The sequence below is a fragment of the Netta rufina genome (assembly GCF_964035555.1).
Source record: "Netta rufina genome assembly, chromosome: 7".
NCBI lineage: Eukaryota > Metazoa > Chordata > Aves > Anseriformes > Anatidae > Netta > Netta rufina.
Genome location: NC_140130.1, coordinates 5,490,024 through 5,611,919, shown reverse-complemented (window position 1 = coordinate 5,611,919; position 121,896 = coordinate 5,490,024). Strand labels below are relative to the sequence as shown.

Below are 121,896 nucleotides of genomic sequence, written 5' to 3'. Positions count from 1 at the left end.
CAAAATTCCCCCAGGAAGAGAGCCCCGGGGAATCACCCCTTGCTCCCCATCGCCAAGCGCTTTTAGGGTCGATTTCAGGGCTTTTTGGGGTCAAGCTGCTTGCTCCCAGCTCCAGGGGCAAGCGTGGTGTGGGGTGTTATTTCTCACCTTTCCTTTTTAGCTTTCTTTTCACTCAAATTTAGCAGCTTCCTTCCAGCACAGTGAGAGAAGCCCTGTTCCCACCGGCCCCGTCCTGCACCCCAATGGCACGGGCTGGGTTTAGGGGAAAAACTCCAGGATGATTTGGGTGCCTCCGCCTGCACCCAGGTGGGGAGGATTATTTCCCCAGCTTGTTTTCTCCGGGCTAAAAGCTGAGTTTGCAAGCAGAAAGGGGGGCAGGCCTCGCTTCCTTCCCTTTTCCACCTTTAAAATAAATTTTCTTTAACACTTTATCTATTTTTTAAGCCACGCAGTGTGCCCCAGCACGCCGCCAGCGTGCCCTTCTCCCCGCTGCCCGAAAACAAGAAGCGCGAGCTCAGCACCGGGGCTCCCTCCCCGCCGCAAAGAGGATGTGCCGTCTGTTTGTTTGCCTTTTTTTCTTTCTTTTTTTTTTTTTTTTTTTCATTGAATATTTTTTTCTTTTTGGGAAAAGAGGGTGAGAGAGCACGGGCAGTGCCGGGCTCCATCACTTCCTCCCTGCCGGCTCGGCGGTGCCGCGTGCTCCCCGCTCCATCCGGCGGCCGCGGCGCTTCCTGCCGGCGCAGCAGCGGGGAGCACCACAAACTGCCCCTTTTTGGCCCAAATCCCCATCTTTTGGGGACCGTCGGGGCTGCGTCCCCCCTCTGCACAAAGCCAGGGCGGCGCTGCCTGCTGTGTTCTGCCCCCAGAGCCAGCCCCGTGCGGTGCCCTCAGCGAAGGGCATCGCCTGTCCTAATTTAGGAAGCTGCTAATCACCGGCTAGCATGGACAGGGTGTAATTTGGGGCTTTCTCCCAGGGAGAGGCCGCGTCGCGTTGGCAGGGCACGAGGGCGGAGAGGGCGGATGAGGAAAAGCAACGGTGGCACCGTCGCCCCTATAACCAGGGCAAAAAAATCCCAAATCCTCGCCTAGCCGCACAGCGCGGAATAAACCCAAATGCCCCAACCAGGGGGGGATGCGGGCGGTGATTTATTTGTCCCCGCTCGTCCCGCTGACAATGAGGTGGCCGGGCAAGTGCACGCTTCCTCCCGGCCGCGGCAGATGCATCCTGCAGCTGGGGCCCCCCCGCTATATTTAGGCTATTGTGAGCGCCGCCTTTGGGCCCCCGCCAGCTCCCCGCGGGGGGACCGACCCGGCCTCGCGGTCTGCCCGCGGATAATTCGGGGGCCGACGAGGCTGTGGAGGGCTTTCGGGGCCGGGACGGGGTGGGAAATGCCCGCCGGTGAGTGGAAACACAGCTCTTTTCCCACCACCAGTTTGCCATGTGGCTTGCAAACGGGATTTTTTTATTGATTGTTTGTTGTTTAGGGGACGTAGGGTGGCTTTCCGCAGGGTGGCTAAAATCCAGCCGCCTGCAGAGCCTGCTGGACACGTTGCGAAGCATCTGCGGGCCGGGGTGCTGGCTGTGTGCGCGCCTTCCAGCACATGCTGTGCCCATCCAGCCCTCTGCAAGCCCGAGTGTTTGCTCTAAAAGCAAGAAAAGCTCCTTTTTTTCCCCCCCGCTCTTCCCAGCAGGGACAGTCGGCGCTTTGTCCCGGGGCGGCCGAGCGTGGCGGGATGCTCCTCGCTGTCCTCTGTCTTTGGGGACGAGCGGGCTCCACGCTCCCGATCCACTCCCTCCTCCGCGAGCACACGCGTGTGCGTGCATGAAGCACGCGTGTGCAAGCGTGCAGGCAGCTACACGCCCGCCCTTGTGCACGCACACGCCCCCTGTGAGCACACACACGTGCAGGGGGGAGCCTGGGAGGAAATTCGGGCCACACGAAACACACAGCAAGATTTCCTGGCTTCCCGAGCCTTTTCCACGTTGCTGGCGGGGCTCATGGCTGTCCTGCAGGGACGGGAAGCTGCCGGGTCACTCTGCAGTGCCATCTGCTGACTCATCAGATTTTGGGGACCGGATCCCGGCTCTCTCCTTCCCCCTCCGCTCCCGCAAACCGAGCCCCGATGGCGGAGGGGCCGCGGCGCCGGGAGCTGGGCTGCACCGGGGCCGGACCCTGCCCGGCGGAGGACGAGGGGGGAGAAAGCCCGTAAGGAGCGCGGGAAGGAAACCGGAGAGCACGGGAAGGGCTGGGTTCGTGTTTCTTCGGAAATGGGCCTCTCCTCGCCGCGCCGGGCGGCCGAAAAAATCCCTCTCACCTCCCCCCTGCTTGTTTTCCCCTGCAGCCGCCTGCGGATGATGGGTACGACCGCCAGCGCGGCGCAGCAGAGCGGCCCGGCCTCCGCCTTCGAGAGCGTGCACGGCATCGGGACCATGGAGGACCAGCGCTCGCTCAGCATCCACTCCTTCCAGACCCTCGGGCTGCACAACAGCAAGGCCAAGTCCATCATCACCAACAAAGTGGCGCCCGTGGTCATCACGTGAGTCGGGGCGGCCGCGCGCAAGACCTTCGGGCATCGCCCTCCGTCTGTTTGGTTTGGTGTCCCTGTTGTGTTGGTGGCCCTATTGCACGCTCCCGTCCCACTCCAGCAAAAAAAAATCGCCTTTTTTTTTAATAATTTTTATTTTTTTTTGTGACTATACCATATATTTTCCCCAGGTATAACTGCCGGGAGGAGTTCCAGATCCACGACGAGCTGCTGAAGGCCAACTACACGGTGGGGCGCATCTCCGAGGCCGCGCCGGAGCACTACCTGGTGCAGGTGGGCATCGCCGCGCCTGGCCCCCGCCCGCCGCCCGCGCTCGGAGCCGGCTCCATCTCTTTCTTACCCCGCAGGGGAAATATTTCATGGTCAGGGACGTGCACGGCAAGCTGGACGTCCTGAACACCACCGGCAGCTGCGGCGCCCCGAATTTTCGGCAAGCCAAGGGCGGCTACGCGGTGTTCGGCATGGGGCAGCCCAGCCTCAACGGCTTCAGGCTGCTTCTGCAGAAGCTGCAGAGGGAGGGCCACAAGGTTGGTGTGGCTCAAAATCGGGGAGTTTCTGCTTTTATGTGTGGGACAGGAGCAATGGGGTCATGGAGGAGCAATGGGAGATCTTTGGGGAGAGCGGCCTACGTGCTCCAGAGCTGCTGGCCGTGGAGGAGGGAAGGTTTTTGGGAAGCCTTGTCCTAATACGAGCAGTGCCATCCCCGACACGCCTCATCCGTGGCTGTCTTTCCAGGAGTGCGTCTTCTTCTGCGTCCGCGAGGAGCCCGTGCTCTTCCTGCGGGTGGAGGGCGACTTCGTGGCCTACACGCCGCGGGGCAAGGACAGCCTCCATGAGAACCTCCATGGCCTGCACCGGGGGCCGCGCGTGGAGGACCTGGAGCTCACCATCCGCAAAGAGGTGATGGCAATGGGGCCGTGGCAAGGGCCACCACGCTCTGATGCTCATCTCCACCTAGTTTGGTGCCCAACAGAGCAAAGACTTGAGGAACCGAGATGGAGATGACCCCTTTTGGGCGTCCCACAGTGGGGTTGGAGGTGGTCGGCCACCCGTGGGTGCTGACGGCGATCCCCGTCTCCTCCAGATCCACGACTTCGCGCAGCTGAGCGAGGGGGTCTACTACGTCTACGACGACATCGAGCGGCTGCGGGACGAGCCGCGGGCCGTGCGGGTGCAGGGCGAGGAGGACGTGCAGGTGACGGAGGAGGTGTACCGCCGGCCCGTCTTCCTCCTGCCCACCTACCGCTACCACCGCCTGCCCCTGCCCGCCGACGGCGCCCCGCTGGAGGAGCACTTCGATGCCTTCATCCGCTTCCTCAGGGTGAGGCGGGGGAAAGCGCCGGCTCCGCGGGGGTTTGGGGCGCTGGGGTTTGCTTTCTGCAGCTCTTTGGGGATGGGGGGAAAGGAGCCGCCCCCCGGCACAGGCTGGGTGCTGGGGGTGCTCTTGGTAGCTCCGTGCTCGTTGTGCTGGTCGTTACACCACCGCTGTGGTCCCCGTGGGCCCGCACCATCCCTCTCCACCTCCTTTCCTCCTAGGAGAGCCCCGGCCTCCTGCTGCGGGACCCCAGCAGACCCCCCCCGGCGCTGCTCTTCAGCTGCCAGACCGGCGTGGGCAGGACCAACCTGGCCATGGCCATGGCCACCCTCGTCCTCCTCCACCACCGCGGAGCCACGCAGAAGCCCGAGTAAGCAGGGACTGTCCCTGGGGCCATGGGGGACCCCGGTGGGCATGGGTTTGATGCCCCCTTTCTTTAATTTTCCCTCCCGTCCCTGTGGGCAGCCCGCAGCCACCGGCTAAAACGTCGCCGAGGGCCAGGTTTCGGGTGATCCAGAGCTTCATCGAGGTGGTTCCCAAAGGGCAGCAGATGGTGGAGGAGGTAAGAGGGGAGCTGCACGGCCCCCGGAGAGCTCGGGGTGGGCAAGGAGGGCTCCGTTGACCGACTCTCCCCATGCAAGGTGGACAGCGCGATCGCCTCCTGCTCGGAGATGCACGACATGAAGGAAGCCGTCCACGAGGCCAAGAAGAAGCTGGAAGGGATTGGGGAAGACCGCCAGACCCAGGTACCACCGCCCGCACGGCTTTGGGGGGGCGAGGAGCAACATCTCCCCGCTCAGCACTGCGCCACGCTGAGCCCCGGGGTGTCAGCTGGGGGCCCTCGTTAGCGAGCCGTTAATTAGAGGATGGCTCGGCCTCTTGGCAGCAGTAATTTACAGAAATGTTTCTGTGAGTGGACGGGAAGAATGTAAATTGTGGAAATCTGAGACTTCCTGCGCCCTGGAAGCGTCCCAGGGACATGTGAACCTGGAAGGTTGGGGCGCGGTGCGTTTGGGGTTTTTTGTTTTTGGTTGAGGGCTGTGAAATTGGGGAAATCTGCTCTTCCTGGGCATTGCCACTGCCTCTGGTAGACGCCCGTGGGTCAAAAAATTTTATAAAATATTATTTTATCATCTCCGAAACTGCGGAACCGGCAGCTTGAGGTCCAGCAATTCTCCTGCCTCTCCCAGCCAGCTCTCGGCCGGCAGAGGCAGCGCAGACCCCAGGTGCACCCGGCTCATCCTTTAACTTCCCTTCCAGCCTTTTTGGAGGCGAATTTTTCCATCTGAGTGATGAATGAGCTGTTAGAGCCGGAAGCCCCAAATTTCCCCCTCTTGGTTCCTTTTTTTAGGGTGGATTTGGGTCCGTTTGGTGCCGCTCCAGGCGATGGCACAAGGCTGTGTTCACTCGGCCACGGGGCCAGGTGTAGGTGCAGCCATGGAGGCACCCATGGGTGCCCAGGCTGGGTGCCTTAGGGGTGAAAGGTGCCCCGGGTGACCCTCTCCTCACACCGGGGAGGGCTGCTCCTCGTCTTCCTCGATGGCAGAAAACAAATGGCCGGGGATTGCCGTAAATTAGCCGAGAGGAGTGTTTATTTGAAGTCTGCACATAGTGAGAGCACGTTTAAACAATGGCCAGGGGCCAGGAAAATGTGCCGGGGGGGACACGGGTGGGGGGAGAGGCAGAGAGGAAAGGCACGGAGGATTTATCCCACGAAGAACTGCCCCGAACTGGGTGGAAAAAGCGGAGATTTAGGTCCTGGCGCGATGCAGGGGCTGGGGTGGGATGCTCGGCCGCATCCTGGTGGTACCCTGCCCTCCCTGGTCCCACCCTGGCACAGCTTCATCCTCACGGGCTTTGTGTTGAGTTTCCAGAGCAGACGTGCTGCTCTGCCTCCTGATAGATGGCAGCAGGACGGCTTCATCTCGCAGATATCGAGTCAATAAATACTCATGAATCTATGCCACTGCCTCGGCGACGCAACCGGGTCCACCCGTGCTGCTGGGGAGGATCTCGAGCAGTGCACCTCCTGAATTTCTGGGTTCCCATCGTGTCTAGGATGGAGTTTTGCTTGCAGGGAAGGAGGACTGGGTGTACGTGGCCCCTGAAGTCGAGGTCGGGTGGTTTCTGAATTGCAGAAAGTCCCCAGGTTCCCAGCTTGCATCCCCAGCAGGACACCCAGCAGCCCCTGGGGAAACCCAGCAGCCAGAGCACCTCAGCCGTAGAGGTGCCTGGGGTGGTGTGAGCACCTTGCATGGATCAACCCCGCTCCGTTTGGGTTTTGGTCTCTGTCAGCATCTGGACATTGTCTCTCCGGGACAGGCAGGCAGCTCGTGTCCTGTTGGACCCGCTCCCGGCGCGTCCCTGGGTGAAGAGGAAGGCTTTGTTTGATCCGAAAGGCGAATTTATGGCTCTGAGCATCACTCGGTGTGGAAAAACTTGAAATGTTTCATTTTAAAACTAAACAAAACAAAAAAAAAATAAAGCAGCGAAAATGATTCCAGATAGGGTTCTGGAGGGTTTTCACCCCTCTCCTCGTTTGGAAGCAGTTTCTTTCCAAGCAAACAACTCGGTGAAGTTAGTGTAAATATGCAAAAAGACACATAACAAATGAAACCTTCTGAGGGATTTCAGGGGGATTTCGATCTCCTTTTCCCCCAAAGTGACTGTTTTCAAATGCCTTGGGCCAGCTTGCGTGCTGCTCTTCTGTGCCAGCTCATGGGGCTCTCCTGCCCCGCGTGGGGCGCTCCAGGAGAAGGGGCTCCGGCTCCGTGCTGGCCATGACACCACTCGCGCTTACTTCCAGGGGGGCAGCACCAAAGAACACTGCCTCCAGAGGGTCCAGCAGAGCCTCGAGCGCTACTTCTACCTGGTTGCCTTCAACTACTACCTTCACGAGCAGGTAAGGGTGGCGGGGCCACCTCCGAGCTGCCGCGGCCGGGAGCGCTGGGGGGTTTTGGAAGCGCGCGGAGGCGGAGAGGTGCCGGGCAGGGGGAGCGAGCCCAGGCTGACGGCGCGCCCCCCCGGCCCCCCGCCGGCAGTACCCCCTGGGCTTTGCCCTCAGCTTCAGCAGGTGGATGTGCCGGCACCCCGAGCTGTACCGGCTGCAGGCGGACATCGGCTCCCCCGAGCTCGCCGTCCCCGGGGACCTCCTGGCCAAGGGGGCGCGGGTGCTGGTGAGTACCCATCCCGGTGCCCGACCCCAGATTGGTTTGGCGGGGTGGGAGGAGCGGGGTCGCTCCGTGGCAGGGCAGGAGGGGAGTTTTTGGGGGTCCCTGGGTCCAGGTGCTCGGCGAGGATGGGGCGCCCAGCCCTGTTTGTCCCGCTGCAGGTGGCGGACGAGCGCTTCTGCCCGGACGTGCTGAGCACCGTCAAGGAGATGAGCATTGCCAACTTCCGACGGGTGCCCAAGATGCCCGTCTACGGGACGGCGCAGCCCAGCTCCAAGGTGAGGAGCACGCACCCCGCACAGGGCAGGGCCACCCCTCCTGGTGCCGTCCCCTCACCACGGCCACCCTTTCCCCTAGACCCTCGGGAGCGTCCTGCGGTACCTGACGGACGCGAAGAGGAAGCACTCGCGCATCCTGTGGGTCAACCTGCGGGAGGAGGTGGTGCTGGAGGGGAACGAGCAGGTCTACACGCTCAGGGAGCCGGGGAGCCTTGACAAGCTCGTCCCCATGCCCGCCTCCACGCCCGAGCAGCTGGAGGTGAGCCTGGGGTTTTGGGGTGCCTCATCCTGCCTCGGGGCAGGAGGGACGAGGGGAGGGTGGACAAAGGTTGCACCAGGACGCTGGAGGATGCTCCCCAGCGCTGCTTCTGGCTGTGCTGCTGATCTCCTCCTGGCCTCTGTCGTGCCCTTCCTCTTCTTTGTGCTTCAAAACGTTACCCTCTGGCCCATTTGAGCTAAATTTGACCTCGTTTTCCATTCTTGCGAGGTTTTTGCAGATAAACAGCTGGATGTGGGACAGAGGCGTAGGTCGCGTTCCCGCTGAGGGAAAGGCATCTCCCCCTCTGCGGAGCCCTCATGAGAGATGTGCACAGGGAAACTGGGCTCTGTTAGTCCCTCAGCCCTCACTGCTCCTTTTTGGGGGCTTTTTTGGGGGCAGGGAGCGGGGTTCAGCTGCCAGCAGCACCGTGGCGGCATGGAGGAGCTCTGTGGGGTTTGGGAGGACTGGGGTGCCCACAGTCCCTGGGCAGAAGTGGTGGGCATGGTACATGGGTCTGTGTTGGCTGCAGGGTGGTTGAGAGGGGATTAAAAAAATAAAAATAAGAGGAAGAGGTGGACGAGGAGCAGGTCTGGTGAAGGCGAGGGCTCCTCCATCCTCTGCAGAAGCTCGAGGCCGCGCTGAAGGGCGACCTGCTGAAGTCGCAGCAGTGGCTGGAGGTCTACCTGGAGGCGGAGAAGCAGATGAAGATGTTCAAGAGCTGCCTGACCACCCAGGAGATCTTCAACCAGCACAAGAGCACCTGCCCGGGCCTGACCTACCGGCGCATCCCCATCCCCGACTTCTGTGCCCCCAAGGAGCAGGTACCGCCCGTGTCCCCTTGTCCCCTCGCCTGGGCGGGGGGCAGCACCCTCCCTAAATCCCGGCTTTGCCCTCGGCAGGACTTTGACCGGTTGCTGGAGGCGATGAAGACCACCCTGGCCGAGGACTCGCGGGCAGCCTTCGTCTTCAACTGCGCCAGTGGCCGGGGCCGGACCACCACGGCCATGGTCATTGCTGTGCTGGCGCTCTGGCACTGCGCTGTGGGTACCGGTGCCCATGGCTGGTGGGGAGCTCAGGGGGTTGTTCCTACGTGCACCTAACTCCCCGACCCTCCCTGCCCCTCCACAGGGTGTCCCCGAGGCGAGCGAGGACGAGATCGTGAGCGTGCCCGACGCCAAGTACACCAAGGGGGAGTTTGAGGTGAGTCCTGCAGTTGCTGTAGGGTCTTCTGGGCCCTGCAAGGTGCGCCAGCCCGCCTCGCCTGGAGGGAATAGGGCCTCCCCTGGGGCAGGAGGTGAGCACAGGTATGGGGAGGTTGGGTTGGGGGCTGCAGGTGGAGGCCCTTTTGCTTTGTCCCCGCTGCAGGTGGTGATGAAGGTGGTCCAGCTCCTGCCCGACGGCCACCGGATGAAGAAGGAGGTGGACATGGCCCTGGACACGGTCAGCGAGACCATGACGCCCATGCACTACCACCTCCGAGAAATCATCATCTGCACCTACCGGCAGGTGAGCAGCACCTCCGGGCCCCTTTCCATTTTCGGGACCCCTCACCCAAGGTGCTGGGGTCGTGGTGGTCCAGCACCCCGCGCACCCCTCTCCGAGCCGCGTCCCGGCGCTGCAGCCGGCAGAGGGCAGGGCCGCTCCGTCCCCTTCTCCTCCCATCCCCGCTGGCTCCTCCGGCTCTGGCGGGGAGCTGCTCCCATTAATTAGCAGCATTATTTCTCGGAAGACGCCCGCCCGTTCCCGCGACCTCCCTGCCCCTCTCGCCGGTGCTTGGCAGCGAGGAGCAGCGCAGGGGTGTTCCTGGGCCGCATCCTGTTTCCCGGCCAGCTGCCTCCAGCCCGGCCTGATGGGGAAGGGAGATAAGCAGGGAGCCATCCGCTGCCCGGCTCCCCTGCCATAGGAAGAGCCTTTTATTGCCACTTTGGAGAGAACATGTGCAAATGCTTGCTTTTTTTTGCCTTTTTTTCCCCCAAAAAGTGAGCCCAGGATGGGCAAGGCTCCGTGGGGACATCTCTGCTCTGGCTGGCAGATGCAAGCTGGAAGAAACGGGCGTGCTTCCAGGCACCCCAAACCCCCTTCTGGGCTTTGCAAAATGGGTTTGGGTTGCATCCTGCTCTTTGTTCGCTCTCGGGTGGGTGGGAGCAGCTTTCGGAGCCTTGCAGGGGATGCTCCGCAGGATTAGGACGATCGGGAAGGACAATGTGTGGTGCTCGGCTCGGATTTCTCCCCAGCCCTTCCCATCCCAACCCAGGAGGAAAAAATAGGTTGATGCATTCCTTCCGCTGCCGGAAGATGTGTTGTTTGGAGAGGTTTCCTCGGCAGGAGCCGGCAGCAGAGAGCCGCCTGCTTCCTCCCAGCCTGGCTGCTGCAGAGCTGTCCTGGGTTTGCTGCAGTGTTTTTTGGGATAAATGTTCTGAGGATAGCAATCTGCGTTAGGTTCCTTGGTTTATTGGTCATTTCTGCGGGGCCACGTTGCTCTGATGCCGGTCGTGGTCTTTAACCCAGTTGTGTCCTCTCCATCTGCCACTTCTGGGCTTCGAGCAGGGTTAGAAACACTCACAGAAGCCACATCAGGATCCACTCTACCCAAATCTTGGCATGTACAAGTAGAGGAGATGTCTTTACCCAGGGCAGACGTGATCTCACAGTCCTGCCACGAACAGAGCTGTAAAGGTGGGGAAAAAATACAAATAAATGAAAGCTGGAGCAGTTTGCCCTGCTCCCACCTGGCGAGGGGCAGGATGCTGGGCACAGGCATAGCAACACCGCCTCCGTTTTGGAGGGCTGTGGGATAAAAGGGGAAGCTTTTTATGTTGCTGGAAGCCACAACCTGATGAGGGTTTAGGCTGCTGAGCTTCTTTTTGTCCCTGCGCTTCCAGGGGCGGTCGGGCAAGGACGAGCAGGAGCGGCGGCTGCTGCGGCTGAGGAGCTTGCAGTACCTGGAGCGCTACATCTACCTGATCCTCTTCAACGCCTACCTGCACCTGGAGAAGAAGGACTCCTGGCAGCGGCCCTTCAGCCTCTGGATGCGCGAGGTAGGGCTTTTATTTGGACCAGAGTTTGGTGTGATAGGAAGGTGCCCCCGTTCTTGGCCATTATTCGGCACGTGCCATCATCATGCATGTGGAACGGGTGCTGGACCCAGCCCACTGTCACCTCTCATCGCAGCCCGAAACACCAGCTCTGAGCACTCCCAGGGCTGGGAAGGCTGTGGTTGCAACACAGCATCCTAAATAAGCTGTTTATTAACCCACCTGAATTTCCTAAAACCCTATTTGGGTTTTAGGAAAACGCTGCACCTTGGCAAGCTGGGAGAGCCTCGTCCCTTGCCCCATGCCACTAATTCGTGCTGGGAAATATTCCTGGTGCCAGGTCCTCCTCCTAGCGCAGGTCCAGGAGGTTGTATCCTGTATGCTTGCATAGGGATGATCTTAATAAGCACCCCATATTTAATTTTTTATCGCGTTTTGATGTGCAAAACACACGGTGATGCTCCTTGTCCCTCCTCATGCTCCAGCTCCTTGACCCCAGCCTCGCTCCTCAAGGCACAGCTCGGGGGAGGAGGGAGAAGACCTCATATCCAAGAAATCCCCACCAGCCGCATTGTTCTGGAAGAATTTTTGCTCTTTTCCTCATCCTGGGCTTAAACCTGCCTCCTGTGCCCCTGTTTTCAGGGAGGAGGTGCGCCCCACCGCGCATCAAAGGAGCCTTTGGCTCCACGCGGTGCTCCAGCACAAGCTTTGCATTTTCAGTTCTTTCTCAAAAAAAAAAAAAAAAAAAAAACATCAACAAGGCGACATTGTAACTTCTTTTCCGGAAGGGTGCCAAAGCTAACAAACCATAAAGCTGCTTATAAAACCATTCAGCAGCTGGAGGGAAGCTCGGGGAGGGGTCGGTGCCACGCAGGCGGTGGTCCATGCCTCTCCCCGGCTTGGGGTCGCGCACGGGGGCGCCGCGGCCGCTGCTCCCCGTCCTCTTTATGGTGTTGGAGGACGGGTGGAGGGGGCAAAACCGCCTCAACCTCTCTGCTCTGCTTCCAGGTGGCGGCCGTGGCCGGTGTCTACGAGGTGCTGGACCGGCTGGGCTTCCCCGAGCTGGAGGGGCCGGAGGACGAGGAGCCGCTGCGGAGGCTGCGCGGGCGCTGGCGGGCGCAGAGCGGCGGGGACGTGGTGTAGGGGGACGGAGAGGGATGCTGCCTTCAGGAAAATAGACTGTTTTCCCCCGAAAAAAAAATAATAAAAAAATAAAAAAAAAATTAAAAAAAAAAAGATGGGGAGAGGGAGGGAGGGGATAGCCCCGAAGCTACTACCTTCAGGAGAAGAATTGAGGGGGTTCTTCACGATGCAATAAAAGTGTTGTAAATTAAACAAAAAGGTGTCAGACAGGTGCTTAATGCTGAGCATGCTGTGGGTGTGTATGGTTATACAGATACACTAATACATTTTTATATACACACACATAAGTATGGGTTTGTGTACCTCCAGACCCAAGCCCTTGTACCCTGGTATATATGGCTATGCATACATACAGACCCAAACCTTTGTAGCCTGGGTTGGGGCTCACGGAGGCCATGGTCCTTGCACATCCAGGGATTTTTAGTCTTGGGGTGTATTTGCTTGTTCTTCCTGATTTTCAGCTGTGGATGGGGCTGGGGTTCAGCGGTGAGAAGGCAGGGGGTGAGTGGGAGCCTTGCCTCTGAGCATTAGGACAGGGGAAAATACATCTGGAATATGCTTACCGGCATAATCAATGCTGCAAGATTTGTTTTTAATTACATGATTGGGTGCAAAATGGAGTTAATGAAGAAAGGGTGCTCAGTCGGGCACCCTGTCCCTGCAGGCTGGGCTCTGGGGAGGGCAGGAGCGGGACAGGACGGGGCGATAGGGCCGGATGCGGGGTAGCAGAGCAGCAGCACACGCTCCGTCTGCCCCAGCAGCCACTTTCATCCACTGCCAGCGGCAGGAGGTGCAGACAGCAGAAATTAAAAAGCAGAGGGTGGAAAAAAAAATAATTTAAAAATAGCAAGAGTTTTTTTTTTTTTTTTTTTTTTTTTTTTTTAAAGCGTTGGCATGGCTCCTGCTGCAGTTTGAGAGCCCCACTTCCCCGAAGGTTCCCTCGACAGTGTTTTATTTCTGACTTAACCGGGTGTTTTGGTTTTCCTTTTTCTTTTTAAATGCAAAAATATTTTGTCCCAGCTGTGTGTTTTCTGTTCATTTTTTTAGCGATGGGAATGGGCTCACGGGGAATAATGGGACGTGCTGGGCGGCTGCACCTTCTCCTGCCCCTTTGCCCCCCACAAAACCCTGCCTAATAACCAGCGGAGAGGCTGAGCAGGGGCTTAATTAGGCAGGTTTTTAATTGCTTCGGACCCCCAGCCCTTTAATCTGGGTAATGAAGGCTGGAGATTTGCATCACCTGCACTGGGGGGCTCAAAGGCTTCTTTCTGCTTTCCCACCTTCGTAACAAGTGATTTCAAGCAGAAACGATTGACTGGAAGGAAAAGGCCGAGGAGGGTATGAATGAGTGTGGATGTGAAAAACTGAGCATTCCCTATTTATTTGGGGGTGGGAACATGGCTGGTGAAATAAAGCCCTAAAGATGTTGGGCAGCCGGGAAGGTGAGCTGACCCAGGGCGCCGGCGAGGAGCGCGGAAAAATGGGAAGGAAATTGTGCTGCAAGGTGTGCCCCCACGGGATGCACGCGTGGGCCGGGGTGGGGCATGGAAACTTGGAGGAAAACGCCCCAATTCCACCCCTGGAAAAAAAAAAATGCAATTTGTGTCGCTGAACGTGGCCTTTGTGGCAGCGGGGCTAGGGGAGCCTGCCTGTAATGAGTTATGATGAATTGGCGGGGCTACGTGGTCCTTCCTGGCCACGGGAGGTAAAGGTGTGTTTATTATTTTCCCCATTTTCTTTATTTTGGTCTCTTTTCTCCTTTTGCTTCTCCGGTGAAGGAAAGTTGCTTTCATCAGGCTCCGCTTGCGCCGTCTTCATCCATTCATACCCAGCTCTGCCTCCGCAAAAAGAAAAGATCTGTCAGAAAACAGCTAAATTGATAAATTCTCTGCTTAATTGGGGGGGAAAGGGAGCAAGGACCCTTTCCTTCACCCCTCGTGAACCTCCCCTTAAATAAAGCAGCCTGGGGAAAGGGGCTTTGACCTGCAAAGCTGCATCGTCCATGGGCTGGAGCTCTCACTTGGTCCTTCAACACACATCGATGGGGGCAGCGGGCCGCCCTCTATTTTATCAAATAGATTTTTATTTTAATTTTTATTTACCTATTTAGCTGTTGGAGAAGCAGCCCTGACCCAGCAGCTCCCTTGGAGGTTCCCGTGTTTTCCTTTCCGCGCCGCACAGGGAGGCTGTTGGACCTCAGCGCGGCGAGCGCATCTGTGTTTCATTTTCCAGCGAAAGAATAGCAATTAAGATGCTTCTGCAGAGCCAAGGGCTTGGGAAACTAAAAATAAATGCCATGCACGAGCAGCCCCAGACTGCATCCATTAAAAGGAGCGACTGCAACAATCAGAAGTTGGGGGCATCGTGCAGACCGTGGGCTTGAAAAGGCTTTTCCTCGCTGTTTCCTTGCGTATTGGGGGCAGAAAAGCTGTTTTCTGGCCCCTGTGCGAATGAAAAATTGATTTTTCCCAGGTTGAGGTGGAAGATTGGAAGCCGTGCGGCGGCTCTGGGGGGCTCGCTGGCGAGCTGGCAGCGGCCGTGCCAGAACGCTAAGTGGCTGTGAGGATGAGCGAGGCCCCGGGGGGACGGGAAGTGCTCAGCGGCTGGCCTGAAGGCGAGAAAAAAAAGCCACAGGTTTGGGTTTTACACACCAGTAAGTTTCACTTTAGCGAGAGGATGATTAAAAATGAATAATGCGGTCGGTGCGCATAAAGGAGAAGGCGTATCCTCAGGGAGGCTGTGCGAAGCTAGCCTGGCTCATCGCATCGATTTATTGGGTTCTTTTGTATTTCTTTAGGAAATTAGCCTGTTATCCTGTTTGTGGACAAATACCTCCCTGTGCAGCTTGGTGCGGAGCCCATCACCCTGCTGTCAGGTCTGGGATCGGTGCTGTATCTCCCACACCTCCTCCCCATCCCCGCCGCCCCGCGTTTCCATCGGGGTCGCAGCCTTTGGGCATGCCCCTAAAATATTTCGGGTGCAGGCGCTGGCCGCAGGGGTCTCTCTCCAAACCGTGCTTTCTCAGCCGGAGCGGCGGTTCCTAGAAGGAGAGCAACTTTTTCCCTTCTCCTTTTCCACCAGGGTCTGGAAGCCACCCAGGGCTGTTGGTATAAATCTCCCTGACCTTGTTTCCCATCTCCAGGCTCGCTGCTCGGCTCCCCTGGCACTGGAAGGGTTGGTGGTTGGGTTGGACAACCACATCTCGTGGAAGACGTCCGTGCCTATAAACCGGATGGGTTTGAAGGGCCCCTTCCAGCCTCGACCGTCCCACGGAGCCCGTGTGAATGACTAGCAGGGCACAATGAAACAGGAAACCTATCCCGGGGTCTCGAGGAGGCTGCCTCCAGCTTCGGAGGTCTTTAAGCAGGGATTAGAGAGGGATCCGGCAGGAATGGTCCCGCCTGGGGGCAGCCAGCCTCTGGCCCATGTGCCTGCCTCTACAAGCAGGGCTGGAGCAGGGACGGACCCGTCTTTCCCAGGGGCTTGCAGATTTCTTCCCGCCTCACATCGTGCTGCGGCGGGATGGCGGCGATTTAGGAAAAGCTGACTTCGCAGCCCCCCCGGGAAGGCTTTTTCTGCACCATCGGTGGGACAAAAGCAGAGCACGGCGCCCAAAGCCCTTGGGGGTCCCCTCAGGCCTGCCCCGAGTGGCTCTGCTCGCTGGCCCCACGCTGCTGGGCCTGCCCGTGGAGGCCGGAGGCCGGGGCCGCGCTCCCCCCCCGCGCGCGCCTTCTGCCACCGATGCTGCAGCAGTAAATATTTTGTTTTAATCTAATCGCGGCCCGGCATGTCTGAGGGATGAGGTCATGCTCGCTCACCGAGCCTGCTGGCAGCGGCCCTTTATTTTGGGGAGCTGGGGGGGTGGGAACCCGAGGCTCTCCGGGGGGGGAGGAAGCCCCTCCATCCCCAGCCCTGCCCGCCCGCCAGCACTGTTCATTTATTAGTGACAATCAGAGGCCGCCAATCTCAATTCCCACCAAAAGGTACCGCAGGAATTCGGGAAGAGAGATGCCCTCACGGGTCTTGCTCTCACTGAGCTATGGGACCGGGACCCTAAATCCTTTCTTGGAGGGGTTGCACCTGGCCTTTGGGTGAACTCTTTGTGTTTCGGGATCTCGGGCACCCTCTGTCCTCGCCCAGAGGCACCCCAAAACCCAAGTGGCCACCGCAGCACCTCCTGTGGCACATCTGTTGGCCAAGGCAGAGGGACAGGGACAAGAAGGACCCAGCGGGACGCTCACCTGCACCCTCAGGGCATGGCCCCAGCTCGGGGGGCTTGGGGCAGGGATGGGGGCTCCAGGCACCCCCTGGTGCCACGGCCTTTGTGGGGGCTGGTGTGGGGCTGGGAGGTCAGACCAGGGCAGTTTCTCCCCCAAAACACACCCCAGATATTTTTATGACATTTTTTTTGGCATTTTCATCTCTCTCTTAATTTTTTATTGCTACTTTTTTACTTTATTTTTTTTTTTTGCTTTGCTTTCCTGATCTATTTCTTGCTTTATTTGCCTTTTTTTTTTTTTGATCTTTATATTTGTTTCTGCTTTTTAAAAATATTTTTTGTGCTATTTTCTACTTTTTTTTTTCTTAAGTTGTGCTCTTTCTGTCTTTTTTTTTGCTATTTTTTATTTTGCTGATTGTTTCCTCCTTTTTTCCTTTTTTTTTTTTTGCTCTTTATTTTGCTTTGTTTATTTTCTTTCCTTTTTGCCTTTTTTTTTGCTCTCTCTCTTTTTTTTTTTTTTGCTTATTTGCTTTTTTCATTTTTTTTTTCTTTTTGGTTTCCTTTTTTATTTTTGCCCCTCCTTTTCTTCTTTTTGCTTCACTTTTTTTTTTTTTCTTATTTTTTTTTCTCTCCACCTTTTCATTCTTTTTTTTTTTAAACTTTTGCTTCGCTTTCTTTTCGCTCCACTTTGTCACGCTTCGCTTTTCTTCCGCGTCACCTCACTTTTATTTTTTTGGCCTCACTTTTTTTTTTTTTCTTGCTTTTTTTTTCTTCCTTTTTTTTCCCTATTTTTTTTTTCTTTTCCCTCTCCCCCTTCCCCTCCCTCCTTTCCTCCCCTCCTCTCCCCCCCCTTTACCTCGCCCCTCTGCCCACCCCTTCCCCAGGCCCCACCCCCGCCCCTCCCCGCTGCGCGCACGGCCGCGGGCGCGCAGCGCGGCGCCGCCCGTCCCCATTCCCGTCCCCGTTCCCGTCCCCGTTCCCCTTCCCGTTCCCATTCCCGTTCCCCGGAGGCTCCGGGCGGCCCCGGGCGGCGGCGGCGGCGGCGGGGGCGGCGCGGGGGGAGGCGGGCACCGTTCCCCGCCCGCCCCGCATCCCGCCCGCCCCGCAGCCGCCGGCCCCCGATGGATTATCTGCGGCTGGTGCTCTCCTGCCTCGTCCCCCTGCACGGCTGCTTGGCCGCCGCCGGTGCCCCAGGTAGAGCCGGGAGTGGGGCTGGGGAGGGGGTTTCGGAGGCGGGGGGCGACCACCGGGTCCTGCCCGGCCGGGGAAGGGGCGAGGAGGTGGGTAGGGGGCGGCTGGGTTGGCAGCGGAGAGGATGGGAGCGGAGGGACGCGGTGGGGTTTGCGCTTGGGTTCTCCCCAAGAGCCCTCTCCATCCATCCATCCATCCAACCATCCATCCATCCATCTGTCTGTCCATCCATCCGTCCATCTGTCTGTCCCCGCAGAGCTCCTGCTGTCCGGCAAGCTGAGCGAGTATGGCGTGATCGTGCCCTTCAGCGCCGATTGCCGGGGCCGCTTCCTCTCGCACGTGGTGTCCGGCGGCGCGGCGGCGGCGAGGGCGGCCGAAGCCACCTGCCCCCCGTCCCCAGCCCCGTCCCGCCGCCGCATCCCCCGCGACGCCCTGCATGGGTCCCCGCGGCGCGGCGGGGCCGCCGGCCGCTCGCTCTACTTCAACGTCACTGTCTTCGGCAAGGAGCTGCACCTCCGCCTGCGGCCCAACCTGCGCCTCGTGCCGCCGGGCGCCGTGGCCGAGTGGCAGGAGGACTTCGGGGTGCTCTTCCGAGAGCCCCTCCGGCACCGCTGCCTCTTCACCGGGGACGTCACCGGCATGCCCGGCGCCGCCGTGGCCATCAGCAACTGCGACGGGCTGGTAAGCTCAAGGCCGGAGGGTCGGGTCGCTCGAGGCGAGGATCTCAAGGTGTGGGGTTTGGAGATGCTGCGCCGAAATGTTGGGTACCACCGCGGGGAGCTGGGTGATGCTGCCTCCTCCCCGCTTGCCCCTTGCTGGCTTTGGGGGCTCTTATCCACGCGTCACGCTTCTTAACCAAAGTGGGGTGAGCTCCTGCTTCCTCCGAGCATCTTTTTGGGGAGCACTGTGGTGTTTATGGCAATAGCTCATGTGTTCAGAGCCTTCAGGGCAGGCTGCATTCCCTCTTCATCCCCAGCCTCTGACCTGCCCGTGGGGCTCCTATTTTTGATGCACTTTAAAAACTTGTCCTTATTTTTTTATATCTCGAATCACTGCTCTTCAAACTTCCTTTGAGCCAATTTAGCCCAATTCAGTCCTCATTTTCCATGACAGTGCTTGCTATTTTCTCCCGGTATTGCTTCCCAGGTTACTATTTGGTTGCACTAAACTTATTTCACTCCCCCCCCCTTTCTTTTTTTATTGTTTTATTCTGGCAGTTCCTCAGCTGTTTTTGGCTGCTAGCACAAACAATTTGGCATTCCTTTCTTTTTATACAGCGCGTGGTGTTACTATACAAGCAGAAATGATAGAGCAGCAGGGCTAGAAATAAATATTTCGCATACATCCAGCAGCTTATTTTTTGCCAGCAATTTTAGCTCATCATCCACAATTTTGGAAGCCTCTCCTCTGAGTCTGACGAGGCTGGGAAATTGCAGAAAATTCTCCGTGACCCAGATCTTGCTGGGGCTGGTGAATTTGGACACACTTGAAAGCTTTGGAGATATTTCCTATGACTCCGGCAAGCAACCAGTAGCGCTGCCTCTGCATTGGGAATTGGGTTCGTAATGCAGGTTGCATGCAAAAGCAATTCCCGGTGGCATGGTGAGCAAGGAGATGGTGGGATTTTTGGGATGTGTCCACCTCGAGCATCTTTTGCTTTTCCAGTCTTGGGATGGCGCGCGTGGGAGGCGCGGGACCGCTCTGTTCTGGTTGGGCAGAGTGCTCTGGGACACTGCAAATGTGTACGCAGAGAGATTATGTTGTGTATAAACAGGCACTGAGATTATAAATAACGAGGAAAAAAAAAAAAAACATTTATTGAAAAAGACAGTGCAAATTAAGCATTTCCTAAATCCACATTTAGCCATGTAATGACATGATTTTTATTTTTTTTTTTGTAATTTTTTTTTGGAGATGCCAAGCCCATGGCACCTTTCCTGCCTGCTGTTTGCCGCAGGCACCCACGCGTGCAAATCTGCCTTTTTTTTTTCTGCGAGCAGGGTGGGAAGATGCTGTCCTCCAAAACACGGTTTCAGAGCTGGTCCAAGCCACCGAATTCCTAAACGCTAAAGCAGCGCTCGGCAGAAAGTCTCCCCCAGCAGATGCATCTCGCTGCAGGCAACCCGGCTTTCCTCTAGCAGCGTGTGGCCGGACTCGAGCTGGGGCTGCCGTGACTTTCAGGGGGAGAAGAATTCGGAGCAATCGGGGTTGCGCTGTCGGCAGCGGGGCGCCTGCCAGCTTTGTGTTTCCTCTGCCCTTCGTTGCACATCTCGCATCCTTTGCTGGGGAGGAAGGGCAAAGAATTATTCTGGTCATTTTCTACAGCCACTGTGCTTGTGTTTTGCTCCCTGCAGTCATTCATCCTGAACCGAAGCTACAAGCCCTACAAATAATGTTTACTGACCCCATTTCCCTGGGATAGGGTGGCAGCAGAAGCCTTGGGGAGCAGCAGTTAATGAAGAAAGACTCCGTGCCCCTGCCCAAAGCCCCTCTCCTCGTGTGACCCCTGGATGCAAAGGGTGTGGAGCATGGTGTGCGTTCATGCAGTGCCGCTTTCTGGGACTTTTTGTCCAAATTAAGTGTGAAGCGCATAGGAAAAATCCATATGCACGTCTCTGCTCCCCCCTTCTCCACGCTGTTTGCTTCTCTGGCTGAGCGTAGCGGGGTTTATTAATTTTTCCACGGTTTGGCTGCAGGGAGGCGTCAGAATTTCCTGAGGTCCCGGGGGACCTTTTACCCCTTGGGGTCAGGGAGGAGCTGCTGGGGGCATCCCCATGGCTCGTGGGGTGCTCGTGGGTCCCGGTGGCACGAGGCCAGCTCCTTTCTGCCATCGCTGGAAAAAAGCCTTCACCCTCCGTGTGCTGGCAGAGGCGCCGTTGCTGGCTTTTCTTCCAGCAAAACGAACGTTTTCCCTTTTCCCTGGTAGAAGGTGGGAAGCAGGGGGAGCGCCGGGGTGACAGCGGGGAAGCTGGCGCCCGTCGGTGGGAAATGCACGGCGCGTTGAGGCGTGCGCAATCCCAGCGTGTTTGCAATGCCTGGGGCGGCTGCCCGGGGCTCTGCCCTCCGAGCCGCCGGGTTTTCTGTCAAGGAGAGGGTGCCTGGCTTACCTCCCTGTGTGGGGTAACCCCGGCAGCTCCTGTTGGTGGAGGGGAGGGTCTGAAATTGGGTGGCAAAACGCCTTTTTTTGCTGTTGGCAGCCTCGGTGGGGCAGGTGTATGCCTGAAAAAGAAATCAGGTTGTCCGCAGTCAGAGCTTCCCCTTTTACATCTGTGGGGAACGGGTGCTGTAAAACCCCATGCCCAAAACCTCAGGGGCTGCAGGCAGCAAGGAGAAGTGTGATAATAGCTGAGATGCTGCATTTCGTTGAAAGGTGATGTGTAAATTTGGATTTTTTGGGGGGTAAAACTGCATTTTTTTAGAGCCTCTGCCCAACTGTTGCTGGACCTGGCCTGCGGGCTGGCTCCCCTCGGGTCCATCTTGGTTTGTCTGGTGCTCCTGGTTGAGCCCGAGATGCTCGTCTCAGGGTAGTGGGGAGGGCTCTGGTCACATCCTGCCCTGGTGGCCTTGGGGTCCCCCCCGTGTCCCCTGGGGCAGCCGGCCTGGACGTGTGGCAGGCAGGGCCTGAGGTGCACGTGTCAGGCACATTGGGCCCAGCACGGCCGAGCGTGGCGAAATTCCTCCTGAAGGAGGAAAAAAATACCCAAACCTGCTTTCCAGAGGAGTTCAGCAGCTAATAAAACTGAAGTGGAGCAGGAAATTTGACGAAGCGTGCCGGAGCCAGGTTGGCTGATGCCACGGCGAGCGTGGGGATGCAAGGGGGACCGGGTGGCCCAGGGGGAGCCTGCTGTTGGCAGAGCCCAGCCCCATGCAGCACGTCTCCGAATCGTTATTTGATGAAAAGAGCTGTGCCAACAACCCTGATGAGTACTCCAGTAGGTACGTACGGCGGGAGGCTTTGCTCTAGGAACACATCCATACGTCCTGCTGCGCTTTCCAGGCAGGGATTCAACAGCAGGCAGCCCTGGAGGAGCAACCAGGCGCCTGTGCGATGGGTGCCAGCAAATTCAGCGCCGATGGCCCCGTCCCACCTTGTCCTCAGATCTCCGAAAACCATCGGGCTGGAGGTGCTGCCTGCGCCACGGAGCGCTCGGGCCGACGGCCAGGCAGGTTTTGTGGGAGCTTGGCGTTAATTAGGAGCACTTGGTAGCCAGGACAATGTTTCCAATGGCGTTTGCCATCTCATTCATCTTCCCCTGGTCTGGGAGGTAGTCGGACTCGTAACGCTTTCCAGCTTCTGGGCTGAAGGGATTCCCCTGCGTTCATTTCCAAACGCTTCACGGGCAAAGATGAGTATTTATTTTCATTCCTCCCTGCTGCGATCGCCGTCAGTAGCACCAGTGAGACGGCCATGTTCCTTCCTGGTGGCATCTGGATGTGGCTTGGGGACAGGGACGTGTGTGGGGAGAGCTGGGAGATCCTGTGACCGCCGGCAGGGAGAAGGAGGCAGAGGAACCTCTGGCTGATGGGAAGGGAAGGAGCTTCAGAGCCATAGAAAGGAGATAACTCAAAGTGTGGTCAGTTTTTTTTGGTTGGTTTTCCCCTCTTCTTTTTTTTTTTTTTCCCCCATTTATGGAAGAAATTGAGGTTCATCATGTGTGAATCTTGTAATGGATTCTGTCCAGTGCATGCGGTGACTTTTGGCTGGCACCTAAAGCCGGTTTGGGCAAGGTGGAGGCATTGGGCATCTTTGTAGGATGGCTCTCCCGAATGGTGCAGTGGTCAAACAAACCCGTTTAGCCCCGAAACAGCAAGCTCACCCTGTGAATCACAGAATTAACATGATGTAACGTCCAAAATTACTGCTTGTGGTGTCCAACCGTGTGGTGAGACAGCTCCGCAGCCAGGAGGAGACGTGGGGTAGCGATGGTTTCTCGTGGACCTTAAACCAGCACGGTGGGGCAGCAGCAGGACATTCTGTTTATTCAGGATGTCTTTTCCCCTTCCTTGCCCTGCACCAGTCTTTTATGAGTACAGCTGGTACGCGTGTGTACCCACACATACAAAAAAAAAAAAACAACCCCTTTTTCCCCTTTTTTCCTCTGTTTCGTCATGCAGGCCGGGCTGATTCGGACGGACAGCACCGAGTTCTTCATCGAGCCGCTGGAGCGGGGGCAGCAGGAGACGGAGGCGCGCGGGAGGGCCCACGTGGTGTACCGCCGCTCGGCCATCCGGCAGCGCCTCCGCGCCGAAGGTAGGGCCTGCAGCCCGTCTCCTCCAATTAACCTGGCAATTAGCAAGCCTTCCCTGAGCAGAGCTGTGGTTTTGACTTTTCCCAAATGGGCTTGTTGCTTTGGAAGCATCGCGGCTGGAATTGCAGTGCTGTTTTCTGCGATTTGCAAAGTCCTTGGCCGTGCCAGGATGGGGGGTGCTCCAGGAAGGTGCCCCCCAACCACCTTGTCTCTATACTGCGAGGGCTTGCCTGTCCCCCAGCATCACGAGCTTCTTTTTGGCTTTGCAACACTTCCACAACTCATTCTGGGGGAAATTTGGGGCTTTCCAGGCCAGCTGAGTCTCCTTAAACGGAGTGAACCACTGGCAGCATGTGTTCCCCACGTCCTCTCCACCACCTCCTCTGGGGCCAGCAAGTCACTTCGTGCCCCGTTCATCCCCAAAATCACTGCAGGGTCCGTGTCGGGTCTCCCCAACTCTTCTTTTTCTCCTTCTGCCCCCTTTTTAGTGCCCGGGCTGCGGGTGGGCGAGCTCCCCAACTCCCTGGAGCTGCTGGAGGAGCGGCTGGGCGAGGCGGAGCGCAAGAGGCGTCACGCCAGGAAGGACGACTACAACATCGAGGTCCTGCTGGCGGTGGACGACTCGGTGGTGCGCTTCCACGGGAAGGAGCACGTCCAGAACTACGTCCTCACCCTCATGAACATAGTAAGGCTTTCCTCGGGGGGGATCGGCGAGGGTTTGGGGGTTAACTGACCTCCAGGGCACCTCCTCTTTCTGCTGGCTGTTGCCATCTCTCACGTTGTGCCAGGGGAGGCTTGGAGTGGGAGTCGGGAAGAATTTCTTTGTGGAGAGGGTGGGTAGGCATTGGGATGGCTTGTGGTGGGCCCCTTGTCCCCATGGGTGTCCCAGAGATGCGTGGACGTGGCTCTAAGGGGTGTGTGTTAGTGGTGGGACTCATTGGGTTGGGCTGGTGTTGGACTTGGTGGCCCTGAAGGTCTCCTCCAACTTATATCACCCTGTGAGCGTGTGCCTGAGATCTCAGCGAGTTCTGGGAAGGAGGTTGGTGCCTTCCACTCCTCTGTTTTGAAAGGTCCCCATCTGTTGAGGAGGATTGTTCAGATTTGCAGGAGAAATCTGCCCGCCAGATGGGACCCAGCGAGAAATTCCTCCAAAGCCAAGCCCCGTCCTCTCCCAGCTGCTGTCCCCGCGAGGCAGAGGTGCACGAGCGTGGCTGCTCTCCAGGGTTACCTCGAGTGGCTTCCTTGGGGAATGCTGCGCAATAGCAAACGGGGTACTCAGAAACTGGGAAGGGAGAGAAAAAAAAAATACTTTTTTTTTGGTGCTTTGGACCTTTTTTTGAGGTTTAGTTCTCTATGCTCTGTCCTCTGCTCTATTTTTATTTTTAGTACTCTTTCGCATGGCCATGGGAAGTGTTAGAAAGGTGCAGCCAGCTCTGAAATAACTGAGTTAGGAGGATGCTTTTGCCTTTTTTTTTTTTTTGTGTGTTTTGTTTTGCTTTTTTTTTGCTCTCCTGCTTGTTTTGGCAGCGTTTCTGCCCTGGCAGGCAGGCCTCGAGCCGCAGTGCCAGTGGCGGAGGGTAAATTATCCACGCAAGGGGTGAGGATTGGCTGCTTTGCCACCTTGTAGAAGAGGTATGAGCCCGTCTGCCCCGCTGCTAGGGCAACCCCAAGTGTTTTCTTTTTCACGTGGCCAGCCCCAAACACACAGAAGGAACCGGAGCAGTCGCTGCTTTTAAAAAGCCGATGCCTTGGCTGCAGCTTTTTAATCTCCAGCGCTTTCCTGCTGCTGGTGCGAGGTCCTGCAGGTGGGCAGGGCAGTGGGAAAGCCGCTCTCTCCCAGGGCTTCTGAAATTCCGGCACTGTATTCACAAATCCACTTTTGGAACATTTTTTTTTTGTTTCCCCTGTTTTTTCATTAACTCATCCTGCAAGCGGGAGGTGCCCCGGGGTCCCCGGCCTGACCCGGGGCCCTTCCCGCGTTTCGGGTGCCGGAGATGAGCTCATTGCCCTTTCCCACCGGGGGCCGGGCGGAGCGCCTGGGGGCTGCCAGCTCGCATCAAAAGGCCATTTTTCAGCCGCATTTCATGCTTTAGAGGCAGCGCTTTTCAGGGAGGGAATGCGCGGGGTGCTGGCTGCTCAGATAAAGGCAGCGCCGGGGATTTTAGTGAATTAAATAACGAGGGGGGGGGAAGCAATGTCAAGAAAGAGAGGGGGAAAAAAAACAACAGGATAATGCAGAGAAATGCCTCCCCGAAGTCGGGTTGGGTGGGAGCTGGAGTTGCCCCATTAAACCAGGGTGATTAAAAGCCCAGCCATGGGAAATGTGATTTTGGGGAGCAGAATGTGTCAGCTCCCTTTCTTGCTGGGGTTCCTACTGCTCGTCCCGATGCTCTCGAGGCTTGGGGTGGCCCCGTGGAGGGGGGGAAGGCTGAGCTGTGGGCTTGGAGGAGCTTGTACCAAGTGGTGGTGAAGCTGGGAGGTCCTGGGTGGGCTGGGGCTGGTGTGGAGGCTGGAGGTGCCCAACAAAGCACATTTCATTCCAAAACCACAGCCTCGCTCCAAAGCCACCAGCCTGGCTGGGCAAAATGGGGTCAGACAGCGTGGTTTGGGGCAAACGTTGGGAACCCGCAGTCCTTGTAGGGTTTTGTCGTCTTCGTGTCCACATGGCGCACACAAGTTCCTCTCCCCTGCGGTCTCCGTGGGACCTCTTTGCACCCAGTGGGGTTTCTCCCACCAGCACAGCCGGGTGCCGGGGCCATCCCCGGAATTTGGGTAACAGCACGGAGGTGTTTTCCCATTGTTTCGGGTTACTAAGGAAACCCCATGAGTCAGATCCAGGCTGCGACTTGTGTGCTCCCTCCGGCGCGTCGGGAGGTTCATTGTTTGCAAGTGAAAAAAAGTGTTACCAAGACCCCACGTACGATAGTTTTGGGGGAAAAAGCGAGCCTCCAGCTTTATTTTTAACCTGGGGTTACCTAACTCTGGGGCTAAATCGGCAGAGATTTTCTTTCCTCCCCGTGGAGCTTGCAAAATAAAATAAAAGTCTGCTCCACGAGCCGCCTCCTTGCTAGCAATGTAATAACAACAAAAAATACCTCTGGTGTTGTTCTTACACATGCATGCACTTTCGCCCCCCCTACTCCCTGCCCCGAATGTAGGCTGGTGTGGTTGCTGCTCTGGTTTTGGGACAGCACAGCCTGTCGCGTAGGGGCACGCAGAGGGAAGGAGGGGGATAAGGGAAAGCCGAAGATGACTTGGCTGCGCTGCCCGCGAGATCTGGGATTTTGAAATGTCAGCTATTCTGCTCGTCTGGCAAATTCTTCTCGTGCTCTCGTTTTGTTTGCCTTCCCTCAAGAGCGGGGAAGTCTAGACGGCCGCGGTGCGCTTCGCCGCGGGGAGCGGGTGTCTGCCGTGGGCTCGGGACACAGCGGGGTCTCCGCTCTCCTCTCCCTTGGCATTGCCCCCTGGGGTCCCATGGGCCGGCTTCGGTGCCCCGACATGCAGCTAGGCTGGGCTTTTACAACATTTTCTGCGCTGTTTCTCTGTTCAGTGAAATTGGAGAGCATTCTTTGGCAGCGGACGGCGATGCAGGGGCCGGGCATCTGACGGCGTTAGATAAGGAGCTCTGTGCACCATCTGTCCCTCCAGCGGCGATCTGCTGAGCGGGGGCTTGCTGCAGGGATTTTCTTCGAAGGCATTGACTTGCTAATGGCATCCGCAGAGGGCAGGGGGACTCGTGCCAATCCCTTCTTCCTCCCTGCTCCGAAATGCTCTCTTGCGGGTGGGGTTGCAGGAACAAGCCCCGGCCGCCTCCGTCGGTGGTTAAGCAAACAGAAAGCCTTGGGCAGTCTGCTTCCACGTCTGCTTGCTGAATTATCTGCAAAGGTCACTGCAGAGCTGGCATCTGGGGGGCACAGAGCCCTCGGTGCCCCGCCGAGGGGCTGAAAACACCTGGGTAGATCCCTTGCCTTCAGACAGCGGGCACCCTGTTCAGCTGCTGCCAGCGCGTGGTGTCGTGCTGATTTTAAAGCCCTAGGGGATTGGCATCCTGCAATAATACAGCTGCTCGTGTCCTGGTCCCTCTGTGAGCAGTTTATGAGCTGCTGGTGGTCCTGCTGCTGTTGCCTGCAGTCACTTCTCCATCAAGACTGAAAAGGAGAAGGATGGAAGAGGAAAGATTCACAGTGCTGTGTGGGTGTTGATGAGTTTCACTGTCCACGGCGCCCGAGTGCAGGAATTTTTCCGCACCACGTCCCAGAGAAGAGCTTCAGAAAGGATCCTTCCCATCCTCTTTATTCTTCCCAAATGCATTAAAGCACGGCGCTGAGAAGCATCTCGACTGCAGTGAGCGAAGGGAACACGGTGCAGCGGTGCCTCTCCACGCTGGGCAAAAGGCTTTTTCCTTGCAGGTTTTGCAGCCCGTGCACCTGCAGCAACACAGTAGCTTTATCTATTTATTATCTATTTATCTGCTAGGGCTTTACCTATTCATTTTTTCTCAGCTGTTTTGCCGCGTTCAAGATGGGGCAGGATCAGGGCTGGTGGTACCTCTCTGCACAGCCCAGAGCGGCTGTCACGCGGCGGCGTTAATGCTGGCTCTCCATGGGTTTAGGAATGGACTGACTCGGGCTTTCAGACAGAAGCCCGGCCTGTCAATCGTGGGTCTCATAAAGCTCTCAGGTCGCCTGGAAAATCGCAGCCTCGGGTCCGCGCCACATCTGCGTCAGTTGTCACAGGCAGGGCCCTCCGTTTCAAGTGTAAGCTTAAATAAAAAAAAATAGAAAAGGGGAGAGAAAAAAAAACACACTGTAAATCTGGCTTATAAACATCATGTTCTAGTCTGGAAAGCTGTGGCAGAGCCAAGGGAAATCATTTTCCCCACATCGCTTTTGGGGTGATGGGGCAGGACGCTGTTGGGTCCTCCTTTGGGAACAAGGGGAGGTGAGCTCCGAATTTTGAGTTTAAAAAATGAATGAAAAAATCCTTTTTGTGGCGCTTACAGAGCGGGTGGGGGAAAAGCCACCCTTTCAGGCTTTGTTCTTGCTGAAGTACAGAAAAAGAAGGCTGTAACTCATGATTTCCTTTGCAGAGCAGCAGATGCTGGTGTACATGGCACTGACTCACAAGCCCTCCCTGCTCTTCTGCTTGTGCTGTCTTCTCCTGTGGATTTCTCCTGGGGGCTTTTGAGGTGCTAGGTCAAACTTGACTCACTGCTGCAACTGAGTAATGTCCTTGCTTTGATAAGATCTCTCGCCTCTCCCTGAAAAGCCTTTTTTTTTTCCCCTTCCCACCAACTTCAAGGACATTAAAAGCCCAAGGGTTTCCTTTTATTGATGAGTTTGTGCTCTCAAGGGGGCAAAGGCTCGCTGTGAGATGCTCTTGGTGGAGGAGGTCCACAGGGGAAAGGCTCTTGACAGGACCAGGGATGTCCCTGGCCATCTGAGCCACCGAGTGCTGGGAAATTTCACTTATTCAGACTTGGCTGGTTTGCTTTGTGGTTTTTCAAGAGCAACAAGAAGCAAAGCAGCTGGGCTGGGAGGAGGGAGACGACGCGCTCTCTGCACCTGGTCTTGGGAGGTCTTGGGAAGTGGGAGAGGAATGAGAGAGCGGGCCCGGGCCTCGCTGGGGAGCGGTGTTCCCTGCCAGGAGGCAATGATTTTTGGGGTGTGTGTGTTTATCTGCGCATTTATGTGTTCAGCTGGTGGCCAAACATCTCCCTGTGGCTGGGAAGGTGGATGGTAGCTTGGTGCTACAGGAACGGAAGGCACCTTCCTTGGGGGGAGTGGGACAGGATCCCTGGAAAGGGAGGACGTTGGACCCCCGTCAGCTCTGCCTCCCAATGTTTTGCTTTAAAAACCCCAAAAGGTGATTATTTTAACCCATTCTTCTTCCAGCAGAGCGCAGGAGTGGGGAGCTGGTGGGAGGATGCTGAGCGCAGAGGACAGGAGGGAGAAGCAGCTGCAGGCACCGGCTTGCTTCAGGGCTGTGAAGGCCTTGAGCTGCCCTCTGCTTTGCTTTTTTTCCCCCCTCAGGTGGATGAAATTTATCACGATGAGTCCCTGGGCGTTCACATCAACATCGTGCTGGTCAGGATGATCATGGTGGGATACCGCCAGGTAAGGACAGTGCCTGTGCTGACATCCGTGCAGAGCAGGGACGAACGTGAACCCTTCTCCGGGTGGTTTCTGGAGCCTGAGGCCCTGGAGAGCCACCTCTGCTAAGCTTGTGGTGTGGCCAACCTGTCCTCGGAGCTGGGACAGGAGAAGTGGGGGGACCCCAAATATCCTGAGCATCACGGGTGGCCGTGGGGCTTTCTGTGCAGCCGTGTGTCACCTGCTGAGACAGCTGGAAGGGTCCCAGTGGTGTTTGTGGGACCCTTGGGATCCCATAAACCATGGGATGAAGGTGGCTTCCCAAATTGGCAAGAGGTGGAGGTCAGCGAGGAGGAGCTGAAGCCACCATCTCATGTCCCAGCAGCCCTGCCCGGCTGTCGTGCAGCCCTGGGGCATCACTGTAGGATTTAGCAGTTGTAATGGCCTGGGCAGAGTGAGCACGGGGACGTTTCTCCTGGTTTCTCAGGTTGCTTTTTGTTTTTAAGGCTCTTTTGAGTGCGGCAGCCAAAAGATTTTCTGTGAAGCAGCGCAGTTTGCTATAGGTTTTGTGGCAAGCTCCTGCACCACGTGAATTGCTCTAGCAAGAATATTAATGAGTCCAATGCGGTCATATCTGTGTGTGGTCCACAAAGCAGCCCCAATAGGTCTTGGAGGAAAAGCCCTGCTTGTTTCTGCTTGGCCAGGAAAAAAACAAGCGCATCCTAGAGACACAGCGATGGTTCTCAGGAGCAGGGGGATAAGAACAGAGGCAGGCTCATTTGGGGAGATTCCTGGCAGACCGGGAATGTCATCTCCATGCACAAAAGCCAGCAGCGTGTCTGGCTTCCTCCCAGCCCTGTCCATGCTCAGGGCCGGGGGATGATGTGTGGAGGGGAAGGGATTCGGAGCGGTGGGGTTGCAGCCAGCAACCGGAGGGATGAGGACTCAAAGGTTCTGTTCAGGATGATTTAATCCTCCCGAAACCCTGTGCTGGAGGCAGCTGGTGTGTCCAGCTCTGTCGTTGTTTAGGTTTGGGGGGTGACGTGGGAGCGATGTGCAGATGTTTGGATCCAGGCAGGATCCCAGCTTACCGCCGGTTGTCTCTGATGCTTCCTGAGCGCGTCCTGGAAAATGACACGGTGCAGACAGCGCAGCCCGCTCTGCTTTAGCGCTTATTTCTGGTCACTGCCGAGCTTTCCACCTGTCTCAGAAAGCCCTCTGGTTGGGCATTTTGTCTCCTATCCCCATGGAAAAATCCCTGTGGCTTCCATTTACTGGCCATGGGAAGGGCAGAGTCCTTCCTGCCTGCCAGCAGAGCTCCAGCTGGGGCGATGAGGTGCAGCTCAGCCCTTGGGAGGCTGTCGTCAGCACCTCTGCAAAATGCCCATCTTGAAGAAAAATAGATGAAAATCAGGGTGTCTGCTCTAAAACAGCCCTGGAGCACCTCCACCTGCTGGGTCAAGCTCTATCGCAGTCGGGATGCTCTCTGCTTTCCAGCGCATCCAGGCGGTGGATTTAAAAAAATACAACAATAATTTTATTTATTTGTTTATTTATTTTGTTCCTGCACACAGTCAGTCAGCCTGATAGAGCGAGGGAACCCATCCCGCAGCTTGGAGCAGGTCTGCCGCTGGGCTCACTCGCAGCAGCGCTCCGACCCGGAGCACGCCGAGTACCACGACCATGCCGTGTTCCTCACCAGGCAAGATTTTGGTCCCGCAGGTATGCAAGGTACTGTATTTATCTCCATCAGGTACGTGCAGTTTGCTGGGGGAAAGCCAGCAAGGGGAGAGGATTTCTTGCAAGCACAGGCTGCTGATTGGCCAGCAGGGTCTAGGAAAAAGTGATAAAAATCGGTGTTTTTTGTGTGAAGCAGAAGAAATGCAGAATTAATCCAGGACATCCACCTCAATGGATAAAATAGCATCTTTATTCCTCGTGCACCAGTCCTCCCCTTGTCCCAAAGTGCCCTAAACAGTTTAAAAACAGAGTAAAAAAAAAAGATGGAATACCAAGGGGAGCTTCTCAGGGACCTTTAAAACCTGGCTTTGCATGGGTCAGTTTCTTGACCCTCCTATAACTGGACACGGGAGCATTGCTAAGCCCAGGAGCAGGTCTTATTTGCTGGTGGCAAGGTCTCATGTCTCCATCAGGAGGTTCCCTCTGAGGCCACGAGCGTGCCGGTAGCTCTACGCACACTGATGTGTAGCGTGAGTCCTTCTGAAGGGTTGGGAGACGGAGGAGGTGGATGGATGGAGAGATGGAGGAGTCCTCCCCTCCCCATAACCCTCAGCAGGAATTAACCACGGGGGACATCCAGCAGAAGCCCACTGGAAGGTGGTGTTGGCCATCCAAAAGCAGAGGAGCCTCCTGATCTGGCTGCAGTGGCTCCAGCAACCACCCTGCCAGCTGCCCATGTTGGGTGGTTCCTGCTTTGGGAGCTTCGTCTTGGTGCCATGAGGCACCCTGGCTGAAAGACCAGTTTTTATTCTATTTTTCTAGAACCTTTCTGGCCAGGTGACTGTGCCTGAAAGCACTGGCAAGAGGAGCTTTTCTGGCACGTTGGCAGGAGGAAGGGAGCCAAAATGTCCATCCCTGGGGGCTCACGGACACAGCTCGTGCCTCCCTCCCTGTGCCGGTGACAGCGTCAGGTGAAGCTGGGCGCACGGCCATGCGGAGCGCCGCGGTTTGCAGCCTCCCTCTTCTCTGTTGCCGAGCCAAGCCGAGCCCCGGGGAGCTTATAAAAACCTCCCGGTGTTGGCAGCAGCTCTCGGCATGGATGGGAGCAGCGGTGGCCAGCACTGAGTAATCTTGGAAAGCTGATGCAATCCTCGCTTTTGGAGCGGAGAGGAGCCGGAGGGCGCGAAGCGGAGGCTGAGCTGCGCCGCCCTCGCACGTGGGCTCTGCTTTTCCAAGATAAATGCTGCTGGGTGGCGGGCAGGTGGTGGTAAATGCCGAATTCCTGGTGGCAAAGCCCTGGCTGAGCGAGGGGAGCGCCGTGTCCCTCTGTAGAAGGCATGTCTGGAGATCTTTCTGGCCTCCTTTGACGGATAATTTTGCAAGGTGTAATTTGTTGCACCACTGTCATGCGTGGTTGGCCCCTGAGCATGCCCAGGTGGGAGAAATGGTCAGAGGGGCTGAAAGCAGGTGGAAAATATCCGTGCAGAAGAAGGAAATGCGTGTGGAGGAAGCGGGAGACTGGTTTGTGTCTTGTTGATAAAGCGAGGACATCAGCATGTCCTCACTTCTGCGTCTGATACGTGTTTGCAGGCGGGCCTGGTCTGTGTCAATTAAGTATTTTTCAGGTAGTTCTCATCATTGTTCTCCCTGTTACCTCTTCCAGTTCTCACCACGTCTTAATTATGAGAGGCAGTGCCTGCCCTCTGGAGCCACCAACCTCTCTGTATTCCCCTGCCCCGTTTCACTGCCAGACACCGACAGCCTCCTTGGTTGGGAATTTATCCCGTTCTCACTCCAGACAAAATACACTTGCTCTCATACAGAAAACTTTCCACATTGCTGCTCTTTCTTGTGGAAAGTTTAATGGAAAAAAAAAAATCCTTTAAAACGATTTACCCAGGATTTGACTCATTACTGTGTGGTTAAACCCAATTACCTGAGTCTTGCTCTCAAGCTCCTACTTTGACTTTTGCTCTCCTTTTGACTGTGGTGTCCATGGAGCACACAATTTGGGCGAGCAATCGCTGTCTGAGAGCTGGTTTGTGTTGAGTATGTCTCTTTTATCCACTTGAATGTGGGAAAGAGGAAAAACAACCACTTTCTAGGAAAATTACGAGTACCTTTAGTGAAGCGGGCTGCTTCGGAAAGCCCCTTGGTCCTCATCGTCAGTGCCTGCCTCGCAGGAGGCTTCCTGCAGCCACGTGGGGCACCACCAGCCAGGTGATGGTCCTGTTCGAGGGTGACCAGCTCTGTGTGCACCCCTGGCTGGGTTATGGGCACCAGCCTGACTCTCCGGGGCCACCGAGTGCCGAGGTATGTGCTGGAGGTGCAGCTCTGTGCCTGAGCTCCTGCTGCAAGCTTTTTCTGGCATGGTTGTGTTCCTTTGGCTTGTGTTCCCAGGGACCTGCCCATGGATTACCACTGGCTCAGCTCTTGCTTATCACTGCATTTATTGATTTTTTGCCTCTCTCAAAAGCTTTATCTCTCCTCTCCTCCTCTCTCCTTCCTTCTCTCTCTCTCCAGGCTACGCGCCGGTGACGGGGATGTGCCACCCGCTCCGCAGCTGCACCCTCAACCACGAGGACGGCTTCTCCTCAGCCTTCGTGGTTGCCCACGAGACTGGCCATGTGTAGGTGACAGGGACAGAGCTATTGCCATGCAAATGCTTGACCCAAGGAGCTTTCTGCACCCCTTTCTGCCCAAAAGGCTCGCTGCAAAGCCACGGCCCGTGGGAAACCTGGCTCGCTGGCTTTTTCCAACAGGTTGGGCATGGAGCACGATGGCCAAGGCAACCGGTGTGCCGACGAGACCAGCATGGGCAGCATCATGGCACCGCTGGTCCAGGCCGCCTTCCACCGCTACCACTGGTCCCGCTGCAGCAAGCAGGAGCTCAACCGCTACATCCAGTAGGTCGACTTGAACTCCTCCTCCTCTCCCGTGGCGTGACTGTGCCAGGCCCTTAGGCTACCCATTATTTTTTTGTGCTGCGTAAAGGCCGTAGAAACACACAGAGCGGTTTTGTGTGTCGGGGCCGTGCAGAGTAGCAGGAAACCCTGAAGGCAGAGCAGGTCGTAGGGTTGCTCTTGGCTGCTGATGGAGCTCAGAGAATTGGGATTTTGTAATATCCGGGTTTGGAGAGAGGGCTGGGGGTGAGGGAAGGAGCGAAGCCCCCCAGATCTCTGCCCCCCATCCAACAGTTCCTACGACTGCCTTCTGGACGACCCCTTTGAGCACCAGTGGCCCGTGCTCCCCGAGCTGCCGGGCATCAACTACTCCATGGACGAGCAGTGCCGTTTCGATTTCGGTGTGGGCTACAAAACCTGCACAGCAGTGAGTACAGCCCCTGCCCTGCTGGTATCACCCCAGCCTGCACCCACCAGGAGCTTTGGGCCTTCTCCTGCCCTGGGAGAAGGCTTTCCATGGGGTAGGACGGGTGCTGGGAGCCCCACCACCCCCCATGTTGCGTTGGCTTTGCAGTTCCGCACCTTTGACCCCTGCAAGCAGCTGTGGTGCAGCCACCCGGACAACCCCTACTTCTGCAAGACCAAGAAGGGGCCTCCCTTGGATGGCACCGAGTGTTCCTCGGGCAAGGTACTGGCCATGCCTGTGGTGTCGGGGGGTGTTTGGCTTTCCACCCCCTTGCTGTAGCTTTTTGGCATCTCTCCTGCTTGAAGAAGTAGCTTAATGCCTCATTTTCCACTCTGGTTGCCCAGCGTGGCTGTGCTCGGGTGAGGACCTTGTTCTTCTGAGCCATCTGCCCTTAATGATGACTAAATGAATACAGAAGGACTTGCAGCTTCAGAGAACGGGGAATGGGAAGCCAGGAGATGTGGAAAGCTGAATATTGGGTGCAAATGAAGTGGTCTGGGACTTGTTGCAGAAGTTTGGGTTCATCCCACCTGGCTGGGGTACCCCTGAGCCAGTAGGGAGACACCCATGGGCTGCTTCAGTCCTGGACTCAGGCCTGATTCAGTGCCTGCTGGAGGATCTGCATGGGTAACAAGAGGTCATTTACGACCAGAGAGAGAAAACTAGCCCAGGATCTCAAAAATATGGTGTTACAGAAGAAATCAAAGGTCCTGCTTGTCTCTGCTCCTCTTCTGAGACCGAGCCACCCCTCCTTCTCCTCTCTTCCAGTGGTGCTTCAAGGGTCACTGCATCTGGAAGACGTCGGAGCAGCTGTACAGCCAGGATGGTGGCTGGAGCTCCTGGTCCAAGTTCGGCTCCTGCTCCAGGACCTGTGGTGGCGGCGTGCGCTCCCGCAGCCGGAGCTGCACCGACCCGCCGTACGTTTGGCTTCCAGCATGCTGGGCAAGCTGGAGATGCACCGTGCTTGAGCAGCATCCCCACCCCAGTGCTCTCATAACACCCTTGTTTTATTTTCTAGTCCTGCTTATGGTGGGCGCCACTGCCCAGGAGCCACCTATGAGCACCAAGTGTGCAACAGCGAGGAGTGCCCGGGGCCCTACGAGGATTTCCGTGCCCAGCAGTGCTCCAAGCGCAACTCCTACTACACCCACGACAACAGCAAGCACGCGTGGCTGCCCTACGAGCATCACGACGGTGAGTGGTAGTGGCTCCTCGAGGACCTGCTCCATCCGTGGTTGGGTGCCCGGAGGTGACGGCCAGCTTGCAGGCACGTGGGGTTGATGTAGCCCTCAGTGGAAGCACCGTCTGCAGTTCTCCTCCCACGGATGGGAGCTGTAGGGTGCTGTTATACCTAGACGTGCACCTCCCTTCAACCTTCTTGGTCTTGGTGCTCTCACCCAAAAAGCCATCGGTAGCCTTGCCTGCCAGAAGAAACCGTGCTGGTGGCAAGTGCTTTGGGTTGGCGGCTATGCCACACGTGCAGAAGTTGGGTTGTAGAAACCTCCAGAGCTGGAAATAATCATCCAGTGTCAAGCAGCCAGGTCCCGGACATCTCTTGTGGAGTCTGGCTGTGCTCACAGGCACAAGCTGAGATGGGTTTCTATTTTCACCCAGCCTAATGCATCTCAGCAAACGTTTTTCAATTTTTTTTTCTCTCCCTGTGCCTTGTGTTTTGCCCCAGATGCCCAGAAGTGCGAGCTGATCTGCCAGTCCGAGGGGACAGGGGACGTGGTGTTCATGAACCAGGTTGTTCACGACGGTACCAGGTGCAGCTACCGGGACCCCTACAGCATCTGTGTCCGGGGCGAGTGCGTGGTAAGGAGCTGACCCTGCCCAGGAGAGAGGGCACACCTCATACCTTCCCTTCACCCAACACTTTTTGGGGTTGGAGACATGGATTTTAGCCCGGAGACCCAACCAATGTGCAGCCAGGCACATCGTGGTGGTGGAGATGTGGGGAGCAAGCACTGCACAGCCGTGCCGTGGGGACGTAACCCCTGTTTGCCTTCTCTCCCCTCGGGTGACAGCACGTCGGCTGCGACAAGGAGGTGGGCTCCCTGAAGCAGGAGGACAAGTGCGGGGTCTGCGGCGGGGACAACTCCCACTGCCGGACGGTGAAGGGCACCTTGGCCAAGACCCCCAAGCAGCAGGGTGAGGAGGTTGTGCTCGATCGTAGCCCAGCCTGCGAGTGGGGGCAGCGGGATGGGGACCCCCGGAGCCACCTCTGTCCCACGGCAGCATGCCAAGGAGGTGGCATCCAGGGGGACCAAACCCACCTGCCCCGCTGCTCCTTCCCTGAAAGCTTTCTCTTTCCGTCCTCCCCTCTCGCCCCTTTCAGTGGGTCTTCTGAAGATGTTTGAGATTCCTGCTGGGGCGAGGCACGTGCAGATAGAAGAGATGGAGCCGGCATCCCACAGCATCGGTGAGTCCTGCTGGGATGGCTTTCCTCAGCCTGGGCTGAGGACCAGGGCTGGTGCTGGGGAGGTGGGGAGCCACGTGGAGGTGGCATCCTGCCCTGGTCCCTGCTCAGCTCTCTTCACCTCTCCCTCCACTGACTCTCAGCCCTGTTCTGACTATTCCCACCCAGAGGCTTCTATTTAGGTCATTCAAACACTTCAAAGGTGGTGATCGGAGGAGAAGTAGTTGCAATATTGATTTTTTTTTTTTTCTCCAGCTGTTAAGAATCAAGCTACGGGTAACTTCATCCTTAACGCCAAGGGCAAAGAAGCCAAAAGCAAAGTGTTCATTGAGATGGGCTTGGAGTGGGAATATACCATTGAAGACGGCAAGGAGAGCCTGAAAACCAGCGGCCCTCTGCACGAAGCCATCAGCGTTTTGGTAAGTGGCTGACACATCCTCTGGGACCATCGGGGTGGGATGGGGGAGGTATGGGAGGATTTTGAGGAAGGGCATTTTAACCCAGGTCTCATTTATTTGGGGAGTTTGGGAGTCAGAGGGCACGCAGCTCAAGGCTGGGGTTGGGAAATTTGGGCAGCATCTTTCTTTGCAACTGGAGAGGTGAGTTCCCAAAGGGTAGGCTCTGTGTTCAGAGCCCACCTAACCGTGCTGGAGGTGGTAACGGGGTTTGTTGCGCCTTCTGTTTTCCTTCCCCTCTCCCACGGTCTCATTCCTTGCCTCTGCTTGTCCTCTGTGCCACCAGGTCGTCCCTCGGGAGGAGGAGGAGTCGAGGAGCAGCCTGATGTACAGGTACATCATCCACGAGGACCTGCTGCCGATGATCGGGAACAACAACGTGCTGCTCGAGGAGATGGACTCCTACGAGTGGGCCCTCAAGAGCTGGTCTCAGTGCTCCAAGGCGTGCGGAGGAGGTAGTTTTCCCCTGGTGGGAGGCTCCGAGGGGCACTTGGGAGGTTGTTTGGGTGTCAGGCAGTGCCTGAGCCTTTTGGGGCATCTCTGGCTTGTTCTTTGCATCTCTGTAGCAGTCACTTTTGGTTTAAGACAGCAGTGGGTTCAGTTTGGGCCAAGGAGCGGCATCTTGTGGGCGACTAAAACCTGCGTGGAAATAGGCAGACCCAGCAGGAGGTGCTGAGAAGGAGGGCGGGTGGGTTTATTTCCCCAGGGCTTTTCCTCCCTTGGCTTCTGCCACAAGGCTGGTGAAGGAGCAGAGCGAGTAAACCACGGCTCCGTGCTGAAATAAATGAGAAGGTTTAAGCAGGCTGTGCTGGCTCACGCCTTGCCACTCCTGGCATGGACGCTGGAAGATTCTGGGATGCGCAGAGATGGGAACCGAGCCCTCGCTTGCTCCGCTGACCGTGCTGCAGCGGGGCTGTCCCGCGGGGTGACAGACAGTTCACGTTTTACGCTAGCTTAGCCCTGATCTGCTCCGCTCCTGGGCAAGCGCCGTTGGGTTGGCAGAGCGCAGCAGCGCGTTGGCCGCGCTTGCCGTGCGCTGATTGTTCCTCCTGGCTGCAGAAACGCAGCTGTGCTCCTGCAGTTTCCCCCAAAACACACCCAGTTTTGGGGGAGGTCTTGAGTTTGCTTAGCCTTCACAGCCCCTCTCTGCGCGTGCACCACGGGGGGGTCCAGCACCCCTCAGAGCATCCTCGGCAAGCCCGGGTGAAGCACTGCGGTGCGCTGGGGTCCCATGGGAGCTCCGAGGACCCATCCTGACAGGGGTGCAGGAGGCCGGGGAGCCTTGTGGGACCCCTCAGTGCCCGCACCCCGCTCCCCCAGGCATCCAGTACACCAAGTACGGCTGCCGGCGGAAGAGCGACAACCGCATGGTGCACAGGAACCTGTGCGACAACGGCAAGAAGCCCAAGCCCATCCGCCGGCGGTGCAACCTGCAGGAGTGCTCCCAGCCTGCGTGAGTCCCCCCGGGTGGGTGGGTGGGTGGCTGTGTTTCTGCTCCCGTCCCACCTCACTGAGCAGTTTTTTGGCTGAACCGTGGCGAGCGGGGGCTTCTCCCGCCCCGCCACTAACGCTGCCCCCGACCCTTGCAGCTGGGTGGCCGAGGAGTGGGGCGCCTGCAGCAAGTCCTGCGGCAAGCTGGGGCTGCAGGCGCGGGCCGTGCAGTGCGTGCAGCGCCTGCGGGACGGCACCAACCGCACCCTGCACGCCAAGTACTGCAGCGGCGAGCGGCCGGAGACACGCCGGCCCTGCGGCCGCCTGCCCTGCCCGGCGCAGTGGAGGACAGGAGCCTGGTCGCAGGTGAGCTGCCTGGGGCTCTGGGGACTCTTCCCAGCCACCGGGGTGTCCCCAGAGCCGTCGCCCACACGGTTTCTCTCCCCCTGGGCAGTGCTCGGCCAGCTGCGGGGACGGCGTGCAGCAGCGGCAGGTGGTCTGCAAGGGCAGTGAGAGCGGTGGGCGCTGCCACGGGGACAAGCCGGAGGCTGTCCGGGGCTGCCACGTGTCCGTCTGTCCGGGTGAGAGCGGTGGCACCGGGGGGTATGGGGGACCTGGCCTTGTTGTGTGCCCCCAAGGCACGTGGGTTTTATTTTGGGAGGCCAACCAGGCGTTACCTGAGGGTCCTTGTTTCTTTAAAAAAAAAAAAACAAAACTCTGTAAAAAGAACAACAAAACACCCAAACCACACTTTTAATCCATTTTGAGTGCCTGCAGCGTGAGCCACGGTGTCCCCGCTGACCCAGTGCTCTCTCCGCAGGGAAGCCCTCCAGCATCACGGCCAGCGCCGACACCAGCGACCACGTCACGCCCGGAGGGCAGTGGGTGCCCCAGGAGGGGCCCAAAAACCCCGTTAGCAAGATCTCCCCCAGTAAGTGTCCGAGGGTGAGAACTGGGTGCTTGGAGGCCACGTCTGCCCTCCTGTCGCTGCCAGGTGCTCCTCTCTCTGATGGGGACGCAGCCGAACCTCTCAGCTTCCCTAGAGGAGGAGGTTGAGCATCATCCATCCCCCGTTGGAGAGCAGGAGTTTCACCCGTGTTGGTCCTCATTCACTGCCTCCTTACCAGCCCCTGTGTGACCCCAGGGCCCCCTGCAATCTCCTGTGGGGGTGGTTTGGGGGAAGGATGCGTCCCGCAGCCACCTTGGGGTGAATCTGACCCTTGGCTGCCTCATCCTGCCCGGCTCTGGTGCAGAGCCCGGCGCTCGGTTGCCACCTCGTGGAGCTGGGGATCCACCACACTTCCCTCTGCCTTTCCCTAGGCACTGGCTTTCAACTTTTTTCCACCTCTTGTGGGGTCAGGGCAAACGCCGTCCTGACCCCACATGCTCACTGATGCTCGCTCTCCGCTCTGTCCCCGTCCCTCTCCAGGGGAGCCGTGCCTCGGGGACAAGTCCATCTTCTGCCAGATGGAGGTCCTGGCCCGCTACTGCTCCATCCCCGGCTACAACAAGCTCTGCTGCGAGTCCTGCGGCAAGAAAGCCTCCGTCACCGCCTCACCTCCTGGTACCCCCCACAGCTCCCCCGCAGGAACCCCCAGCCCCACTTCCCCGCTGCCCCCTGGCTCCCCAGGGCCAGGGGCACCTGGGGTGGGTGCCACCGCCGGGACCCCAGCCCCAAGCGAGCCATCGGAGGGGACACAGGGCGAGGGCAGGGGCCATGCAGCCAGGTAACCCCTCCGGGACCCCCTGGCCACATGGAGCCTTCCTCCTCCCTCCTCCTCCCTCTCCATCTCCCCTTCTCTTTCCCCTCGCTTCCAGCAGTGGTTTTCACAGGCAGCTGGGTTTGGAGACAACCTGGCTCACCCCGAAATTCCTGGGAAAACCGCTGTTTCCCCGTGATTTTTATTCCTCCCCCCTTCCCTGCTGTGGCACTTTTTTGGCAGTGCCGCAGGGATGAAAAAAGAAAAAGGTCAAAAGGAGTAAAAAGCAGCTCGGCTGCAGGATGGGCCTCTTACCTCTGCGGGTGGCTGGGAGCCACCGGCCACTGCCTTTCAAGGTGCTAAACGGGGGGGCTTTAATGTTGCCTTTTCCTCTCCCCACAAGCAGGAGCACAAAATAGGATGGGGAGGAGGACCCTGGCTCCCCGGCCAGCCCCTGCCTCCTGCAGGACCCGCCTCGCCTTGCCGGAGCGCTTGGCACGGTGCTTGTGGTGCCCCAGCTTTGGGGTAGGAGCTGGGGTCTCCTTCAAAAACCTCTTTTCTGAGACCTCTTCTACGAGGACCAACCATAGCACGAGCAATAAGGACAAGGCCAAAGACCAGAAACAGGGTTTACACAATGCCTGTCACCTGGCGGTGACTTTTTTAGCCGATACTGCCTGTGGCCAGCGTTGTACTAACACCACCTTCCAGCGTCCCCATGACTATGACCCCAATCTCTTCTCCCTTGTGTCCAGTGTCTGTAGGGCACCAAGACGTTGTGGGGTCCCGTGGGGAAAGCTAGGAAGCCCCAGTGCCAGGAGGAACACCGCTGTGCCCGTGGCATCACGCTGGGCTCAGCTCTAAGGGGTTAGGGTTCCTCTGCGGGTGGGAGCTGCCCTCTCGCCCCCCACCTTTTGTCTTACGGTGGGAGAAGGGGGGTGAGTAATGCCATTAAAACATTGTGCCGAGTACTAAATATATGCACAGCACTTTAGGAGCACGGGGCCTCCTGCAGCTGGCAGGGGAGCTGGATCCCCAAGGGCCCTGGAGGCAGGAGGAAGGTGGGGGATGAGTGCTGGCAGGGAGGAGGCTCTGGGTGCTGAGGTGGAGACCTTCCACTGGGGGGATGCCCCAAATCCACCTCTTCCTTGCCGTGAAGGGCTGGGAGCACAGGAGGCGTTGAGCATCTTCCCTCTTGTGGCCGGAGGAGAGGTGGCAGACAGGGTTTTATTTCGGTGCTCGGGTTCCAGGAAGGAAACCCATGAATTGTGTGCTCTTCCTTTTCCCCGCTTTCCAGTTCGCTTTCCAGAACGGGCTGTAGTCCAGCAGGGTTGTGGTGCTGTGTGCGCCCACACCTGGTCTCCAGGGCTTGTTGGCGAGGTGGCCAGGGGTGCTGGCAGCCTTCAGGATGCGCGCAGGCAGGGTGCTGCGTCCACAGCAGTTACATGGTCAGGTGTTTGAGGTCAGGGCAGCTCAGAGGAACTCAAATGATCCCAAAAGGGCCAAGGAGACGTGAAGAGGCTCCTCCTGCCCCCCATCACCTCCGAGTCGAGGCTGGATGAGCATTGCTCTGAACAGCACTTGCACCGCTGCCCGTAGGCACGAATCGGGCACGGCACGGAGCCACGCGTCGAGCCAAGCACCCAGCACACCTCGCCGTGGGACGCGGACAGAGCGGGGTGCACCCCACCCTGCCCCTTTTGCAGCTCCCTCCGCCGGGAGGGGCAGCATTTATTTATTGTGCCAAAGATAACGCTTCGCTTCGGGCGCCGTCTGCGCTCCCCGGAGCATCCCCACCCCGTGCAGAGCCTGGCGGGAGGCTGCACAGACCTCGCCCACGGCTCCTGCTGCTGTCTGGGTGCCCTGAAAAAAAATAACCAGCTGCGCTCCCCTGGTCGGTGCTGTCCTGGGCATTATGGCTTTCTTGCAGTTTTTGCAGTGGTTCATTGCTGTAGGGCGGAGGGGGTCGGTGCCTTGTTTTTTTTGGGGTGCTCGGTGCCGCAGAGGGGACAAGGTTTTGGCACAGGGGTGCTGCCCCCACGCCCCTCGTACCCCACTGGCTCCTGCTCCCTCCCGTGCTGCCACCAGCGATGCGATGTGTAAAGTTTTGTACATACCAGATTCAGAGCTTTTTAACTTTTAATATTTATTAATTTCGTTGGGTTCACCTCTTTTTTTTTTTTTTTTTTGGACTCTAACATAATGTTAAAAAAAAAAAAAAGAAGAGAAAAATGCACACCACTCTCTGTTTCTGTTGATTTACTTGGGGTGTAGGTGGGGGAATAATTTATGAGCGTGTGACCTGCATGTGGTTGAAATGAGTCTCACGGGGTCAGAAACCAGCTCTTTGTTTTATTTAACTCCTATTTATCAGCCAGTTTCACCTACCTGTTTCAACAGCTTTTTTTTTCCCCAATAAATAAGACAGAAAACCAGCTGGACATATAAATTACAAGCACCCTGAAAGGGCTGCCTAACGTTTCGTGACCCCCAGCAGGGGCTGTGCAGCTTTGCTCCCCCACGCCGTGTTTTTTGCAGTGCTTTCGGTGATCCCTGCTCCGGCTGCGCGTGCTCCGGGTGGCACAGGAGGGGAAAATCCTATCCCTATGTACATATATACACACGTATAAATACAGAGCGGAGCTGTTCCAAATAAATAAAGATGGGGTGCTGGTCTGGGGGAGCCCCCAGGGTGATTTGGGGGTCCCGGAGGGCTCACGGCCGTGCGGTGGCCGAGAGGTGCTGGCGGAGGTGCCCGATGAAGTCGGCTTGGCACCGTGGCAGGACACGGTCGGTGACGGCAGAGGGGATCCAGCCCTGCGGGAAGGAAAGCACCCAAAGGGTCAGGATGGAGCCGGGGTGCCGGGCTGGGGGCGATTTTGGGTGCCACTCGCCTTGAGGTCCACGCTGAGCAGCCAGGTGACGCGGGTGCAGCCGGGGTCCCCCGCCAGCGGTTGCAGCGCGATGCAGCTCAGCCGCGTCTCAGCCCTGTGGCGGGCGAAGAAGGGGAGTTTCAGGGGGTGAGGGTCCCTCTGGGGTCACGCTGTGGGGTCTCCTTCCAGCCCCGGTGCTTTACCTGATGCAGCCCTCCTGCGCCGGCAGCCGCTCGAGGCGCGTGGCAGTGCCCACCAGGTAGACGGCCGCCTGCATCCGCCGGCGGTGCCGCACACTCACGAAGTCCCTGCGGCCCACGGGGCTGGCGCTGGTCACCTCGTGTGTCACCAGCGTGTCCTCACCCGGGCGCTGCAGCACCTGCGGGCCCGGAGAGCTCAGTCTGTGGCCGTTTCCCACCCCCATGGGATGTTGACCAAACGTGCCTGCCTACCTCCACGCGGCTCAGGGTGGGGTTCCAGCGGGGCATCTGCTCCAGCTCCTCGAAGAGCTCGCGGTGCAGCCAGCCCACCGGTGCGGCCAGGACTGCCTCCACCCGAAACACCCTGCCCAGCCCCGGCAGCACGGCGCTGGACACGGCGGCCCCGGCGTCCTGCGGAGCACAGCACCGCGTCAAACCTTCTCCCCCAAGCGCCCCCGAGCTTCTGTGGCGTGTAAAGGAGTTGGTTTCGGGGGCTTTACCAGCACAGCCTCTGCCTGCCAGCTCGGGGGGTGCTGCAGGATGCTCAGTGCTCGCTGCAGGGCTCTTTCTCCTTGGTGGATGTAGGAGAGATCTGTGCTGGAGAACCGGCGGGTGCTGATGTCTCCTCCGGGCTCTGCACACCTGGCTTTAGGAGCAAGCGTGAATGCAGAAAAATATGAAAAATTCTGCTCCCCGCCCCTCCCCAGCTTTGTTGGGGGTGCACATGTCCAGGATAGAGGGTCGGGCACAGGAGAAGTGCAAGCCCGATGAATTTGCCACGTTTCAGGACTTTAGGTAAGCAGGTGGAACTGCAGACACAAACCAAGCCCTGGCCTTTCCAAAACCTCAGCGTCTGCCCCGACTTGCCACCAGTTTTTGGCCACTGGAGACCAGTGCAGAGGTGAGAAGCCAACTAGCTCTGTCCCACCGAATAATAACGGGGCAAATCAGGGCATTTTACTGCCCATCCCGCGATGAAAGGGGGCTGGAAAACATGGTGTGCAGGTGCCTGGGCTGAGCAGGCTGCTTACCAGCGTCCTTCCCCACGAGCCTCTGGATATAAGAAGGGATTTCGGGGGGCAGGTGGTGGGAGCCTCTCAGCACCAGCCCTCTCACGTCCCTCTGTATCGCTGCCACGGCTGTTAGCTTCAGGCCTGGGGGAGAGACGCGTGCCGGTCACCACTGAGCACGTGAAAAAGAGGCAAACCATTAAAAAAAAGTGCATTTTTGGGGGGCTGTAAGGGAAAGGAGGCTCCTGGCTCTCCTGCCTCGGCCACAAACGATGGAAAGCCGCGGTGTGGTTGCTGAGCACTGCCCATGCCTCCCGAGGTCACCACTGGCTGTGCCCAGATCTGGGAGGCTGCAGGAGGATCACGCTTGTCCTGCACTGCTCCAAACTGAGCAGATTCCTTAAAATCAGGATACTTCAGTATTATTCATTAGATGTGGTCTGATAAGCCAAAAAGACCCGCGCCGTTCCCCTCCGTAACTCGTCCTGTCACTGGTGACCCCCTGAGCATCTCCTTTCGGACCTGCTGAGCATCTCCTCCCCGGTTCTCCTTCCGACCCCTCTCAGCACCTCTTTCCAGCCCCTCAGGTCTGTGTTTTCCCCGTGTGCTTACCGGGCAGCCTGCGGAGGTGGTCGTGGGCGATGCCGCAGCACAGCTTGACGGTGGCCTGCAGCATGGCTCGGGGACAGGCGCCCCGCGGCGTCCCCTCGCGCCTTTATGGGCGGCCTGGAGGGCGGCACCTGGAGATAGGAGCGCTGCCAGGGAGCAGCTGGGAAGAAGGAGTGCTCAAGGACACGGCGAGCAACAGGAGGGGCTGGAGGGAGAGGGTGTGTATCCTGCTGAGCCAGCACTCACTGCGCTTATTGCGGCTGGGACGCGGCTGAGATGCGGATTTTGTGGTCCCCAGCCCTGGCTGGTTCGCTGAGGATGGTGGCTGCACGCAGCCAGGCTGGGAACGGCAGCCAGTGGCGTATTACCCTGCGTGGTATTTGCCATGGAGGGGCTCCTCCACCCATGGTAGCCAAGGGACGGATGTTTCTGTTTCTCTCAGCATCACCATGGCTCACTTAGTTGAGCCTCCAAGGCTCAATTCCAGCCTCCGAGGCTGTGGCTGACAAAATATTTGGGCAGGGTGCCCAGGAGGGCTTTCTGGAACATCCCCGTGTTATCCAAAACCACGGAATCACAGAACAGATGAGGCTGGAAGGGACCTCTGGAGGTCGCCTGGTCCATCCCCTGCTTGTACAGGGCCACCTGGAGCTTCCCCATGGGCATAACCCCATGCCACAGCCACTGGGGCTGCACAGCTGTGCCTGTTTGCAGCCCCTCAGCTTTCTTCCTTGCTTCCTGATTGCTGCAGCGGGTATATCAGCATCCCTCACCCACCGTTGTGCCCCTCAGCTGCCCTCCTGCATATTAGCAAGGTGCTCCAGGATGGTTTCCTCCACCAGGGCATGCTCCCGGGGGCTTGTGCGCGTGTTGTGTGCTTGCAGGAGAGCCTTGCAGCTGTGCATGGGTGATGTGCATGGCCCAAAGTGCTCCTGAGCTTTGTGGTCTGAGCTTGGGATGCCCGCTGTAGCCTGATCCCAGCTGTATGGGAGACCTGGTGAGTTGCAAACTGCTTTTTCTCTGGATTTTTTCCATGGGGTTTGTGCAGTTGCTGAGGCCTAGCAGCTTGGAAATGTTTTTATTTGCTTTGCAAGGAGAGAAAGCACAGGGGATGTTAAGGGACCTGCCCCAGTGCCTTAAATGTGCACCTCACGCCTCCTGGGGAGAGCCAGGCCCTGGGGGTGCTCTGTCCTCTCACACACATCCTCCTCGCTTCTGTGCCTGCTTTTTTGGCTTAGTTTTGTCTGCAGAAAGCTGGAGTAGACAGGCAGATAGTGTTTTATCACCCCGTTTGGTGGGCGGTGTCCCCAGGGGCTGTACGCCATGTGCTGGGCATGGGCTGGCGTAGAGGGAAGGAGCAGGGTGCTGGTGCTGTGCACCCAGACCCTGTATGGCCACGGGGAGAGGTTTTTGGGGCGGACACCCCCATGGGGACCGGCTGCAGCCGCTGGAGGTCACTGCTGATCCACAGCTCCGCTTGTGAAGCTGCTAAAAGTGCTGCAGGAGGTGTCCTACAAGCTGATAGTGCCACCGGCTGCGGAACGCCCAAATCCCAACCACGAGATGGGAAATGGGAAATTATGGGCTGCTCCCTGGGGAAAGGGTGAAGACGAGGGGCAAGTGGGACTTGGAGGAAGAGGGGGCTTGCTGCTGCTGCCTTCCTCGCTCACCCACCGGCTATCAGCTAGCTGGCGAGCACAACAAGGAGATAGGGGCTGCCTCCTCCCACGGTCACCCAGATCCTCCTGTTCAGACCCGAGGGCAAGTCCCGGGGTGGTTTCTTGCTGCATCCTTGAGGTTCGCTCTGTGCGAGATCGTCCCGTAACCAGCGGAGCCTTGATGCAGGGGAGGCCCAAATTTCAAGCTGTGTCTTGGATGGCCTCCAATACCTTCCCAGGAAGGGGAAGGAGAGGGTAAGACAACCTTTCCTGCCCCATCGAATACGTCTCACAGGGCTGCTGTCACCCCTAAAGGTGCTCTGGGGGTTTTCAGGAGCAGAAGTGGCCCTCATGTCCCCATCCTGCAGCGCTGCTGGAGGCATTTGGGTACGCATCTCTAGGGTACCCTAAATATGGACCCAGACAGCAGGTCCCTGGGGAGCATGGATTTGGGGTGGCTTTGGCCATGTTCCAGCTGGGAGCATCTATGGAATCGCCTCTCTGTCCAGAAAAGTCAAGAGTCAAAAGAAAATACAAAAACCCCACTGCATTTATTTCTGCACATAACCAAAGCCCTAGTAATTAGTGCCATCTGGAAGAAGCAGACCAGTTTCCTTCCCCAAAAAGCAGGAGACTGCCACATTAACATCAGGTTCTCAATTTTAACAATCCAATTTCCCTATTATTCCCAAAAAAGCAAGTTTTCTAATACAGAAAAGGGCTAAAAATATTTCAAAGGCCCCTCCTTATCAGGAAGGAACGAAGAAGCACTGCTGCTCCTTGCAAGCTTCCCTCTTGTGCTGGAGAGGTGTTCAGCGTCCGTGCCCGATAACAATCCAGCTTGGGAGGAGAATGCAAAACAGAAGAACAATATTTACTTGAAGCTAATTGCGATTTTCATAAATTGTCACCAAAATAGCCCAAATATCAGCAGAAAAGGGAAGCTGCCATATCTCTGTTGCTGGAACGCTGCCTTCTGCGCGTGGGGCTGCAGCGATCTTATCTCCATCCCCTGCCTCGGGTAGCCGGGAAGGGGAGCTGCTGTTCGGCTGATAAGAGGGGCCAGAGGCTTCCCCATTAATATGTAAACTTTGGATCAAAAAGCAGATGAGAGGCCCTAGGCAGGAGCCACCTCTCTCTCAATAGATGGGTTTGGACTCCATGTGTGCAAGCAGAATGCCTGCCCAGTGGTGTTGGCTGGCTTCTGTAAGGAGGAGGAAGGGGATGGGGTGCAGGTGTGACCCCAGGGCTTAGCTTCACCAATTTTGGCTGAATAATGAGCACCCTGAGGGCTGATTCCCTGAAGCAGCAGTTTTGTAGTACTTGGCCAAGCTTTGTGTGACAGACCCTCAAATCCGGAAAGGACGACTTCGGTTTTGCCCTCTTGATCTCTTTTCATCTGCATTCATCCTGTGAGATGGACTGAACCAGTGAAAATTAATAAATACCCCCAGGATGGAGAATTTGCCAAACACCTCGACAGCCTGCACCCGTGGTTTGAAACCATCTGGTTCTCCTGCTGGACACTGCTGGCTGCAGATCCAGCTCTGTATTGCACCCCTGTTGGAGTAACCACTTATTTGCTTCTGGTGTCTTTGCCCCAGGCTGGGAGTCCTCGTAACCTCAAACCACCTTTCAAATTTTCTTTTCTATATTAAAATCTCATGCAAGGGTAAAAAGGTCTGTGAGGATCAGCACCACGAGGGGGATGTGCAGAGCTGTGAGGATGGTTTAATGCCTTGGCACCCCCTTGCTCCTCTCCTTTCCTGCAGCCATTCGAGGCTCCACAGTCCCCCATCTCCTCCTGACCTCCCCCAGCAGCTGGTGGCTCTCCACCACTTGTCCCACGTTTTTCATCTCCATCTTCAGTATGATTCTCCCTGATTTGAGGTGAGGGATGAGACTGCAGGGCCGTGCTTTTACAGAGGGTTTCTTGCTGTTGGGTAGACTCCCTTAACTTTACTTTGGTTTCCTTAAGGTCTGTGGGTCACGTTCCTCTGCCTTGCTCCTTTTTTTTCTTCTTGTTGCCCCAAGTAGTTATCTGACCCCAGTGAAATCCAAGCTATTCCCTGCTGGCCTCACCCTTGCTGCTTGGTGTGGTACTGGCCATACCCTGGCAACAGAGAGCAAATTCCCTGTGGGAATAACAGGATGGCACCAAGCTGGGTGCCTTCATATGCAAATAAATGCAAACACAGCTGATTACTCTGGAAAGAAGATGCAGTAAGTGGCAACAGGTTATGCAGCGTTTTGTTTTTCTGTGCTGCTTCTCCCTGAGGATTATTCTGGGGTGAATGTCTATGTGGCTGCATTAATACATGTACATATATAAAAGAAACCCCGGACCTCCTCCAGAAATTTTTTGTGTTCTTGGACTCCTCAGCATCACAAAACCGTGTGTTAATGGTGTGTGTGTGCCATTCACTCCCTCTGTGGGCAATCTGCTGCTGGCCAGCTGTAGAAGTGTTTCCTTCTGACTGCCTAATAAATGGGGTGGGGGAAACGTGGCATTTTCGGGTATCAGCTTGCAGAATGCTTTCTTAGGCTATCAGAAACTTATTTGCAGCAGAAGGCAGAGTTTTACAAGGCTTGTTATATGGACCACTCCGGTTTCAAGCAAGCCATGAAGGAGAAGAACTCAGGATAAGGAAAGTCCAGGGTGGGAGGGTCAGACCTGGCCCCAAACCAGAGATACCTCTTGATGACCTGCAGCAGTTCCTCTCGGTCTCTTCTGAAGCCCCCATTTCAGCATTTCCCAGCGTGGCTGTGGTGGAATTGGGCAGGGCACGCTGGGCTCGTGGAGAACTGGGGCACGTGGCAGGAGGGGATGCAGTAACCCAGTCCCAAAGTGCTCTGGTTCTCCTACGCCTCCTTCTCAGCCGCTAGCAGGAGGCTGCATGCCCTGGAGTTGTCCCGGTGCAAGGCCAGCTCCCGGCTGGGCACGGCGCCCTGCCTGCCCTTCCGAGCCGTGCTGCTCTGGTTCCCAGCAGATCTGGAGACTGTGAAGATCTCTCTGTTGGAACAAGGGGACAGCAGGAGGTCAGGAGGCCGTGCTGGTGGACCTCATCCTTCCAGAGCACCGTGTTCCTCTGCAGGGCTCCATGCCTCCTGATGGCACATCCACTCAATTCACCAGCATCTTGCAACATCTTTTCCCTTTCCCTGCCAGTCCTGACCCACTGTGCTCAAAAAATGTATGCCCATTAATTCCCTCTTCTCCCCAGGAAGTCCTCCTCTTTATCAAGCCTACAATGATGTTTATAAAGTAAGTGTTGCAATGCCTGGGTTCAGGGGGTTATCCTTAGCAGCAGTGGGCTATGAATTCCTGCATAAAGCAGATTTATCACCTCCTGTGCTGGGTGTTGAGGATGGGGACGGCTTGTCCTTGGTGAGGAGCTCTGCCAGTGTTGCTGCTCCGTGGAGCTTACCTGTATGGGACCTGCTCCTCTCTCAGCTGCAGGCACATGAGCACCGGGCTGCTGGAGAACCTCAGGAAGGTGTCGAAGTGGATGGAGGACTCTGCCTCCGTCTGGCTTCTCACGGTGGTTTGGAGGAAAGGGGCATCAAGTTCCGCCTGGAAATCGATGGCAAGGCTTCCCCTGCAGGAGGGGAGCAAGCAAATCTGGTCACCAAGCAAAGACCCTGGGCACTGGACAGCTCCTCAAACTCCTCCGTTGTAAGTCCAGTCATGGAATTGAAGACCCTGTGTGTCCACCACCCCTTGTCCGAGGCACGGCTGGACCCAGCAGGAGGCAGCCTGAGGTGGGGCAGCCCTTGCTTTGGGTGCTGAGCCCCCTGGGGATCCCGTATCCCCCCCAGCCAAGCAGCTCCCCACCTGCTGACCTGGTCTTGATGCTAGTCCTCAGCTCCTGCTCCCAAATGTTCACGTCTACGTTGGCCGAAATGTCGAGGCCGAGCCCGCCCAGGACTTTGACCACCACCTGGAGGCCGGACTGCAGGGGAATGACCTGGGGGAAGGAGAGGGGAGTGCTCGCTGTGCCCAGGCCCAGCTCCTGGCCCAAAGACCTGCCTCAGTGCCACCTCGGCCCTGCGTGTGTACCCGCAGTGAACGAGCATGACCTGGTGGATTTTAGGTGTGGGACTCGCACGGCGCATCATGGGCCTGTCTGGTGGCCAACGGGGACCGAGGCGGGTCACCCCCACCCAGTACCTGGTGATGGTCCATCAGCAGGAGGTTCCCTTTCACCACGCTTGTGGGCTCCCCGCTGCTCAGCAGAACCTTGGCCATTAAGTCTGCGTACCCCTGGAAGAAGACGATCGGCCGCAGCTGAACGTCGAAGAAGACGGCGGACATCCCGGCCATCAGCTCTGTCTCCTCTTCCCCTTCCAGGACGCTCTCTCCCAGCATGGACTCCATCCCTTGGGCTTCGATAGTGACCTAAAACACAGAAATGGGGATGCGTCAGCTGCATGGAGCACAGCTGGAGACTCATTTTTGGCCAACATGATGCTACATCTGTCCAACCCTTCTCCTTTGGGGTAGGCTCCCTTCTCCAGAGCAGGGCTTCCCTTTGGTGACTTTTACAGCAAGGGGGTGAATTAACAAGCTGCACACCCTCTGGGATTTCTGCTACGGGGTGCTCTGGGTGGGGAGGAGAAGCCAAACCCCACTGCTGCCCTCTCACCTGAGCCGCACGGAGCCGCCTGTCGTGGCTGAGCAGCGAGAAGTCGGAGACGCTCTTTCTCAGGAACCCGCCCTCCAAAAACAGCAGATCCAGCCCAAAAGTGGAGAGCAAGTCCTCGGTGGCTGAAAGACAGAGCTGCCCATGAACACCTGGTGAAGCTAAATTATTCAGAGGGGGAAAGTTTCTCTGTGCCTTCTCCTTCCATTCTTGAAATAGCAGGGCAGTGGTTTCCTGCAGGTGTTGGCTATTTTGCCCCCTACAAGGCTAGGCTGAGATAACTCGAGGGGGGACAGAAATGAGGGCTGAGGGGAGAAGATGTAAGCAGATATTTAGCAGGCACTGATTGCTGTAGCCTCTTTGAAGTTTGGCGATTTTTGTCTCGGTACAAGGATTCTCCTCTTTGAAGACCTTATTAAAAATACCAAAAGAACCGAGGAACGGGGCTAAGTATCTTGACTTATCAGGAAGAGCACAAACTCCCACCTACAGCCTACTCCTGGCTTTGTCTCCAGCTGAAGATCCTCTGTCAAATGAGCAGGATTTGGGAAAAATATGTGACGGGGCCCAGCCCACCTGCTGCTGTGGAAAGCAGGGTGGTCAGAGGGACCTCAAAGGAGGGCAAACCCATCTCAGGTGGTGGCAAGCAGCCAGCATCAGATGGCGCTGGGAGACGTGCTTGGAAGCCCCAGCCTGAGATTTTGGGGGCATTTCCTTAAAGCTGAGGCTTCTGCTGCAACCTGCCTTTCCTCACCAGCCCCTCCGTCCTCCTTTAGAGGGGAGCGAGGGACTGGTGTCCTCTGTGGTGTCACCTGTCAGAGGTCCCAAGAAGGAGGAGGAGACGCCAGCTTTCGAGAAGTGGTGGTAGTTGTTTATCCGGGGGTCTCCCATGATGTCCTTCATTATCTTCCTGGAAGCAAGAGGGAAACCACGTGTAAGGACCAGGAAGGAAGGAAAACGAGTGGAAATGAGGGAGGGCTGGGCAAAGAAAGGGAACTATGAACTTCAGAGCTGTTTCAGTCGCTGGTGAACGTGAGCAAAGAGGGAAATGGGCAGATTGGGGCTGCCCTGGAATTTGCCTCTCCTCTGGTTTATTAGGATAAACCATCCGAATATTTTTGTGCAGCTTCTGCTTAGCTCTGGAAACTGTTAGTTCTTGGCTTGTTCCGTGCCGATAGGGAGATTAATGCGGTTACAAACCGTGCGCTGCCCTGCGAGCCGGAGCCCTGCCCTCCAAGGACTCTGCTGCAGCCACAAGCCTGGGTCCTGTGGCTGCTTTGGGGACCCAGCTTTAAGGGATTAAAAGCTGGAGCAGTGAGGAGGAAGAAAAGCAGTGTAAATCTAGTGGGAAAAAGGCAGCTTCCTGCTCCAAACCCACCTCGTGGGGTGGTGGGGAGCACGCAGGCTGCTCTGGACCTTGCACAGCAGGAACGTCGCTGTTTCTGTTTCCATCTCCCCCGTAGCCAGCAGGATGTTGATGACATCCATGGGCAAGGGCTGGCTGTCCAGGAGGATTTCTGCAGCGGCCAGGCGGCACGTTTTCTCGTAGCTCTTCCTCTTCTCGTGGAAAATCCTCCTCATCGCCCTCTTCACCTGGGAGAGGGCAGTTTGAGAGGTTCCAAGAGTGGTGGGGACCCCCATGAGAACGAAGCACAGAGCTTTGGTGGCTTCATCTCATACCTCGCTGGAGATGTGCCGAGCAGGGAATCTCCTCAGGGCAGAGATGGCCGCGGCCGAGATGGCAGCGGGACCTTCCTCTGCGTGCTCCAGGAGGATGGGGATGGTCTCGGGCAGCGCCGCATTCCCCAGGGCCAGCAGGTGGATCACCGCCTCGGGCTCCTCCTTGGCACCCCTCAGCCCTGCGAGGATGGCTTCAACGCCACGCTCCACCTCCTGGTTGGGTTTGACAGGCGAGCAGAAGTGGAGGAGGATGAGGAGAGGGCCGGGGGGTGTTTTGGGAAGCCCAGGGTGGTTTTGGGCTCTGGGGAAGATGGGGTGTTGCAGGGACCCACCTGCAGCCCACGCAGCCGCTGCCGGCACAGCTTGCCCACCAGGGAGCCCAGGGCAATCACCCCTGTCTCCCGCACCTCGGGGGCCAGCTGCTTCCCATCCAGCTTGTCCTGGGTGTCAGGAAACAGGAGAAAAAAGGAAAAAAGAGAAAGGAGGAGTATGTTTTAGCTGTTATCTCAGAGCATTTATCTAAACAGTAAGGAGAAGCTGCCTGCTTTTGAGGAGGTGATGCGTGGTTTAGTTGGATAAAATGCTGGTTTTTCACAGTGGCTTTTAGTTCAGCTTTTGTTCTTGGTAATGCACTGATGTAAAGCTGCTTCTGCTGGATGCTTCTCCCTGAGGAACATCTACTCCTATCGCCAGTGTCCCATTAAAAGCACATTAAATAATCACACGGGTAGCAAGGTCTATTACAGACTTTTATGTCTATAGACTATATCTGTGCATCTACAGATAAATATTTTTTTGCAGTTCCCTCCTGTCTGAAAGCAGGTGAGGCCCTGCCCTGGACGTGAACCCCTCTGGAAGGAGAGGAACGTCCCCACTCACCAGCACCAAGTGGAGGAGCTCTTTTGAAGGCCGGGGGGAGAAAGCTGCTGCGTAGAGAAACGTCTCCAGCAGGGACTTGGGCTCCTTGCTGAAGTCAAGGAAATCCGAGAGAGCCGCCAAGGATGCCACCGACTGCGCGGCCACCGCTGCCTCCACGACGAAGGGGCTGGAGGGAGGGGAGGGAGGTCGTCACTGGTGGTGCTGGAGAAGACGCTCATCCCCCTCTCTGTGCTTTAGGACTCATTGGAGCTTCAGTTCTTGTGGGACAAGACCCAAAATGTTGGCTCTTGCTCTGAACTTCCCCATTTTTAGGGCTCGCACTGACCAGGATGGATGCTATGGGCACGGGTGGATGTTCTGTAAACGGAGCGTTTGTTCTGCTCCAATGCCAGCTTAATCAAAAAAAAAAAAAAAAAAAAAAAGGCCATCTAGTGGTTGTACAGTGTGGGAATTCAGGAAAACCAGAGCAATTTTGGACTTGTCAGGTCATGGTGGGAAAGCTACTGCGCCGCTGCCTGGACTGGGTGTAGTTATGGAGCAGCACAGAAGCGTCTCTGCGTGCCATGGCCCTATGTGCCATTTATCGGCACGGAAAGCCCCTTTTGGTGAGGTAGTGACCCTGAGCCTCACAGCATCTCCTCGGGAGCCCTCTTCAGGAGCTGCAGCACATCTCTCCTCTTGGCACCACGCAGCATCTGGAGGAACCTCTGGAACTGCCACGCTGCTGCCTGCGAGACGTCCCTCTTGGCTCTCTGGCCGTCAAAGGTCTTCAGGTAGGCTACCAGCTGAAAGGACATTTGGGGGAATGTCACCTCTTTCTCTCAGATCCTGAGTCAAGGGATAATATTTAAACTCAGGTAATGTTTAGGAATGGAAGTGGCCCCTTGGGATGCTGAATTTAGGCCATGCAGCCAGAGGGATGAGCAGATGACCTACTGCATGGCCCCACCTGCACTGCTGAGGGCTTGTGCCCCAAATCCTCAATTTGAGAGACTGAAGGCATCACCAGTGCCTGCCAGTCACTGTGGCTCCAGAATTACCAAGTGAAATGCCTGGGGGAATTGAAGAGGCAGAAATTTGTCCTTTCCAGCCTGACCAGTGGTGGAAGCACGTCCTGACCTCACCCCCAGGATGAATGTGCCAGTCATGCACCCTCACTGCGGTTTAACCCCAAATCCTTCCACCTCCTCCCATCCACCCCAGGCATGTGGAGATTTTTGGGGCCATGCCGTGTCACCGACTGAGGGGCAGTGGGTGCAGCTCCTCCTGAAGGGCAGGCTGGCCATGCCCAGGGGCTGGTGCTGGCCATCCGTGCCAGCCAGCGCGTCCTCCAGGTTCCTCCTGGCCTCTTCTTCTGGGGCAGGAGATGAGGACACCAGCTCGAGCTGCTGCCTGTTAGGGGAGAAGCAGCCCCTGGTGGGTGCATTGGTCCCACGCTGAGCCTCCCCATCCAGGCAGGGGGACAGGGACATTGCTCACCTTGAGCTGATTTTGATGCCGGTGGTGGACCTCAGGGCTAGAGCCACCATGTGGCTTTCCTCCGCCAGCACCGACTGGAGCACGCCATCTTTCACCACGTACTGGCTTGTGCTGGTGGGCTGCCACTGGACTCCAAAGATCTGGAAAAAAGGAAGATCCAGAAGGGCCCCATCTCTTCCCGGGGGCGGGAGAAGGCAGCCCCTGGTGAGGATCGTGGCGTGTGGAGGAGGACTGGTGACACCGTGTGGGCCTTCTCTTTTATTACAGGGTGGCGTCGCCCTGCCTTGGGATGCTCCTGCCTGGAGTGGGACACACCTGGGGATGGCGAATTGGAAGCCTACCCACTCCTGGTTTCTCCTCACAGACATCACCTCCTGCTCTGGATAAAACCCCGTTTCCTAAAAATGTGCTGGCAGAACTTATTTTTGGGGGTGAGTTTGCCATAACAGCCAGAAAGCTTGCTTGAAGTGAACACTCTGCGTTTGGCTGCCAGGTGACAAGACTCCTGCAAAGCCCATGGGGGATCTCCGTGGCCATGTTCATTTCTACATTGAATTTAATAAAATTATTTTTATATATATTGTAATTGGGGCAGAAATAACTGCATGAAGGCCCACAGAGTTTCACCTCTTCATGCCAGGGGCTGAAAGCTTGTCCCAGGCTGGCACGGAAGGCTGCCTGCTGGATTCAAAGCGCGCCTGTAGGAGGATTTGGGGGGACAGCCCTAATATGCTTGACCTAAGCTGAGCTCTACCACTGCCCCGAGAGCCATGGACTTGCCTTGTTCACAGAGGTGAATCCCAATTTTGGCTTCGTGCAGCTGAGGAGATCTTTTGTCTTTGTGATGGAGTAGTTGGACACGGTGTACGTGACCCGGCAGCTTCCAGAGGTGTCCTCCTGAAACACAGATAAACCCTGCTTGGCAGAAACCCCTGTGGACGTTTTTCCCTTCATCCAAGGAAAGAGGATAATTCTGTAAATGTGCCTGGTCCTGAAAACCAGTTGCAGATGGTTCATATTTCCCAGTTGCTGTTCACAGCCCCCTACCTCGACAGTGGTGCCAGTGTGGGGCTGCAGCTGGAGCAGACTGGCGATGCCTCGCTTCAGGTTGGAGATCAGGACGCCTTCTGCTTCATCCCCATAGAGGGCTTTGACCTGGCAGGGTAAGATGTGCTGTCAGGCTGTGGGGATGGCTCTCAGGGCCTCCAGAGAAAGGCATCTCCCCTGCAACCTAAGCAATGCCCCGAAGGTTTCACTATCACATCCCTCAGCTGGTGTTGTGGAGGTGTGCCCACACGTTTTAATCTTAAAAAAAAAAAAAAAAAAATCCTCTAAGGAGGAGAAGGTCACAAAGGAGCTCGTATTCCACCGTCAGGACCAAAACCCAGATAAAACCCTTCTGGAGGATGGGGATAAACCCAGGGTGATGCTGCACTGCAGTAGACTGTGTGCTCCTGTACGTGCCACCGCTCTCCTCCTCGTGCTCTGATGTGAAAGCAGAGCCAGGGCAGGTGCTCGTATGAGCATCGTAGCCAGGAAACCTTTGGATCCCTGCAAGAGGCTTCCAGCTGACCTTGCCACTGCTCCAGGAGATGAAAATCGGCTGCTGGAGCTCTGCCTGTGCCTCCGGGCTCAGCGTGATCTTGGCAGGGGGACCTCCAGCACCAGCCTGCCCCTTTGTCTCTTCTGGCTGCTGTCGGGCTTTCAGCTCCTGGATCTAGGAGAGCAGAGAGCAACGGTGTCTGCTGGAAAGCTGCCGTGCATCTCGTGGGGATGTTGGCAAGGGAAAGGGGTGAAGAAAAAGCAGCAGCACCCCTTGCAGGAGACATACCTGCACCCGGAGCAGCTCCTCCCCGCCGGGGTCCCTCCAGAGCCGGCGCACCCCCAGCAGCGCCTCCGCCTGCAGCCAGCTTCCCCCGGAGGACAGCACGGCCAGGGGGTCCAGCCTCATGGCCAGGGCGTAGCGGTACTGGTACTGCCTGCCACGTGGGAAGGAGAGCGCCTGCGGGTCCCCTGGGGACAGGCACAAACGTTGAGGGGTCGTGGTCATCGCTCCCTCCGCTCCCCGCGTGCCAGAGGGCCGGGGATGGTTGTGAACTGCACTGGGTGCTCTTTGAAGCCTGTGTCCCGTAGTACAAATCCCAAATTTCCTCTCTACATGGACAGCTGCTTGTGGCACACCCCGCTACACCTGCGCTCCCCCTTCCTACTTCTCCCGTTTCTATAATATTTGTGGGTTAAGGGAAATTTGGATATTCCAGGAGTATCCAAATATCCAATATGGATATATCCAATTTAGATAAATCCAATATTTGGATATTCCTGGTTGCATTTCCACTCTTGCCTTGGAAATCACAGCCAGAGCAGGGGCCCTGCTTGGGGACTTCAGCACTTTTGGAAAATCCCATGCAAACTCTTTAATCCCGAAGCAAATTTTTCTGAGTGTGCCCACGGATAGGAGAGAGATTTTGAAGGTTTTTTTTTTTTTTTTTTTTTTTTTTTTTTTTTTTTTTTCCAGCACACTGCATTAATTAATACAGAGTGCATTAACTTGGGGACAACACTGGTAACTTTTTTTTTGCTAGGAGAGCAGAGAAACTGTACTCTTCATCTCCTACATTTTCCCTTTTTCCCCTCCTGAGTAGATTAGCAGTTGTATCAAAATCTCCAACTCTTAATTTTATCACTGACCTACTGCAAGGTAAGGCAAAATGAAGCTGGCTAGGGACAGCTTTGGATCCAAACTCTGCTTTGCTTTAATCTGACTTGTTCAGAATTGCTTGGAGTTGCTTCTCTTGTTCCTCTGCACATACAATTTGGGGCAGGGGTGCCTTTGCCACGACAGACATTCAGTCTAATCTCTTTTTCTAAAGCCACTTAAATTTCTCCTGCAAATCTGATGCGCTTGCTGAGCGCCTGAAATGTTTGATGGTTTTGCAACTTTTGTTATAATGACAAACGGGATTTTAAAATCCCTCTGAAAAGTTAGCACAGCCTCAGGGGAGGGAAAAATTCCCAATTTGAGCAGGAATCGATGGAAATCCAGCTAACTTCCCAGGCCTGCCCAAAGAGTTTCTGGATTTGCGTGCTGTGCGCGGTTGGAAAAGCCCCAGCTCTCGGCTGTTCCTTGCCCCCTGGGAGGACCTCCATGGTCCCCCAAATTCCCCAAACCCCTGAGATGCTCGGTGGCAGCTGCCATGGCAGTACCTCTTCCCTCCCCATTTAGGGACTTTTGCAGGGCTCCGTGCAGAGCAGCGAGCCCCGGGATGCTTTTTGTGTGCTGGGACAAGCATCTGTCCCGCTTCCCAGGGCAGCCTCGGCCCCAAAGCCTCTTACCTTTTGCCGTGCTCAGGAAGGAGCAGCAAAGCAGGGAGATGGAGCCCCAAAATGCCTGCGGAGCCATGGTGGGCTCTGGGAGATGGGGAAGGAAGGGCTGGGAGAGGAGCCGCACGCACCACTGGCCGCGCTTTGCAGCCACCGACAACGGGACCTGACCTTCTCCCTGTCCCGGCGCTCCACTCCCGAGAAAGAGCAAATAATTAAACCTTTGCACCAACCCCCAGCAGCCACGGAGGGTTTGGAAATCAGCTGGGCTTTGCCAAAGAGTGGCGGCGGTGGGGGGAAAGCTGCAGGAAGCATTTTGGGTTGGAGAGAAGGCAGCGGCGTGGTGAATTCGCCCCGCTGCGGGAGGTGGATGCTCGCTGCCCCATCCTTAGCAAACCTTCCCTTCCCTCCTCCAGAAGTGCTGCTCTTTAAAAGAAAGACCCAGAGGTTTGGGGAGGGAAAGTAGCATTTTCCCTCTCCATTGAAGTTAGGGACTGGGCTTTGCAGGCTCAAGTTACTTAAAGGGCCAGGCTGGAGGGGCCAGGACAAAAACCAGCACGGGAAGGGGTTTGGGAAGATGCTTTGCTGGCTGTGCCCCACCAGCCGTGCATATTTTTGCATGTCTGAGCTTTTGGGTTGCACCATTTAAGTGGCTCCTAAAGCCCGTGGTTGCAAAGGGCCAAAGCTGGGTTTGTCAGGATGCAGACTGAATGGGCAGCTCGCTTCCCACCCAATTCAGAATCAGCCAACTTTTGTACAGCCCCCAAATTGCTGAATTTTTGCCCCAGACCCGTCTGGGGACATCACGCTCTTGGAAAGATGCCTTAGGAAATGTTGAAAATCTATGGACCTAAACCCAGTGCTGCTGAAACGTTGGGTGCTCCTCCAGCCCCTCATGTACCCCCCAAGAGAAACATAACCTCCTGTTTCTGTCTGGGTGCAACCTCCCAGTGCAAATCCCCTCTTAAACAGTTAAATCACTGCGCTCATGGATACCTGCCTGCTTGCCACGGCAGCTGGAGGTCAGCCTGAAACTTAGAGCTGAGAGGGCTGTGCCAAATGCGGGGCGAAAATAAGTAGGAAAACAACCAGCTCGTGAAGCACTGAGCACTTATGGTCTACTTGAAGAAAGAGGTTGCTTTACACCAGGTGAAATTCAGCACCCGAAAATATTGGCCGGCGTATTTTAAATGAAACGTTGTTTTGCTCTCACTCCGAGTTCTCTTGGAAATTATCTGCTGGCAGTGTTACGGACAGAAACAGGGCACCAAGCCCCCTGCCCTGGTCTCCAGCACTTGTGTTCCAGGTCGTCCTCACCCCACGGCCAGCCTCAGGGGGCTCACCACCGTTGAGCCCACCTGCAGGTCCCGGTGCTGCAGGTCCCGGTGCTGCAGGTCCTGGCGCAGCAGCTCCATGACCTGTTGGCAGCAGAATGGGGCACAGGTGGTCAGGACAACCGGGTCATCGTGCCCTGAGCTGCACGGGGGACAAGTGGCAGGGCAGAGGGGCACGCAGGCACCTCGTCTGCCAAGGTGTGACATCGGGGTGGACTTTGGCAAGGGTGGGCAGCGTGCCCAGAGGCAGGATGAAACCAGGTGATGGATACGGCAGCATCAAAGCCGCAAGCCTCATCCTGCCCAGGGTGCTGGCATGGCTCTGGACACACCAGGCTCTCCAGGAGCACCTTCCCATGGAAGTACAGGAGGGTGAAGGAAAAGTCCCCAGGTAGTGGCCTGCAGAGGCTTTGAATCCCATTCCGGGACACTCATCCTCTCTGCCAGGGACCAGAGGTTTGTGAGGGCAGGTCTGGCTGCAGGTCGGGGAGTGGGAGGTGGCTGTGTCAAACCAGTTCCTGGTTTGGCTCAGGTCCCTGCGTTTTCCTTGCTGGGAGGCAGAGACAGCGAGTTCGTGCAGGACGAGGGGATGTGTGGGCAGGTTTGGGGTGGGGAAGCTGGAGGCGTGGGAGCAGGATTGCTTCTGCTGCACCTTTCACCCCGAGCGAGGTGCTCTGGTAAGTTTCCCTTTTCCCCCAGGGGAGTCCCATCTGCCCCAAAGCCCAGGACTGGGAAAAAAAACCCAGAAAATGGAAAAACTAAGGATGTGTGAGGAGTTCCCAGGTAATTGGTGGCATTTACAAGTCCCCCCAAACCCCAAGCAGGGAGGTTTTTCACCACCCACCTTTGCATGCTGCCCCTTGGGAGCACACCGACCTGCAGCCAGCCAGGGGATCGCCTTGTTGGGGGGGTCCCCGATGGGTGTCCACTGTCCTGGCCCCCCCAGGATGGTGGTTAGGAGCTGGACCTCCATCCAGGAGCAGGACGAGAGAGGGCTTGGTGCTGAGCCTGCAGGGAGAGGGGAAGAGCCATCAGGGGAAGGGGTTGGCATCAATCCCGGTGCTTTCCCTTATTCCTGAAACATCTCTGCTTCTGCAGCTCCATCGAGTTTGGACAGAGTGTGGCCTGGAGGAGTTCAGCTGCCACCTCTGTATTTTTTATTTTTATTTTTAATGAGAAGAGAGATTGAGGATGGCTTTCACCAGGAGAGGCGTTCAGCTGGGAGCATCGTAACGCATCGGGTGGGATCTGGGAAGGGGGAAACAAGCAGAGGAATAGGATGGACACGCAATTATCACCCTTGATGCTCCGAGGGTTCACTGTGCCTAACCTCCCTCCAGAAAAATCAGTGCAGATGCCGTTCCCTTCCCAAATCACACCCTCACCACCCCAGCAAAGCTCCCCACTCCTCCGTCCTGCGCGCCCCTACCTTGGACGTGGATTATCCTGGTAAAGGTGGAAAGGAGAAGGAGCGATGGCTGAGCCCGCCGGGGTGACAGCTTCTCCTCCAGGGGGTCTGGTGGCCCCGTGGTGCACCACCGAGCTCGCATGGTGATGCCTGCTGCCTCCTCTTTATGGGCCGTGGCGGCGTCACTGGGAGCAAGCGGCGCCTGATGCGGGAGGGATGCCAAGAGGCAAGCAGGAGGTGCTGAGAGGCAGAAAAGGGAAATGGAAATGCAGGGGAAAACCCTAGAGAAGAAGACTCGTGCTCGCAGCTTTCTGTGCAGCTGGCCGTGGCCAAACGTGTCCCCTCGGTATCTGCTGTCACTTGAGTGGGTCTCTGGAAAACGGGGAGCCCGGTGGTTATTGCAGCAGGTCATTGCTGCCTGTAGTTCCCCCATCCCCTCCTGGACTCCTGCAGAGCAAAATAGGGATGAAAATAGGGATTGTGCTGCAGCTCCACCTGGTCAGGATGTCCTGGAGAACGGGGCCACTGCCAGCTCTCACCATGGGGCTGACAAAACCCAGAGGGTGCCACTCTTTGGTGCTCATCTTTGTGGCTTTCAAGGCTGGGGGAAACGCTTCCCAAGCACTTTTCCAGTGTTTGTAAACCCAGGCAGACTCTTGCCCTGCTAAAAGACATGATTTACCACAAAGGGGAGCCTTTGTAGTCATTCCCAGGGCCAGGTGTCCCTGAGGGCACTGCTGGGCCTTAACAGCCCCGAGCAGCCTCACCTGGGGCCTCCACCACCCCTATGGCCCCCTGGAGAATATTTAAGCCCAGTCTCCAGCTGGGCTGGGTTTCTCAGTCCATGATGTAGCTTTGTGTCCCTTTCTGCCCCGTCTCTGCTGCTCCTGGATGGGAACAGACTTGGTTTGTGGCCTTTAGGGCGAGGGGTCCCTTGAGAAGCCAAAGCATCCATCTCCTTTCCGCCGCAGGTCTCTGAGGTAGGTGGGACGTACCCCGGGGCTTTCTGGGGGAGATGGCTTTGTGCTGGGCAGCACGGGGTTTGTCCCTGCCCCTGGGCTTCTCCATACAAATATAATCAAATACAAGGAGTGAAACTCTGCAGGTGTGGTATTTCTGTGGGATGCGTGGCTTGGGAGAAGGTGCAACTCCTGCAAATGCAGCTTGTTCTGCGAACGAATCTCTGAGTGGTGCCAGTGTGGCCTGCTTAAAAAGCAAACAGTAATCAGACAGGTGAAAATGCTTGGGCAGCGACAGTAAAAGCTGGGCTCTGAGAGGTTTGGAGCTATTTTTGTACGGCTCTGGCCTTGAAGCAGCCCTTTTTGAGATGGTTCACCTAAGCTGAGCCTGATAAATGGGGCTCTCCCTTTCCAGCCTATTTTTAGGCAATTGTTTTGCAGGGAAAGCCCTGAATGAGCTATCTGGGTGAGGAAAGCAATCAGTGGCAGTGATACCTCTCCTAAGAGGCACAGAAGAGCAAGTTTCCCCTTGCTGAGAGGCTCCCCAAATCCCCAAATTTGCAAATCCATGCCTTATTGTGTTAGGGTTGCTAGGCTGCATTGCTCAGGGCAGCAGCAACGCCTGCCTCCCTCCCTTTCTTTCCCCTTGTTCCTTCACCCCCCACCCAAAAGGGGCTGGGGAATAATGCCAGGGCTCATTCTGCATTGCCCACCGCAGCTCTGTGTCAGGGGGCTCAATGGATGGGGTCGGGGGGACAGCCTGGGCACACAGAGCTGGTAGGAGCTGAGGCCCCCTGAGCCCAGGCTGTGCCTCTCTATTTTGGGTCTGATAAGCAGAAATCAAGGCTTTGCTGCCTAAAGCACAATGGTGTTTTGTGGAAAGGCAGGGAATAAGGCTGGGGTCACCCAGCTCATCTCTCCTACTTTAGCAGTGCTGCTTGGGATGAGCCACTTTGCAAAGACCCTCTGCTGGGGGGATTTCTGGTTCCTATGGTGAATTTATCCTTGTGCTTTACTGCTCTGACTGCTATAAACGCTTTCTGCATGCCTCGTCTTGCTGCAGTTTTACCTTATTACTTCTAACCCTGGCCACAGTTGATGTGGAAAGTTGTTTGTCCTTCCTTAGGAGAGGAATTTGAAGATAGCTTGGCTGCAACCCTGTTTCCTTCTCTCTCACCTTCCAGACCTTCCAGATGTTTCTTTCATTCCCCTATAAAACTTTGGGAAGCAGGTGAGCCATGGGGCCTGGTTCCCTGTTGAGGTATTTGCTCTTCCTTCACCCCCTGGGAGCTGTGGGTGAAGGTCTGGTTTGGAGGAGCCCACCCTGCTCCCTTTGCCCAAGCAAACAACCTTGTTGTTATTTTAATCCCCTTCCACTGCTCTGCTGTTGGACTTTGGCACTGCTGCGAGCTTCCCTGGGCTAGTGTGAAGCACTTGGTGAAGAGAAATATCCAGGAAACTTTTCCTTTCTTATTTTTTTTTTTAAAGATAAGATTTTCCGCAAGCCCTTGAGACGTGACCAGATTTGTTCAAAAACCATCAGTGCAAATGCCTCCCGCCACCATGCTCTGTCTTCTGTCTGCATTGTTTATTAGTTTGTAAGCTCAACAATTGCTAGGGAAACCTTTCTAATCTTGTCAATTGGCAACGCGACTGCTCTTTAATTTAGTTTGTAAGTAGTTTCTAAAGTCAGGCTATGCCTATGCTATTGATTTGGGTTTTTGATTTAGCAAGTGGCTGTTTAACAAGATCTCTGCCACGCTGCTTTAATGCCTTTCTGCGAGGGTCAAAGAATGCACCAGGATGGAAGAAGCGTAACCCAAAGCTGTTTATAAATGCTGTGTGTTAAATCAGCTTTCCTAAAGGGCCATTTGGTGTTACTTGCCTTCAGTGAAGCTGAGGTGCTTGAATTGCTTTGGAAAATGGCCTGCACTGCGGTGTGTGGGTGCAGGCTGTAGGTAGCTAACATATCCTTAGCTGACGTGTTATTCTGTTTGAGATTTTTTTTGGAAGATACAAAAAAAAAAACCCCTACATGTTTTAGATCTTTAGACCATTGTGCACCTTTCCAGCTCCCAAACCTAGAAGTTATTTCTTACCCCAGCTAATGCTGGGGGAGCAGATTGCTCTCCAGTAAGAGTTACTCCTCTATGGGTGCTTTTCTGCTGATGCTGAGAGCAATTTCACAGCCTCAGGTCCCAAGACATGATGATGAGATGCTGATGTTGGGCTTGCAGAGGTAGGAGTTGCCAGAGGACTTGAAAAGCCTCGTGTTGGTGCACATTCAAGTCCTAGCTGGCCATTAATTTTTTAGTGTGTGTGCGGTATCATCAGCAATGTCTTTGCACGCTGGGATGTAATTAGCAGATTACCCTTTGTGTTGGGTATCCACTTACTTGGCTGAGCGTCCTGATGTTGAAGTGAGATGTTTTATTTACCAGTGCAACCTGAGCCGGCTGAGCACACTCCATTAACACCAGAGAAGCCAGTGCTGGGATTGTCTTTCATATAATCCTTGAGGTTGGAAAGGACCTTCAAGAACATCAAGGCCAACAATCAACATGACTTGCCGAGTCCCATCACTGAATTACATCCCTTAGTGCCACAGGTGCTCATAATCCCTGCTGCCACCGAAAGCATCTCTGTCTGGTGTAGCACTAGATGATGATGAACAAAGTTCTGGGTCATCCCAAGGATGCTGAACAAAGCCACGTGTGACTTTGTTCCAGTTTATTTTTTGCCCCAGGGGGTCTTGCTCTTCAATTAATACCTGATCTGATGTTGCTGAGGCACAAGGAAATCACGGAGGCTTTCCTGGCACGTGCATCTTGTTCTCACCAAGCTGCCACTGTGCTCTGGGGTCAGACATGGCTCATTCATTGGAGTTGTTCTGATCCTTGAAAAGCCTCGAGTGCAGCTGGGGAACCTCCTGTTCCTCTCCCTTTGGAGGCGATGTGCGAGTCATGAGGCATTGGGCCAGCTTGTGCTGCATTTTATTTACATTTTTACAATTAAACAAGTGGTTGATAAGATTGACAAGGAAGATACAGCTTCAGAGCTTGTCAGACAAACCCCTAAACACTTTGGGTGATTTACGGAACAGGCGGATAGGAAGACTGTTCTCCAGTGCAAGATTAATAACATGCTCACTGACTCAAGTCACTTCTTAAAAGCAATTTATCATTAATTTAAATATGGGAGCTATAGTGCACGATGACTCGTCAGCCAAATGGTGGAGGGTTTTCCTCTCTGATTTCTTTTCCTGTGTTGAACTTCAGCAAGAGCAATCAATCATATCTAAGAAAGTGTTTTTTTCTTTTTTTGTTTTTTTCCTCTGTGATCACCTGTAGTTTAGGGGGAAACAGTATCCAGAGCCCTTAATTATTTAATCTAAATTGCCTTCTTCCTCCGCATGTGAGGTCTGGGTGTTGTGCTGGGGAAAGGGGCCAAAATAATTTCTGGGCTGTATGTTGGGGTTGGGAGCTGGTGTGCTGCTTTTTGGGATGGCTAATGCTGGAGAATCAGCTCCCTCTATGGTCGGAAGAGGGAGAGACACCTTCCTTCTGCAGGTCTTCCAGTCCATATCATGGAGGGGCTGTTTTTTTTTTTTGTTTTGGTCTGCTGTGTGCATATGAAGTCTTGCATCTTCCTAAAACCATGGTGTAAATCCCACTCGAGGTGATAAATCTCAAGTGCGTGAGCTGGGAACTGAATCCTAACCCTGGGCTAATACACCTCAGTGTGGGATAAGAGGTGCAAATGCATTCGCAAATGAATAAAATTGGGACTTGAATGGGAGCACTGTTCCGTGGTTTAAGGCGATAGACCTTGAAATCCTTTTATGCTGCACTGGAAGTCTGGCAAAAATGAAATGCTCGGTGTTAGGTGCTCCTGCCTGGGGGCTGCTGGGGGTAGGGGGAGGCAGAGGAACTGCTGTGCGTGGTTTTTGAGGGTGGTTTTTCAGCCAGGAGCCGGTCAGGATTTGTGCTGGTGATGGGGTTGTGGCCTATTAGGCTGTAGGAACCCCCTAAAGGGCGGCAGGTCTGGTTTATTTTTCAGATTTATTTTGCAGCCTCCAAGAAGCATCGCTTGTTAGCATCGTCTCAAAGTATTTAATTTCTAGTTTCACAATATGCAGCTTGGACAGCTGGCCGAAGCCAGGACGTGGTAATTCATGGCATTGCTCCAACCAGGGCTGGATCCTGGTGCTCAGGCTGGTGACAGTGTTTCACTTGCTCACTGTCATAGTTTCTGTGAGTGCTAACGCCTAAAGCCAGCAGAAAGCATGAGGATCTCTCCTGATGCACCTTGGCGTGTTATCTTGTGCTATGTAATTAAGATCTTTTCTGCATCACAGCCCGCGTGATGTCCCCGAGGCAGCGTGAGCCAGCTTGCCACCGGGATGCAGCGCTGCTGCTGATGGCAGAACAAAGGCGTTGGTGCTTTGTTCCCCACTGCTGCCTTAAACGGGTGACAGGAACAAGGCGGATGTGTAAGCAACCAAAAAATCCCCTGCTCTGGGTGGGGACCTGTTCAGCTTCCTGCACCCAGAGCATCCTCAGCAGAGGACAGCACGGTGGTGGCACTAGGACAAGCCTGGAGCCCTGAAGCGAGGTGTCACCTCCCGAGAGACTCTCAAACACCTCTGTGGATGTGAACGGGGGCAGGATCCTTCCATTCCAGCAGGACCACCCCCTGGAAATGGAAACCTAAGGCACTATGGCTGTAGGCAGCACCAAAAACCCCATGGGGGAGCACTGGGGTAAATACTTGGAAGGAATACCCAGGCTGGCTGGGAAATGTTGGTCGCTGCAATCTGCAACTCAGCAGCAGGAAAAAAAAAATAATCTGGGGACCTACATGTAGAGCTATAAAACTGGACAGGAAAAGGGAGAGAGAGTGTGTGTGAAACTGTCAGCTTTCTTATTTTATTTTATTTTATTTTATTTTTTTTTTCCTACAGAGCTGCTGCTCTTTGGGTGGCTTGCCATTTCCTAATCCTGAGCTGTAATCTCAAAGTGCAGTCATTTCCGAAATTTTCTAGGGGAAAAATGTTGAAAATATATCCCACTGCTTTCTTGAACTCCTGTGGAGTTTATATAAAGCCAGGGTTTTGTGTTTCTCAGTGCATACACAAAAGGCCTAATGTAAATGTTTATTTCCAAGGGCTCGCGTTTCAGCACTTTGAGTTGCTTCTGTGTCCCGAGCAACTTGGAAACAAGAAAAGAAATGCGATTCCTCTTAATTCCACCAATTTTGGGGCAATTTTCTATAAGATGAGAACCTGTGCTGCCTGCCAAATAGGAATATTTTCTGGCATTTTGAGGAACTGAGCCCATATGTGCACAATATAAAGTTGCATAAATTAAGATTACAGGAAAGGAGTTTTGCTGGTGTAGAATATAGCTCCCATTCTTGATCCATTTACTTATAAATGAAACAAATCAACTGAAAAATTCCAGGTTAAACCAGATATAATGGTTTCTATGTAAACCCTTGCTTATGCTTTCATTGCAAGGGCCCTTCCTGATGATTTCCTACCCTCTGCTTGCGCACAGCCATGCTAACAAAACTTGCCAAATGATGGCAGAAGTGAGATTTGGGCTGCATTAACGCCATGGTTGCTTTGATGGAAATGTGGGCCTTGTACAGACTAAAAGAGGGAATGCAGTTTTGCTGCTCCTACTTTCCATTTCTAAATAGTTAGGTTATTTCCTTAAAATGATCTAATTAACTATGTCACCATGTTTTTATGAGATGCCCTGCTTAGCTGATGAATTGCTCGCAGTCAGTATCTGCCCTGTGCTAGTTACTGAGGGCTCTGTGAGCGACCAGCGTGGCATTTCCTCTGTGCTGTGATGAGGCAGGGGAAGCCAGTAGGGTGGCATCCCCTCCTACTTCAGAAGCATGTTTCTGCTCAATAACCAAACAAGACAGTCCCCAGCCCTGCTGTGGAGTTGAAACCCTTGTGTGAACGTGCTGAGGACCCTTTCTGGCAGGGCTGGGTCTCCGGGCTGTGCTGGGGCTGAGGATGCGGTCGCGTGCTCGGGATTCCTGCCCTGGAGGCACAAAGGGTTTGGCCGGCGGAGGAGCCCTTGGAGGTCCAGATCTGCTGACTTGACAGCAGCTTGGTGCTGCGAGTGACTTCCTAGCATCGCATACTGCGGTCTTCAGACCATCAGCAGGGAATGCATGGGGAGGAAATGAGGCTGGGGCGAGACGCAGCGTGTATGTCGTGGTCTGTTCTAGCAAGCCAATGTGTTTCTCATTTCCATCTTCTGCAGGCCATGGCTGGCTGGAGCACAGGCTCTAATTCCTGCCTGCTGGCAAGCAGTGCTGCTTGCTAAGAGCACAGGCTTACTGTGCCTTGTGCCTGAGATCAGTGCTTGGAGCTTTGCTGATTTAGCTATTGATTTGTATTTCTTAATGCGGTGGCAATGTGCTTAGGCAGGCAGCATGAACCTGCTTGTAAATGGTGAATGTCCTGCTGGGTTGATTTGGGAAGTGTTTGCCCCCTTTTTAAATTTTCAGCCCTTTTTTTCCAAGCCAGCCTTTAAAGGAGCATGTGAGACCTCTGCTTGAGCATGGGCGATGCTGGTAGGAGTGCTGGGTGCTCCTGGGGAGGCAGCTCCCATCTCTGTGCATGGAGAACCTCCACGGAGTGAGTTTTCCAGTGTCAAGGTGAGGTCCTTAAGCTCGGACTGAGGGCTGTGAGGAAGCTGTTGTCCTTTGTAATGTGCTTTGGAGAAAGCGGCTCTGGCTTTTGAGGCTTGAGTTATCTGGCAGTGCTTGTGCTTCTGATTCCCCAAATGGCGCCCATAGGGTTTGCACTTCAGTGGCTTCTTACAGCAATAGCAAGACCTGGCACCGAGTGACCGTAATGTATAGGAGCATACATCATGTTGTCACATCAGGGACATGGAGGGGGAAACAAGCTCGTCGGCTAACTGCATCCAGGCTCCTCTCTGTGCCAGCAACTCCATCTTCTCCCTTTCATAACATCTAAAACCTCACCTACAAATCGGGCCTTTTTGTCCCTGCTTTTCTTGCAGAAAGGCCGCTGCGGAGCCTCAGCTCTCCAGCGGCAGCAAGCCCTCTCCCAGGTCTCAGCCAACCTCCGTGCATTTGTTCCCGTGCCACTGTTGTCCCCTTGCTGAAAGGGCTCTTCCCCCCCCTGCTGTCCCTTCCTGCCCACCCCTGGGTTTATGGCAAGCCATCCTATTCCTTTCTACCTGTGTTTAGCTAACCTGAACAACCCAAGCCCTCTGCTTCCTGGCATTGTGTGAAAACGTGTGAAGCTGAACAAGATTTGTGCCGATGCATCCTCCAGAGGCTTCTGAGGTTTTAAGAAACAAGTTCTCTTCCTGCACCCTAAATGCTATTCAGGCCTTTTTTAAACATTTTTTTTTTTTTTTTTCCAAATACCAACACTTTTGTGAAAGTTTGAGGGCCTCAGTGCTCTTTGATTCAGCAAGCACAGCATGTCTGGAGTTGCCTCAGACTTTCTTGCCAAGTGCACACGATGAAACCCTACTTTCTGAATCTGATAGCGGTTTAATAACAGATCTGTTTGTTCCCTCCTGCTAAAAAGAACATCTGATAGCTACAAATACTCCTTAAAAACAATCCCACGAGGGCAGTTTTCTTGAGATAAAAGTGCTGTCTGTCTGATGCGAGATGCCATCGTCTGTGAAGAGACAGCTTGGATGGCACGGTGACAGCTGATGAAATGGCTTTAGCACAGCGGAGTTAAATATTTGCACTAGCCGGGAATGCCCTGAGCGCTGTTCTCAAAACCCTGCAGAAACAAAGGCCCGGGAGGTCAAATGCCAATGTTACGAACGCCACGCAGGAACCCGCGTGAGCCGCTGGATGGGCACATTTTGCAGCGGGGCTGCGTTGTGGCGTTGACTAATGAGGTTTTAACGAGATTTTTGGAAAGCTGAGTGCTTTGAGTTAGGAAAGGTGAACGGAGAGGGCGATGTACAACGCGTGGGGGGCATCGAGGAGCTGCAGGCTCTGGCCCAGCTCTGAGGCGTGAGGGGCTGGGGCCGCTCCGCGGGGCATTACAAGGTTATAGGGCCCTTTTTCGGTGTGGCCCCGCACTTCTGGGGCTCCTCCCGGCCGCCCTACACCCGGCGCGGCCCGCAGCGGGCGCTGTGGTGCGGGAGGCCGGGGCGGAGCCGAGCGGGGCCGGGCACCGGGCCCCGGAGCGGCGGCGGCGGCCGAGGAGGAGGCGGCGGCGGCGGCGATGGTGAGAGCCGGGGGGCCGGGGCCGGGGCCGGGCGGCGCTGCCCCGGGGGCCGAGGGGAGGCCGGGGGCTCGCTGCCCTCGGAGCCTCGGCTCCCTGAGGAGAGCAGCCGGGGGTCCTCGGAGCAGGCAGGGGTTTGGGGGAGGCTGGTGCGGGGCGTGCTGGGCTCTGGGGCTCGGAGCTCGCCCTCAAACACGTTTTTTTTTTTCCCGAGGCCAGGAGCCTGCCCGTGCCGCCAGCACAAGGGGCTGCTCGGCACTGGGAACTTTGTTCTGAAAAGTGAGGGGAAATCGCGGTTTTTTTTTCCTTATTCATTGCGTGCTTCCAGCCTCCGAAGCGCAGGGTTCCCGGCCCCTTGCTGCCTGGGTATCTGCTGGCCCCGCTGGCGGAGGTGACCCCTGGCCACCCACCCTCCGGCCTGTCTCTGTGCCCCGGCGGTGTTACACCGAGCCTCGCCATCCCATGATCTACCAGCACTTTGGCTCTGGTCGCCTTAAAAACCTTGCTTTTCGGTAGGGCCAAAAATCTCTGTGGATACAGGTTTGTGACTATCGCTTGCCCCTGCTGCCAACCGCACCGTTCTGGCCATAAAAACCCCAAAAAGCGGTTCCAAAGTGCTCGCCCTCTGCAGAGCCTGCCCCGTGGTGAGGGTTGTTTCGGGAGGCCTGACCTGCTTGTGCCCCGTTTGTTGCAGCCGTGTGCTTTTGACCTGAACTGTTCTCATTCACCGCTTCCAGGAGGCTGACAAGATTCCCTTCCACCTGCGAGTCGGCCTCAGTGTCGGAAATCTCCACGTAGTGGCTAAACGGCGATGGCCTAGGTGTGATAGGGGCTTTGAGGCATGTTTTAGTGCTTTCTATAGACCATGAGATGAACCCGAGGTCCGGCTCCTCGGCGGTGTAGCAGCAGGGCTGGCTGTGATACTCGTAGTGCCGTGAACCAGGAAGGGCAGGTGAGGAGCATGGGGTTTGATCAGTGAGGATCGAGCGCCGTGGTGAAGGAAAGGACCCTCCGAGCGTGACAGCGGCGTTCAGTTTGCGCTGATAGCGGTGGTTTTGCTTGCATAACCCCGCCAGGGAGCTGTGCCAGGCTCGGTGCTGCCTTTGTTCTCCTCTGCCCGCTCCCAGAACAATTGCTGTGCCCTCGGCTGCTTTCAGACAGCCCCGCCGGGACTGTGTCTTCCAGCGCTTCGCGTACCTCTGCGTGGCACTGAGCTACTCGCCCGACGTTTCACATAAATACCCGTTTTGTTCCCCAGAAAGCAGGCAGAAGGGACTGCGTGATCAGCAGCTGAGAGGGTGCCAGGCGGAGGAATGAACAAATGTGTCCAGATGAGCCCCAGCCCAGGGAGGACCGAATCCTTCCTTCATCCTCATTGTTGTGGAGGCTGGGAGGATGCTTCCTCGCAGAAAACACACCTCCAGTGAGCCCCAGGGAGAGCTGTGATGGGTTTATATCGAGTGAACCCAGTCCCACCTGAGATCTGTGCTATCTGGGGCATGCCTCGAGACGTGCGGGCTTTGCTTTTGCACATCCATTTGTTGCAGGGAGCGGAGTGGACAAGAGGTGACATCTTGTGAGTGGTTGGGGTTAACTGCTGTTGCTCCATAGCGGAAGGCTGTTTCTCAAGCACTCTTTAGTTTCTTCTTGGCCTTGTAGGGGAGCATCTGGTAGGCTTTTCACAACAACTGCTCTTTGTGTTGTTTTTTTTTTCTTCCCTTGTTTCCCTCGCCCCCATGTGAAATCTGAATCGCACCTCATTTGGAAAGTCCCTTGAGCTCTTGTAAAACTATGCTTTTTTTTCTTTTTTTTTTTTTTTTTTTTTTTGAGCCTCGAATCAGCATTTTTCCATCTTGTGAGAGTTTTACGTTTCCCCTCTGCAGAGGAGCCGAGGGGTGCTGCCGGTCTTACTTCTGCCTTGTTTGTTTTTCTGATGAAGCTATAATTAGCCAGTCTCTAGCCACTCCCCGTGAACTCAGGGCTGGTGGGGTAGTATGTGGACATTCCTCTCCCATACACAGTGTATGGGGGGGGGAGACGACCAACTAGAGGGGGAAAAAAAGGCTTTTCAGCAGGGCAGCAGTGGAAAACGTGACCCAGGAGAAGCCGGTGGTACCAGAGAGCTGCAGTAAGATACGTGTGACCTGAATGTCTTTCTCTTTCAGAGTTCAGCCCGTGTGGCTCCAGGTTCACGGCTCTTGATTTCTGAGAGGCCCTCTCTGCTGTCCCCACGTGTCCCCACGTCCTCTGCGGGGGGCAGCACGCCGAGAAGCTCGGGCTGTGCCCAGGAGCTGGCTAGCAAACGCCGCGTGCCTGCTGCTTACGTAAAGCTGTTTGTCACCCTCGCCGGGGCTGGGGGTGGCAGGGAGGGACACAGGAGCATGGTTATTGCTCAAGCCTGAAGCAAACCGCTGCGCGTGCAGGGACTCGCAGCCTCGGACGGGGTGGCGTTGCTCAACCACCCCTTTCCTTGTCAGAAGCTGGCTGCGAGGCTGATGATGGCCATGGCCCGGCCGGTTCTGCGGTCGTGCCGGTCCGACGTGCCCTTTTGCGGCCGGGTTTGCACCAGCAGCAAGGTGCTAGCTGAGGCACAGCTAATTGAAGTCTTCCTCCTCCTTAGGTGCGTGGTAAATAAGCAAGTTGGCTGTCCTCCTGCAGCATATTTTGGGTTGGGACCTCAGCGAGCCCTCCTTGTGGCAGCAAGCCGTGTGTTCTGCCCGCGTTGCTGTGAGTGGTCTTCGTGCCTCTTAATTTACAAGGTGCTGAGGTGCACGGCACGCCGCCTCGCTCGTCACCTTCGTCCCAGCGAGGGAAGACAAATGGCAAAGCCAAATGTTAGGCTTCGGGCACAGGGAGCTGGTGGCAGCTTTCCTGGGCTGGGAACGTGGCCGGAGCATGCGGGGAGGCCGTGCTGGTCTTCCTTGGCTGCAGGAGGCACCGCTGACCTCCAGCCACCGCTCTCCTTGCTCAGCGTTTGGCAGCGAGGCCAGAAGGTGGCTGGAGGTGCCAGGCGCCTGCTCAGGTGGGTTATTTAGGCAGGGTAACAAGCTCTGTGCTGTTCATACTGTTGCTGGCTGATTTACAGCTAGCTGCGGAGGGTGCGGACTCCAAAAGCAGAGGATGTGGTTTAGTCAGAGCAGTTCCTCCTCGCGCAGTTTTCAGCCCAAGATTCATGCGATTACTTAAAATAAACCGGCCTCTGAAAGCGCCTTTCTGCTCTCTCCCACTTTAAGCACTGTCCTGGGGGAAGGAAGATGCTGCTGCTAAGACCTTTTTCCCACTCTTCCCACAGGTAAACTTCACGGTACTTCCACTTTACAGTGTCAGAAAGGGGAGGCACTTGTAACAGAAGCGTGAGGCTCTCCAGTATATTGCCTTTCTGTCTTTTTAAGGCTTATGTGAGTCCTTTAACTTTCAGCCGAGGAAATGCTGTTCTGGCAAAACTACAAAATCGGCTCGTATTAGCTCTGGCAATTTCTCCCCCTCTTTCTCTTCTATCATCTGGGACAGAAGAGCATTACTGCAGTTAATTTGTCCTCTTTTGTAGTCGTGTAAGTGCTGTATCCCTGGAACAGCTCAGCTGGCTAATGGCTTTTAGAAGTAAAGTCCTAAGGATATATTCCTAATCTGTAGAGCTAAAAATTCAACATGTAAACTGCTTGGGTTGTTGAGTGCATTAATACCAGGACAAATGAATGCTGCAAGTCCTAATGACAGCAATTAGTATTTTATCTAATACCTGGGTCTGTCTTAATGCTCTGAGAATTAGAAATAAATCCTGCAGTGGAAGTTTTTCCCCTTTATTTTTCAGTGTGCTCATAAGTAGGGCTTTTAAACTTCTAGAATAAGCCTGTCTGGTGAAGCTTTTGTGGGGGGAAGGGTCTTTTAAGGAAATAAAACCAACCCCAGGAATGGGAAGGGAAACCTTTTTTTTGTTTTGATATCTTAACGAATAAGTAGATTATTATCTTACAAGAAATCCTGCGCTGTGTATTGACTTAAAATCAGGCCAGCTCAGTGTCTGTAGCCCAGCTGGGGAGGTGGTAATGGCAGGGGCGAAGGGTTTTTCTAATCCCACAGAGCTGAAACTGCATCTCTGCTCATTGCGCGTGGCCAGCATTTCTTCTGGCTGAGCTCAGCTGGGAAATAACTGCGAAATGCCTGTGTCCTTGGGGAGTGGACGGGTGTGAGGCCGGGGAGTCATCACCATGGCAGTAAGGGAGGTGGCTGAGTGACGGGACTCAGCGTGAGGGCTGACTTGATGATTTTGGTCTTTTCCAACCCAAAAGATCCTGCGGTCAGCTGCTGTGCTGAACCTGGGCTTGCTTGGCACAGCTGCTGGCTCTCCAATCGGTGCCGTACCCCCAGCAGGTGACGGTCAGGTTGGTGTTGGAGCTGTGATGTCTCACCAGGAGTCCAGACTGCAGACTCGGTGCCAAAGCTGGCTTTTAACTCAGGTGTGAGCGGCCCTTCCAGAGTCGGAGGGGGAAGAATTAAAACAGCTGGGCTAAACGGAGGCATTTATTACCCCTGCCTCCTCCCTGGGGAATAAGGAAGCGGCGTGGAGCTGCAGCAGCGAGGCTGCCATCACACGGTGTTGGGGGTAATAAAACCAGGGCACGTTTGAGTGATAGCTTTGGAATTAAGTTAGCAATCTGGAGAAGAGAGGCCGCGTATCTCAGTGGATATGTGGGGGCAAACGAGCACTGTAAAAACGCTGAGTGCTGAGAAATCCCGTGGTATATCTAACCAGTGTCCCGTGCCACTTTGCACTGCTGTCTTAATCTCTTTTCAGTATCCTCCTGACTCGATCGATCTCGCCCTTTAAACTCTTGTAGGTATGAAATGACCGAAGGAGAAAGTGAGAGGCATAGGGAAAACTTTGCCCTCTCCAACTGTTCTTTGTGCAGGGATCCCAAGAGGGAGAAATTCTTGGGGTGAGCATTAACATCACAGATCTTCTCTTGTTTGTTCAAAAACTCGGTAGCATCACTGGGTTGCCACGTAGCAGTGCTGGTGTGCGTGCTTTTTTTTTTTTTTTTTCCTGATGGCAGTGATGAGGAAACAGGGTTGTGCAGCTGCATCCTGGAGCGTCACAGCTTTCAGGTGATCCCGAGCGAAGCCTGGGGATGTCTGCAGCGAGTTTGGAGCCGAGCCGCCTGCGTTTGTCAGCGCTGGCTGAGCACTCCTCTGCAGGGATTGCCCCCAGAAAGCCTCGCAGCCTCGCTGGAACTTGAGGAGTCCCTCTGGTGTTAGCAGAACAGGCAGACCTTCCCCTAAATGCACCCGTTAAATCAGCTCTGGTGGTGCCACAATTGGAGGGCTGGGTGTGAACCAGCCGAGGCCTAATTGCAGCGGGTTGTGTGGCTGCCTTTTTTTCAGGCAGAAGTGGCTGGTGGGTGCTTACACTGCCCTTTGCTCAGCAAATGGGTGCTAATTGGGCTTCTCCGGGCTGCTCCTCCCTGTGGCTTTGCCCTGTTCAGCCCCTCTCCTCCACCCTGTGCTGGGCTGTGGATGATGATATTCCCCTGTGACAGGCTGGCACTCTTGTTCTACAGATTTTTTGTTTTAGCCTTACATTTGGGATGCTTTAGTGTTTTTTTTTTCAGTCCTCTCACATGTATTTTACTGCTTTTCCAAAGCAGTGATTGCTCGTTAGTGCTTCTTTGTGAGGCATCCTGCCTTTTTCCTGTGGCTGTTTGGAAGCACTTGGCTTTTTTAAGCTGCTCATAGCCTCTCCCATGGTGTTGGAAGTGATGTGCCACCCCTGAGGGTGACCCAAAAAAACAAGTAAATGCTGCTTCTGGTGCTAACTTGCCCCCAGAAGAGGGATCTGTGCGGGGTGCTGAGAAGGAAGATGTGACAGCTTTTACCTTAGTGGTTTATCCATCATTGCAAGCCACTCCAAACCCATCAAGGTTATGACAGTGCAAGTATCAAGGATGTATTTCTTTTTTTGTCGTGCTGGACATTCCCCTGGACGGCCCTCCAGCAAAACTGGGGAACACTCGATTTGGGAGGAGGCTTGGGCAGAGTGCTTTGGGGGCTGAAAAAGATTCCAAAATACTTTAATCTGGTTGTAGCACCCAACGAGGTGCGGCTCCCTGGATCATTCTCATCCCTAGAACACTTTTCTACCCCAGAAAACTGTTTCGGAGACCCCCTGTTTTGGGGAAATGACCTTTCCCCCTTGTGTGCATCCTGTCGTCCCCACCCTGTTCTCCTAGGCTGGAAGGTGGCGTGCTTGGAAGCTATTGATTAGGTGCTTGGGCTCTGTCCTAGCAGTAATTGCTGGTTTAATATTGTAATTAGGGTTGCATCACAGTTTGCTGGTGTTCTTTTCTTCCAGCAGTGCTTGGCTCTGGAAGGAATGCAGTAATTAGATCTCAGCCCTGAGGAGTTGCTGAGCGCTCACAGCTTAAAAAAATCCTGCTCTAGGTACTTAAACAGCCCTGTTTGGTGGTACCTGGTGAGCAGTGGTGGTAGCTCAGTCTTCCTGTGCCACCTGAGCAGATGATTCCTTGGGAATAGGAAGATTGTGGTTAATGCAACGTGGTTTTCTTGGGCCATGGTAAGATCTGCTGGTGCGTCTTGGGACCGTGAAGCTTGAGCATCCTGCTCTTCTCTCTGAAGCCTCTCAGGATGTGTTTCTGTCAGTGGTTTTTAACTGGAAATGAGTGACAATTGTGCCCTACCTGTGCCTTTCACAGGGATTAGGGAAAGCAAGAGGGGTCTGTGTACTGAAAAACACCGTAAGAGACTCCCAGTGGCAGGGAGTTCTGTCATTCGAGCACTTTTGATGCCCTGCTTGTGTGTGTTTGAGCTTGTCTTAATGCCCGTCTCGTTTCCCTTGGTGTAGGATGCCATTTCTAGCTACAAGGAAATCCTGCAGGTGTACTGGGAGACAGCAACGGGCTTGGTGAACGCCTGCTGCGATGGACTGGAGCCCTGGCAGTTAGTTGGGCTGACGTGCTCTTCAACACTTCTAGCTGTATGGCTGCACAGCTTCCTCTTCCAGCCCGAGAGTAAGTACTTAAAACGGGTCCTGTGTTTGTGGGAAGGGAGAGGGGACAGTTGTTCTCGTGTTGTAGGGGGAAGGGGGCAGAATGAGGGCAAACTTTTGTTAAAATGCCTTCTTCTGTAAACCAGGATTGACAAAACCCTATTCCGAATTAGGGTCAGGGCCTGGGTAAGCAGTGAAACATCCCCATTCCTGCAGAGGGTGTGGCAGGCCAGCCCGGAACGTGCCTGCATCTCCCTCCCTCCTTTCCATCCGTCTCCCTTTCTGCTTCTGGCAAGGCCGTTTACTCATCACAACCCTCTCTTGCTCAAAACCTGGGGAAATCGATCATGTTTCATCCTCAGGAGGTCCAAGATAATTGTGGGCTTGTGCTGCCTTTTTTTTTTTTTTTTTTTTTTTTTGAGCCTGTTTCTGCTTTGAGTGATTTCTGATAGCAGCAGCTCTTCAGCGGGACCTCTTTTGATGAACCTGCAATATATTCTGGCTCTCCGTGGTGGTCAGGGATAACCGCCTTGCCCTTGGAGGAGAACAGAGGTGCTTTGCAGGTCCCCCAGGCCTCAGGGTTATGCTTTTTTTTCGTTAAAAACAGCAGAGTTTTTAATTAGTGCCTGTGCCTCTGCTTTTTTTTTTTGAAAGGCAAGTGTAAGTGAACAGTGGGAACTTGTGCCCAATACAGCTTCTTGGCTAATGTTTGTACTGTTGCACAGTATTTTTAAAATACTGACTAATTATGAAGTCCAATTAGGCTGTTCGGATATTTCAACAATTTATTTTTTCTCCCCCTCAATGTGGATGCTTGCAATTAAACAGTTTGCACACAGAAATGTGCAACAGGAAAGTTATTTTCAGAGTGCTAACAAATATTTGGTACAGAATGTGCCAGACTGCACTTCCTGCAGCTTTTCAAAATGTATCTGAAGTATATATAAAATGGGGGGGGGATAAAGGGCCAGGCTGATACTGTAGACAAAATTGGGAAGTCCTAAAATGGTTGATTTTGTTTTTAAAGCTTGTTTAGCCGTTTCCTGGTGAAAGTGTCTTGTGACTGGTGCTTGGCTGAAACCCCTGGAGGACTTGGTGGTTGTAAAGCAGCTGTCATGCTGCTTGCATTCCTGCCTTGAAAGTTACCCCCCAGGAGTTTTGTGGTGTTTGCCATCAGAGGGATCTATCTTGGTTTCAAGATGCAGAAAAAAATTTCAGCAAGCTCTTACCTTCTTGCTGGAGACCTTGTGTTTAGCAAGTCCAAACTCCCTCTCCTTGTAAAATTCCACGTCTGGGTGCACGTTCCCATTCAGAGAGGTGCTGGCCTTCCTTATGCCTTGTTTGGAAAGATTTTAGCCTTTTGAGTTTGTCTGACTTTATTCGGCAGCCTGAGGAACCAAGTAGGAAGATGAATCAAATCACTGATTCTGATAGATGCTGATGTGCAAAGCAGTTCCTTCAGTTCCTGCAGCCTGGCCTGTCTGCTTTCTAATACACTGCTCTGTCTCTCCACATCCCTTTTGTGACTGTTACTTTATCCTGGGTCAGAAATACCAAGCCTGTCATGGGTTGGGGTGCAAGTATTGTGCTCCGAGTCAGTTTTTAGTTTCTTGAGTCATATTAGGTTAACTTCTGGCTTTTCTCTTTCAGGCTTAACATCCCGAATTAAGAAACAGTTCTTTAAACTACTGAGAAGAATGCCGTTTGTCGGGGCTATAGTAAGTATTTGAACAGCTTTTTGTGCTATTATTCCAGGCCCTTGTTTTTGCCTGCATAGCTGTGTCTCGGAGAAACTACACTTCTTCACCTCTTCGCTGTCATGTCACTAATCATAATGATCTAAGGGCATAGATTTGGATCTGCTGCTGCCTGGTTAATGAAAGATAATTTCTATCTAGTCTTTTTTGTAATAGTTTTGCTCTCATAAAGTACACCACCTTTTATTTATACCAAGTATCAGTGAATCCAGCTGTGGAATTTTCCAGTGGTGTTTCTTCCTTGTTAGATTTCAGGAAAATAACTTGATTCGTGGAAGAAGAAGACATGGTTGAACTTGAGTTGTTCTTCTGAAACAATGTCTTGAGCAAGCGTGAGATAGCCAGGTGTCTATTGTGCAACGTGGAAGGATAATTGTTTTAATCAATGACTGGCCACGAGTAGTTCAGAGCCCCTATCTGTTAGCAGAGTTAGCATTATAGCACGGCGATATCAGAAGCTTGTGTAATCATTAAAATGAGACAGGCTTTAGTGTCTAGGAGATGTTTTTTACTTAAAAACTTGAAACTACAACTGTCAGCAAGTCTTAGCACGCTAACAACTTAATGATCGAGAAGTGCGCAGCTTGGTTTCTTTGGTACATGGTGCTATCGTACTCGATTGCCCTTTCTGCTTGATGCGTAGGCAGCTTTGCACGTTGAATTGGTGGGGTGTGGGGGGTGCTGGGTCTGTTGGAGGCAACTTTATCAGATGGAAATAGTAAAGAGGAACTTCTTCATTTTGATTTCAACATGGATACGGTTCCTTTTGACCTCAATATGGGTGCAGTTATCAAGTTTTTCTCCCCCAGTCCTCCGTAAGGGAATGGCATCTCCCCTTCAATTCCCGTGTCCCAATTTTTACCTTCTGGCTCGAGTAGCTGTTGATAAGATGAAGTAATTGCTAGCTCTCCTCTGCTTAGATTTGTTGTCTGCCCCTTAGGAGAGGACACCTCCTGGGTCCCTCTCTTTTGTCCAGGCTTACCTTCTCAGGGCTAGCACTGCAAAGCTCCTGCCGTGCCCTACCTGCGTGCTGTTCCCACTCTTTGGCAGGCTGATAACCTATCAGTTGCTTACGGGAGGCCTTGGCTTTGAGGGAATCCAATGTCCAAAAGTCTTTAAGGCTGATAACATCCCAACACCTTTGTTGTCTGGAAGAAGAATGTCTGCTTTGAAAGGTTTTCTGAGAGGGAGCCTGGGCCTCCTGCATGTGGAGTGTGAGTAGGAAGAGAGAAATCTTTTAACTGTGCCTGTAAGGGAGATTTCTTTAATGTTCCTGTTTTCTTGAGTCCCTAAACTGTGTATGTGATGGCAGACAAGACAAGGTATGAAATATAATGAATCTGAAGACTTCTATAAATTACGGACTGTGACTTAAAAAGGTTTGGTGGATAAAAATGAAATGTTTTTGCCTTAAGCTTTGCTTTTTCAGCTATTGAAGGTGCTCCAAGTTCCCGCTGCTCGTCAGTACCCATTATCAGTGCTCAAAGAGTAACCATTTCTCTTTGAACGTGGTGGTGTCTGTGCTGTTACATGAAACACAGCCGAGCAGTGGCCCGTTCTGCAGTCATCCATCCCAGTTACTTGGCTCAATTTTGGGCTGTGCCAGCTAGCACACTCCCCTAGCTGCTTCCCGGAGTGGTTTAGAGACTAGTGCATAACAGTGACTGTTCCAGGAGGCATTTTTGGAGAAGGGCAGCTTGTTTTTGGTGGGAGAAGTTGGTGAGAGGGGAGAATTCAACTGCGTGGCTGTAACTCTGCTATGCTTTTTGGTCACAGAGCTGAAGAAGTTCCTACCTGTTCTGCTCGCTGGTATGGAAGTAGCCAGCAAGTTTGATCTCACACGTGTTGAACAATTATAATCTGGCCAGCACCTTTGTTGATAGGCTTTTCCTTTCTTTTCTAGATTCAAAAGAAGATTGATGAGGCCTTGAATGATGTCACTTCCAGTTTATCCTTCCTGAAAGATGAAAAAGATTATATCAAAGCGCTGCCGGAACAAGGCATGAGCCAGCCTGAAGTACTACAGAAGATGAAAGAGTACAGCTCAAAAGGTATGGCTGAGTCTGTGCCCTAGCAAAGGTGGGTCTGTTTCAGAGACAGCATTAGACTTACTTGGTTAAATGAGATCTAATGATGCCTGCTCTCAGTTTCATCTTAAATATTGCTCTGCTGATGTTCCTCACTTGTCTGTTTTCCTTTTGGAGGTGATTAAAGTCGGTATTCACAATGTCTACTGCTGTATTTGGGTATTTACATTGAAATTCCCTTTCTGTCCCAAGAGTTTAATACTGACTGATGGGAGAGATGAGAAGAAAAATACAGAGGAAGCTTTCTGAATGCATTTCTGAGCAGTTGCCTTGATGTTCAGCTTTTACCAGAAATGTATTTTCTGCAAAGCCCCAAGGAATGCTCCTAACAAAAAGGACTTCCAAACAGTATTTTTAGGGAGTTTCCAAAACTCACTTTAATCAAAACCAGTGGTTTGCATCTTGAAAATGCCACTCAGGCAAGGCAAAGGCACGATGATGGCCTCTTGGCTTGAGTCCACGTGAGCACTGTCTGAAAGTTAATTTGAGTTGCCTCCCTGGTGTAAATATCTCCATGCTGATTCACATCCTGTTACTTCTAATGAGCAAATTTGGGTGATTTGCTGTCCAGAGAATATATGACTGACCTGTTCCTATCTCCAGTCTGATAAAAGCTTGGAATTTTCTGTTAGAACAGTGCATCTACTCCATATTCAGGAACAGTTTTGCAACAGTAATGTAGCAACTTCCTTTTTTTCTGCTTTTATGTTGTTTGTGCTGCTTTCTGTGTCTGTCTTCTGTCTGTGTTTTCCCTCATAATAATTACTCCCTTCCTTCACTGGGCTTTTACTTCCTTTTTTTTATTTTTCTGTCCTCTCCTTCCCACACTTGTGCAGTTTTCTGTGGAAGTTACTTGGAAATGAGGGTTGGATTGTGACTGTGTTTGCCTTATGTATTCTTGTGAAGCTGATGCCATCGAGGCTAACAGTTTCGAGGCAGCACATAACTACACAGGTAGAAATACTCTGGGTGTTTAGAGGCAGAAACTAACCTGGTTAAGAGGGTTGAAATGCTGTTCCACCCACCTGCTCTGGTTTGTTGATGCTTAAGTGGCATTCAGTTTTAGGTAAACTTTAACTGAAGCATCCCGTGTTGTAGATCTTAGCAATACAGCCTTGACCTTTCCATCTCAGTGGTGTGCTGGGTGCTCTTTGGATGTGACTGTCGCTTCAGTGCTGAGAGTTGGGCTGTGTAGACAGCAGTTTGGGGAGTGTGAGTGGGGATTAGGTGGGTTATATATTAATATAACTGCTTGCTGCAGCTAGCTCTTTATGTGCTGGCACTTTATGCATCATTTACTTGCAGTTTGCTAAGTTTACAGGACACAAGCTGCCAGAGGCATGGCATGGAGGTTATCTCTCTGGCACAAAAATCATTCTTGCTCCTCCTCAGTGCAGCCCAAAAGCAAAATCCTTATTTTTAGAACTACTAGGGGGGACTTCTTTGCTCTTCTGCATGCTGTCCTGGAATGGCTGTGTCTGCAACCGGTGTGCTTCTCTCTTTTCTTTCAGGAGATGTACGCTGGGAGGATGGAAAAGTCTCTGGGACCGTGTACAGTGGTGAAGAGAAACTCACCCGTCTGCTCGTGCAGGTGAAGTGCCAGCGGTCTAACTCGGCGTCTTTGCACATATTTTTAGCAACTTCAGGGTGACCAGAAACCCCTCAACAATATTCCAGCATCTTTCAAGATAAATAGGGAGGATCTGAAGCTCAGATTGCCCAACTCTGAAGACAGAGCCTAGGGTGAATGTAGGTGGAAGGGGAGTTATTAGCAAAGCACTGGAGCATTGCAAAACTGGCCAAGTGGCGGTCACTGTGAAAACACTGTAGAGATAACTAGGATCCAATCAGATAAGATGTTGTTTTGAGTGCGAAAGTAAGAAGTTGAGCACAAGTGAACTGGAGGCTGGTACTGACCTTCTAATTTGGGGAATGATAAGAGGCGTAAAATTGCCAGAGATCAGCGTCAGTAAGCCCCCTGGCAGGTGTAACTGCTCTAGGCTGGAGAGAAAGCACCCTTGGCTGCCCTGCTTTGGGGTTGCTGGAGGACTTCAGCCTTGAAACAGCTTGATTAAGCAAAACAGGATTGGTCTTGGTTTAAGCAAAAAGAAAAAAAGTAGTTTGTAAAATGTGTTTGGCATTGCTGTGCAGTCCAAATCATGCAACAATGGGGCACTGGCATGCTTCAGTGCAGTCTTTGTTAGGTCTGTTTACCTAGTCTGGAACTTCTCCCTTTGAGAATGCTGGAAAAAAAAGAAAACTAAACAGCCCAAAGGTCTGTTTTTAAGTACATCTACTTCAAGAGGTTTTTTCACTAGAAAGGGAAACCTGGCCTTGCTCCTGGGAACAGCTTTTATACCAGTGGTAATGAGCTCTGTCGGGTGGTTGCTATTGCTGTTTTCTTCTGCCCGTTGACATTTTCTTTGCCACTTCTGGGGAAGCATAAAGCTCAGAGCAGCCTTTCTAGAGGAGCCTCACCTTGGACTGAGTGTTGTGGAAACATTCCCTCTGTCCGTGCTGATTATTCGCTGCCTTATTGTGCTGTATTTCTTTCAACATCCCTGTGGCTGCTTTTTGATCGCGGCTGCAGGAGGCTGGAACTGGCCCGTTGCAGCCTTATCCTGTGAGCCTGCTGTTGCGGAACGAGCATGAAGTACTGGTTTCCACGGCCACTTTGGTTGTGGAGTGGGTGGGCAGCTGTGCTTTTCTAGCTGCTTTGGAATTACTCTTTACTCTTAAATTCAAACTAGTTCTGCAAAGCAAGTTTTTTAGGACTATATACTGGCCTGCTTTGCATAAAGCAATCGTAGGGCATATACATACCTGAACTGGGTGAACAAAAGAAGGGCAGATAATTGTGTTCTTTTTAAAATAGCTAAACCATTAGCAACATTGCTTGTTGTAAAGACAGGGTTATGTTATATAATCATTCCAGAGGCCAGAATGCTCTAGAAAAACAAATGATTTCACCCCCCCCAGCGTAGCTTCCCAGCTTGTGGTGTGTACTCACAGCGGGAGAAAGTACTGCAGATCTGCAGATAGTCTGTCTATGTACCGTGCACAGCGAGTTCCCAAACCTGGACCTCTTCGCTGATAATCCAAGGCTTCACCTGCAGGGCTAACTTTGTCTCTGTTCTCTGAAGGTGTACGAAGAGTTTGCCTGGAGTAATCCTCTCCATCCCGATATATTCCCTGGTCTGAGGAAGATGGAAGCAGAAGTAGTGAGGATTGCCTGTACCCTCTTCCACGGAGGCCCCAACTCTTGTGGTGCTGTAAGTAGCTTGTGCTCAAGTGCCCCGTGAGCATTTGGATACTTCTGACTCGAAGTGCAAATGCACCTTCTGCTCTCCATCCAGCTCTGAGCCTGAGGTCATTCTGGTGTGCAGTTCTGGCACGTGCCATGCCAGCATAGCTGGCCAGGAGCTGGTTGGTAATTGCTCTTCTCAGGGAAGCTTTATGAGAGATGATTTAACTCCAAGTAGTTCTTAAATGATGATTTCCTTCACCTCTTTTTTCACACCCTTAAATGAGACAGGCTTGCTGGCAGTAGGAAAGGAGACCCGGTGTAATGTACCATAGAAGCCTGCCTGCTTGTCAGTGGGGGATGCCAAACAGAGCAGTGTCACTTCGAGTAGCTCCCCTCAGGTTTAATCTGAGAGCCTGCCAGAATGCTGAGACTGAGGACAAGGCTGGCTGGCTGGTCACCAACAAGCAGCTTGAAGCCTTCATGATCAGGCGGGCATGGCACTTACTGTCACCTCCCCAGCTGGAAAGCTGGCTTTCCAGGCTTGCGTGGCCTACCAGGGTGGGAACCAATTTTAAAGCCTCCACAGAATTCCAAGTCAGAGTCCAAATGTGTGCCCTTACACGGACGTGTTCAAAGTTCATCAAAGAACAAAAGCTGTCAAGTTGTACAGAGAATTATTGTTGTAAAAATAAGCTTCTTGCGCTCCTTCCTCTTGGCTTGTTTTTTTGGTAGGAGCTCTGAGTTCCTCAGGCAGGCCACGTTCTCTACCTGTCTGTGGTGCCACAGGACAGTGAGGTCTTATCTCCTGGCATGGTGTTCATGCACCACTGTGACACAAAGACTGCTTTATAACTTGTACAATAATAGTTATATTTGTGGGGAGAATCCAGATGAGACTCTTCAGAGGCTGAGTGTGACATGATTGCATCTGTAAACATGTCAGGGAGGTGGAAGGCCTGCAAAGGGTTAAGATTGATATGGGAAAGCAGTGTTGACATGTGTTTATGGGGTGAACTGGCACTGAATGGGCTTATTGGGAGCTCAGTTGTGTTGAGGAGGTAGGTAGAATAGCCTTATGGCAGGGTAGTTGGGACCAACCTCCAGCTGGACTGAAGATGGAACTTGATCATGCAGTAATGTAAGGTGGGATTGCTTTCAATAGCAGGAGGTTGCACCTGGTGACCTGAGCCGTCTCCTTGGGTTCAGGGTTCCTAAACCTCTTTCTCTGCTGGGAGAGACTGTATTCCTGGTGCCACCCTTGAGCCTGGAGAAGCAGCGTGCCTCCTGGCACCTGAAAATCATCTGACCTCTTCTCCTTGCTGACTTGCAGTGCTGAGACTGTCTGTGGAGGGGGCAGGAGACTGATAAAACCTCTTTATCAATACCTGAGAAGCTGATTGATGCAAATCAGAGATCTTGTCATGTGGCTGGAGGACTTTGCTTGCAGAAGTCGGCAGTGCGAGTTCAGCTTTCGTTCTGCGGGGTGCGTGTTGTGAAAGTGTCAGCCTTGGCCCCCTGGGCGCTTCCACCGAAGCCTGGAAGTAGAATTGCGTGGGAGGAGAAATTCAGAACAGCGAAAAGAAAAAAGCCCCAAAGCGATCAGACACCGATCGCAGGCAACGCGAGACCTGCAGACTCTCTGGGGAATCCCACTTTTCCCTCTGCTGCTTCCTCTTCCCCTCCCTTCGGAGGATCGTCCTGCAGAGCCGCAGCTGGGCCGAGCAGAAGCAGTGAACGGGGAAGCGTGCGACCTGCCATGAGGTTAGCCTCTAGCTGGTTGAGCAGGCAAATTTGCAGGGTCGGAGGGAGGGCTGAAAAGTTGATTAGGTGGAAACAGAAGATTAATTGCACCCCTGCAATTATCTTGTCCAAACGAGTCTCTCCAGTGGACTTTTTACCTTCCTCCTGCGTTGCCCTTCCTGCCTGAGCCTCCAGAGGAGCTGGCAATTCCTGGAGAGGCGTGGGAAGAGATAACAGCTCATGTGCTCTGCAAGCACTTGGGCTCAAAGCCTTCTTTTATTTTCTTCCCCCCCGAAACAGAGTTAGCATTTCAGAGTGATTTCTGGAGGTTTGCACGGTAACAAAGCCATTTTAAAAAGAGCGTTTTCTCCAAACTGCAGCTATTCTTTGTCTCTGAAAGGCCTTGCTGTAATTGGTAGCTCAGGCTGCCACAGTTCTGCTTCGGTACCCAGCGAGGCTGTGAAATAGAGATGGCCAAACCGGGGCGGGTGTAGTGCTGCGAGTTACTTTTATCTCCAAATTGATCTGTTCAGCAGGTGCTGCTGGCTTTTTCTAGTGAGAAGGCTCCTGCGTCACTTAATTCAACTTTTGCAGTGCTGTAAACTAAAACAAATGCTTTTTTTCCTGAATTCTACCGCTGCTCTCTGAGCAGCAGTGGCTGCGTGTCTGTTGCCAGGTCCCTGTCTGCAGGATTTACTAACCTGATGGAAGCAGCGGGGGCCACCAGCCCAATTTTGTTGGTGCCTGCCTCCTGAAGGTAGATGGAGCTTGGTAGTGTGTCTGAAGAGCTCGCTTTGTGGGGTGGGAGGAGGAAATATTTGTGCTTCGCGGGCAAATTCACTTCCTTAGAGCTGTGATTTCCATGACAAGGAGCAGCTCAGTGCTTTTGGGGGCTGATACTCGGGTGCTCAGGCTGGGAAAAGCTGCTCAAAGTGACGTTTTTGCCCTATTCCCAGGGCTTTCAGCAGGCTGAACATCTCTGCACAGTTGTGTGGACATCTTCCCAAGCAGCGGCGTCTCTGGAGAGCAGTCTGCTCCTTCTTTGAAGGTTTTCGGTGTGTTTTGTGAATGTTAAGGTACAGGGTGTCACTTCAGATTTCTGAATGCTAAGCTAGACGAGTGGCTTGCACTATTTACAGGAGGGGCCTTTATGCGAGACGTGGGGGCTGTCAGTCTCTGCAGTTCAAACGTGGACATAAAAACACAATTCCCTCATGGTGGGGCTGCTCAGACGTACGTTTTGCCTTGTTTCACCAGGAGATGTCCCAGGGTTTTAAGCCCTGTTTAAAAAGTAATCATTTTCGGCAGCGTATGGCTGCTTCCTATTTCTCCCTAATTGCTACTTCTGTCCTTTCTTCTAATCACCTTACGCAAGAGCAGAGCGACAGGATTTGGTGACATTTTTGGCTCCCAGGAGATCCTAATCACATTCCTGCGATGACTTGGAAGGACTAATTAAGCTCAGTACGTAGGGGAGGAATGGGGGGAGTTCAGTGTCTGATGTAGGTAAGTGTTCCTGGTCACAAGGTGCTCTGCTTTGCAGTGCTGGCTCTGAGGATTTCCCCTCTAACTTGAGGGGGAAATTTAAGGTTTTTATGCAAGCCTGCATAGTTTTTAGTACTTTTTTGAACTTGAAGGGGCAGCTTGGAGTGAAGTGCAGAGGGAAGTTGCATGTGGGGTGTGTGTGTTTGATGCTGACCTCCCTGCTTTGCAGCTGAGCACAGGAGGGAGCAGCCAAAATCAGAAGATGCAAGCCTCAGCCTCACGTACAAGCCTGCTTGTCTCTTCCTCCCCAGCTCTGGGGCTTCCAGGCTTTGTCACGGAGCTGCCTGCTCCTTTGGTGTAGGAGCTTAGCAGTGAAATGTGAGCACTGCATCTTGTGTGAGGGGCTTAAACTCTGGCTTGTCCTTCTGCAGATCTATCAGGCTTTATCTGTCATAAGCAGGTCACCTTGAGAGATAACTGGGGGCTTTTACAACCAGCAGGTTTATAGGGGTTTTATGCGAGTCTGCCACTGTGTTATGGCCATACAGAGGGTTGTGGTGTCTTCTTGCCCTAATGCTGCCTTCGAAATAAATCGTAGCTCGCTTTTATTCATAGCATAGCTCAGCTCAGGGAAACTTGGTCAGTTTTGTCCCCAGGGTCTGGATGGATGTGTTTGCTAATGGGAAACTCCAGCAAAACGGAGAGACCCCAAGCTGAGCGAGGTGGCTGCTGCGTGTCTGACAGCTTGACAGCGGCTGCAGGTGGCGTGGCAGCAGAAATCCCCCAGCAAGGACGGTGCCTCTTAGTGCTGTTTGAGTGCTGAGGCTGCAGAGCGCTGGGATGTGGAGGGAGTGAGTAACAGGAGGGATATACCAAGCTCAGAGAGCAGGAGGGTTATGTGCTCGCTCCTTTTCCTTCCCGTTTGGAAAATAATAAATCAAGAACAAAAGTGTGTTTATTTGCCTCTTTCCCCACGCTTCGCCTGGCTTTAGAAGATAGCGCGGGGCTGGAAAGCTGCCTGAAACAATGCCTGTTCCCAGCCCTTTTCCCCGTGGCATCGCTTGTGCCTGTGCACTTTCGTTTAGGGGAGGGAGGAGATGATGTGAGTGCCGATGGCCAGTGCTGAATCACGGCGTGCTGGCCAGCTGCCGGCGTGCCGCGGGCGGTGGGAAGTTGTCCTGTGACCATGATTCAGGCTCTGGCTGGGGCAGGATGAGCTCACAGCGAGGCTGATGGAGCCTGTGGGTGATTTGGGCGAGGAGCAGACTCCCTCTGAGGGTGTAAGCCTCCTGGACCAAGCTGCATCCCGCTGCTCTGTCACATCTCCATGGTGCGGACTCGTCTCGGGATGATTTAGGAAGCTCGCCTGGCTGAAAGGCAGCTCTTCGAGTGGATTTTCAGCTGGAGCCGCTGGCTGAGCGAGCTTGCTGCGTGGTCACGTACGTGCCTGGGAGGAGGATCCATCCTGGAGCTGATCAGCTGGTGACAAGTGATTTTCACTTCCCCAGACCTGCACGGCTCGATGCTTGCGTGCAGGTGGTGAGCCAGGCACTGGGGGCAGGTGCCGGCTGTGTAAGGGTGAGGCAGTGGTGCTTTGGGGGAGAGACAAACATACAGAAAGCAGCCTCTGTAAAGGCCTTACGAAGAGCGGGTTAGGATCAGGTACAGGTAGGAACAAGCAACATCACAAGCAGGCTGTGATTCCGCTCCTTCTCCCACCCCGCAGCGGCGAGGGAATCCGCGTTGTGCTGGCTGTGGTTCTCCCGAGACAGCTGGCAGCCCCACAGGTCTCCTTTTATCAGAAGGGTTGAGAAGTGAATGACACAGCCCATAAGCTGCCGAAGGCGTTGTGCTGCCATCTATTTGCCTCGCAATGAGTGCAATGATTTCTTTATCCAGCGTGAGGCTCTCGTCGGGCTTTGCTGCAGCAGCTGCTGCTTTACAAAGCGGAGAGGAAAATAAATAAATAAAAAAAAAAAAAAGCAGAAAGTGCCTGTGGTGTGGCAGTCACTGCCATGCTGCCTGTGGTGGCAGCTGTTGCCAGCTTGGATCACGTTAGGGAGAGACGTGGCAGGCTGCTTTTGTGCCTGTGAACTTTGTTCCTTATCGCTGTGCTTAATGTTTAGTCACTGTCACGCTGTCAGGCGTCTTCCTTGTGTTTTGGGGTTTTGTGGCAGTGTCAGCTGAGAAAAAACAGAAGAAAACCCAGACGAAGCAGATGTCAGAAGGCATACCAATGCGGCTGCATCCTTTTTATGGTCACTTGGGGGTGGGGATCGAAAATCAGTCCTTTTGTAAGCATTGGATGGAGCTCTTGGTTCCTTTCTTCCACCTGAACCACGAGCACCTGCTGTAGGTACTGGCTGTCCCCAAGTCACGGCTCAGCCCGTGCAGCAGGAACAGATGGAAGCATTAATGCCTGCAGGCTGCTTGAAAAGCCAGCCTCGTGTTTTACGAGGTTAAAATTTTACCTTGGCTTGTGCCCTCACTTTCCTGGCCCTTGTGCACCAGGGCTCATAGAGGCTTGCTGAAGACAGGCCTCCTGCTTGAGGAATTTGTTATAATAAAGTGTTTCATTTATTTGCCAAAAGCAAATATGTGCAGTAGTGAACTCAATCAAATGGGTGGTGTGTGTGCCTTCCTCTTCTCACCCCCATGATGCAAAAACCCCTCGCTCACCTTTGGTCAGGGGGAAGGGTGCTGGGACAGCACAGATAGCGAGGGATGAGCTGGGGGGTGTAATGCCCAAATTGCTTCTTGGGTCCTGGAGGGCTTCTGTGAGCTCCAGCCTGGTACTGACCAGACCTTGCCTGGCCCCTGCAGAGAAAGGGGCACGAGGGCTGTGCACTCTGCTGTGCCCCAGGTTCTGGGAAGGTTTCTTAGCCCAGGAGCAGTGCCAAGCCTGCGCTGGCTCCGTGCCTCGACGTGGCACTGCTCCAGACCTAATAAACCCCACTGCACCTCGGTTAGCTGAAGGCAGAGTCAACGTTGTTGTTTCTCCATACGTGGCACCGTTAATCTGTAACCCAGATAAAGGGTCCCTAGGTAACCGGGGGCTAAGCAGGCACTTGGAGTCTTGTGAGGTGTGCTCACCTCCACCAGCTGGCGACTGCAGCGTTGTCCCCTCTCATCAGGCATCTGTGTGCATTTTTTTTCCCATATTTTCTCTCCTTTAAATAGCGGAGTCAACACTTAAACCTGTGCTTGCCACCTGAACGTCAGAAAGCTGCCTTCAGCTGTTCAGCGGCGTCTGCTGCCCTTGAAAACCTGAGCTGTCCTCTGCAGCATTTCTGCCCAGAGATGCTGTGGCTGCATCCCTTCTGCTGTTTTCCTCTCCTGCAACATCCACGTCAGTGCCTGTTTTTCTCTGTTTCCTTTCACGACAGATGACGTCTGGGGGGACTGAGAGCATCCTGATGGCTTGCAAGGCGTACCGGGACCTGGCTTACGAGAGAGGCATCAAACATCCAGAAATGTAAGCAACGCCTTTGGGGCTCGGCTCTTGCTTGTGTGACTGGCTGTCCCTCTGCGCTGAGGCGGCTGCTAGGCCCCTGTAATCCTTCATTTCATAGCCTGTTACCACCCCCTCCTTGTCCATCTGTGTCTGGAGGCCTTGAATGCAGGAGAAAAACCCAGGTGGAAGGAAACGGTGCAGAAGCACAGGAACTGTTCAGCAGCCTAGGATCCTAGGGGTGGTGTGGGTTGTAGAGCTGGCGTAGCTGTGCCATGCACGTGTATTTCTGCAATACCTGCATGCAGCTTCCAGACAGAGCCTGCTCATCTCTGCTTTGGGCCCCTCTTGTGCAAAGATTGCAAGGCGCTTTGATGTATTTAAGGGTTTTGATTTCGTTTGGATCAAAGAGGGTTTAGCCTGAAAACCCTGGGACTGAAGTCGGGGCTGATCGGAGCTGAAATGAGAAACTGTGCTAATCATTACGCTGCTAATAGAGGATTTGCTCCCTCTAATGTGCTGCTTTTTTCTAGACAGTGCGTCAAAAATGTTTCTGTGGTTAATTGCATAAGAGAGGAAGTCACAAAGAGAGATGAAACACTGGTGTTCATCTTCTGCTGAATTCCTGTGGCTCTTTTCTTCCCTTTCTAACATTTTTGCATGGTATTAAAGGCCTCTGAAGACACGATGCCTCCGAGAACAAGGTTAACTGAGGCAGTCTGGTCACTGCTGGTGGAGATGGGAGCCATCAGCTGTTGTGTTCATTTGGTTGAAGCTCAAGGGTGCTGCCTGGGCTGAAGTCTGCGATCTGTTGCTTTTCTAGGTTGGTCCCAGTGAGTGCTCACGCAGCATTTGACAAGGCAGCCCACTACTTTGGACTGAAGATGATTCACATCCCCTTGACCAAGGCTATGGAAGTGGACGTTCAGGTACCACTTTAGGCAGCATGGCACTCTTCCTGTGGGAAAGGAGCACTGTTAGGAAATCACAAGGCATCTTCCTACCCGGAGAGATGAACCATAAGGGAAGAACAGTGGGAATAAATGCATGTCATGGCATACAAAATTTAGTTTGAAGTAAGTGGATGGGATGTAACCCATCCCTTTGGCCTATGTCGTTAATTTAGAATGAATTATGTACATCAGAAATAGCCACAGGTTTCAGATGAGGATGAACAAACACATTTTGTAGTACTTCCAAGAAGGATGAGTTAAGTGATTCAGCTGATGTCTGCTCATGCTTTGTAGCTCATCGCTTCGCTTTCTGTAGGCTTTTGTGTGCTAGCTTTTCAGACCAGATGCTGCATGTTGTATTTTTCTTTTTTGGCAGGGTGACACTTGGTAAATGGCATGTGAGCATCTTCTCTCTTTAAATCTTCAGGCAATGAGGAGAGCTATTTCGAAGAACACAGCCATGCTGGTCTGCTCTGCTCCCCAGTTCCCGCATGGGATTATGGACCCGATTGAAGAGGTGGCAGAGGTAGGATGGCCTGGGGTGCTGTGGCAATAAAACTGGCGCATCCTTCTGCACAAAAAGTGAGCAGGAGGGTCCAGGATCTCAGCCAGTGAATTTGGTGGGAGCAGCAAACTGGTTGGGAAGGCACTACTGCCATTAAATGGGTTGTTAGCAGCAGGCTATGTAGGCCACAATTTGAGGAGGAATGTAAGACTCTCTCATTTTGCACTTACTCAGAAACTGCTGTGGGAGGGTGGGCTTTAAATGCCAGATATTACCCCTGGGCATTGTCGTGAAGCTGCTTGCGTGGGGCTGGATTGCAGACTCGAGCTGCTGCACGCAGTGTGTCATAGCAAGGCAAAGCGACAGGCCTGTAGCTCCTGCTTTGTCTCTGATCTCCCGAGTCTGTGCCATAAACTTCTGCAGCAGCTGAAGGAATGTAGTGCGTATGCGACTTCGACCTCTGCTGCACCCTCTGCGAGACAAGCCAAGAGGGCTTGTCCTTTGATATCTGAGAGGAAATAACAGCAAAGTAGGCCACCTTGTAAAAACGCTTTGATTTAGGGCCTACTGGCTGTAGCAGGCTTGGTGCAGAAGCCGGAGGAATGCAGTGTGGCGGGGGGAGGAGGAATCAAAGGGCTGGGATCTCCGTTTTCAAACACGCCTTTTGTTTTTCTTCCCATGCTCCAGTTATTTATGTTGTATGTGACCAGCAAGGGGCTCTGACCCTTCTTGTCATTTGGATCACGCCATTACACTTTGTGGATACTGCTTTCGGACCAAGTTGTCACATCTCTTTGTCAAATAGAGCAAACTACCAAAATACGACTTTTTTTTTCCTCTTGCTGGCCATCTTTATGTATGTGCAAAGTGGGAGAAGGCATCTTACAGGTAGCCAGCCCTTCCAAAAGGCTCCAGAAATGTTCAAATGTGAACTGCAGAGTATCTTTAGCGGCGGGAGGTTGGGTACCCCACCTACCTCATTTTTGTCCCTGGTTGCGTGTTACTCACCAGAGCCTCTTGTTTGCTCACAGCTGGCAGTGAAATACAAAATCCCCTTCCACGTTGATGCCTGCCTGGGTGGTTTCCTCATTGTTTTCATGGAGAAGGCCGGCTTCCCTCTAAAGCATCCCTTTGACTTCCGTGTAAAAGGCGTGACCAGCATTTCTGCTGACACCCACAAGGTAAGAGGGGGGCAGAGAGGGGTCTTCCACACTTTTATTTGAGGGGAGCAACGCCTGATGCCATCCCTGGTGCCAGGGATCTGGGTGGTCATCTACGAGAGGTGCTCCTGAGCCCCCCTGCCTCTTTGTAATGCTTTGTTACCCCTTGCAGTATGGCTACGCTCCCAAGGGTTCCTCCGTGGTGCTGTACAGCGACAAGAAGTACAGGAGCTACCAGTTCTTTGTGGCACCCGACTGGCAGGGGGGCATCTACGCCTCCCCCTCAGTGGCGGGCTCCAGGCCTGGTGGGATCATAGCTGCCTGCTGGGCAACCCTGATGCACGTGGGGGAGTCGGGCTACGTCGAGGCCACGAGGAGGATCATCAAAACAGCTCGGTTCCTTGAGTCAGAGTACGTGCGTGCCTGAGCTTCTTGCTTGTACTCTATAACCCCCTTCTGGACTCCCTCTCCCAAACTGTTTTTCTCTTGAAACCTTTTTTTTTTTTTTTTTTTTTTTTTTGTCCCTTAGAGAAGCTATTGCATGAGGGGAAGTCACTCAAGATGATGAAAGGAGGGTTATAATTTCTCTTGTTGGGATGCCTGCATCGCTGTGTGAGCTGATGGTCTCTGCTGTGCTGTCCTCCCTTGCCTCTCTCCTCACTCCTTCTCCATCCCTAAGCATGCTTTAGGGCTTAAATCACCCAAGTCCTCTGCTAAGTCCCAGTGGCCTGTGCTCATCGCATGATTTTTGGTGGGAATGTGCCCTAATCTGTTCCCCTCTCTTCCTTTGAGGCCCCAGAGAGATGGACAGAATGCCTGACCCCGTTCTGCCTTTTCATTTTAACCATCCTCAGTCACTTTTTCTTTTTAATGTTCCTTCAAGGTTGAGAAAAATTGACAGCATCTTCATTTTTGGGAAACCTGAGGTGTCAGTCCTCTCCATCGGTTCAGACACTTTCGACATTTATCGGTTATCTAATCTGTTAGCTGCCAAAGGATGGAACTTAAACGTCCTGCAGTTCCCACCAAGGTGAGTTTGTGGTCCCAGCGGGAGCCATCATTCATTGTGGAGCAGAGGAGCAACGTGCAGAGCCAGGGCATGCAAGATAGGTGTTGCTAGGCCACCTAGCTCTCTTAATTTGCTGAGCGTTGCCTGTTATCTAATAAATTGTATGTAGACTTTTCCTCTGTGGAGAGGCAATTACATTTCTAATTGCTGATATACAGCAGCAGTAGTTATTTTAATGAGCCTGGCAGAGGGCATAGCTAAGGCTCTCTTTCTGTTTAGCTCTGTTTAATACAAGCAGAAATATATAAATAGCTGGGATTTTGTCTCAGGTCAGCAAGTGAGGGTTTGTAGGTGTTTGTTTTTTTTTTTAAATATCTTCTTCCTGCCCAGTGAAGATGAAGGTAATCGAAAGAACAGTGACAGGCTGATCATTTTCAGTGATTTTTCCACCCTGATGTAAGAGGAATGCTTGTCAAAAACTTCTCTTGAGTGGGTAGAAGTTTCCTTTCCGTGGGTGAAAGGGGCAAATGTTCTAAGATAGAAATCTTCTAAGATAGCGCTGCACTGAAAACGTTTTAAACTTGCAGCTAGCTTGAAGAGGAGTCTAGAGAGCCCGAAGTAAATAGCTCAGAGGTGTGAGCAGCCCTGTTACTTCTGCTGGGTGCCAGCTTCCACGCTGGGGGTGGCTGACAGGTTACCCAGACCTTTAACGGTGTATGCTGATGTCAGGAAGGGAAGGGGGAGTTGGCATTTTGCAGCAGAAGAGCTCAGCTTCCCGCAGCTTGTTCCAGCACGTATTCTGCAGGGATTACCTTTAACTGTAAGGGAGCAGATCATCTTCTCCCTTAATCCCACTAGCACTTTATTTTAAAGAGGCAGGCACTGGCCAGGGAAGAACTAAACTGCTGTGTGTACCTGACGTGGCTAATCTCTCCCTTCTGCCCTCCTCTCTGCCTGCCAGCATTCATCTCTGCATTACGCAGCTGCACACCAAATCAGGCGTGGCTGAGCAGTTCCTGAAAGATGTCAGAGACAGCATTGAGGACATCATGAAAGACCTCAACGCCAAGACCACGGGCATGGTAAGGAGCCGGGATATAGCAGGGGTGTGTTGGCTGAGACTATTTCCTGGGTGGAATTAAGGATCCCACGTAACCACCTCTTCTTCTCCGCTTAGGGAGCCATCTACGGAATGGCCCAGTCCATCCCCGACAGGAGCCTGGTAGCGGAGATTTCTCTGGCCTACCTGGATGGCCTGTACAGCACCGAAGTTCCTGGCGGTGACAAGCACATGAACGGCTCTCCTGGCCACTACTGACTGGAGCGCAACTGTCAGTGCCTTGCCAGTTAGCACTGGGGTGGTTTTAAAGAAAGGTTTCCTAGGGAAAGAGATTGCAGTGTAAGCCTTTGTTCCTACAAGTACAGGTCTGATGGCAGCTTGATCTCAAAAACTTTATTCCCCATCTCCGTCTGCTCTGAAATGTGCATTATTTTCACACTCACCTTTTGGTTTTAGGGCTTTCCTTCCCTTCTCCCTGCCTACTCTCATCATGAATTGAGCATCATTCCATGACTCCAGACTCCTCAGGTATTCTGTATATCACTTCATTCCTTGCTGTTTCTTCTCCTCAGACGGTGCATTCAGCCGGTGTCCAGCCAAGCATTAGATTTGAGTTTCCACGTTGTGTTCCAAGGCTTCAATCTTCCCAGAAGTTGAAGGTAGAAAATAAATTGAATTTTTTTTTTTTCTTTTGAGTATTCCTCCAAGCTACTGCATTTAACAAACCATGCTGGGAGCCTTATATCTACGTAACGCAGAGCTGATAGATTGGCAAAGGAAAGATGATCATGTAACTTTTTAAACCCCCCTCTGGAGATCTCAGACTGCAATCAGTATTTATTGAGGATGTGGGGGGGAAACAGCACACAATCCTTTTCTGGAATCTCTCCGTTTGAATAACAGCAGAAATAGAAAGCAAGTGGGTGGTGTACGGAGAGGAACTGGATGGTACTGAAAATCCTAGGTACTTAGTATCTGTTTTGCTTCCCTGCCTCTTCTAGAAGACATGCATCGACCACCTAGAGTGCTGTCGCACCTTGCACAGTTCTGGAGGGATGTGCAAAACAGGGATTTCACTGTTCATAACTTGAAGGTTTTGCACTATCTCACAATGCTGTAGTCGAGTCAGTGAAGCCCTAGCGTGTATCATGGCTGGGGACTTGACGTGCAAACGTATGGCACCAAAGCTGACTTTTTTTTAAAAAAAATCATAATCCTTTAGTATAACAAGGTGACTTTTGTAATAGAAAGTAGTAATCTGTCTGCTCTTTGCACTGATTCTTTTAAGGCACATTCTCAAAAGGGCATTCACCATTGTGCCTTGATGCTTCTCTGGCTTTTTGGGGGATGCCAGGGAGGGTTTGAGGGGTCAGCTGTTGACTGGCTGCAACATTAGCTGCAGTTTCCTTACGGTACTATACTGAAAACAGAACCTCAAAGGCAGGCTGGCCTCAGGTAAACTGTGCTTGCCCATAAGGCAGAGTAGTCGTGCTATTGAGCCAAGTCCCCTCGCAGTATTTCAAAGATGCTGGCAGAGCTCTGAAAGGAAGGAGATAGGAAGCAGTAAGCTGGAGGTAGCCGAGCCCTGGGCATACAGCCTTTTTCTCTGCTGTTTTTGCTGTGAGAGTTTTACCACTGCAGCTTGGGAGGCAGTTGTTGCCCTCAGGACGAGCTGGAACCTCTTGAGTTGTTAAACAGTGGTGGAGCTGCTCCTGCAGGGCTTTCCTGTGTATTTCCTCTCGGCTTTTGGCATGCTGCTGAGAGTTTCCCAGGCAGAATTCAGCACCTGGAAGAAGACTTTGTGCCATGACTGCAGCATCTCTGCCGAAATGGGCTTGTTAGCCCCAACCTGGCCCCCACTGGCTTAACACAGCTGAAGCACACGCTTGCTCAGTAACTACATGGGCTGAGGAGGCTACAGAGCAGCTGCTGCACACCCAAATTTTGGACCTGGAGAGTGCTGGGAAGAACACTTTGCTTTTTAACAGGTTTATTAGTGCTAGGAGGCAAAGCATTTTGGCCATCTCCTGTCACGTTGAACTGGTGGCTGCAGTGCATGTCTCTGAGCCCTTTTGAAAACATCACGTTTGAATTGCCTGACAGTCTCTCGGTGTGTTAGCAGCCCTGGCAGTCAGCGTTTGTGTTGGACCTGTTTATTCTGTCAACGCCTTGCTAACGTGACCATTGCTGCATCTCTCAGTTTGCTGTACTGTGGGGAGAGCCTGAAGTGTCTGTCTACTGTGACGGTTCTCTTTGAACCAAGGTTTGGAAAACAAAAAAGGAGGCTACTCGTTTTGTTTCTGCTTTAAAAGAAAGGGGGGGGATGGATTACGGGGGGTTAAAGGAGAGGAAAAACTCCCTCCTCTGCCCTGGTGCCATCCTCCCTGAGGAAGTGGGTGGATCAGTGCTTCATTTCACATTTTTGGGTGGATTTGAAGATGTTATTTGTAACTTAATGTACTTCATTCTGGACCTCACCTACTAGTAATTTGTGGGTTTAATTGTACAATGTGTATACGTTCTGTACTGTAAATGTAATCCTGTGGTCGGGAACAGGCCACTGTAATTTACTGTTGTGTAGTTGTGTAGTCTTTATTCATCCTGGTCACCTAACATGTAATCTGCTTCTCCTGTATCATGCCAAATGGTTTTAGAGAAAAATGAGATTAACAGGCTATATAATTGTCTCTGTCTCAAAAAAAAAAAAAAAAAAAAAAAAAGACTGGATTATGATCTGGAGGGATTTTCCCAACTGTTAATCCCTGCGAGATTTCGGACTGGTTAGTTTTTCCAAGCAAGACACTACATTTGTTACTTGTACAAAGCACTCCCAAGCGAGTTGGGTGCTCCTAGGTACTAGGCTGAAGAATATCCAGATGGATGGGCCAAGAAGAGATGTCTGTCTTCATGCCACGGATTTCATCTGCACTTTTCTGGTGACTTGAGGGAACGGAAGGGTTGCATACACCACAATAATACCTTGCCCAATAAATTCATCGATTTTTTTTTAATGAACAGATGGGATGAGTTTCCTCTGATGGCAGTATTTGATATTGCTCTGGTTTGCCACTGTAAAACTGTAAGCTGAAATAGCTGATGAGATGGTGAAAACGGGCCTGGTTTGCATTAAAATGGTGCATTGAGCTACCTGGGCTCATTGAACTCTTCATTTATTCTGTTTCAATGCTCATTTGAATGGATGGGGACCTGTTGCTTCTGATCTTTGCTCTTGGGAGCAGCCTAGTCTGTGGCAGGGAGAATGGTTTATGAATTGTATTAATTCTGCCCCAGAGCTGCTCTTTTATTCCGTCAAGATGAAAGTGGTGGCTGTGACTTCCTCTTGCGAGGTTCAAGGGTGCCAAAAATTGTGTATGTGTAAGAGCTGTGGGTTTTCTCTTAATGCTTTGTGGAACTTGGAGGGTTGAAAAAAAAATCTGATCGGAGGTGGGTGATTCCAGTATTTCTCCCAGGCTGTTCTGCTGAGAACAACTGCTGTTGGTTTCACAGCAAAGCCTTCTTGAAACCAAAAAGAAAAAAGGTAGAAATTCAGGCACTGCCTGAATGCCACTGTTACTGGAGTGAAGATGTTACAGCACCAAGCCCACCTAAAACCCCTTTTGGGAGGTGTGCCCCAGCCCCTGCTGCATTTGTGCCTTTTGGTTGTGTTTTCCCCATGGTTGTGCCTCAGGTCTGATGGCTGCACTTTGGATTTTAGCACAAGCAGTTTTTATCAGATCTGCTCCGGCTTTTAAACAGTGCTCTGATAATCTCATTCTCTTTCAGACCGTGTTTGCTTTGAGGTGCAGGCCTGTGAAGGCACGTGCCTCTTCTCCATGCTGCTTCGAGAAGCTTTTCCATGGCAGGAGCACCTTGCTGAGACAGAGCAGTCAGGGCAGTACCTGGCTTGGGAAAACCTCTTGGCGTGATCCTGACAGTGAGGCCACCTCCTGAACTCAGATCAGGTTAACCAAGAGCTTTATTGTAAACACTTTCGGTTGGTTTTCTACTAAAAGCCGGTTACAGTAGGGGTGAGATGACATGCCTGCTTATAATACTGCCAGAGAGAGGTTAAATTAATAACTGTGTTGCACATCACAGTTGTTGGTGTGTGATAAACCAAAGGGTTCACGTACCGCCTTGTGAATTGTAAAGCATGTTTTGGTACAAAAGAAGCAATAACAGTGAAGCAATAACAAAAAAAGAATAACAACAAAAAAAAGAAGCAATAACAGATGAGGTCAAGCTCTGGAAGGATTTACTGCAGTAGTGTAACCTTGCTCCTGGTTAAAGGGCATGCCTACTGAAAGCTCCTGAGGCTCAGTAGTCTGAGTGGGCAGTGCACAGGTAAAGGGCTGAAACATGGAAGTGGCAAGGTCAGAGATGGATGTAAGCACAGGAGGAAAGGCTTCCTGGCTGCCTCCATCCATCTGAAATGCCAAGCTGTGCGTGGCAGGGAGCTTGGTGTGGGCTTAGGCAGTCTGGGTCGAGGCACTAGCTTGGAAGTAAGAGGGAGAAGGCTCGAGGTGCAGTCGTCCAGGCGAGGCGTGGGTTGTGGCTGCGGCAGAGCTGATATTTGGCTTCACGTGTCTCTCCCTAGTCAGGACAGGGAAGCTGCAACCTGCTCGATGAAGCTGGCCAAGTTGATGTCTCTCTCGGATAAGCCCGTGCACTCGTGGGTGCTCAAGGTGATGTGAACCTAAAGCAGACAGACAGCGACTGAGTGCTGCTGGCAGAAAGAGCAGGAACAGGTTCCCCCAGTGCTGCAGACAGCTCGCATCTGATGAGGCAGGTAGTGCTATTACTTTCTCCACTGGTTAGTAAAATTTCCTGGGGTTGGGGAGGTGTTGAGGCATTTCACATGGTTTTCTCCTTGGCCACAAGCAGTGACTGCTACCCCTGCATTGGTCGTGGCAGCCAGCTGTGCCTTTCAACTCACTATCCAGAAGCTCTTCCCCTTGCCTGCTGCTTCTGGTACTGACCTAAAAAAGCCACCAACTCTGGTGCCAGCTTACATGTGGCTACTGCTCAGCTGGGCAGAAACAAAAGGGGAAGGAAAGGGGCTGTAGGTGATGGCTGCAGGCTGTCTGTGCTATGCCAAGGGAAGAGGTCCTGCTCGTCTGCCCGGGACTCATGCTATTTCATGCCTCACAAATGGGATCTGCTCCCTGAAGAGCTCTGTTTGTCCCTGTCGTCCTTGTTCCTTACCTTATTGTAGACGTTGAACCACTCAGGGTGGTGATCCAGTTTTTCTGCCTGTAGAGCCACTCTGGTCATGAAGCCAAAGGCCTGCCCAGGGGAGTAAGAAGAAAAGTTAGCTCTGGACCATTTACCTTGTGATACGTTGTTGTTCACCCCATTGATATTAATTTTATACCCCATGTTTGTAGGAATCCAGGCAAATCCAAGACCTGGGGTGTTCTGTATCTTTGTTGGGGTTTTGTATGGGTCTTCCTCTTTTTGGGGATCTCTTCCCAGGCAAGCACTGTCTCTGGCAGAGTGGTCTTGTGTAGGTTATCTCGCTCAGCCATTGTGTTTTGGGGAAAATGGATGTGCTACTGTGGCTGAGCCCTGCAGGTGGGACACCCTGCTCTGCAAACCAGGTCTCCAGCACTGTAAAAACTCGGTCCTAGCGATGCTCGTACCCGGTTGAAGTCCTTGAAGTGGAACTCCTTGAAGATGGCATCTCTGCCTTCCACCTCGTTCCACCCCACGGCTCTCAGGTTTGGCAGCAGCTGCTCCCTCTCCTCCGCGCTCAGCCTGTGGGCTTTTCCTGCCTGGCACCGGGGAAGGGAAGAGGAGCAGGTCAGCACGGCAGAGGTAGGATGAAGCAGACACCCCCCAAAAAAACGGGCATCCCTTGGATTTTGGAGTTACAGCTCTGTGGAGGCAGCAGCAAACTGGGTGGGAGGTGTGTGTGTGTGTGTGCAGACCTGAACCCCTGAGCACAGGGGTTATCAGTGCTGCCCTCGAGCACAGCCTCCTGGGACACTCCAGCTGTGTGTACGTGTTCATTACAGCCTGAAGTACTAAGAAATGGTGGCTTTGGGTGGTTAGGCTCCAAAATGCATAATATTTTGCCCCCTGCCTCAAAAATTCTGTATCTGTAAAGACTTCTGGAACTGAGAACCGCTTGCTTTTGAGGTTTGTGAGGTACCCTCGGAAGGAGGAGGACTTTAATTGCAGGGCAGCTGTACTGGAGACCTCTTCTAGAGCAGAAAAGAAGCGGTGTGAATCACAGAGATGAGCCACAGTAAATTGGAGTTCAGCTCCTTTTCCTTCAGCCTCCCTTACGTTAGGATGGATTTTAAGAGGCTGTTTGTCTGCGAGTGACAAAGGGCAGAGGGAGGGACTGTGATTTAGCATTGTCTTCTGCTCCTGGGCAGAGCTGTTGCTTCTTAAAGGGGGGTGAGAGGGGGAAAGCTGCAGTTCATGGCTTTAGCAAGCGAGTAGGGGCAAATATGGAACTAAATCTGTGGTGGGAGCTGCCCGAGCTGGTGTGACCTTCCTGCTTGGTGGGCAGGCAGGGATGAGCGTGCAGAGGTGTTGCTTTTTGTGGAAGCTGGTGTTCTGGCAATTAAATCCTTTCCTGAGGGCGATCTGATCGCTAGCACTGGGGAGGGTTGTTGTTTCGCACTGGCACACACCAACATCTCTTTGCCATTTGCTTTCCTCTGAGCTTTAGGGCAAAGCCTGGCGAGTTAGGGGTGAGGCCCCACGACCCCAGCCCCTCTTCCTTGTGCTGCTCAGCTGCTTAAGGTGCTGTTGCCGAGCATCCGTGGCCTGCTTAATGCCAGCTGCTCCCGAGCACCAGGTTTCGAGGGCAGGTGGTGAGTAAACACAGCTCAGAGCAATAAACCCTCGGCTGTTGCCCTTCGTGCCGATGGCGCGATAAGCCGGGCGCAGGTAGCTTAGCAACTGGATAACGTGGGCACGGACGGAGGCCGTGGCGGGGGGGGGAGGACTGGTGGCAGCACCAGGTTTTGGGGCCGACAGGGGGCTGGAAGCTGCTCACACACCATTGTGGGGAGAGGGGAGGTGGTCTGAGGGCTGAGGTGGGCCGTTCCTGGGGTTTTGCACAGGCCTGGCTGGGTTCTGGCTGGCAGATGGGGCAAAAAACAGCTTGTGGCAGTCTCCCTGCACCCTCTGTGCCCTCCACCCCATCCTTCTGTCCCTTTTTCCCCCCCTTAGAGACTGCTGTTTTGGTGGGTACAGCATGTCCATGCTTTCATGTGTGCTTCTTCCTTTAAGCACACACGCTTTTCATTAGGGAAACACAATTAGTTTGTTTTCTTTTGCTGCCTTTCCACTACTGAGGCATTGGATTTTCTTATTTTTCTGCCCGCAGGACACTATTGTGCAACCGAGGCAAAGGGACCAGCATGGGAAACTGAGAGCCTGTCCCTAAGGGTTTTCTGGAGATGAAACAACCCCCCTGCCCAAATCGGCAGCTTCCCTTGTAAGCGTGGCTCCTCACCTGGGGGGGGGAAAAAGGTGAGGGGGAGAGCCCCAGCGTGAGCAGGACTGGAGTTGGCTGTGCCACGAGGCCTCCCCTCCGGTGTGAAAAACCTGCTCAGAGCCCCCACGGGCCGTGCAGCTGGAGCACGAGTGGGGCTCACACCCCAAAGGTAGGATTTGAGCAGGAGCCGCGCTCGCAGTGCTGACAAACCTTTCCCTCCCCCTGCGGAGGAGCCAGCAGGCTGTGGCTCTGCTAATTCAGAGCTGCCCGCGTTACTCATTAACCACAGCACGCAGCTCTGCTCCTTCCTCCCTCTCCTCCTGCCTCCTTAGGGCTGCAGCAGCCACCTTAAACCCTCCTTTCCCCATCCTTCCCCAGCGAAGCAACAGCCGCGTTGCCCGCCGGTGCCTTACCATCGCCTGCTGCTGTCTGTGGCCTCCGTCCCCGCTCCAGGCTGGGCGTTGCGAGCCGTGCTGGATCCCAACAGTGGGGTTGGGGCCACGGGAGGCGTGGCGAGGGGTCGGGTCCACCCAGGGCGGACCGCTGCCCGTGCCCCACGCGTTTCCCAACGCCGCCCGGCAGCGGTCGCCCGCCCGCTGGGCTCGGGGATGCTGGAACACGGGCCCCTTGTGAATCCCCGTGTAACAAGCAGTGGTCATGGGCTCTACGCATCCCTTCCCCAGCGGGATGTTTTCCTGACCTGTTGCGGGATGGAGAGGGGCAGTTACGAGCCCCCCGGGTGCTGCTGTGATGCTCTCACGTGTGCCTCCCGGCCCCGCATCGCTCCGTGCAGTGACAACCACGAGCTGAGGGCTGTGCCGCGTGGGGACAGCCTGGATCATTTCACAGCGTGGTGATGAGCCGGGGTAACGCAGGGACTGTGCGTGATACCGTGCCTCTGTGCATTTTCAAGGCGTTTCCTCCTGTTGCTGAGGGAACCGTGTCCGTACGGATGCTGTGAGCTGTTCCCCAGCCTGTTTGCTCCCCAGATTTGTGCCTGTGGCTTGTCACCTGCTAAACCCGCTCACGTGGCGGGCAATCTTCCAGAGCTGACAGTTCTCTGCCTTGCTGATGTACGTGACGCTGTGCAAGCCCAGCAGGTAGCGAGGACAGAAATGCAGCACCCCGCGATACCCCACTGCCTTTCCTTACCCTTGAGCCAGCTAATTTGGGGAACTTTTGAATACAGTGTGACACACACCCCTCGTAGATACTTATGCGTATCTTGTTTTCCACTTTTCAGAGTTCTTGAGCGCCACAGAGACTATTTGTTTCTCCAGCAGGCGTGTTAGAGGGAAGCAAATCCGTCTGCTGTGGTAATGAAAAGGAAAAATGAGAATCTTTCCTGTCCTGGGAGAGCCTCTGCCTCCGTCCGGGGAGAGGAGACTTGGAAGGCAATGCAGCACCTGGGAAGAAAATAGTCGTCTACAGATGTGAAGCTGGAGGCTTTGATATGGAAGGCAAGAGGAGTGTCGTACCGTTGTCAGCAATGAGATCAGGAGGTGGGATTGTTTGTAGGGCAGGGAAAGGCGAGCAGGATGTTCTCTTGGCGTCGGGTTGAATTGCAGGACTGGCACTCTGAGCAGCACAGCCCCGGGGAAGTGCCCCTGCAAACAGTGCTGTAAGCAGGAGGTGAATGAAGCCGTGCTGGAGCAAAGGGACAGGTGGAAATATGGATGCTGGAGGTAACAGCTCTGCCCGAGTGGTGTCAGCTGCAGCCTTCTGAAGAAAACGCAGTGGCAGTTGTGATATTGGCTTGTCGGGGCCTCAGGCACACCTTGGTTAGGTGGCAGTGCCTCTCCTGGCCTCCCTATTGATCTGGAGAGGGGGGGACGCAATCCCCCACCTCTCACCGTGCCCTGCTTCCCCTCTGTGGTTTTTGTTCCAGCCCAGCTGGGAGCTGATCCTATTTACTTTGCCAAGCGCGCTGCCAGTGCAGAGCAATTGACAGACACCTCGGCTTGTTAAAGGTGAGAATTTCTGTGGTTGGAGAACATCAGGAGAAAAACGATTAATTATACCGTGTCTGCTGATTACCCAGCTCCTTTGTGATGCCAGTTTCTCTCCTAGGTTATAAATCAGCACTTAACGACCAGCCTTCCATGTGAGATCCCTCTCTGGCAGAGGGATGTGCTTCTGCTGAAAGGTGTCAACAGGGCAGTTGTGATTTTCCTCTGTGTAGGTGTGAAATTGTGCCTGGGCGATCCTCTGGCTGTCTCTGAATCCTGCGCCCCCGAGTGCATGAAATCCTCCTCTGCTCTGCTTTAATTTTTTCCTTTTTGAGATGGGTCTCTTTCGATTTAATGATTAATTGAGCGCTGTTGGGCAAGGTGTTTGCACAGGGAAGCGTGCAGCCCTGTGCAAGGGGCGTGCCTCTCACTGGGGGAAATTTCTGCTTTTTTTTCCTCCCTTTTCCCCTAGTTGTGCTTTTTTGGGTCTAGGTCAATGGCAGTTTAACTCACATGTGCATTGCTGTAGCACACCCATGGGGGTTATCATGTATTTGGATCGAGCTCTCGCATCACTAATGTATGATTACTTCTGTCTACACCTTCTTAACAAAATCCAGCTTGCCCCAGAAGCTGCTTTGGTTGAGATTCACGTGCTGCCAACCATCTTCAGACCTGCTTTTTGAATTTCCTTGCCCAGTTTTCTCATTTCATAGACTCAAGGAGGAGGGACACCATCTTCCTTCCACGAGGGTGTCAGCTACGATGCTGGGACTGCTCGCAATCACATAGGAGCTGTGGAGAGCCTGTGCTTTTTGTTGTTGTTGGTTTTTTTTTTCATGTTTTTATTTTTATTTTTTTAATTTTCTTCTGTGGTCTGTGCTGGCTCCTCACTTAACAGTATTAAAGATCTGCTCAGTGTCATCTTCCTGCCTGGATGCTTTTCCAGGCATCCCTCGGGAGCTGCTGACCCGCGGGGTTGGTGTGAGCATTAACATGGCTCGAGAAATGATAAATTCACTCTTATTTTCCCATCCTGGGCTTTCTCGTGAGGCAAATGGGATTAACCAGCAAAGAAAGAGGTGCGTTCTGCCGTCGTCTTTGCTGTGGCTGTCAGTAAAGCTGCTGACCCAGCTCTGCGATGTTTGCTATTGAAGGGCAGGTGTCCTCCAGCGCTGCGTGAGAGAGGTTTGTCGCAGCCAGGAGGGGCCTGGTGGGGTTACCAGAAAGCAAACCAAAGGGAGATCTGGGCTGAAAATAGGCGAAGGCAGGAAAAAAGAAGCTTCGTTTGTGCTTGCCCTCTTCTCGGGGCACTCCTGGCTGCAGCTGGAGAGGGGATCCTGGGTGAGAAAAGACCCTTGGTCTGAACCAGACCATCCCTCAGGATCCTTAAAGAAGAGATTTTTTTTTTTTTTAGATATTTGCCTTTTTGGAAAGTCCTGGGGATGCTGTCAGTGTGCAGCACCTTTACCTGGTGCACTTGGCTCTGATGCCACCTCCATTTCCCTCTTCTCCCCCCATTGAGAAAGGAGAAGGGCTTGCAGTGCTTTTTCTCCCTAAATGGGGAGACCCAGTGCTAGCAACCCAGGAGATGGGGGAACTTACTTGTGTCTGGTGGGTACTGAACCATCCACGTCTTCGTGGTTTTGAGGTCACTGGTGTGATGAGACCAAAACCCGTGTGTCGTGGGTAGGGAGGGATGACTGCTGAGGCAGCAGGGAAACAAATAATCGGCTGCAGTGCCTCAGAAATTCGATGGGAATACATTTTGAGAGCTTGCACCCATGTTACCAGCTTTTGAGCAGGCAGCTTGGGGAAAGAGTCGTGGTCCCCTGGTGAACCTCAGCCCCCAGAGGGTGTTTGGGGCCGGGGTGGGCCAGCTTCTTTCATCAGCGCCTGTTCTGCTGCTCTCTGAAGTGTTGCTCCCGTGGCACAATAGATTTAATTAGAGTTTGTTTAGCATTGGAGGGGATTTATGGCAGTTGTGACAGGTTTAAGTTGACAAAAGGGCCCGATAAATAGAGACGAATTGTTAATTATCCCTGCGTGAGCCTTCCTCTTGGAGAGTCATTCCCCTCAAAGTCAGCCAGGGCTTGAAGTTTGCCTCAGCACGGTGAACAAAATCAGTTGGAGGCCGCTACAAACTTCTTCTGGGCTGGTAATGCAGTGCTTTGGGGAAAGGGCCTTGCCATCAGGCTGGGCGTAGGTACCTCTGGAGAAGGCTAGGTTGAAAAACTGGCAATAAAAGTGGTGTCATCTTCTTCGAAGGCAGCAAATGTGAACGCTCAGTGGGAGGCAGCTGGTTGCAAGAGGCTGGAAAGTCACGGCGTCTGTGTTCAGCTCCCTTCCTGACTTCTGCTCCCCACCGGCGGTCCTCTTCTGGCACGTCTGCAGGGTGAGTGATCCTGATGGATCTGGAAAGCTTTTTCCATCCGAAGGAGTGAGTTTTGCTGTGTTTCTGCAGGCAGAGCTGGGCGCTGCGTGTCGAGCAGCTGCGGTACGGCCACGTCTTGTCACTAGGGGTCAGGAAAACGCTGAGAAAAACTCTGGGGCTCGCAGAAACCCGCCTGGTCCCAAAAACCAGGAGTCAGGGCTGCTAAAGAACGGTTGTGCTCAGCCAAGCAGCTCCTGGTCCGTAGTCCTTGCCCCTGGGTGCTGCCCGAGTTGTGTGGTGGAAGTGCTGAAATGCTGCTTTCTCTCCTCACTGGCAGTGGAGCTGGCTTACGTCGAAGCTTGCTCCCACCCCGCCTCTCAGAGGCATTGCTGCCCCTCTTGGAAAGCCAGCTCTCAATCATCACAGCTTAAAACCCAGGTGGGTTTTAATCTGTGCTGAATCTCCACGGACATGTTGTCCCCTGAGAAGCACCTCCAAGTCCTTTGGTGCACCACCAAAGCATCGGTGCCGCTCCTGTGGCACTCTGTCCCCAAAATCTGTGAGCACTGAGGTCTTCGGGTACCATTCTTGCTTTCAAGCCCTCATTTTATCTCCAGCTTCCCAATCTCAGGGCTCACAGTGGCTGCCCTGAAGTTAGGAACTGGAGCCGGGCTGGATATAAAGACAAGGTCTGTCTGCCCAGGCCTTTAATTAGGCCAGCACGTAGGATTAGAAGAGGTAGATGAGCTTTTGGGCATACAAACCCTTCTTCCAACTCGAGCCAGAAACAGCAGGCTTTGCAGCTAAATTAGCTGAGAACAGTTGCTTGGAGAATAGCTAGCAAGATGCTTGCCACGTGTGCTTGCTTTGGAAGGAAAGAGTGGCTGCAGCCTACAGGGGAGGATGGCAGGTGAGTGGAAAAAAAAGATGTTAAGGCATTTATTTCCTTGGAGGAAACAGTTACCTTACAGGCTGTGGCACGTGAGGCTGCTGGAGGGGGCAGCAGCCAGCTCCAGGAGCCTCGCTGTGCACTGGAGTTGTGAGTTTTATTTCCCAGACCTGCCTCTGGGAGGCGTTTTCTAGTACGTTTTTTTCTCAGGTTGGGGCTGAGAGCAGAAAGTTTATTTTTTTGGGGTGATAAATGGCTGCTCGTTGTGCTTGTCCCTCACAGATCGCATGGGGGAGTCTGCTGGGATGCTCAGCAGGTGCTCAGCATCGTCTCCAGCCTTCCTGGGAGGGTGCTGGGTGAGCTGGGTGAGGTGTAGCACATCCCTGGGAGCACCGAGGTAACACCCAGGCCTGGAGCATGCTGTAAGAGGAGCTGCTGGAGAGAGATTGGCAAATCTTGTGCTTTTTTTTTTTGGTGCGTGCTTGCACAATCTGAATCTGATAGCAGAAACTCATGCATGAAATTCATCTCAGGTGCAGTGCTGTTTTTTTTTTTTTTTTTTTTTCTTGTTAGCATTAAACATGCTCTTTTGATGAGGTTACTCTGTTATTTATATTACCACCTCTATTCCTCCCCAGCCTAATGAGTTTGCACTGCTTCTTCCAAACTGAATTCATCTGCTTTGCTTGTTCTTGCTATTAGTGGGAACGACCACTGGACCATGCTGTCTGCACTGTTTGTTCGAAGCAGGATAAAAATTAATGGGAAAACCGTGTACACAGCAATCTTAAGAAACCCAAACGCCACTGTGCTGCACCCGTTGGGGGTAGGAAATTAAATAACATAGCAGCTCGCTTCAAAGTCTGAGGATAAAGAGTTCCTGTGGCAGGCATGGCAAGGAGGGGAGAGATGAAATAGTACAAATTGTCACTGATTCACAGCCTGGGCTGGGGAGTTTGCCACGGTAAAATGGAGCCGTGTTTAATTCCAGCCAGCTCTGCTCCCTCCTGAGGCAGCTGTGTCCGTGCAGGGGCTTCGGGCTCAAAAAGAGGGATCTGTGGCTTGTGATGGTTTGCCTGGGCTCTTGGACCTCTGCTTGCATCCCTCTGAGGTGCTGTTGGAGGTCAGATAGGATACTAAAGTGGTCTGGGAAGCTGCAGCTTGGCGTAGGGTGGATTTATGGTCTTGCAAAGGGTCATAAAGCAGGGGGTGCTTGGGAGAGCTCGGTCCTCCCCCTGGCCCCGTGCAGGAAGGTGAGGTGCAGCCGAGTGTCCTGCAGTGGGGGGTGTAATGGGGTGGGAGGGTTCCCAGCACGAGGCTGGTACTGGGGAGGCTGCCTCTGACATAGCAGGCTCCAGAGGGCACATCTACAGGCGTGTCCCCCTCCTGAGCCAGCGTGGTGGCGATGGCTGTGGACGAACAGCCTTTAAATTAGGAGCAGGAGCAGCTGCTTCGAGCAGAGCTGGGGCAGGAACAGACCCAGTGGCCAAGGGCAGAAGAGAAGGGAGAGCGAGAAGGGATTTTTTTTCTCCCCAAACTCATTTTCCTAGGTCAAACAGCTTGTGCTAGTCAAAAGGACCAACAGTTCCAGTGCAACTCAGAGATGTGCTGTCTACCATGGCAGCAAGGACTCGCATCAGCAGGATCAGAAAGCAGCCTCTGTGCCCTGGCAGAGGCATTGCTCAGCAAAGAGGATGCTCCTCGCCAGGAACCAGCTATTGATCAGCAGTTCACAATCAATGCCCAGCGTGTAAATAAAGACAGATCCTCTGGTGGAGCTGCAGAGCGGAGCCCGCGCTGGAGACCTGCATGGCCACGTGCTCAAGGATAACTCAGCCCTCTCTCCTGCTGCACGATTGAGCAGGTGAAACTGATTCACTTGAGGCTGGTGATTGCAGCTGATTTGCCTCCTTGAGCAGGTAATTAGTGATTTATATGACTGACCGGTATCTTAAAACTGCAGAGATGCTCAGTGAAGTATTTTAATGTGCCTCACTGTAATGATGCTTGGGAATCTTGCTTTTGCTACCGGATTCAGCATAAGGAGGGAAATGAGATTGATTTTTTTTTTTTTTTAAAGCACCTACATTTTTGGGTACCCTCCTGGTGCCTCTGAAGGTCTCCAGTGCACAAACTACAACTGAGTGTTGTCCTTTCTAGCAGTGGCACATAGCTTTCGTCAAATACCGTTGCAAATTCCTGCAATACAGGCTCTGAACCAGAAGGAAACATCTTCATTGCGGTGCTTCTGGGTCATGTTTTGCATGCAGTTCATTGACAAAAATAACCAGCCAGCAGGGATGAGTTGGGTAAAAGGTTTTTACTGTCTTTGTGGTACCATCTTCCAATTAAGTTTCAGAGGCAACCTGAGATCTGCTCTGTTTAGTTTAAGAGGTAGGAATACTGCGCTGGTTTTTATTTTACTCGCTTTCTTTTATGCTGCTGGAGGGTTTTAGCTCCGCGTTAGAGCATGGAATTGCTTTTTCTCCTTACAGAACCCCAGAAAGGGCATTTTAGAGCTTGGAGGAAACTTTAACACACTGGAGGGCAGGCCAGGATCTTTTCCCTCTTTGCCCTGCGCCTGTATCTCTGTTGACAGTAAGCACAGTGCAAAAAGCACCTGTCTTCTATTCCAAATCACTATTGCCAGTGATCGAGCCTGCCATGTCAACAAAAAGCATTAAGACCTCTGCTTTCTGCTGATGCAGAACGATAATTTGTGGCTCAGGCATTACTGAGGTGTTAGACACCGAAATTATGACCACTCTGTCAGATGGGCTGGATAATTTTTACTCCTAAACCTTCCACCGAGATGATTTTCAGGGCTGGGAAATTAGTCTTACTCTGCAGAGCTGTCAGTGTCTCCTGGCTGTGTCAGTATTAGCTCTAACAAATGTGTGTATGTATGATACAGCTATTTCATCATCATTCCCTGCACTCCTCCAGGCACCTGGGAAGCTTATCTTAAGTGCAGCTCTCCTCTCCCAGGGGTCACTTTTGTTAATTTTGGGGTTGTTTTCCAGTAATGTAGAAAAGCTCCAGTACAAGGTGTATTTTGGTCTGTGTGTGGTTTTTTTTTTTTCTTTTTTTCTTTTTTTTCTTTAAGGCCCTGTAGACAAATAGGGAGAGAGATTTCCTGCTCTGAGTTAGCTTATGCTTGAAATGGGTTAGGGGAGGTTTTGTTTCTACAGCTAGGAAACTGAGGCAAGGAGAAATCAAGACCTCAGAGGTGTTCAAGACCCCAATTTTCAGTAAAATCTCATCTCCTCAGAAGGTAGGAGGCAGAAGATCATTGTGTAGGAAGGCTGTGCTGGGTTCTCTTGGGCATTTCTGAAGTTCTGAGGCTTGCATCCCTTCCTAGCAGGAGATAGGAGATGGAAAGAAGCCCTCTGGAGGAGATGGTGCCTGTCTTGTCTTCAGTGAAGGTGAGCTGCGAGCCTGTGGCTGCCTCCTCTTCGTTTCAGACATGCTCCTCGGCTGATTGGGGCTCTATTATTAGTAGCTGATGCGCCACTAGAGTTGCACTCCTTCTAATTAATCAATTGCTCCTAATTAATCAATGCTTCTGGTGACAGCTCTCGGCCATTAAATAGTTTTCATTAGTATCCAGAGCCCAACAGCATGGATGAAACTATCTTTGTTGCCTCTTGGATTGCAACACCACGAAGAGCAGCCCTGTGTGACAGTAAAAGAGCAATTTTTTGTCTGGTCCCTTCCTCGTCCCAATGCAAACTGACCTTTATGATCTTTTTCTCTTCCCTTTCTTTAAACTTTGCATGTTGGTTAAAGGAGAAGATGGGTGGTGACTTCAGCTCCTCTCCTATCCCAGGTGATTATCCTTAGGTAAAGTGGACAGGACCGTCTTTAAAGGTAGGCAGCATCTCATTATTCTCATTTTGTCGGTTATCTGAGAATCCTTCTCAGGTCAAGAAGGAAGAAAGCGAAGATCAATACTTATTGATGCCTGAATTACCCTCCTCCGTGCTAAAAATTAACTGTGCCAGTGGTGTAGCTGCATCTGTGCACAGGTAGCCCTAAATTGGCCAAAATTGTATGTACAACCTCAGCACCAGGAAGGGAGGGTTACGCTGCTGGGAAATATTTCCAAACCTCACCGAACATCTGGTGTTTTCCAGGAAACGATGAGAAACCGCTGCTGCACGCTCAACCTTGCTCTCCAGACGGAGAGGGCATCGCTGTCCTTGCTCATCTTGCGAGGTTATTTCCTGAACGCAGCCATAACGTGGCAAGTATTTGGTCACGTTGGGAAGCCCCGTAATTTCCTTCCTTCCCGCTGAATCTGCCCTGAAGTGATTCCTTCCTTTCGTCAGGTTAGCGTGATTCAGAGTGAAGAACCGAAAGGACTCGGTTCTCCTGAGATGCTGGGGTTTGTCCTTTTGCTGTTGGGTTGTACAACGTTGCCTTCCAATCCTGGAAACTCATAGGGGTGGTGGGTTTGGTCCCTGTTAACTTCTCATTCTCCTAAAGTGCATCTTTCTGTGTTGGAAGGGGGAGAGAAAAGAGTGAAGGCCAAGCTTTGAAGGATTGAGCTGCTTCAGCAGTTTTGCCAGCTTCCTATTCCCCCCAGCCACTGTTCACCATGCTGCACATAGTCCCTCATTTCCGTAGAGACCAAATCATCCTGAAGTGGCTTTGAAATCACCTTCTACAAGTAAGTGGCCTGAAATGCAGGTCACCCCAAACAGTGGTGGCCTGTGGGGCAGGGAGCTGTCTGTTTTCAGTAAAAAATGCAGAAATGTCCAGTAGGCTTTGTGTAAGGCTCATCAAACCCAGAGGAGATGGCTTACTTACCTGCACTATGCAGTGAATTGCTCAAATAAATCAATTGTGAGAGTATTTCATGGGTTTGGGGTGTTTCATCAGGCTTAAAAGCTTCCAGAGGCTTCTCAGGAGGTGCAGCACCAAGAAGGTCTGTTTAGAGCCCAAGGAATTTCCATGTGCTCCTGCAGCTTCTTGCAGCTTTGACACCACATCCTGCAGCGGCCCAGGAACTGTGCAGTCACCGATTAGACCTTCAGCACCCAGAGTGCAAGAAGCTGTGCAAAACACATTATTTGTTCAGCCTGCCATTCCCAGGCTGTTCTGCACGGGCACAGCTTGGGCTCTGGTGTTTTGCTCTGTTTTTCCATTAGTTTCTGGGATTTTTTCTCTTCCTGTAGAACTTAACTCAGTTACCTCCGTTGGTACGTGCCTGTATCTGCTGAGAAGCCTTCTATCAGTCGCTTGCCTGAGGCCTCCCCTGTAAGTTATTTATACAGTGATTAGTTGAAGCTTCAGATATTTAATGCAACCTTTAAATCACGCATCCAGCAACAGCTATCGGTCACATAAAATTTCATTGAGCGGTGGCTGTCACTTAGTGTTTTTCTCAATGTGTGCATATATTTAATTTTCTACAGACCTCTCTTGCTGATATTTTCTGCTGAGTAAATAGTAAATCGAGGGACTTCAAAAAGTGTTTTGGTGCATTGCAATGAGTGAATTATTTGGAAAGGGAATGTGGAATATAAAAATTCATCTTGCAAAAAAGTTGTCCTGTTGTATAAATCCCATTTCTCTGTTAAAACAGAGTCAAACCTTAAAGTGAAACGTACTTTTTCATGGCAGATGTAGGTAGCAAGCAATCTTTCAATCAGCTGGCTTTGATTATTCAGTTTGGGGTTTGTATCTTCTTGTCTCGGCTTATACTATGCTTATGGGACAACACACGCTTTGTGCTGGGGGTTCAAAACTATACCTGTAAATGCTTGAATTCAAAGATGTGGTCAGAATTTAATATTTCTGAGTTGGCTTAGAAAGTCAAGTCCTTGGGCTTACCGAAGGAAATGCAGCTTGGAAGAAATATAGGTGGAAAATGTAAAGCTGAAGTCTTAATGAAGCAAACTTAATTTATGGAGCAAGTAGTAAGTAAAAAGTGCAAGGAGATTATGCCTGGGTCTGCAACTGGAGGAGCAAGGGTATGTTCCAGCACTGAGAGCTGGGCTGTGCCCAAGCCATCATAGACCCCGAAGTGAAGCATCTCTAGGTACCTCATTGCACCTTGTGGTTTGACAAGAGGGCTTGAATTGAGTCTCAAGGGGTGTTTTGGATCCAGGGTGGGTTGAGTTGCACTCTCAGGGTCTGGTTGTGACCTGGGTTGGTCCCTCCAGTGGCTAGGACCAGCAGCGAGGAACCTGGAACAGGGTGGATTCAAATGTTTCTGTGTGTGCAATGCAGATTCTTTGGTTTGGCTGCATGGGTCGATTTGGAGAGCCACAGTCTGCCTCTGCGGAGCTGCCTTCATGACTTTACGGCTACCCTGTAAGTCGGAGGTGTGTGCATCCTGCCCCTCTGCTCTCAGGCTGCACTGTGGTGAGCAATGCAAACCCCAAAGCAGTGCTGGGGAGCGACAGGCAGGTGTTTCTACCACCCTCGGGGAAACAGCTGGGATATTTGGAGCTCCATCTGCTCGTGAGGTTTGGTGGAAAGGAAGGGAAGTTGCCTGGAAGACTAGTGCTGGAATGAGGGGTGTGTGTGCTAACGGGGGCTCACCTCGCCTGGGTGCACGCACAACCCAATTATGCAGCCAGCAACTCACATCTCTTACATTAACCTGGTTTTAGGGAGAAGAGAGGAAAAGGAAGGGATAAAAGGAGAAGCCAAGGTTGGAGAACAGAAGGAGCAGGCTCTCGGAGGGCAGTGCAGACAGCTGGGTCGTGCAGCAGCCACCAGCCTGGCCATCACTGGGGCTGATAATGCTTTCTATGACTCCTGCCTGCTTGCTGCAGCCCATTAATTGATTTGGCAGAGCAAAAAAGGAAAACGCTGGTGACTGAGTGAAGTGAAACTGTGTATTTTAAATTATCCCCCTGGATCCTGGCGAGATTTCCTTCTCCCTCTTTGGATTGGTTGCTGCGTTGGTTCCCTGCTGTTCTGTGTTCCTCTTGCCCAAGGTTTGATGGATGCTGAGGTCTCATCTTTGGTTAATAATTGGGATTTCACTCATTCTGGAGGCAAATTTGCGACTTGTTCCCGTGGCAAATATGCTACGGGCAGGGTTAGCTGCTGCCCTTGCTGCAGCAAAGGCAAGCGCCGCTGTCTTCATCAGTGCCGTAATTAGATCATTAATTAAAGAGCTCTCTGAGTAGTTCCTCTCCACACTTTTGAAATAAGGATGGAATCAGACTTCATTTGGCAGAGGTGATGGACTTGGCCTTTGTGTCCAGAGTCCTGCCCGGCTGCCTTCTCCCCCCAGCTGTGAGCGTTTTACTCCAGGCCTCGTTACGAAGAGTGGCTTGACCTCTCCTTAACTGCTGCTGAACAGTGCGGCTCCTTCCCAGCATTACCTGCTACAGTGCAAGGAAAGGTGTGAAAAAACAGCACCTCAGTGCACTCTGTGCAGGTGAGAGGGAGCTCCTGCTGTACACAAAGTTCAGAGTGAAAGCGTCTTTCTTTCAGTACATTGTATTTAACTTGGTCCGATTCCGTCCCCTTTTCTCTGCAGCGATAAAAACCACTATTGCTCTTTCATCTCTCCCCCTTTTCTTCCTGAGTAGGTTCTGTGGAAACGGTGTTTGGGGGCAGTAAATCACAAACTGGAAGCACGCATTCATAAAATGCTTTATGCCTCCCTCCATCAATATTTCAACGTGGAACACAGGCGCCAACATTTCATTTTAATTAAGCTGCAAATTTCCCTGTCGGGGAAGAAAGCTGAACTCCACAATCCAGCCCAGCCCCGTCCCTGTCCCCATCCCCTCCCCGTGACATCTTATTAGCAGTGTTGTTCTTGTGTGGGAGCTGGGGCTGAGTTTTATGGGGCTCCTGGGGCACTTGGTGTGTGCCCCTCCTGCAGGAAGGAGGGCTTCCAGTTGGGTTGCATCTGGACTGGTTCATCCTTTTCAAAACTCTTCTTGCCACGGGGTGAAGGGGTTCTTGATGCCATTTGTGCAGGTACCCGTGGGAGCTGGCTTCCAGCAAGCAGACAGGGCGACCCAGCACAAACAGAAGGTTTGGGGAGATAGGCTCTGACAGTGGTTAGCAGCAAGAGAAGGCTTCCCTGCTCCAGCCAGCATCGCGTTTTTTAAACCTGGCCTTTCTCAGGTTGCATTAACTGCTAGGACTGTTCCCATCCGCAGGAGAAAAAGGATTTGACCAAGGTGTGCAAGGGACTGCAGAGCACAAGGCAGTCAGTCCGTGGCCTCGCAGCCTTGTCTCCGAGGGAAGTGGCAGTGCCAGGTATGAGAGGTGTGCTGCACACCCAATTAGCGCGTTAACCGGCACAACTCGTTGCCAGAAGGTAGTGCTGACTGTCAGGTTTTGTCCGAGTGGATTGTTCCCAGGTACGTGAGCTAGGATAAAAAACACAAATGGCAAAATGCTGAAGGAGAGGAGGGGGTCCCCTAATGCAAAGGAAATATGACCCTCGTGGTGGTGCTGTTCCATCATTGTCAATTACGAGGAGTGTTAAATGTTCCTTCGTAGCAGCTGGCGTGGGGTATTATTGTAGAGAGGGCACTAAATTAGATGGGTTATCAGTGTAATTCAATCTGACAATTTCTGTGGCCATATCCTGAAGACAGTGGGAAAGGTGGGGAGAGGGAGCAGCGCCCGTGACACACACAAATGCTAACTGGAAGGGAAAGAGGCATTCATTTCTCGTTAGCGCATACGAATGTAAATTTAGTGATTTATGTAACTTCCCCGAGCTGAGCTGCTTGCTGCCTGAAGAACTATTCTTAAAACACACATCCAAATTAAGATGCTATGGATCAGATAAATTGCTCCATACAGAAACTTTGTTTGCAAAGTCAACGTTTTTCCAGCAGCCTTTTTAAAGTCCTTAAAACAAAAACAAAACATAGTAGGGAGAAATAAATATCTGTGTTGCTGCTGTCAAGGTCCGGGAGGTGGCTTTGAGGCTGACCTTGCCAGAGAAAGCTGGTGTCACAACAGTCCTTTCTTGGAGGGATGTGTTGACATTTTTGGATGTATTCCCATTAAAATAAATCTTTTTTGGGTGGGGCATTTGGACTTGGATTTACCAAATGAACTGCCTTATTTTGACCTGCCCGAACACAGCAATTTGGGATTCTGTCGTGGAGGGCTGCGCGTTGCAGACTGAGCTGGGGGAGAGTGGGATGTGTTATATTTCATCAACATCTTAATGCAGCATTTCCTCTGCGAAGGAAGGTGTGAAAAGGAAAGTTAAAGCTGTGATCTCTGCTTCTTCCTCTCCCTAGCACTGGTATCTCTGTTTTACTCAGAGCTGTACCAGGATCGCAGAGAGGAGCTCTAAGGTAGTGGTATCCATGGGGTTAGGGGGTATTTTCCTACTCAGTCCAAACGATGTAGGGCAAGAATAGTTAATATTATGGAGAACCTTCTCCTGCTCTGAGAAGATGTAGGGCTCCTGGAAGCCCCACTTCTGCAAAAAATCAAGCTGATGTAAAGCCAAAAGGATGGAGAGGTACAGACAAAGCAGGGTCCCCAAAATGAAGCTCATTTGTGGAAAGACAGCGACGGGTCAACAGGCAAGTCTTGTTTTGGGGGTCTGGAGAGAGCCTCGTGAGCTGAGAGCAGTCTGGAGGATGTGCAGTGGGGTGAAACCTGTGGGCGTGCCACCCAAAAGCATTTCTGAGGAGGTGGGACTGGCAGTTCTGGTCGGGGCGTGCCAAGTGCCACGTGGGTCATCCCATGCGTTAGCAGGAAGACTTCTTTGCGTGGTCTTAGCTTGACACAGACCCAGCTTAACAGCCAGCAGGCTTGAACCAAGGGAATTGGTTCAAGTGCTCAGCCAGCTGGAATTTCTGTCCCTTCATGGGAAGGGGGTGCTGGCAGGTTTGGGTTATCTGTAGGGGAAGAGGAGACTGGATGGCAGGAGTTGTTTGCCAGGATGATTTATCTCCCTGTGCTTTGCAGCAGTTGTCTGAAGTCAGTCTTAACCTGCAGCTGATGTATGTGGCCTGTAGGTGCAGGCAGCAAGGTTTTTGGGGCGAGAGCTTTTCATTTGAACCCTGAACAATGGGGCTGTTAGAGAGCAGGAAGAGGAAAAGGGAAAACTGTTGGTGTTTCCCGAGCACCTCCTCCCCAAACGCGCGCTGGCGTGTCCCCGTGCAGCACAGAAATAAGCAGCAGGATCTGTGCGTGTGCTTGTGGGGCTGCTGTCCTTGGATCCTGTTCGAACACACTCTGTCCCAGAGTTGTTTTGCATTTCACCAGGGAGTCTTTTGTCTAAAGGGCATCGCTGCTACAGCAAAGTGGAGCGTGTCCCTGCCCCTGCTTTCTCCAGTGGATATCACATTTCATTACCCTGATGAGCCTGAGTGAATTCTCCCGGTTGTGTTAATGTGCCCACAAGCCAGCCTGTGTCACGTCCGCAAGAAGCCTGTGACATTTTCCAGCCTCCCCCATCGCCCCTGGTTTTAAAACCTTAAATGATAATCACGTCCTCATCCCTTTTTCTACTTATCGATTCTGAAATGGAGGGCAGTGGGCGCAGAGGGACCGAGACGCCCCCTTCCCGTCCAATGCCTGCGGGTGCAGTCGGCCCCAAGCTGAGCAAGCACGGACAGCATTTGCTTTTTGGGGCTGTGCATGTTCCTGGTCTGCTGCAGTGCTCTGAGGATGCTTGGAGGGGGTTATGGGGGCGTGTGTCTTTGTAGGGCTTCGGTCTTTGTGCTTTGAAGCCTGTGGGTGAAATGGAAAGAGGGTGGTGGTGAGTGGGGTGGCTTTTATGGCATCGTCCTCCTGTTTGGGCTGCTGTGGGGTGAGGCATAGAGTGCTTCTGTGCACCTGAAGCAAGGGTGCATCCCTGGCGAGAGGTGCCCCAAGGAGGATGTGACCATGTCGTGCTGGACGAGGAGTGCATTAAACCCAGGATCCGTGTTTCAGAGTGCCCTGCAGGCAAAGCATACAGGAGGGATTTAAAATTAGCTGTATGGAGGCAGGTGAGAAGTAAAGTGTTTGTCTTCCCAGCGTGGGGCTCTTCCTTCCCCGTGCCTTCAGTTTAAGCTGTATTTCAGACTGTAGCGGCAGTGCTGGAGAGTTGGGGCTGCTTTCCAAAACGTTGGCATCAGTGTGAAACGAGGTGTTCTTCTGCATGCATCACAAATGATATTCTTGTTTTTTTTTTTAAACTTTTAAAGAATGGAAGTTCTGCTTTAATAATAGCTCTAAATGATGATTATTTTTCTGATCTAGCAGTGCCGAAGCTGAGCCATTCAGAAATCAGCGGTGCTTGTATCAGCCCTGCCACGAGGACAGGTATTAATTTCTCAAGAAGTCAAACAAGCTGTAACAGGACAGCGAGAATTAGCTGCTGATGAGTTGTGGTTAGAAGAGACGAGGATGCATTCTTTCAAAATACTTCTCCCGTGATTACGCCCCTCATCAAACCATCCCAGGAAGGCAATTCAGCCCGGCGAGGCTCAGCCGTGCCTTGTGCTCCCAGCTGGTTGTTAGGGTGTTTTGGATCGCCGTCCTTCTGTGCTCCCATCTCTAGGAGGAGAGGTTAATGCGCGTTGGCTCGGAAACACCGCTCGGCGCGCGCCGCGATGCTTTGTGCCGAGCGCACGAGAGCCGTGGTCACGTGCAGACGAGAGTTACTTGTGCATGGAGAATGGGGGCCTGATTGAGGACGAGTTTCAGGCTAAGTGTGTGAAGGGGGCTCTGAATGGGTTCGGTGTAATACAAAGATGTTCCCGAGAGCTCTTTGCTGGGGTAGAGAGGCTCCCATTAAGAGCCGGTTACGCGCCGTGTATCAGAGATGAGGGGGATTGGAGGTAAGTGGATCTTGCAGTAGAACAGGGCAAACCTGCAAACAATGGGATACAGAAACTGAAGTGAAAGACAATGACGGGTAAAAGTAACGCAGCTCGAAGCCCTGAGTGCTTCAAACCTGGAGAAGGAGCTCCGGGAGCTTCACTGAGCCCAAAAGTGCCTGGGTTAGATGGGGGAGGACCTGGGATGTGCTCCGAGGTGGGACAGGGATGGCTGGGGAGGCCAAGGGCTGTGAGGATGTTGGGAAGGATATTTTTGGGGATGTAGCACGTGTCTCTCTATTCAGACCTGCCCTGTAAGCAAAATGCTTGTTTTCTTCTAAGAAAGGGAAAGGCTGGGGTGCCCAGGCAAGCTGGATGTGGCTTGGAGGCTTGCTGTGCGCCACGGCTGTCGTCACTACCCCTTGCACAGCTTGCTTCACGCCTGGGGACAGATGCACAGCCCCGTGTATCCTGAGGATGGTGCTTCCAATTCATTTTAACCGTTTTACCTTAAAATCAAGGTCACAGGGAGGTTTCAGGTGGTGTTAGGGGAAAGGGATGAATGAGGAGGACATTCAGGGTATCCTACTTCTCCCTCCAGGAGCCTGTGATCCTAACCACATCTCTTTTACAGGGTCCTTAACGTTTAGCACATGAGGTGTGCCCCAGCCTGGGCAGAATCAGATGATCCCAAACCTTCTCCCAGCGCTCCTCCCCTGGCCAGAAGCTGCTGCGGTGAGTGATTTCTAGCCCAGAGAAATTTCTTCTCCCAGCATCCCTCCGAGACACTTTTGTCTGCCCTGAAAGGCTTCCTCCCTGCGTGTTGAGTCATGCTTGAAGAAGTGCTTGTTAAATAAGTACTGCTCAGCTCTGCTTAAAACAAATGAAGTTGATTTAATAGGGCTATAGAAGGGCCAGGTACCTGTGTTATTTAAGAGTATTGGCACTTTGAAGGCCGAGTGCTAAAAGCACTTCGTTTTTATTTCAGCCGTTAATTGAAAATCAGCTGCTTTGCGTTCTTCTTTCTGCTCCTGCTCCTTCTCCTCTCCTGCCTGCTCTCATCCACCCCACCACGATAGGATAGGATAGGATAGCAGCTGTTAATGCAACACCCCTGCACAACACCCGAGTGAAAACGTGGCGCCGGGCCAGGCTTTCACTTGTGCTTTATTGGTTTAATTAACCAGGGGCTTGCAAATACTTCTTGGTGAGGCAGGAACGAGAGAATCTAATGTTTCGTGGTCTGGATCCTTACATCATTTTTAGGCACCTGGTGAATGCGCCAAGGTAAAAGCTTGGCTTCTCTGATTAACCTTGACTGAATTCAATAATACCTTGGAGCCGCATTATTGCTGACCTTGTACTTTGCCACCTTCTCATCTTTCTAATTTGTCTTTTCTTCCTCCTTTTGCAATAACAGTCAGAAGCGTTTTTTAAGAATCTCCTGCTGTCTCATGGGACAGCTCTACTCACAGTGAATTTTTTTTCTACTTTTCAGTATATTTCCTGTTTGTGCTTTTCTTGCGTTTAAACACTCACATATATACGTGATTGCAGGAGAACAGCGACTTCGGAGGTGCGTGGAGGTGACCTTGTAATATTTTAAAACGAATTTGTGTGACGTGCTGAGTACCGTCAACTGTCAAGATAATTGGGCATTTGTTCATGGGGGGAAAAAAATTCTTCCATGTGCCGTTTTAGGGAGATGATCTTGACAACATTTGTGAGAAAAGCAGCATCAGAGCTGGGAGGTCCACAAAGAGAAGTCCAGGTGCTGCCTGGGTTTATTTTTTTTGAGTGATTTGCTTTTCATTTTTTTTATTCCAGGTTCCTGCTGATATGATGTCCTCTCATCATTTTGGTCTGTGCTGCTGAAGGTGTGTGTGTTATTTTTGGATGTGGCATGAAACAGAGCATCTGAGCACTCATAGTTATCTATAAACCCTCTGGCATCTGTTTAGAATAAACTCCAGGGCCGCGTTCAAGGGAGAGTGTGTGGGCGCAGCAGAAATCACTTACAGATCAAAGGACAGTAAGTCCAGATCTTAAAATCCTTTAAGGATTTTGAACACCAGAGGCCTGTTGCAATTCCAATTTTGGGGTAAATGCCAATCACCCTTCCCTCTTGAACTTTCTCTGCTTTGCTTCCT

General features: G+C 53.2%; 5 protein-coding genes across 6 annotated transcripts; 3 read left to right on the top strand and 2 right to left on the bottom strand.

Annotated features, from left to right (window-relative positions):
- Window positions 1–2,175: 2,175 nt before the first annotated feature.
- PALD1 (phosphatase domain containing paladin 1) lies at window positions 2,176–11,747 on the top strand (the record flags this gene model as incomplete). The annotated part of the gene is made up of 19 exons (XM_084289870.1): window positions 2,176–2,251; window positions 2,344–2,538; window positions 2,718–2,820; window positions 2,895–3,074; window positions 3,283–3,447; window positions 3,632–3,868; window positions 4,084–4,232; window positions 4,328–4,424; window positions 4,504–4,608; window positions 6,669–6,764; window positions 6,904–7,038; window positions 7,194–7,310; window positions 7,390–7,569; window positions 8,193–8,390; window positions 8,469–8,609; window positions 8,698–8,769; window positions 8,935–9,075; window positions 10,452–10,607; window positions 11,613–11,747. Exons 2-19 carry the CDS (start codon window positions 2,354–2,356, stop codon window positions 11,745–11,747), a joined length of 2,592 nt encoding a protein of 863 aa, XP_084145996.1. The 5' UTR covers window positions 2,176–2,251; window positions 2,344–2,353.
- A 5,340-nt stretch (window positions 11,748–17,087) lies between these two features.
- ADAMTS14 (ADAM metallopeptidase with thrombospondin type 1 motif 14) lies at window positions 17,088–39,583 on the top strand (the record flags this gene model as incomplete). Its single annotated transcript, XM_084290020.1, has 22 exons — window positions 17,088–17,160; window positions 17,414–17,838; window positions 22,273–22,408; window positions 22,895–23,091; window positions 28,439–28,522; window positions 30,073–30,229; window positions 32,702–32,807; window positions 32,941–33,084; window positions 33,376–33,508; window positions 33,656–33,769; window positions 34,316–34,464; window positions 34,566–34,741; window positions 35,229–35,362; window positions 35,575–35,698; window positions 35,886–35,969; window positions 36,222–36,385; window positions 36,708–36,876; window positions 37,742–37,874; window positions 38,011–38,218; window positions 38,307–38,433; window positions 38,673–38,783; window positions 39,282–39,583. 22 exons carry the CDS (start codon window positions 17,088–17,090, stop codon window positions 39,581–39,583), a joined length of 3,450 nt encoding a protein of 1,149 aa, XP_084146146.1.
- A 2,684-nt stretch (window positions 39,584–42,267) lies between these two features.
- Window positions 42,268–44,311, bottom strand: LOC311211428 (steroidogenic acute regulatory protein, mitochondrial-like; the record flags this gene model as incomplete). The annotated part of the gene is made up of 7 exons (XM_084290161.1): window positions 42,268–42,369; window positions 42,447–42,540; window positions 42,629–42,804; window positions 42,878–43,036; window positions 43,126–43,271; window positions 43,657–43,779; window positions 44,248–44,311. The coding sequence occupies 7 exons, from the start codon at window positions 44,309–44,311 to the stop codon at window positions 42,268–42,270; spliced, it is 864 nt and encodes a 287-aa protein (XP_084146287.1).
- A 4,453-nt stretch (window positions 44,312–48,764) lies between these two features.
- LOC311211427 (microsomal triglyceride transfer protein-like) lies at window positions 48,765–57,986 on the bottom strand (the record flags this gene model as incomplete). Its single annotated transcript, XM_084290160.1, has 18 exons — window positions 48,765–48,915; window positions 49,331–49,501; window positions 49,746–49,870; window positions 50,074–50,301; window positions 50,549–50,670; window positions 51,358–51,455; window positions 51,924–52,138; window positions 52,226–52,438; window positions 52,558–52,665; window positions 53,105–53,270; window positions 53,735–53,889; window positions 54,346–54,496; window positions 54,584–54,723; window positions 55,364–55,480; window positions 55,631–55,738; window positions 56,157–56,300; window positions 56,415–56,596; window positions 57,920–57,986. The coding sequence occupies 18 exons, from the start codon at window positions 57,984–57,986 to the stop codon at window positions 48,765–48,767; spliced, it is 2,661 nt and encodes an 886-aa protein (XP_084146286.1).
- Window positions 57,987–69,808: 11,822 nt separating this feature from the next.
- On the top strand, window positions 69,809–98,451 carry SGPL1 (sphingosine-1-phosphate lyase 1). Of its 2 annotated transcripts, none has more exons than XM_084289983.1 (14): window positions 69,809–69,862; window positions 76,719–76,884; window positions 78,513–78,580; window positions 80,523–80,670; window positions 82,218–82,297; window positions 83,850–83,978; window positions 90,565–90,653; window positions 91,453–91,558; window positions 92,010–92,108; window positions 93,119–93,268; window positions 93,420–93,658; window positions 94,131–94,277; window positions 95,218–95,338; window positions 95,434–98,451. In XM_084289983.1, the coding sequence occupies exons 1-14, from the start codon at window positions 69,860–69,862 to the stop codon at window positions 95,572–95,574; spliced, it is 1,686 nt and encodes a 561-aa protein (XP_084146109.1). In that variant the 5' UTR covers window positions 69,809–69,859; the 3' UTR covers window positions 95,575–98,451. The 2 variants fall into 2 exon arrangements, with proteins under 2 accessions (XP_084146109.1, XP_084146110.1); XM_084289984.1 differs by lacking the exon at window positions 69,809–69,862 and adding an exon at window positions 71,934–71,987.
- Window positions 98,452–121,896: the final 23,445 nt, after the last annotated feature.

What these genes read in the sequence shown, in the direction of transcription:
- SGPL1 (XM_084289983.1), top strand. An exon ending in TGCCGTTTGTCGGGGCTATA is followed by an intron (nt 78,581 to 80,522) that starts GTAAGTATTTGA and finishes TTTCTTTTCTAG; the next exon opens with ATTCAAAAGAAGATTGATGA. An exon ending in CGATTGAAGAGGTGGCAGAG is followed by an intron (nt 92,109 to 93,118) that starts GTAGGATGGCCT and finishes GTTTGCTCACAG; the next exon opens with CTGGCAGTGAAATACAAAAT.